Source organism: Leucoraja erinacea, chromosome 8, assembly GCF_028641065.1.
Source record: "Leucoraja erinacea ecotype New England chromosome 8, Leri_hhj_1, whole genome shotgun sequence".
Classification (NCBI taxonomy): domain Eukaryota; kingdom Metazoa; phylum Chordata; class Chondrichthyes; order Rajiformes; family Rajidae; genus Leucoraja; species Leucoraja erinaceus.
Genome location: NC_073384.1, coordinates 19,985,700 through 20,129,878, shown reverse-complemented (window position 1 = coordinate 20,129,878; position 144,179 = coordinate 19,985,700). Strand labels below are relative to the sequence as shown.

Below are 144,179 nucleotides of genomic sequence, written 5' to 3'. Positions count from 1 at the left end.
ACCGACTTATTATCCCTGATCTTCCAATGGGAAGTTACCCCAAATACTTCAAGAAGGATGGACAAAAGTAACACCCAAACTGTAAACTATCACAATCAGTCTTTTTTTTTCAAGATAAACAAAATTGCGTAGAAAATCTCAGAGTGGTTCCAAAGAGAAAAAGATTGAAAATAGAAATAAACTGCAGCAACTGGAAACCTGAAATAGAAACAGAAAAGGCTGGAAATTCTTAGCAGGTCAGGCAGCATCTGAGGAAAGAAAAGAGTTAATGCTTCAAATTTTCATCACAACTGGAAAAAGTGAAAATGGGTTTGTGTTAAGTTGCAATGAAGATAGACGCAAAATGCTGGAGTAACTCAGCGGGACAGGCAACATCTCTGGAGAGAAGGAATGGGTGATGTTTCGGGTCGAGACACTTCTTCACACTGAGGGTTTGGAGGGGATAAAGATAACAAAAGGAATATCTCTGACAGCATAAGACCAGGGTTGAAGCCTGATCAGTAAATGATGAGAACTAAAGAGAGAGAAAAAACAAATAAAGAGAAAAGTAAAAGCTGTGAACTGCAGGTAGATGCTGGTAGAGTCAGAGATGCAAAATTAATTAATATCACAAAAGGATGACTGACAGAAAAACTATGAACTGAGGACGCTGGCTAAAGCCCCTGTCCCACTTTCATTACTTAATTGGCGACCTCTGCTGAGTTTCCCCTTAACTCATACTCGCAGCATGGTCATCACGAGGTCGTAGGAGGTCTTCGTACCTCCTCCTCATGCTCGTGAGTGGTCTCCGCATACTCGTGGCCTCAAGTACGTCGCAGCGTTTTTTCCAGCCTGATAAAAAATGTCCATGAGTAAAAAAAAGGTCGGCATGGAAAGAATTAATACTTTTTACTAGTAGGTAGGTTGTAGTAGGTCGTGATAGTAGTCGTAGGTTGTCATAGACAGTCGTAGGTAATCGTAAGGTAGTCATGGGTCGGTAACTGGCTTGAGAGACAAAAATGCAGCCATGACATAATTTTCTCATGTGATCATTTTCCACTCGTAGTTAGTCGTAGTTGGTCTTAGGTGTGGAAGACTGAGGTCGAGGGGGGTCGGAGGAGGTCGTGGACATAGTCGTAGACATAGTCATAGGGGGTCGTAGACATAGTCATAGGAGGTCATAGGAGGTCTTTTACTTTGGCGAGTCAACACGACCTTGACATTTTTTTAAACTTGTCTAGGGTCTTCTAAACTCGTGGATTAGGTCATCCAAGTGGGACAGGCCCTTAACAGAGCTATTTGAATTTGAGAAAGAGGCCATTTGACCCATCAGATCTTTGTGAGAGCAATCCAGTTACACATATTTCCCTGCCCTCTCCTCATCGCTCAACAGTTCTCTCCTTTTCTCTACTTATCCAGGTCACTGCAATTGAATCTACAACACTTGGCAGATCATTCCACCACGTAAACATTCATAGAACACAGAACAGTAGAGCACTGGTCCACAATGTCTGTGCTGAACATGATGCCGTTAATCTTCTCTGCCAGCATAAATAAATATCCCTCCATTCCCAGATATGCATGTGCCTATCTAAAAGCATCTTAAATGCCACTGTCGTATCTGCTTCCATCAACTTCCCAGGCAGCATGTTCCAGGCATCCACCACTGTCTTTGTCAAAAGCTTGCCCCATGCATCTCTTTTAAACCTTCCCCCTCTGACCTTAAACCTATGCCTCCGGTACCTTGGTACACGTGACAATAAACTAAACTGAACTAAACTTAGTCTATTTCAATTCCACTCATAGACTCATTTCCACTCTGAGAAAAAAAATGCTTCTGTCTACTCCATCTATGTCTTTGATAGGGAAGGCTCTGGGATGGAGTAGTGTTTCCCAACTAAACTTTTAAGAAGCCTGGCTCTAATTTGCATATAACGTTCCTCTCTGCTTCTCCAAGCTCATACAATCTCCTAGAGCAATTTTGGTAGAAAAATGGAAAAGATCTGGGATAAATTGTGTAATAATGCAGGGGGATAGGACAAGCCTGAATGGGACTACTGTCAATTCTCTTCTATCTTTCAACTACTGATGCTGTTTATCCTGCCTACATAGACAGATTGGCTCACTGATCAGTGTGGGAGTGGAGAGGCATTTAACCAACTTTGCTCTATATCATGCACATTCCATTCATCTATCAATCCCCGTGCTCATTGACTAGTCTCTCATTAACAATGGGACTGCCTTAGACAGATATCTTGGACTGCATTGATGAGATTGGACTGAAGGGCCTGTTTCCGTGCTCTTTCTTTAGAGCCTTATTTCCCAAATCCTTCATTGGTCTATAGTTCTGACCTTCTCTGCCGCTAATCCAGAATTACCATCATCCCATTTCGTTTTGGGGTTTTGATCATCCTTAAATTTAATGGCTCCCCTTTGGCTGATTGTCCTTTCAGCTATTAGCGTTCAAACCTCTGGTTTTCTTTCAAAGTCACAGTGTCATGAAGTTGTATAGCATGGAAACAGGCTCTTCAGCCCCACACATCCCTGCCAACCTTGTAAAACATTTTCACTATTTACTTCTTTAATATGCTGCTTTGAACACACTCCGTCGATTGAGTATTTGATCATCAGCAGCTCTAATGCAAGGATCAATATCAGGTTTTCCCTGATACTTCTGAAAAGGACTTTGTTGTACTGTACAATGTTGATAGTGCCGTTGAAATGGGAAGAGTAGTTGTAGCAGAAACCAACTAACCACCTGTGCATTTCCAACACCTTCTGTTTCTATTTTGGATTTCATCATTTCCAATTCCTACTAATGATTTTATTCTAGTCTACACACCGAAGCAAACTTAATTTATCTGTCTTCATCAAATATGCCCGTACACATAACTGTTATAGTATTACTGCTTGTTTCTAATAGCCTGCCTGTCAGGGCCATGAAAAACACCAGAGTCATGGAAACATGCAACACAAATACAGGCCCTTTGGCCCATCATGTCCATGCCAACCGTCAAGTACTAACCCCATTTACCAGCATTTGATTCTCAGTTTACTAATCTTTGTCGATTCTCTGCCTCACTACCTTCCCAGGGCTTTTAACAAAGCCTTGAAATTTGTTGTATTATAGAAAGTGATAATGCTGGAAATACTCTGTGTATTTCTGCGTGTATAAACTATTAGAAAAGTAGATGTGTTGCTTCAATTGAAGACGTTGCCTGACCAGCTGATTGGTTCATGCATTATTTCAGATTTCCAGCATCTGCTGTATTTTTTTTATTTTAATTTACTCCTGAAATGTAGTTGGCTGGTTATCTCTTCTCTACACCTCCCTCGGGTACCCTGGCCTCTCAGACTACATACGTTAATTTGTGTATTTGCTCCAGTGTCTCCATCGCAGGCCTGACTTTCTCATGGATGAAAGTCTTTGATTCCTTCTGCCACATACCAGTGGGGAGGCATAAACAGTAATGAGGTCAAGAGCCATCAGGATAAGGAACAGCATTAACGCAGGCAAGCAGGATTTGTATACGTAGATAGGCATGTTGGTTGGCCTAGACACGGTGGACCTCTGTCCAAAATGGTGTAAAATGTTGGTACAGTGGCACAACGGTAGAGTTGCTGTTTTACAGCATCAGATACCAGGATTTCATCTTGACTATCGGTACTGTCCGTACAGAATTTGTACATTCTCCCTGTGACCATGTGAGTTTTCACTGGTGCTCCGTTTTCATTCCACATTCCATAGACATGCAGGTTTGCAGGTTAATTGGCTTCTGTAAATTGCAATGATCACATTATCACATGGAGAAATTTTCAGTGTTTTTTTCCCTTAGTCTTCACACCGAGCAAGCTATTACATGACTGAAAGTCGACAAATCCCCATGATCCAATGATCAGCTTTCGAGGATTTTGATGGAGATGGTGATAAGGATACCACATAAATCCTTACCCTAACCCTAACCTTTGTCCTAATCTAAACCTAACCATGGGCCTGGCCTAAGTCTTGATCCTAACTCTAATCATAGCGATAGACCTTGACCCTAACTTAGCTCTATCCTAACCCTATCTCTGGCCCTTACTCTGGTTCTAACCCTAACACTAAGTCCTGTGTCCCCCATTCCCCCAAATGTACACACTCAACCTTCTCCACCACAAATAAAAATAAAATATACACAAAGGTATGGACCCCAATAAAAGTGAGTGGAACTAGATGAAGATAATGAAATTGCAGTATAGATCAATGTACCAATCTAGTGAGACCATATATCAGTAAAGAGAACAGTGAACACAGGAGAGATCATTATCCCACTGCCCACAAACTGATGCATAATGCCTAATGCATGGTTATCATTTCCATCATACTAAAGATTTTAGGTTTCCCCACAGACTGAAAGGGAGCAAAGGTAACCCCATTTTTTAAGAAACAATGGTAAGAGAAAACAAGATGCTACAACTTTTTAGTCTGACATCTGCAGTAAGGAAAATGTCGGAAACTATTATTAAGGAAGTGGTGAGTGGACAGTTCAAAATAAATAATAGGATCGTGCAGAGTCAGCATGAAGTAATGAAAGGGAGATCATCAACAAATCTGCTGGAATTTTTTGAGGTTAGAAATATGGAAAAGATGTGGCTGAAGCAGCTGATGTGTCAGATGTTCTTCAATATGATGACACTAAAGGGATTTTTTAAAAAGCAGAACTAATAGTATTTTAGGGTTAGTTACAGGTGTGGACTGGAGCTTGGTTTACAGATAGTATACAGTGAGTAGTGCTGACTGAATCCACATTTGGGTTGGGAGGCAATAAACAGTAGGCTGTTCTATGGATCAGTGCTGGGACCACACCTATTATTAATCTAAACCAATGATTTGAAATAAGAACTCAAGGGCAATATGGTGAAGGTTGTTGGGACGATAAAGTTAGATGGCAACATGGGCTGTAAGGAGGATGAAGAGAGACTTTAAAGGGATATTGACAGGCTACATGAATGTGCAATAATATATAGTGGAAATATGTAAGCATCCCTTTGATAGAAAAAACAATAGAATATTTTTAAAATGCTGAAAGATTTAAAGGAGGGTCTTGGTTGACAAAACAAAAGTGCTGGAGAAACTCAGCGGGTGCAGCAGCATCTATGGAGCGAAGGAAATAGGCAACGTTCCGGCCCAAAACCCTTCTTCAGACTGATATAGGGTTGGGGGGGGGGGGGGGGGGGGGGGGGGGGGGAGAAGAAAGGAGAAAGGAAGAGGAGGAGCCCAAAGGCTGAGGGAGAGCTGAGAAGGGGAGGAGACAGCAAGGGCTACCGGAAATTGGAGGTCAATGTTTATGCCGCTAAGGTGCAAACTGCCCAAGCGGAATATGAGGTGTTGCTCCTCCAATTTCCAGTGGTGCTCAGTCTGGCCATGGAGGAGGCCCAGGACAGAAAGGTCGGATTCGGAATGTGAGGGGGAGTTGAAGTGCTGAGCCACCAGGAAATCAGGTTGGTTAATGCGGACCGTGTTCGGCGAAACAATCGCCAAGCCTGCGCTTGGTCTTACCGATGTAGATCAGCTGGCATCTAGAGCAGCGGATGCAATAGATGAGGTTGGAGGAGATGCAGGTGAACCTCTGTCACACCTGGAATGACTGCTTGGGTCCTTGAATGGAGCTGAGGGGGGAGGAAAATGCCCGGGGGGGGGGGGGGGGGGGGGGGGGGGGGGGGGGGGGCGGGGGGGTTGTGCGGGAGGGAAGGGAGGAATTGACAAGGGAGTTACGGAGTGAGCGTTTTTTGCGAAAAGCAGACAGGGGGGGAGATGGGAAGATGTGACGAGTGGTGGGGTCACGTTGGAGGAGGCGAAAATGACGGAGGACTATTTGTTTTATGTGACGGCTAGTGGGGTGAAAGGTGAGGACTTGGGGGACTCTGCCCTTGTTACGAGTGGGGGGATGGGGAGAGAGAGCAGTGTTACAGGGTATTGAAGAGACCCTGGTGAGAGCCTCTGTCAGTAGGGGAGGGGAACCACCATTCCCTGAAGATTGAGGACATTTCCGATGCCCTGGCGTGGAACACCTCATCTTGGGAACAGATGCGGCTTGCTTGTCCTTGTATATGGATTAATTAACTTTCAATTTCAGCAAATAATTAGAAAGGGAAATTTCCCATTGGCCTTTATTAATAGATCAGGGTGTAAGTGTCGAAGTTACATAGGACCTCGGTGTGATTGCATCTGGAATATTATGGAGATGTCTGATGTTGATTCTGAAGCTAGGATTTGGGTTAGGATCAAGGCCAAGGCCAGGCCCATGGTTAGATTTAGATTAGCACTAAGTTTAGGTTTAGGATGAGGATTTATGCTATGGTATCCTTTTTCTTTATCACCATCTACAAAACAGGTCATTAAATGGGATTTGTGATTCCCCTACCCTGGTTAAAATACTGCGCCTTTCAATTCCTCTTCATGATTTTACCCCATCAAGTCCCCTTCATGATTTTAAACACCTCTACAGAATCACATCTTAACTTGCTGTGCACCAAGGATTAAAGTCCTAGCTTCGGCAATCTCTCCCTAAACTCTCAAGTCCTGGAAACATCGCGTTGTAAATCTCCTTCAAACCGATTCCCATAACCAAATTATTAGTCACCTGCCACAATAACTTGGCTTCATGCTGTGGCTTTATATTTCGTTTTCCTTTTTTAACAGTCATGTGCATCATTCTGGAACATTTTAATAAGTTAATGACCCTATATAGCTGTATCAAAAAACACACCAGCAGCTGCAGAAAGAATGAATGGACAACATTTTAAGTCAGGACCCTTCTTCAGACTGTTGAGCAAGATTCCTCAAAATTCCCGCATCTGCAGTGACTTGTGTTTTATATGCCTGGCTTTTGTTGCCATGGTATTTGCAAAGTAACATACTACAGATACTGGAGATCAGAAATCAAGACAGAAGGTGTTGGAAATAATCAGTAGATCATGCAGCATCTGGGGAGAGAGCGTGGACATTTAAGTTGAAGAACTTGCACCAGAACCTAGAATGGAACACGTTGCGGCAAACGTAGGGATAGGCACGGAGAGAAGAAGAAGGAAGGTATTCAGTAAGGGAGCAGTGCAGACTGGTGAATTGGATGATGTAGGTGACTAAGAGAGAGAAGTTAAGGCTAGTGAATAATAATAGGTCGGCCAATGGCGAATGGGAAAAGAGACAAATTAAATGAATACATGAATGCTGAAAAGTTTAGGCAGAGGGCTGGAATAGTTGATTGAATTTCCAACACATTCTTTTTTTTAAACACTTTTTAACATTCACTCTGACTTTGCTCCACGTGGCTAAAAAATGTTTAATTGCCTGCCTTCACCATTAGTGTCAGCCAGCATTGTGAATGTGGCATAATTACTACCTATTCAAAATAACTCAGCATGCCCTGGGTAATAAGAAACTCTGCAGGTCTGTTAACTAAGCCCAGAAGTTTGCCTCCCCCTCTCGAGCTGTTTGCTGGCACATGTGGAAAAATAATGCAGGAACTGGTTAACTTTATGTTTTAACACCCCTGGGTACTGATTGACTGAGTTGGCATCAATACTCTGACTGCCAGTATAGAGAAATCTCAGGATGTAGGATCACTGTGATATATAATGAGATGACACCCCAAAGGGAGTGTAAAGTATCTTGATGGAGGCAGATTCAAAAGTCGTCTCATTGCAAAATTGCAGCTCACTTCTTTTCTTCAATTATTCAAGGTGGTCAATTTGAATTGCTAATAGGTATTTTATCACTTTTCAGTCTCAGCATGCTACATTTTCATTTTGTTATTTTGTTTTGCAGCACACCACAGTCCTTCCCTTCATTCTGATTGAAATGAGGACAACTCATCATCATTATCCTAACAGAACGACAGGCCAGGCTGCAGTTAGCTTCTTTTCCACTGGATATATCTTATGGTAAGTAGCTCTATTTAATGGCACCATGGTTGAGTCATCCACTGCTATATTTGGACACAATGCATTCAATCATTACTAGTTCACACTAATAGTGCCTCAGTCAAGCTGAAATCTCAATTACAGCTGCATTTTCAGCCTGAAGGATGTTTTAGTAACCTGCTGCAGAAATCAAGAAGCAACTGTCAGAGTATAAATATTTTTAGCTTTATAAATTTCATGCTTGCCTGTCTCCCTGCTACCTCTCCAAGACTGCCTTAAAGTCCCTTTGCATTAACAATTAATTTCCAAGTATCTGTTGTGGGCAGTCTTAAACATAAAGCATGGTGCGCATTGAAATAAGGTAAACATTTTACTCTTTGAGCAGCTTTGACTATTAGTGATAATAAGAATTGATGGTGGAACGGACTAGGGCAGGTGGAGTATGTGATGACCAGCTCAAGTACTATCCAGCCAGGGCACGTAAAAGCTGTTTGTTTTGTGGTGAGTGGGACATGGAAGAGATGTGCAACAAATGGTGGCAGCTTGGAAACAGGACATTTGAAGGTAAAAGGCAATGATGAAACCCATAGCAACCAGCGAGGGTACCGCTACTGTTGCCAAGTGACCAAATCATTTTATTTCCAACTTAAGTTGCACTTGTGCCATTAAAATTAAAAAAAAGATGTGTTTAAAAAATCTCCCAAATCGCTTTATGGTCAATGGATGACTTTTTAATGTGTGGATACTATTTTAAGGGGACATGGGGTTAAGGTGAGAAGCGAAAGATTTAATAGGAATCTAAGGGGGTACGTTTTTCACGTAGGTGGGTGTATGGAATGAGATGCCAAGGAGGTAGTTGAGCAGAAACTATAACAGCCTTTGAAGGGCGTTTGGATAGATACATGGGTAGGAAAGGCTTTGAGGGATAATAGCCAAATGTGGGCAAATGGGACGAACACAAGGAGGTGGAACCAGAGTAGACATGTGGGTCGGAATGGGTAAACCGGACCAATGGTCCTGTTTCCGTGCTATATGACTCTATCACTCTATCAATCTATCACTGCCAGATTGCATACTGCAAGCTTCCAGGGTTGTCGATTGAGAGATAAATATTGTTCTGAAATATCCCTGCTGTTCTTCCATAGGTTCTTTCACATCCACCCAGCAGAACACACTGGTTTAAAGAGATTCAAGAGACTGCCAATGCTGAAATCTGGAGCACCAATCAATCTGCTGGAGGAACTCAATAGATCAGGCACAATCAGTGAAGGAAAATGTACAGTTAATATTTCAGGTCATGATCTTTCACAGATGCTACTTGATCCGCTGAGTTCCTCTAGCAGAGTGTTTAAAGGAGACTGTCCTTCGTTTGACATGCCATCCAAAAGACAGCACCTCAGACAGTGCAACACTTCCTCTGTACTGCACTGGAGCATCGCCTAGATTTGTGTGTTGAGGCAATTGGATTGGGACCATTATATTAAGATGTGAGAGTGGTCGCCGTTAATGCTGATCATATTGGTGTAAAAATAATGAGGGGAATAGATGGGGTGAATGCACAGAGTCTTTTTTTCCGCAAGGTAGGGACTCAAGGACAACGACTCAAGGGCATGTGTTGAAGGTGAGAGCGGAAGGCTTTATTAGGAACTTGAGAGGAAACCTTTTGACACAAAGGGTGGTGGGTATCTCGAACAAGATGCCCAAGCAAGTGGTTGAGGCACGTACAATAACAACATTCAAACATCATTAGGAATACAATCTGGATAGGAAAGGTTTAGAGGGATGGGAGCCAAACGCAGGCAAATTGGCTTAGATGGGGCAGCTTGTTTCGCATGGATGAGTTGGACTGAAGGGCCTGTTTCAGTACTTTATGACTCCATGACTTTCTAAGGCTACCACAATGATGTAAAATAGTGTTGCTCTCTACTTCAACAAGTTGACCGGCATGCTGGCGTAGTGGTACAGTGCTTTCCTAGTGCGCCAGAGTCCCGGGTTCGAACTTTACCACAGGTGCTTTCAGTACGGAGTTTGTCCCCGTGACCACGTGGGTTTTCTCTGGGAGCTCCAGTTTCCTCCCACACTCCAAAGATGTACAGGTTGGTAGGTTAATTGGCTTCAAAAAGAATTGTAAATTGTCCCTCGTGTGTAGGTTAGTACTAATGTACGTGGATCACTGGTCGGCATGGATTTGGTGGGCCGAAGGACCTGTTTCAATGCTGCGTTTCTGAACTAAACAATATTTAAAAGTTGTAATGGCTAAGTAGAAATGGTCAAGCAGAGTCACAAAGATGTAGCCATTCCAACCACTGCAGGCCTTTGCTCATCAAGCACTCTGAAGTCAAGTCAAGTGAGTTTATTGTCATGTGTCCCTGATAGTACAATTAAATTCTTGCTTTGCTTCAGCTCACAGAACATAGTAGGCATTTACTACAAAACAGATCAGTGTGTCCATATACCATAATATAAATATATACACACATGAATAAATAAACTGATTAAGTGCAAATAACAGATAATGGGTTATTAATAATCAGAGTTTTGTCCGAGCCAGGTTTAATAGCCTGATGGCTGTGGGGAAGTAGCTATTCCTGATCTTGGCATGAGTCTGGAATGTGCCCCTCGGTGGCTAACAAAATTAGATAATGATTTGACCATCAAATAGCAATTCCAAATGCAATGTACATATTCAATGAGGGGACACACACCCTATTTATTGAACAAAGGAAGTATGATAGACCTGTCAGACAGTGCATACAGCAAGTTACAGTCAATGGGATACAGTGCATGCCCTTGAACATTACAGAGAAACCAGAGGCATCCATTGAGTGAGAAGTCTTCAATAGGCCATCAACCTCATCACACCACTGTAATTAACCCACAGCCGCCCTGCCGATGTCTATGGTTGTACGAAAGCAGATCCTAATTTTACAAGCTCCCTGTTATTTAAAAATACACCGCAGCAATGTTTTAATTAAAAACAATTTCTCTTCAACAACTGGAGGATACTGAAGTGACAATAAGAGAACTAAATCAGGCACTATCACTGCAGCACACATCCCACGCAGCGCACTGAAGTGGTGCAGACAGGAGTTCTGGTGAAGGCTGATAGGCAGTGGATTATTTTAAACACTCTGAATAATGATTAACTCTGCAGGCTATAATCAAGGTGTGGCAGTTAAAGATGAGTCAGCCTGCTTGTGCATTTTGGTATCATGGGCTCAGAATAGTGACAACATGACTTCCCACTTTCCTTTCTCCCTGTCCTAAAACTACTAACCCGTTGCAGTTTCATGGTTCCCAACCACCTCCTGTGACCCCTGTTAAAATCCTCACTTCTGCAATGATGTGTCACAGACTGGGATACGGTGGTGCTGCGGTGGTTAATAGTAAGATTAAACGAGAACTTACCAGTTTGAAGTTTGATCTTTATTTTATGAGGAGGAACGTTGAGGGAATAGGTGAAGAACCCCGCTAGGACGCATGCGTGTCATTCTTCAAAGCAGCGGTGTGGAATCACAGATAACTGTAATGACTAAACATAGTAAGATTAGAGAAGAGATACCAGTTCAGGATATGATCAAGGGTGGGAGCGGAGGGCACGTATTCCCTCAACGTTCCTCCTCATAAAATAAAGATCAAACTTCAAACTGGTAAGTTCTCGTTTAATCTTACTATTGTACTTCGGAGTCACGTGAGTGACTACGTGAAGATTTTAAAGCTCTGTAATTCTATGCCGTAATTTCAGCAAATACATTTTCATCCAACATCCATTCAGTGTTTTCATTGAATTTGCGTGACCTGGTGCCTGCCACTAAATTTAGTTTACCTGGTAAGTAGGTAGCTGATATCCAAATATTTCTCTGGATACACCATTGCCAAATTGTGTTGGCCAGATTGTCACATGATGTTGATTTAGTTCTACCCATATGGTTGATATATGCTACCACGGAGGTGTTGTCAATTTGTAGTCTAACATGCTGGTGATTTAACCCAGAACAATATGACTTAAGGCCATGGAGTGCACTTAACATTTCTAGGTAGTTTATGCCCAGTGATTTGCCCAACACACAATCCAGTCTTATTATCCAAAAATACAATAAAAAAATAAACATAAAATAATCATTGATACAATAAATTGTAATACATTAGGTAACTAGACCATAATAGTGGAACTCAAAGTACGCAGTGCAACGCATATAGTCCATAGTTAGCATTGTGGTAAGCGTTGTACAGTATGGTTCAAGAGCCTGATGATTGATGAAAAGATGCTGTTCTTGAACTTGGAGATGATAGTTCTCAGAATCCCGTACATTGTTGCCGAGGGTAGCAGTGCGATGAGATCATGGTCATGGTAGCGTGAGTCTTTGACGATATTGGGCAGCGTTTGCTGTAACTCCCTTCGATGGTGGAAAGTCAATACTTGCGATGGTCCAGGCAATAAGCATCATTTTCTGTAGCCTTATTTTAACTTGGATGTTTGAGTTAATGATCCAGGCTTTGAAGCAACCAGTCAGTATGCTCTACACCTTTCACCAGCAGAGGTTTGATAGAGTATTTGGTAAATTCTTGAACATCCTCACACTTTAGAGGAAACAGAAGCATTGGTTGATGAGCTTTCTCTGTGATTGCTGCAATGTGCAGTGCCCTGGACATATCTTCAGAGATGTACAAGCCCAGGAGCTTGAAGCTGTGGCTTTCAGAGATATAGTTGGATCTACCTGCTGCACAGTTACATCAGATTCTTTGATTCCACGCAGGGATGAAGCAGGCAGTCAGGTCCTCCTCCCTCACCTGTCTCTGACATCTAACCTGACCATTACCTCCTCTGGGGTAGCCACGATAGCAAACCGCGAGCAGAACCACAGAGACCGCAATGATTTAAAGATAGTAAGGGCCCAAGCCTCCTAATCATTCTGATCTGCATTTTCATCATACAGGATGTTGAAGAGTTTGTAACATTTAACTAAGTAATACTGCAAGCAAGCTAAGGCACCAAGAGCAGAAATTGCTTGATTGGTAACTTCCACAGTAAACCATTGTCTCCACGCTGCCACTCTCACTAAAACTTTGTTTTCTGGGGCCAATTCTTTCTAACAATGTAACCTAGAATACATCAGCAGAGAGTGGCTTTTTGCAAATTTTACCTGAATTATGCAAATTTTCCTCCAAATAAAATCTAAAGCCATTGAGCACACGTGAGGAACAAAGACTTGTATTGAAAGATCATTCTTCATAACTTCCCAAAGTGCTTTGCATCTAATTTGTATCTTTTCAATGGTATAAGAACACAAGAAAATATGAGCAGGAGATTCTCTATGATGATGGTTGATCTGCCCTAGGCCTCAAATCCTATTCAGCACCAGCTCTCTTTGGCCCTGAATTCTCAATCGTTCAGAAATTTATCTACATCTTATTTAGATACCTGGCTGATCCAGCCACAACGCACTTGGGTAGAGAATTCCTAAGAACTGAGGACATCCTATCTGAGAAGGACTGTTTCAAGTCTACCTGTTTCATCTTTCTGATATTTCCTCTTACTTTGAGATACCTGGATATCTACCATCTCATGGCCATCTTACAGTACAACACAACAAACCCATTGGCAAGATGTCTTTTTTTTCAAAAACTTTAATTTAATAGTAAGATAAACGAGACTTCCTAATTTTATGAGGAGTTACTGAGGATTACGTGAAGAAGCCCTATCTGAGAAGAAGAATCTGTTTCAAGTCCTATCCTGTTTCAATACTTTCTGATAATCCTTATAATTATAGTTCTTTTAATTATTTCCTCTTACTTTGAGATTCTCCCCTTTGTGGCATCATCTTGATATCTACCATCTCAGGATAGCCATTCGGCCCTTCGAGCCAAAATGATCATGGCTGATCATCCCAACTCAGTATCCCGTACCCTGCACTTAGGATTTCCCTCTACACAACAACTACCCTCTGTGTACAACACTGAACAAACCCTCATTGGCCCAAGATTAAGCTTGTCTTCCCTAACAGACATTTTTTTTTCTATAAAAACTTTAATCTTAGTCCTGACATCCCAGGAATCAGTCTGGTGAACCGTCTCTGCACTCCCTACATGGCAATAATGTCCTTCCTCAGATTTGGAGACCAAAACTGTACGCAATACTCCAGGTGTGGTCTCACCAAGACCCTGTACAACTGCAGTAGAACCTCCCTGCTCCTATACTCAAATCCTATTGCAATGAAAGCTAACATACCATTCGCTTTCTTTACTGCCTGCTGCACCTGCATGCCTACCTTCAATGACTGGTGTATCATGACACCCAGGTCTCGCTGCATCTCCCCCTTTCCCAATCGGCCACCATTTAGATAATAGTCTGCTTTCCTGTTTTTGCCACCAAAATGGATAACCTCACATTTATCCACATTATACTGCATCTGCCAAACATTTGCCCACTCACCCAGCCTATCCAAGTCACCCTGCAGTCTCCTAGCATCCTCCTCACAGCTAACACTGCCCCCCAGCTTAGTGTCATCCGCAAACTTCGAGATATTGCCTTCAATTCCCTCATCCAGATCATTAATATATATTGTAAATAGCTGGGGTCCCAGTACTGAGCCTTGGGGTACCCCACTAGTCACTGCCTGCCATTGTGAAAAGGACCCGTTTACTCCTACTCTTTGCTTCCTGTTTGCCAGCCAGTTCTCTATCCACATCAATACTGAACCCCCAATGCCTTGTGCTTTAAGTTTGTATACTAATTTCTTATGTGGGACCTTGTCGAAACATAGTAAAGATCAGTGAGACATCAGTTTATTAGTTTGATCTATATAATGAGGGTGGGAGCGGAGGGCACGTAATCCCTCATCGTAACTCCTCATAAAATACAGATCAAACTTCATACTGGTAAGTACTCGTTTAATCTTACTATTTTACTTCGGAGTCACGTGAGTGACTACGTGAAGATTTCAAAGGTCTGTGATTTCAAACCGTGTAACAGTTTTTATTTTCACTCACTGCTGAAGTTCTTGTGGGAGGAAGTGTTATCGTAATCAACCAATGGATCTGCTTTCTCAAGAAACAGAAAGGTATTTGTTAACAATAACAACATAAATAGCTCCCCTGAGCTTAAGTTAAATATTTGCAGTTTGTAATATTCTGTCTGCAATTAAATCAGGCTTATCAATGGTTTACAATAAAAATGTTCTGAACGTCGTTTCCCTTGACCATCCTGCCGTATTGAGAATGTGGTCAACCGGGATGTCCATTCGTTCAGCCGCTGATATCAATGCTGCCCTAGTGGAATGGGATTTAAATGTATTATTATCTATTCCGGCAGCTTTCAGTACCTGTTTGAGCCACCTTGAAGTGGTTTGGCTCGTTACCCCGTCTTGGGGTTTCTTGTGGTTGACCCATAGGCTTTTCCTCTCCCTCTAAGATTGTGGGTTGTGTCTATATATTGTTGTAGATGGGTCACCACACTCAACCTGGACTCTGGTGGGTAGGCCCGGAATACCACCAGTGAATTGGGCGTTCCTGGTCGCTTAGGTTTTAACCAGACCTAGAATAATGAACGTAATGCGGTCTGGGGTGATCACCATGTTATCCAGTCTAGTTTTATGGAGTGACTGGACTCTGTGAGCGGATACGAGAGCCATAAGCATGAGCGTTTTTAACATAGATTGTGCAAGACTGAGGGATCTAGCTGGTGCCATTCTCTGAGATATGTCAATATCACACTGATATCCCATGCATGGGTATACCTGGGTTTTGGGGCTTGTTATTATAAATGCCCTTCATAAGTTTTATCTTCAGTGGATGGGATCCCATGCTCTGCTGTCCTGCTGTTTTTAGATAAGCAGACAGGGCGCTTTGTGCTGTATTTACGGCACTGTTACTCACCTTTTCATCATGGTGTAGATGCCCCTGGAACTCCAATACGTCAGTGGTTGAGTAGTTTCGTATGTTGTCCCTGCGTCGTGGCAGTATTTCCCATGTTTGCTCTAGGTGACTGTTCGCAGGGATGTCGACATGGTGGTAATGGTTCATTTGGATAATCCCAGTCCCTGGTAATGTCTATTCAAACCTACAACCCAGGAGTTAGATGTTTTTATGGCATGGGTGGCTTATGCCTGATACTGGGTGAGTCAGCAACCATGGTCCACTAGGGAATCCATAGGTGACTCGACCACCATGTCGTGATGAACTGGGAACCATGGCTATGTAGGCTGGTCGGGCACCTTCAATATCCCGGAGGCAGATTCCATCTGTATTGCGAAGTGCCCGACTGATGAGGCAGAAGGGAGGGAAGCAAAAGCAGAAATTCCCCCTATCCAGCGTGTAGGCATCTACCGCTGCTGCCTCTGATCTGGTTCCTAAGTCACATACATAGGTTACTGGTGATTCCGTCTTGTTGCAACCAAATTGATATCTGGCGTTCAAATTGCTTAATACCTTTAGCAGATATTTTGGGTTTGACATCCATTCAATGTTATCATAAATTTTTCCCCCGTGACGTGGTGTCTCCCACTGTGTTCTAGCTTACCTAGGAAATAGGCAGCCGATAGTTAAAATGTCTTTGACACATCATTGCCAGATCTGTTTGACCAATTTGTTGCACGATAATGATTTTATGCTCCCCATATGGTTAATATAAGCCACCACCATAGTATTATCACTCCGTAACCGTATATTCCAAATAGTTGATGCCCAGTGTGTGTAGTAACGATGATTCTGAATTGGTCCATCTGTTACCTGTGCTGGATATGGAGTTAGTTGCTCCCCAGCCTAAAGCACTGGCATCGGTTTTTAATAACCAAGTTAGGATTGGTGATAATAATAGGGCTGAAACTGTGCCAAACATTGTCTGCCCACCACTGTAATTCTGATATAGCTTCAGTGGGTACATTCGTGATTTGATTATAGTGACCCGAGCACCTTGGCAAAGTAACAGTCATATGGATAGAATTTATATTAAAGCCCAGATAATCCATGGTAGTTAACGGCTTCAATTTTGGTTTATCTGGGTGTAGGATGAACCTCAGTGTTTTAAGGAGCTGTTTCGTAGCTAGAAACTGCTGCCACAGCTAATTCCTTTGTTTTTCCTAATATGAGGATATCATCCAATATATGCCATGATTATGCTTGTTTTCTTAACATTTTCATGGCTATTTTTAGTATTTTTGTAATTAGTTTAGGGCTGAGGTTAGACCATTGGGAATGCTCCATACTCCCATAGTTGCCCCATCCAGATAATTTTTAGGTATCTACAATGATCCTTGTGTATGGGTATAAGATAGTATGCATCTTCCATATCAATGCTTGCCATAAAGTATCCTTTGGAGATCAGATGTCTGGCAGTGACAAAACGTCTCCATCTTAAAGTGTATATACTCAACAGATTTATTTAGTGATATTAGGTCAATGATGATGCTACATTCACCATTTTTTGTAGTTTTGGTGAATATATTCGATACAAATTCCAATGGTTCATGTTTCACATGACCCCTTTTGTAATGAGCCTTTCTAGTTCAGCTTGACCTTCTTAGAGGGAAAAAAGCCCTATGGGTGCATTGCTGAACTGGCGGTAATATGCCCAATTTGAATTCAAGTTTTTATCCACTAATGCTGTTGAGTATATATTTGTTATTTGTGACAGCACCCCATGCTTCTTTCAACAAGTGTAAAGTCCCCCCCCCCCCCCCCCCCCCCCCCCCCGCAGTTAGTAGAGCACCCTTATTTTGTGTAAACTGGGAGGAACCAGACTACCTACCTCCATGTTCATTGTTTTTTCATGAAGGCTCAGCTTTGCTGGTACGCTGGTGCTGTCGGTGGGGTGGCGCATTTTCCAATGGTTCCGCTCTGGGCCCCTGTCTAAAAAGACCTTTGGGGGTAATAAGCAGCAGTCCCTTGCTTTCACCAGTCCTTGGATATGGGTGTTGACTGGTGGATGCCGAGGGGTGCTGCCAGCTGGGTGTTGGATGAGATGTCCTGCTCGTTCCCGGGCCTGCCCTCATGAGGTGCACAGGTTTAGCTGCCTCTCTTCCCGCTCCAGCGGTTTGCATAGCCCCGCATATTTGGGGTTGAGGGCAGGTCTTATATGCCACAAATGGCAGTCGAGTATCCGCATTTGGGAACATCTTAGGCGCCAGCACACTCGAAGTGCAATGGGATAGCCTCGTCCTGGGAGAACCACCTTGGTGATCGTGGCGTCTCGCCTGCCAGGTGAGTATGATCCGTGGAACGAGCAAAGGCGGTGATTTTCGGTGTTAGGAGCTTCAGAATTCGCTGGAGGTTTTTTAGCTCCATGACCTCCTCTGGCTTGGGGAGACAGACATACTTGTTTTTGCTGTCTCCAGCCTGTTTCAGTGTTGGAGGAAAGTTGATTCCTGTAGAACCTGTATTTTTGGTAAGATTTGTCTTACCTGTAGTTAGAGGCTGTCTGCCGTTTTTGGGCGGCATTCTAGCGGTTCCCGGGCGGCGATTCTCCTTGTCAGGAGTCTGCAGGGGTGCCGGTCGGGTTTTTAAATTTCCCTCCGGTCCGCTGCTGTTAACCAAACAGCTGTTCAGCGGACCGGCATCAGCGCAGCTCCCTGTCAGTGGTCCGCAGAGTGTGCGGTCCCGTTTGCGCCTATCCCCCTCCACTGTCAGCTCCTTCGCTGGAGTCGAACGGGGGCCGCTTCCTCTGCTGCTTTGCTCCCCCTGGAGCAAAAAACACAAGGCCCGATTAAGGTAGGTACTTACCTAACGTTCCTTATTTCAGGCTGGTTTGCGGGAGCGCCCGACTCCCGCTGGGCCGCGTGTGCACAGCTGGACGATAATGCCGCACCTGCGCACTGAGCGGGCTTCTTCACGTAGTCACTCACGTGACTCCGAAGTAAAATTCACTCCCAGACCTCATATTCACCATAGATTGAGACAAAATGCTGGAGTAACACAGCGGGACAGGCAGCATCTCTGGAGAGAAGGAATGGGTGACGTTTCAGGTCAAGACCCTTCTTCAGACCCATATTCACCATTTCAGATGAAAGATCTTAACCCAGAATGTCGACTGTTCATTCCCCACTAAAAATGAGTTCCACCAGCAGTTTGGTTTTTGCTCACTACTCCAGCATCTGCAGTCTCTTGTGTGTCCATGCTCCTGTTATGTGATCTGTCATTATTTCAGCAATGTGCAGATGCTGGTGAGGTTTATTCTCTGGGACAGAATCTGCATATCTGGAAACTACAAGCTTGGGGAAATAAATCCTTTCCTGTTCTGCTCTTTATTTATCATTACAACTACATAATCACAGCAACGTGGTTAATTCGTAAAAACCCTGTGTAATGGCCTCTAAAGTATCTTCAGGATCTTGCCTGCAATTCAGGCTTCAAATTCATGGCTTATCACCTCCTTCTTGACGACATTTAGGGTGGGCATTATGGAATTGTTTCTTGCCAGCAGCTGAACAATGAACATTGCTATGGTTGGATAATCAAGCAACATCGCGCGCCTATTGTGTTGCAAACTCCTTTGAACCTGGTCCATATTTGAAGTGGAGGTTAAGAAAGACGTCCTATGACCAAATGGCAATCCGACATTTGGTAAGGCCTATGAGAAACAGAAGCAGAGACATAGTGTTACAATGTTGACACAGGGATTGCAGATGCTGGTTTACAAAATCCTACTGATTTACTCCAGCACATATAGTCACAATGCTTGGACTCTTTGGCCCACTTAGTCTGTGATGACCATCAAGCACACATTTACAGTTAGTCTTATTTTATTCTCCTCATATCAACATCTCTCCCCCAGATGCTATCACTCACCTACACATCAAGGGAAATTTACAGTGGTCATTTAACCTACCAACCTCTCTGGGATGTGAGATGAAGGCAGAGTTTCAATATTGGTATATTATCATTACGTACCGAAATACAGTAAATAACTTTATTCGCATACTATGCATGCAATTCATACCATATATGAGAACATTGGGTACTGCAAAAGAGAAGATAAACAGAATGCAGAATATATTGTGTTATCAACAGAAAATGCAGGTAAAAGGAAGTTCAAGGGATGTAACAAGGTAGAATGGAAGATTGGAAATTAATCCCTGGAATATGAGAGGTCAGTTCACATTAACAGCAGGGATGAAGCTTGAATTTTATTCAATAACTTAAATGTTATTGAATGTGGTTGTATGTGCTTTCAAGAATGTATGTATTCTGCTCAACAGGAGAGAGGAGACGAAAGAATGTCTGGGGTGTGAGTGGGTCTTGATTATGTTGGCTGTTTTCCTGGGCCAGCTGTTTTCCTGAAGTTGAAGGAGTTGATGTCGGGAGGCTGATTTATGTGCCTGACCGCACTGCATCCATAAATCTGTGCAATTTGCAATCAATATGAATGCAGGGAGAACGTGCAAACTCCACACAGACAGCATCAGAGGTTTTAACCCAGGTCACTGAATCCGTGCGGCATCAGCTCTACTTGCTGTGTCACTGGGCCATCTGTCCAAGGAACTTGTCACTAGCAGAGAGAAAGGATTCTACTGTGGCCTGAGACCTACAATGCATGTGTGCATTGGGTGAAGTATAACTGGAATCATCATATTTTCAAATTCCAGCAAAGCCCCCATCTCCATACAAAGGACATTGTTGAATGAATAATGCCCAAGTGTTGCTGGGTGAAGGGTTGTGCTATCCAATTTCAGACTTTGGTTACCAAAGAAGAGGCAGTGTGGTGGAGATCCAGGGGGCTTCCCTTAGAGGGGACATGGTTGGGGTGTTTCCACCATTACAATCTCCAGGGCTTGATGAGGAACACGCTAATAATCAGTGCCTACTTCCCCTGAGGCTGAACTTCCTGGTGCCATTCAGCTGCATGCTTTCCTCATTTGAGAGGACCCTTTGAAGGAATGCATCCTTCATCATAAAACAGAGATTAAGAATCTCATCATGTGCAGAGCTCAGTGAACCGTCCAGGTTTGTTTGTGTTCAACACATGGTGAGTGCAATAGGATCAGCAACTAAAATAGTGCCCTGCAGCAGCTGCAACTATGAAACAAAAACAGAATGGGCTGCAAATACTTGCCATCTGTTTTGTTGGCTGGAACCAATCCCTAATACATCCATCACCGTGAGCCCCATAATCCACATCGTTTCGCAGTTAAGAAAGTTTTCGTCCTTACTTTAAAATTCTCGTCCTTGCTTTAAAATCACTGTGTAGAATTGTTCCGCATTGCCTGTGTAATCTGTTCCAGTCCTGTACGCATCAGCAAATTCTGATCTCTAACTCTAACTCTAACTGATCTGCCCCTCTTCCATACTGTAACTCACCCTTAAAGTCTTCCTCTTGTAATCATTGTCCTGCAGGCTTTACATCAGCTGAGGTCAAGGTTTGCCTGACAGCACTCCCAAGTGCCTTGCAATATTTTGTGATGTTAATGGCAGCAGATAAATTGGAAGGTATGTAGAGGTGCAGTACTTAGTGTTGCTACCTCGCTGTGCCAGAGCTCCAGGTTTAATCATGATATCAGGTGTGGTCTAGGTGGAATGTGCACATTCTTCTTGTGCTGGTGTGTCTCAAGTCAAGTCAAGTCAAGTCAACTTTATTTGACTTTATTTCTCTTACGCGCACTGATTTCCTCCCACATCCCAAAGCCATGCGGGTCAGTGGGTTAAATGGCAGCAGTAAATTGTCCCTCGTTTAGGTGAGTGGTAGAATCTGCAATGCTTGTATATGAGAGAAATACATTGTGGAGAAAAGGAATTAAGAGAAAAAATTGAGGTTTGGCATAGACTTGATGGGCTAATATATATTTAGAAAATAAATTAAAATATAAGTTGCTGTTATCGTCTCACAGCTGGTGTAGCACTGACAGGGATGGGGAATGTTAATATCCAACAGACTGTGATAATGGGTAAATAAACAGATATGCACATACACACTCTAGACAGCCCAGATCACCATACAACCAATCGATCAATGTAGGAAATGAGGCAAGCTCCCACAAATAGCATTGCAACGTTGATTCAGTGATAAATATCAACTAAGGTACCAGGAAGAAATCCCATGTTTTTCTTCAAAATACTGCCTTGGTACAATCTTACACATCCACCCGAGAGACCAGACTCTCGTTTCACAGCTCATCCAAAGTAATAGAAGATGTGAGCATAAAAACATGGGTAGTCTAAAGAAAGAGTTACATTTGCCCACAGGATATTATGTGGGTCTGCTTCCCAAGTGGACTCATGGCTCATGCCTCTGCTGAAATAAATCAGTGACTACCTCGGACTTGTGCTGTGAAGTGCTTGGGATGCCAAGAGGAACAAGAAAGTTCCCGAGTGTCTGGGAAGCAGGGAGAGTAGAATAACAATGCAGGATGTGAACTTCCTTTGGCATGTTTACATTCTGTTTGTTTTACCTTTGGGGATGAGTAGGATGTAAATAACATTTTGTAGACCTCTATGTGTGTTTGAAGAAGGTTCTATTGATCAATTGTACAAGGGTTGTGGAAGAGATGGGACCTCATTGACCTTTTTCGTTATAGACTTGTTTCAATTTCTAAAGTGCTTATTATCTGTGATTCTATATACATTTGTATGATATTATACAACAGCTCACACATAAAATATTTGAAACTACTTACAGAGAGGCTCTTCCTTCATTACAGAGTCATCCATAGCTGTATGCCACAGAGCCATATATTACTTGAACCCAGTTTAGACAACCATGGAACAAACATTTCACAGTAAACCTGGGTAATCTGATCAATACGAACAAGTGCAACTCTTTGCAGCAGGTGTTGGCTGAACAATCGAGGCTGAGGAGAGACATGATAGAAGTTTATATAATATGAGAGTCATAGATTGGGTAGACAGTCAGAAACTTTGCCCCCAAGGTGGAACAGTCAGAGATTCAATGGAATACTTTAAAGTTGAGAGGTATTTAAAGGACATGTGCCTGGCAATTTTTATTACACAGAGCGTGGTGGGTGCGGGGAATGCTCTACGAGGGGTGATGTTGAGCAATTTGTCCATATCGACCAAGATGCCCCTTATAAACCTGTTCCATTTCACCATTTATGACCCGCATCCCTCTAAACCATTCCTATCCATGTACCTGTCCAAACGTGTTTTAAATGTTATTATTGTACCCGCCTCACTATTTCCTCTGACTCCTAGTTCCATATTCCCACCACTCTATATGAGGTCGTTTTTCCTCAAGTCCCTTTTAAAATCTTTCCCCCACTCACCTTAAACTCATGCCCTCTTGTTATTTGATTCCCCTCCCGTGAAAAAAAAAGACTATGCATTCACATTCACATATCTATGCTCTAATGATTTGTGCACGAGTCAAGAGATTTGATAATGTTTTATTGTTACATATCACAAAATGGAAAAATGAAATTCTTACTTGCAGCAGCACAACAGATATGTAAACATAATATTCTGTAAGCTCCATTGTTTATTATGGTGTTTACAGTATATGATGTTTACATATCTCTGAGTTAAAAGACAAAGTCAGTGTCAATTTTATTCGTCACATGCATCCGAAGGTGCAGTGAAATGAATTTGCCAGCACCAATACACTTAAAAATAATACACAATACACAACAGAATCCAACACAAACATTCATCACAGCTTTCTTCACTGTGGTGGAAGGCAACAAAGCTCAGTCAGTCCTCCTCCCTTACTCACCTGTGGTCAGGGCCATGAACCCTCTGTAGTCTCCACCATGGACAGCCAGATGTACAGGCCTTCCCGTCAGGACGCTCCAAACTCCGACATCCGGACGGTCGAACGCACTCCTCTGCGGCTTGGAGTGCCCGAATCGGCACTTTCCTACCGGAGACCGCGGCTTCAGGATGTTGTAGGCTGAAAGGCCGCGGTCGGAGCTCTTCTCCAGTGATCCCCAGCAAGGGATCCCAGACTCCTGATGGCAAGTCCTTACCACACCCGCGTGACATTTCCTTATCATACATTGTCTATCCAAATCCTGTTCCTCAGAATCCTCTCTCATAACAACCACCACTGGTATCAGGGTCACTGGCTCCCGGTATTTATCCTTGTTGCCATTTTTTAAGTACATGTACATTAGCCTCCCTCCATATTTCAGAATATCATAGACAATAGACAATAGACAATAGGTGCAGGAGTAGGCCGTTCGGCCCCTCAAGCCAGCACCGTCATTCAATGTGAACATAGCTGATCATCCTCAATCAGTACCCTGTATCTGCCTTCTCCGCCATATCCCCTGACGCGCTATCTTTATCTAACTCTCTCTTGAGAGCATCCAGAAAATTGGCCTACACTGCCTTCTGTGGCAGAGAATTCCACAGATTCACAACCCTCTGTGTAAAAAAGTTTGCATCCAGAAAATTGGCCTACACTGCCTTCTGTGGCAGAGAATTCCACAAATTCACAACCCTCTGTGTAAAAAAGTTTTTCCTCATCCCTGTTCTAAATAGCTTACCCTTTATTCTTAAACTCTGGCCCGTGGTTCTGGAATCCCCCAACATCGGGAACATGTTTCCTGCCTCTAGCGTGTCCAAACCCTTAATAATCTTATATGTTTCAATAAGATCCCCTCTAATCCTTCTAAATCCCAGAGTATACAAGCCCAGCCGCTCCATTCTATCAACATAGGACAGTCCTGTAATCCCAGGAATTAACCTCTTGAACCTGCAAATATGCTGCACTCCCTCAATAGCAAGAATGTCCTTCCTCAAATTTGGAGACAAAAACTGCACTCAATACTCCATGTGTGGTCTCACTAGGGCCCTGTACAACTGCAGAAGGACCTCTTTGCTCCTATATTCTTGGTATTAAGGCCAACATGCCATTCGCTTTCTTCACTGCCTGCTGTACCCGCATGCTTACTTTCAGTGACTGATGAACAAGGTTGCCCAGATCTCGTCGTACTTCACCTTTTCCCAACTTGACACCATTCAGATAATAATCTGCCTTCCTGTTTTTGCCACCAAAGTCGATAGCCTCACATTTATCCACATGAAACTGCATCTGCCCACTCACCGAACCTGTCCAAGTCACTCTGCATTCTCATAGCATCCTCCTCACAGTTCATACTGCCACCCGGCTTTGTGTCATCCATTTCCATTTTTAGTTTTTAACAATTAACAATTTTCCAAGTTACATCCTCAAAAAATTCCAGAAGATTAGTCAAGCATGATTTCCCCTTCATAAATCCATGCTGACTTGGACCGATCCTGTTACTGCTATCCAAATGGGCTGCTATTACATCTTTAATAATCAACTCCAGCACCTTCCCCACCACCGATGTCAGGCTAACTGGTCTATGATTCCCTGTTTACTTTCTACTGCCTTTCTTTAAAAAGTAGGATAACATCAGCTATCCTCCAAACCACAGGAACTGATGCTGAATCTATAGAACATTAGAAAATGATTGCCAATGCGCCCACGATTTCTAGAGCCACTTCATTAAGTACCCTAAGATGCAGCCCATCAGGTCCTGGGGATTTATCAGCCTTCAGTCCCATCAGTCTACTCAACACATTTTCCTGCCTAATGTGAATTTCCTTCAGTTCCTCCGTCACCCTAAATCCTCTGGCCACTAGTACATCAGGGAGATTGTTTGTGTCTTCCTTATTGAAGACGGATCCAAAGTACCTGTTCCTTGTTCCCCCATAATAAATTCACCTGTTTCAGTCTTCGAGGGTCCAGCTTTGGTCTTAACTAATTGTTTCCTCTTTTCATCCCTAAAGAAGCTTTTACCATCATCCTTTATATTCCTGGCTAGCTTACCTTTGTTTCCCATCTTTTCTCCTCGTATTGCCTATTTAATTATCTTCTGTTGCTCTTTAAAAGTTTCCCAATCCTCTGGCTTCCCGCTCATCTTTGCTATATTATACTTATTCTCTTTTATTTTTATGCTGTCCTTGACTTCCCTTGTCAGCCACAGTGGCCCATTACTCCCCTTGGAATTTTTCTTCCACTTTGGAATGAACTGATCCGGCATCTTCTGTATTATTCCCAGAAGTACCTTCCATTGTTATTCCACCGTCATCCCTGATAGAGTCTCTTTCCAGTCAACTTTAGCCAGATCCTCCCTCATGCCTCCATAGTCCCCTTTGTTCAACTGTAATTCTGACACTTCCAACTTTTCCTTCTCCCCCTCAACTGCAGCTAAGAATTAAACAGATATCTCTTCAAGGGTCTCCATAATCACTTCCCTTGTCTCCCATAAGTTCCAAGGATGCACTTTGCTGGTCTCTGGTGATTTATCCACCTTAATGCACTTTAAGACTTTCAGTACCTCATCTTTGGTAATCTGCATATGGTTCAAGATATCACAGCTCATTTGCCTCAATTATTTTACTTCCATCATCGTTTCCACAGTAAAAAAGGATGAGAAATAGTTATTTAACATTTCACACCCCCCATGTCTCCAGTTTTATATGGTCATGCTAATCTTTATAGAGAGATCTCTCTTTTGCCATCCTTTACTCTTATTACACCCAAACAATCTCTTGTGATTTTCCTGTGCCTTGACTGCTAAATCCATTTTATGTCCTCTTTTTGCCCTACTGAATTGCATCTTAAGTGTGCTCCCACAATTACACACGTGGAGGGATTTGCTTGTTCTTGACTGCCTGAACCTGATACATGCCTCCTCCTTTTTCCTGGCCAGAACCTCAATATTTCTTATCATTCAATGTTCCCTAAACTTGCCAGCCTTGCTCTTCAACCTAATAGGAACACGCTGATCTCCCACATCCTGCAGGAAGAACATTTCACAGCCCTAACTGCTATCCTGACAACATTAAGTCTGAAGAGTAAAGTTAAATGACTTACCTATTCTTAACCATCCCTCTGTTCAGTCTCCTCACTGAAGCCTCACAAGCCAAAGTCTCGAGTCTTACTATCCAAATATAGAACACAGCCACTCTCATAGTGGCTGCTCCAAAATGGCTGCACTGCTAAAGTCCGTCTCGCTTATATTCTGAAACTAATAAGACCTTTCATTGATGTCTACTTTTTAAATCTCCGCCACTCATCCTCCTCCGAGCTTTGATGTCCCTTGGGAAACTTTTGTTGAACCTTCTTCCATCAACATCCTGGAGGTCACCCTCATCAAGAAACTCTCGCACATCAGCAACATAACCATCATGGCTGCAGGAACTGATCAGAGGCAGAGTATCCTGTAGCAGGTCACTTTACTAAAAAGAGTTGTATTTTCACCTAAAAGCCACCCTTGGTCCAAATGGTGCCTCAACATCACTTCCTTAAAAGTAATTAGGAATGTTTGATAAATGCTGGCTCTGCCATTCACACCCACATCCCAAATAAATGAATACATGATTTAAAAATATTTCAAAATTGCATATCCCAAACTGCTTATCAATCAATACTTCTCATTTAGTTTCGTTCAGAGATACAGCATGGAAACAGGTCCCACAGCTCACCAAGTCCGTGCTGACCAACAATCATCCATACAAGTGGGATGTTTTTAAAAGTATACTGAAGAAACGTCCCCGTTAGAGTGAAGGGTAAAACAGGCAAACGTAAGGAAGTTGGCTGACAAGGGACATTGAGACATGATTCAAAAACAAGAAGGATGCATGGGACAGGTATAGGCAGCTGGGATCAAATGGATCCCTAGAGGAGTTTCGGTAATTAAGGATTAAACTAAAAATGGAAATCAGAAGGGCAAAAAGTGACCAGGTCATAGCATTAAGGACAATCCCAAAAGATTTTATAAATACATAAGGTGGGAAAGGGTAACTAGAGAGAGAATGGGACCTCTCAGGAATCAAAGCGGTCACCTCTGCGTGGAGCCACAGGAGATGAGCAAGGTCCTAAATGAGTATTTCTCCTCTGTGTTTAACGAGGACAAAGACAGTAGGACGGAGGAAATTCGAGCGTTAACTGGAAGTGTCTTTTGAGCAGTCAGGGTTACTGTCAAAGAAGTACTGAAGGTACTGTCGTGTTTGAAGGTAGACAAATCTCTAGGGCCTGTTCTGATATATCCAAGGACATTGTGGGAAACTAGAGAGGAAATTGCGAGAGCCCTCGTTGAAGTTGACAAATTGTCCTTAAATACAGGAGAGGTGCCGGAAGACTGGAGGGTGGCAAATGTTGTACTTCTTTTCAAGAAGGGCTGCAGAGAAAATGTTGGGAACTATAGGCCAGTGAGCTTAACATCTGTCATTGGCAAGTTACTGGAGAGTATTCTGAGGGATAGGATTTACAGGCATTTGGATGGGCAAGGGGTGATTAGGGATAATCAGCATGGTTTTGCACATGGGAGGTCGTGTCTCACAAATCTGATTGATTTCTTTGAAGACGTGAAGAAAAAGGTTGATGAGGCCAGAGCCGTAGATGTTGTGTACATGGACTTCAGTAAGGCGCTCAACAGGTTCTGCATTGTAGACTGCTCTGGAAGGTTACATCGCATGGGATCCAAGGAGAGATAGATGGATGGATAGCAAATTGGCTCCAAGGAAGGAAGGTTGCTTCTCAGAATGGAGGCATGTGACTAGTGATGTGCCACAGGGTTCGGTGCTGGGCCCGTTACTGTTTATCATCTACATCAATGATTTGGATGAGAACATACAGGGCAAGGTTAGCAAATTTGATGATTAAACAAAAGATAGTGGTTTTGCAGATAGTGAAGAAGGTTGTGAACGATTGCAACAGGATCTGGTTCGATTGGCCAGATGTGCGGAGGATTGGTTGATGGAATTTAATACAGAGAAGTGTGAGGTGTTGCATTTTGGGACGTCGAACAAAGTAAATGGTAGGCCTCTGAGTAGTGTTGTAGAACAGAGGGATCTAGGAGTGCAGGTGCATGGTTCCTTCAAGATTGAGTTGCAGGTAGGTAAAGTGGTCAAAAAGGCTTTTGGCACTTTGGCCTTCGTCAGTCAGAGTATTGAGTATAGAAGTTGGGAGGTCATGTTGCAGTTGTATAAGATGTTGGTGAGACCGCATTTAGAATATTGTGTTTGGTTCTAGGCACCATGTTATAGGAAAGATATTGTCAAGCTTGAAAGGGTTTAGAAAAGATTTATGAGGATGTTGCCAGGACTTTTTAGTTAGAGATGCAGAGTGGAAACAGGCCCTTCGGCCCACCGGATCCACGCCAACCAGCAATCCCCGTACACTAACACTATCTTACACACACTAGGGACAATTTTTCTTTTTACATTTACAAATTAAACTACAAACCTGTATGTCTTTGCAATGTGGGAGGAAACCGAAGATCTCGGAGAAAACCCATGCAGGTCACAGGGAGAACGTACAAACTCCGTATAGACAGCACCTGTCGTTGGGATCGAACCTGGGTTTCCGGCAATGCATTTGCTGCAAGGCAGCAACTCTACTGTTGCGCCACTGTGCCGCAGCTATAGGGAGAGGTTGAGTAAGCTGGTCACTATTCCATGGAGCGCAGGAGGATGAGGAGAGATCTTATAGAGGTATACAAAATCGTGAGAGGAATAGATCAGGTAGATACACAGAGTCTTTTGCCCATAGTAGGGGAATCGAGGACCAGAGGGCACAGGTTCAAGGTGAAGGGGAAAAAATGTAATAGGAATCCAAGGGGTAACTTTATCACACAAAGGGTGGTGGGTGTATGGAACAAGCTGCCAGAGGAGGTAGTTGAGGCTGGGACTATCCCATCGTTTAAGAAACTTTTGGACAGGTACATTGATAGGACAGGTTTGGAGCGATATGGACCAAGCGCAGGCAAGTGGGACTAATGTAGCTGGGACATTGTTGGCTGGTGTGGGCGAGTTGGGCTGAAGGGCCTATTTCCATACTGTATCACTCGATGACCATTACTATAACTAGAGGGTCTGAGCTATAGCAGAGGTTGAGTAGGCTGGGACTCTATTCCTTGGAACGCAGGAGGATGAGGGGTGATCTTATAGAGGTGATTAAGATCTTGTGAGGAATAGATCGGGTAGAGACACAGAGTCTCTTGCCCAGAGTAGGTGAATCGAGGGCCAGAGGACATAGATTTAAGGTGAAGGGGAAAAGATTTAATAGGAATCTGAGGGGTAACCTTTTCACACAAAGGGTGGTGAATGTATGGGACAAGCTGCCAGAGGAGATAGTTGTGGCAGGGACTATCCCAACATTTAAGAAACAGTTGGACAGGTATACGGATAGGACATGTTTGGAGGGATATGGACCAAATGCTGGCAGGTAGGACTGATGTAGCTGGAACTTGTTGGCGAGTGTGGGCAAGTTGGGCCACACTGTAGTACTCTAACTCTTTGACTAGTCGATCCTATACTCTAGGTACAGCTTACAGAAGCCAATTAACTTACATACCTACACATCTTTGGAATGTGGGAGGAGACTGGAGCACTCACTGGCTTGGCCTCCACAGCCCTCTGTGGCAATGAGTTCCACATTAATTAAAGAAGTTCCTCCTCACCTCCTTTCTAAAAGAGCGCACTTTAATTCTGAGGCAATGACCTCTGGTTCGAGACTCTCCCACCAGTGCAAACATCCTTTCCACCTCCACTCTTATCTTTGCCAATTACAAAGAAACTTTCTAATTCCTCTACTTCCTCAGAAGTTTGAGAGGATACAGCATGTCGGTGAATACACTATCAAACTTCCACGGGTGTACAGTGGAGAACATACTAGTTGGTTGCATCACGGCCTGGTTTGGTAATTTGAATGCTCATGAATAACCAAAGTTTTTCACTGTACCTCGGTACACGTGGCAATAAACTAAACTGAATGAAGGAGGCCGTGGAAAGTGGTGGATCTTGCCCGGTCCATCACGGGTACTGATCTCCCCACCATCAAAGGGATCTACCAACAGCACTGCTTGTAGAAAGTAGCTAATATCATAGAAGACCCACACAACCCGAGCTACACTCTTATCTTGTTTCTACCATTGCAAGTTTGAGGACCGTTGTTCCAGGTTCAAGAACAACATCTTCTCATCAACCATCAGGCTTTTGAACCACATTGCACAGTCCTAACCCCAACCCTATTTCAGCATTGAAATGGGCTTTGCACTGAGGTTGCACAACGTACTTTGGCTTATAGATTTATTTGTTGCATTGTTGCATTTATTGTGCCTGCAAAACTGCAACAAGTAAAAATGTTATTGTTCTGATACTGGTATAAATGACAATTAAACACTGTTGACACTTGACAATTAGGATGCACAATATATGATGATATATGATGGTCTTCATCAACTATGTCTCATCCTGAAAAAATGAAACATAGGTATGGAGTTAAGTGAATCCTTTTTATTCAAAGAAGACATTGAGCCAGAGTCTTATAGCATGGAAACAGGCCCTTCGGCCCAACTTGCCCACACCGGCCAACATATCCCATCCACACTAGTCCTACCTGCCTGTGTTTGGTCCATATCCCTCTAAACTTGATCTATCCATGTACCTGAATAAATGTTTCATGAAGGATGCGATAGTCCCTGCCTCAACTACCTCCTCTGGCAGCTCGTTGCATACACTCATCAACCTTCGTATGAAACCAAGCACCCTTTGTGTGAATATATGTTTCTTATAGTTTTCCTTTTCTGCTCATTGAACACCTTCCTCTACTTAGGAACTAGAGACTGTATGTACAACAGCCTCCCCTCATTTTGCCCAACTAATCCACTTAGAAACTTCCTGTGCTCAGTTTCCATGACAATCAACCAGCAACATTTCTCAGAACCTTGGCACCAGCATCACACCTCCCAACTCCCACAGGATGTAACTCTCCAGAAATACGTCAGCCCTTTAATGGGAACACATTAAACACTACAGTGCTATTTCCAACCCTGCAGGCAGCAGAACCTCAAGGAGAAACATTGTCACCATGCCCAGATATATAAACAGACACCCTGGAAAAAAGAAGGTTCATAACAGAGTCTCACAGTGGATAAGATTACCACTGCACTGCTAGCGGTAGGCAGAGCCAGTCTAAGTCTGCACCTGATAAAATTAATTCAATTTGTTTTTCTCAGGATGCTTCACCTTCATCAGTATTAAGTTAGTCATACTATCTTATGCCAAGGCTTGGACACTATGTAGATATGAGCAGCTAAGTGATAAGTAATATTCTTGCCATAGAAGTGTCAAGTAATGGCCAGTACCAACAAGAGAGTCGACTCTTGCCGTTCAGTGGCATTACCACTGTGAGCACCCTGGGGCCAGAAACTCCACTGAACCAGCCACTAAGGCATCATGTCTACGGGATCAGGTCAGAGGTTGGGTAACCTGCTGCGAGTAACTAGCCTCCTTTTTTCATCAAAATCTTTTATATGTCAACATGACAAACTGAATGTTCGGAAAACAACCACCCCTTCCCACCCAAAATTAAGGGACAGAAGTTTAGGGGTGTAATATGAGGGGGAACTTCTTTACTCAGAGAGTGGTAGCGGTGTGGAATGAACTTCCAGTGGAAGTGGTGGAGGCAGGTTCATTGGTATCATTTAAAAATAAATTGGATAGGCATATGGATGAGAAGGGAATGGAGGGTTATGGTATGAGTGCAGGCAGGTGGGACTAAGGGGAAAAAAAAAAATTTGTTCGGCACGGACTTGTAGGGCCGAGATGGCCTGTTTCCGTGCTGTAATTGTTATATGGTTATATGGTTAAACCACCCCCCTCTCTGGGCACTTTCCTTTGCAACCGCAGGAAATGCTACACTTGTCGCTTTACCTCCCCCCTTGACTACATTCAAGGACCCAAGCAGTCTTTCCTGGTGCGGCAGAGGTTCACCTGCACCTCTTCCAACCTCATCTATTCCATCTGATGCTCTAGATGTCAGCTCTCTACATCGGTGAGACCAAGCGTTGGCTTGGCGATCGCTTCACCCAACGCCTGCGCTCGGTTCGCAATAACCAACCTGATCTCCCGGTGACTCAGCACTTCAACTCCCCCTCCCATTCCGAATCCGACCTTTCTGTCCTTGGCCTCCTCCATGGCCAAGGTGAGGACCAGCGTAAATTGGAGGAGCAGCACCTCATATTTTGCTTGGTCAGTTTGCACCCCAGTGGAATGAACATTGACTTCTCTAATTTCAGGTAGTCCCTACTTTCTCCTCCCCTTCTCTGCTCTCCCTCAGCCCACTAGCTCCACCTCTTCCTTTCTTTGTCCCCCCCCCCCCCCCCCCCCCCCCCCCCCCCCCCCCCCCCCCCTCACATCAGTCTGAAGAACGGTTTTGACCCAAAACTTTGCCTATTTCCTTCACTCCGTAGATGCTGCCTCACCCGCTGGGTTTCTCCAGCATTTTTGCCTACCTTCGATTTTCCAGCATCTGCAGTTCCTTCTTAAACAAGATAATCAATGACCACTCTCACTCCGGCCATTCCCTTCTCTCTCCTCTCCCATGGACCAGAAGTTACAAAAGCTTGAAAAGACCACCACCAAATTCAAGAATATTTCTTTCCCATTGTTTTTGCTCAATATTGATCAAGATTTCAGCATCTGCAGACTCTTGTGTCACTTCTTTACCGTTGTTATCAGATTCTTGAATAAACTTCTCATGCTGCATGCTAAGGATATATTTCTGATCTTCCGTTTTACCACCTTTGCACTTTATAAAAAATGTAATTTCTCTGTAGCTGTAACACCATATTCTGCCCACTGTATACTTTCACTTTTCACAATACCTGTGTATGATATGCTCATGTAAAACAAAGTTTTTCACATTATCTTACTACACTTGACAATAATAAACCAATAACCCAAGGAGCTAAACAATATTCAATTATCTTGATAGGCACTACATATGAACTTTCAAATATTCACTTCCTCCATCATCAGAAGACTTATGGATACAGCATGTGCCATCATCAATATATGGCTTAGTTGCACATGTAGACTACTCAACAGTCTCCCCCCGAGCCATGATCTATAACACCTGGGCAAGTCACAAATGCAGAGACACATCATATGTCTTCTATTATCACCAGCTCAAAATGCTGGATCTCCTGCAACTTCTTCCTCTGGGCTGGTAACTCACCAGCGTTTTCTCAAGACCAGCGAGGGATGGACTACAAATGCTGGCTCTAAAAGAGACAAACAAACACTTGGATTTCAGAAGAAATAGAGAAATGCACCCATCCATTCTGCAGAAACAACGTCCATCAAACAACATTGCCACTAACTATTCCATGGAACTTGTGTCTCTGTTGAGTTACCAGACAAGAGATTCACATGGCCACGGAGTCACAAGAACATTAAAGAGATCAACTCAGGAGCCGAGGAAACGGTGTAAACCTTTGTCCGTGACTATCTCCTGAACGTCCTGTACAGGGCGCCTTTCAATCAGACAGACGTTGCATCAAAGTTAATCATCAACCTGGGAAGATGTTCCTGCCCTGCTGGCTTCACATTTTGTGCTCATTAATCTTTTGTAAATGGACACAGTGGATTGAAGATGTTTGCTTTAGACCACTGTTGTTATCATGGTCTGTGTCAGGCTGAATCTGTACTTTCTGATTACATAAAAGATTCAGATGAAAACAATCCTTCCAGAATACCCTTGCCAACCAGTTACGCTTGTATATCCTCCATATTTCTGTGTAGTGTGTGGTCTCTCATCGTAAGAAAGGGAGAATCTGTTGAGACTGAAAGTTATCAGCGGAAGTTCATTGGAAGCATCAAATCTCTTTGTAATGTCCAGATAACCCAATAGAATCCGGGATCATCTCTTGTTAAGGCTTTCACTGATTTTTGCAAGGCTTTCACCCTTTATTAAGGTGTTGGTTGGCCAATTTAGGTTTGAACTGGAGATGTGACCCGTTACCAAAATGCAGATTTGGATAAGTAAGAGACTGTTAGTAAAAAAAATAGCAATGGGCCATTATGGGCTCCGCCCTTCCTTGGTTATCTGATGCCAGCCCTGATTTGTTCTGGCCTTTTCCTACCCCCCCCACCCCCCCCACATCCTCCAGAGATGCTGCCTGACCCGCTAATATACTACTGCACTTTGTGTCTGTCTTCTTTTTTCAACTGTTTTCCCAGTCTCTGGTTATTTCACTAGGAGAAAGAGTGAGCATGAGATTGGAGACTCAGTGCAATCCAAAACGAACTGGGTTTCCAAATGTATCCACATCTGTGGCTCGTGCACTACCTTACATTCATACATCATCCTTGCGTTGGCTATTGGGTAAGCAATCTCTCTCATTTTAAACAAAGCATACACTGAAGAAGGATCCTGACCCGAAACAATGTCTGTCCATCTCAACCACAGATGCGGCGTGGAGAATTCAGTTCCTCCAGCACTTTGTGTTTTGCTCAAGTTTCAAGTATCTTCAGTTTCTTGAGTCTTCCATTTTAAAATTCTCATCATTGTTTCAAAATCCCTCCCTCTCCTCATAATCTCAACCAGGTCTACATCCCTCCAAGATCTTTGGTCTGTTCTTAAAATGTAAGGCTTTAGATCATCGCAGAGTTTTAGTTACACCATGATGGAGCCACATGAGAATGCAGATGTTGGAATCTGCAGCAAAACAAAACTGGTGGTGGAACTCAGCGGGTCGAGCAGCATCCATGGAGGTAAAAGGATGGTCGATATTTCAGGTCGAGACCTTACTTTGGAAGTGCAATGAGTGTTTTGTGTCCTGAAGTAGTGTCTCAACCCGAAACATCGATCAACCCTTTGCAACCACAGGTGCTACCTGACTCACCGAGGTCTTCCAGCAGTTTGTTTTTTACACCATGGATGGATATATCTTCAGCTGCTGAGGCTCTGGAATTCCTTCCCTAGAGGTACTCTCCACCATTTGTTCAGAAGCTAAATTCAGCCTCTGGACAAGGTTCAGATCACCTAATTTCCCTTTGCAGATGCAGATGATAGAAGGTTATTAATGGGGACACAAGGGGCTACAGGTGCTGAACTCTAAAGTGGAAGTGATAAGTGGAACCAGATATTCTGGCACGGTGGTGCAGCGGGAGAGTTGCTGCTTTACAGCGCCAGAGACCCGGGTTCGATCGTGACTGCGGGTGCTGTCTGAACGGAGTTTGTACGTTCTCCCTGTGACCGGGTGGGTTTTCTCAGGGTGCTCCAGTTTTCTCCCATATTCCAAGGATGTACAGGTTTGCAGGTTAATTGGCTGTGGGGGAAAAAAACCTGTAAATTGTCCCTAGCATGTAGGATGATGCTAGTGTACAGGGGTCGCTGGTCGGCACGGACTTGCTGGGCTTAATTGCTGTTTCCGCGCTGTATTTCTGAACCCAAATAAAATAATGGGCAGATTCAACCAGTTGTTGGAGGGAATAGGAGACCCAATAGGTTAATTGCATGGTTGACTGGCATCCTCCAGTTTCTGTCTCTATCTCCCACTTCCCCTCTACCAGCTGACTCCACCTCTCTCCATATCTGTGTCTACCTATCACCCTCTAGCCACTATCTCCAGACCGCCATGCCCTGTCCCCACCTGGGTCCTTCTGTCCATTATCCTTCACCTCACCTGTCTCTACCTATCAACATCCAGCCCCTGCCTCCCTCTCCCTCTCACCTCTCGATACTGGCCATCACCCCTCTACACTACCAGTCCTGATGCAGGGTCTCAAACGTAAACATCCACCATCCCTGCAGCCTGACCCTATGTGTTCCTACAACAACGTGTCTGTGGTAGGCTTTCTGTCGGGTTACTGTTGCTGCAATGACTACAGATCTGTCAAGCGGTGGCATGAAGAATGTGGGAGGACAATGAACCACAGAGAAGCGTAATGATATTTTGTTTTTATAAAATATCACCAGGGGACGTCAAAGTGTGAGGTGGTACACCGTGCATCAATAACAGAGGCAACTGTTTCAAATGTGATGTGACCTAACACAGTACCCCGGCACCCCTATTAAGCTTCAACAAATATCATTCACTAATGATGTTGAGTCACTGTCGTAATGCTATTTTAGTGAGGGGTGGCATTGCGGAAATACACAGTGGTATTAGCTGACTTGTCTGTTAGCACACAGTGAAAATAATCAATCACAATTACCTCTCTTTTAAGCATGCCGTATGGTGTGGGTGAGGATTCTGGACTGTTGAGAACTGATTTTGCAGCCTAAGGCTCAAACCCAGCATACAGATCTGCTTATCTGTGGGGTCAATGATGGGCTACTCAACTGCTGAATTTGATGTTGTTGGGTTACTCCTGAAATTAGTGGGAGGACCATCTTCTGTATTGTGTGATCCTGTTTGTGGAGAGACAGGAGACTGCAGATGCTGGAATCTGGAGTGAAAAACAAGGTAGAGGAAAACAGTGTGTCAGGCAGCCTCTGTGGAGACAGAGGGATTATTGGTGCCTTATTTTAAAAGGCTCAAATCCTCAGCCTGGCCTAGTGATGTTTAGTTCTCAAAGATACACATTTAAAAAGCTGCTGTGAGATAAAGGACAAAGAACAAACTGCTGCAGGAACTTGGGTGTAGAGCTAATAAACAACACACCAAGTAAAGGTCCAACAAGTTTTATTAGCATAGAATAAAGTTACACGACTAACATCCCGACTAACGACTGGTGACTAAAAACTTTAGTAACATATGGTGACAGTAAGGTAATACTCGGTCCAGGAGGTGTATAACACATGTGTGTTAATGTTTGGTAAAGCAGAACTATATTGGGGGTTGAGGAAAGGAGATGATGAGGAGTTTTGTTACTCGGAGGGCGGTCAATCCATGAAATTCATTGCCACAGACGGCTGTAGTGGCCAAACCAATAGATATTTTTAAGGTGGAGATTGACAGGTTCTTGATTAGCAAGGGTTTCAGGGGTTATGGGAGAAGGCAGGAGAATGGAGTTGAGAGGGATAGACCCATCAGCTATGAGTGAATGGCGGAATAGACCTGATTGGCTGAATGGCCTAATTCTGCTCCAAGGACTTATGAAATCAGGAGCTGGACCTGCCGAGTTCGTCCAGCAGTTTATATTTTGCTCCATCTTCCACCGTCTGGAGTCCCTTGTGTCTCAAATTTGCATGATTTTAGAAGCACATTTTTGGTTATATTGTAGCGGGGACTCCAGGAGTCCAGCCAGGAATGAGGCGAAAACAAGTTATGTGAACAAAATGGCGTTTATTACTGTCACTATGCTGCTTCCAACTCCAACCTCGTGACCGGGCGTGACCCGATCTTAAATACCCTGGGTCAGAGCCCATGACACAACGCCTTCTACTCCGAGATGCAAAACTCCTCCCTCCTGAGCTGAGGGTTCGCTACCCGTGGCTAGCCACCAGGTACTGCCACAACATTTTGCTTTTTGATTTATTCACATGGTATGTGGATGTCACAGGCACCACTGGCTTTTATTATTTATTCCCGATTGATCGTGAACTGAGGAGGCAGTAGTGGGGCAATCACATTGGTCGCTCTGGAGCCCCATTTATCCCAAATTTGGCAAGAACCATTTTCCTGAAGAAAATGCGTAAACCCAATGGGGGAGATTTGTCACATAAAGATATAGTTACAGCTTACCATTATTCATAATTTTCTTTATGGATATATTCCAGGTATCACTCCTGTATTAGCCATCAAATAGCACACAAGACAGCCATACTTTCCATCATACTGACTCTTTGAAGATTATTTCCATGCTCCTCTTTTTTCTCCATAGACCTAGGTACCATCTTCTCTGGAAAGTATTGTTTATAAATACAGTTTTTGGAAGGGCTTTTCTTCAGTGAGTTTCACTACTGTAATTGAACTCACAGTAAGCAAACGTCCAATACATTTCAACATGTCAAGGACTGGTTTGAGGGGACATGGGCCAAACGCAGGCAAGTGGGACTAGTGAGAATGGGACATGTTGGTCGGTGTGGGCAAGTTGGGCCGAAGGGCCTGTTGCCCCACTGTATGACTATAACTGGAGTTGGGTTAGAGGGACTTGCCCATGATTTCTCCAGATCAACCCCATCCCATTGCAGGAGGTCTAGCACCAGTCAGGTAGCAGGTGAAGATCCATCAAAACCATGGTTAGATAGAGCTCTTGGGGCTAGTGGAACCAAGTGGTATGGGGAGAAGGCAGGCACGGGTTACTGATTTTGAATGATCAGCCATGATCACAATGAATGACAGTGCTGGCTCGAAGGGCAGAATGGCCTCCTCCTGCACCTATTTTCTATGTTTCTATGGTGGTTCCCGGTTTGTCAGGGTGCTGTGTTGTCTTCTATCATTCAGGCAGGAAGATTTTACCTGTTTTACTTCTAACTTCTCTAGGATTTGCTGGATTCACCACGTGACAGGAATGTGGGTCTATCCACTTCTCGACCAACTACCCAGCTTTCCGAAGTGTGTTGCCTTCGTGGCATCAGTTGCTGTCATCAACATTTTGTATACGGTGGGTGAAATATTAAACAGTTTCATCTGGGACAAATCAAGATGTAAGTACCTTTATTGCTTTGATTCTGTTTCTATCTCTTTGGTATAGACCACATGCAAGACATAAACGCTTTGTATAATTCACCAGGTGCTGCTATGTTTCAACTCGAAGCTGACTAAATCAATATATGATACATCTGTCCCTACCAGTACTCACTACAGGTCTTGCCAGTAATACAAGATGCTTTCCGCGCAAGTCCTTCTGGCCTACCCGGCATTTCCAGGGAAACTCCTGTTCCCTTCTGGATGATTCAGGCTGGTGGCCACAATTCAGTGCATATACCACAGGATTAGAAGTCCAGTCGGAACTTATTTTTTAACAACTCAAATTTGGCAATTGAAACTCAAAAATCATTTTCGTTAAAGTGACACCCATTTAAATGTTTCAGTTTTATCCTTTTCCTGGCTATTTCCCTGGCACAAAATCAGGTCATTCAGCCCATCAAGCCGATACAGCTTCCACACCACTGCTGGTAATTCTCTCTCACATGTCTGTCCAATCTGTGTTGAAGGCCCTGACTGATTTGTATTTTACCATCCCAGAACTACTCTCAGTGAAAAAAAATATTTTCTCCTTTTACCTTCTGCCAAACATTTCAAACCCGCGCACTCAATTGGTCCCTAATGGAACAGTTTCACTCTGTCTACCTATCAAAACCTATCAAAGCCCTTGGTCATCCAAATCGCCATCAAATCATCCCTCAATTTCTTCAAGATAAACTGCATCTTCTCCAATCTAACCTTAGGGCTAAAATACCATGTTGCTGCTCTTACTTGGTGAAGTAAAATATATTTAGTTTTATTTCTTAAAGGCGAGTCACATAACTCTCAAACCTTAATGAGATCTTCCATTAATAAAGCAAGTGTGGGAAGTAAATGACAGAGCACTCTGAGATGATAGAATCATGAAACACCACAGCTTTGGAGGAAGTCAATTTGTCCATCATATCAGTATCTGCTCCTAGAAAATATAACAGAACCAGAGGAGGGCAGAGCAGGGTCCATAATGTCTGTGCCAACCAAGATGTGAATCCAAACCAATCCATCTGGCTGTATATAGTCTACATGCTTCCATTTCCTACCTGTTCATATGCCTGTCTAAATGCATCTTAAATGTTGCTTTTGCATCTGCTTCCACCACCTCCCCTGGCAATGCATTCCAGGCACTTTTTGTGTCCTAGATTTGCCTTATAAATTTCCATAAACTTTCCTATTCTCACTTTAAAGCTATGGTCTCTGGTATTTGGCATTTCCACCCTGGGAAAAAGACCCCTCTCAAAATTTTATACATTTATATCAGGTTGCCACTCAGCCTCAGACGCTCCAGTAAAAATATTCCAACCTGGCCCAGCCTCTCCATATAGCTAATATTCTCAAATCCATACAACACTCTGGTGAACTTTTGCATCCTCTCCAAAGCCTTCACATCCTTCTTGTAATGGGGTGACATAATACATCAAATTTTGTCTAACCAACATTTTATAAAACTGCAGCATGCCTTCCTGACAATAATAAACATGTGACAATAATAAACATAAACCTAAATACACTAACCAATGAAGGCAAATATGCTGCCCACCTTCTTTACTATCTCGTGTTGACACTTTCAGGGAGCTATGGACTGGACCCCAAGATATCTCTGTAAATCCAGTTCTTTGAAGGAATTATTTAGTCATCCCCTTATATTTTCCTAATTCCTTTGCAATGTATTTTTGTCCTTTAAGTATATATCTTGCTCATTATCCATAAATCAGTCCATTCCAGATAACAGTCATTGTAAATAGCATGTAAATATGTTTTTATCCTTCTATTATGCTTTGTGCATGTTTTTGAGATCACTTTAAAACTGAGACTTTTCTGGTTTACAGGCCGTATTAGATATAAAGGGCGTAGGAAGAAATACATAGAAAAATAAAGTGTAAAGCCTGAAGAAGGGTCTCAACACAAAACATCACACATTCCTCCTGTCCAGAGATGCTGCCTGTCCTGCTGAGTTACTCCAGCATTTTGTGTCTATATTAGATATAAAGGCTATTGATTCAAGTCTGCCGCTATAGACTGTTTGATCAGAGCCACATTTTATCTGATAGACTGAGAATGGGACCTTCTGAATTATAGGAGGAGTGACAAAGGCAAAATGGGAAACTGTTTTTGTTCCAATGCCTAGAGGGGATATGGATCAGACTGAGATCAGAAATGTTACTTTATCTTCTTTATATAGCAGGCAGACCACTGAAAATCATTCAGTTCTGTAACAGGACAGTATATCTAGTACCGGGCACATGGCGTATAAGGCGGCATGTATATGGAAGAGGTGCCAGAGGAAGTGGTTGAAGGATGTTCTATAACAACATCTGAAAGATATTTGGACAGATACACAGACATGAAAGGTTTAGAGGGATATGCTTCAAACACGGGCAAATGGAACTAGTGTAGATGGGCATCTTGGTTGGACTTTACGTGTTAGGCTGAAGGGCCTGTTTCCACACTGTTTTATTCTGTGGCTGAGTCTGCTTGCCTGTTCTGGGTACACTCTTGCTCATATGGAATCGAATAGACCAGATGCTGAATGGCAGCTGCATTCAGTAGCTGTCATCACAAGCTGTGGAAGCCAAGGAATGCCAACATACTCGTTGGGAGTGTATCAACGGCATCTGGCTAGTGGTGGTCATTCAATGAGAAGGAAAATGCTAACTGTTTCTCTCTCAACAGATGCTACCTGACCTGCTGAGTGTTTTCAGCATTTACATTTGCACTTCTGATCTTATGTTCATGTTGTTGCTGCTTATTTATATCGTGGCATGGCTCATTTTCCAAATTAAAATTCAAATAAAAGGTAGAGACAGCCTCTGGCCCATTTGGTCCTCCACTGCTGTTTCAGCTGTGGCCCAGAGATAGAGAACAGATACTCTGCAGAGAACCTACAAGTGCTGATCTGCAGGTCTCTTGGTCTTACTATTAGTCTTAATATAAGCAAAGGAGAATGGAATAAGAGCAAGAAATTATTTTCATAGTGCCTGTACTTCACCGTACTGTGCATATGACAATAAACATGTGTAGAAAGGAACTGCAGATTCTGGCTTATACTGAAGATAGGCACAACGTGCTGGAGTAACTTATTGGGTCAGGCAGGATCTCTGGAGAAAAAGAATGGGTGACGTTTTGGGTCGGGACCCTTCTTCGGAAAATATAAGCTCAATTTAACTTGACTTGAAATGCAAGAAATGCTCAGCAGGTTAGGCAGCATCTGTGAAGATTTGCTTCACTAGAACCATCTCTCCAATATTTTCTCTATGTTTATTTCAAATGTTCAACATTTACAATATTTGACTTTTGCAAGTGCAACAGAAGATAGAAGCAAGAACAGATTTCACAAAACACTTATTTAATGTGCTCTTTTATTCCTAGGTATAGAAGAAAAGCTCAATTCTAAGAATAAGATCGACTGACACAAGCCAGAATATTTTGTTTCAAGAACCTGATGGATGGAGACATTTATTCTGCCTCATCAACAAAATGAATTTACTAACCACATGCAGTATTAATCTCCTGGACTCGGAGCCAAATCATCTAACTAACCAGATCATGCCATCAAAACCATTTGTTAATTCATAATGTAAGATTTCCAAGTTGTCAAGATGCAGAGGTTCACTTTAGGCCTGCAAAGGCCAAGAGAGAATTGGTGCTGTTTGAACAGTAGTGTGAACTCACTTCTTATAAAGGGATCGGGATTAAGTCAATGCAATCAGTCAAACTAGTCACCCATTTTCGTTGGGTTTATCGTACATGTACAATGTCTGTTCCTTTACATGCAGTATATATGTCAGGTTATATATTTGGCTACTCAATAAGAAAGTCCTGAAGTGCACCATGTTAAGAGTGATCGGCAATATCAGACCCAAGATCTGAAGGCAGTTGCAGCAAACAAGATGTAATGCAGTGAAGTGAACTCTGATAAATGTTGACAATATTGTCTCTCCATATCCTTGGAGAGTGGTGTTGAAGGCTTTTGGCATGTTTGTCTTCATTAGGCAGGGCATTGACTGTACATTTTGACACATTATGTTGCAGTTGTATAGACATTGGTGAGGCCACATTTGGAGTATTGTGTTCAATTGTGGTCATGCTGCTATCAGAAAGATGCCATTAAGATGGAATGATTGTAAACATGATTTACAAGTACGTTGCCAGGACTCAAATGTTTGAGTTATAGGGAGAGGTTGGACAAGCTGGTAGGTTTCAGACCTACCATTTGTTGTTTGGATAATTCCCTTATCTTGGTTGCTCTTTGCTAATGCGTTACTTCACACTTTTCCAGACTGAAATCCAGCTGCTAATTTTCTGTCCACCAAACCGTGTAGGCCTACTCTCTAGAATTTCTTCCTCATTATCATGCACGTTGCCAATTTAGATGCCAATGGAAACTTCTTAATCATGGTCCCTACAATCTGTCCAGGTCATTAATATACGTACATCACTGAAAGTATGGGGCCCTGCTCTGAGCCCTGCAAGACCCCAAAGTATAGAGCACTTTACTTTCTCCCAATGAGACAGTGTTTAGGTCAAATTTCCACCTCCCTTCAAGCCTGCAGGGCTTTACTTTCCTCAGTACAGCCCCACAGCTTTACTGATCTGAGAGTGTATTATGACAAGGCAAGCACTGAGGTGCTGGAATACGTCTGACTGCGCTGTCACAGCCCGTAAGTAAGCCAAGTAGTCAGCCCACATGTATCAGAATGCTGCTATTACACTACTTTTCTTTGTTAATATTGTACAATTTCTGGTTTCAATGGGAATTGCAGTTCTTGTTTTGGCAAGTAATTTTTCACCAACTTAAATTTAAATTTATTTGCGATATCTGGCCCTGCCGTTATTTTGTCATCAGTTCTCTCTTCTCAGGATCTGTTCTTCTCTTCTTCAATCTGCCCCACCGTCTCTCCTCAAACTGTACCCAGCCCAATCTCCTTACTCTTTCCAAAATCCTTGAATGTAATGTTCATTTTTTCCTTTTCCTCTTCCTTAATCCCTTCTGTCTACACCAGTCTGCAGTCTGAAGTGACACTGAACATATTCACCAATTACACCTTCTGTGACTATATTAAACCAACTTTCCTTCTCCTTTGACACATGTCAGATCTTGTTCAATTAAATATCTCTGCTGTCCATGGGTCTCTTTGGCCTTAAATCATAGAATGTTTGGACCCTCAATCATCTATAATGGAAGCAATAAACATGGATTAAAGTTAGCCCTGTGCAGGATTCTGAATATTCAACACCAACAATCAACCACAGTATAGATTTGTGCTCCATAAACCATTTGTGGAGGTGCTGGTGTCTTTCCTCGTGAAATTAATCTCAGACCTTGATCAAATGTAAATTTCCATTCTTGTTGTCCCAAAAATATGCACTTTGAAAAAAATATCCCTTTTCCAGTGTGATCAATTTAGCTAAAAAAATAGTGGAGAACCAAGAATGGTTAATTGTCATGTACTGACAACAGAACAACACAATTCTGATTTGCTGCAGTTTACCAGGCCCATAAATCCATTATCACAAAGGTAGTATATAATAATAAAAAATACAATAATTATTAAATTAATAATAAATTAATGCAAGCGTTCAACCACAATCTCAATCCTGAGTAATCCAATCAAAAGTTCAGAGTAATCAAATCATTGTCTCAGTCCTGTAATCCAAATCACGGTCGCAATCCTGAGTAAACAATTGTTATCCCTATCCTCGGTAACCAGTACAATCTCAATCTGAGAAACACATTCAATTCCTGAGTAACCCAATCACGGTGTCAAATCTGTAACCAAGATCACATTTATGAATCTGAAGATCCAAGCATATGTAGTCTCTTGTGTCTCCAAGTGTAATCCAATCATAGTTTAATTCCCGAGTAAAAAAGTCTCAAAAATGAGTAACCAAATCATAGTCCAAAACCTGTAGTTTAATAACAATTTAAATCTGAGTAACCCAAATCACAGTCTATATCTGAATAATCCAATCACAGTCTATATCTGAGTAATCCAATCAGTCTCAATTCTAAGTAACCAAAACACAGTCACAATCCTGGAATCCACTTTTAAATGACGAGGTGCACCAGGAGAGTTTCTTTAAACAATATGTGCATAGTTCAATGAGGGATAAGGCTGTTCCGGATCCTGCACTGGAGAATGAGCTTGGCCAGCTGATCAAAGAATCAAAGTGGGGTGGGAGAGGGGGAGGGGGGAGGGGGTCTTTTGGAAACAATGATCATAATTTCATAAGTTTTAAGATAGATATGGACAAGACAAAGATTGGTTCTGAGGTGAATATTTTATATTGGGGGAAGCTAATTACAATGTTATTAAGCAGATACTGAAGAATGAAGAAAAAAGGATGGCTGTTTGGGGGTAAATCATCATCTGATATATGGGAACCCTTTAAAAGCCAGGTGGTTAGAGTTTAGAATGACAATTTTCTTGTGAGGGCAAAAGATAAGGATGGCAAGGTTCAGGAACCCTAGAAGACAAGAGACATTATAAGTTCAGTCAAAAATAAGAATAAAACATATGTAAGGTTTAGGAAACTGAAATCAGACAACGTTCTTGTAAAGGAAACAGGAAAAAACTTAAACAAGGAATAACAAGGGCTAAAAGGAGCATGAATTGTCCTTGGTGAGTAGGATTAAGGAATATTCCAAGGCACTTTACACATACATTGAGAGCATATACTAGGAGCAGGAAGTGAGCTAAGGATAGGGTAGGTACACTCATAGATATAGAAAATAGGTGCAGGAGGAGGCCATTCTGCCGAGCCAGCACCACCATTCATTGGGATCATGGCTGATCGTTCCCAATCGTTAACCCGTGCCCGCCTTCTCCCCATATCCCTTGATTCCACTAGCCCCTAGAGCTCTATCTAACTCTCTCGTAAATCCATCCAGTGATTTTGCCCCCACTGCCCTCTGTGGCAGGGAATTCCACAAATTCACAACTCTTTGGGTGAAAATGTTTTTTCTCACCTCAGTCTTAAATGGCCTCCCCTTTATTGTAAGACTGTGGCCCCTGGTTCTGGACTCGCCCAACATTGGGAACATTTTTCCTGCACCTGGCTTGTCCAATCCTTTTATAATTTTATATGTTTCTATAAGATCCCCCTCATCCTTCTCAACTCCAGTCTTTTCAATCTTTCCTCATATGACAGTCCCGCCATCCCAGGGACCAATCTCGTGAACCTACGCTGCACTGCCTCAATCGCAAGGATGCCCTTCCTCAAATTAGGAGACCAAAACTGTACACATTACTCCAGATGTGGTCTTACCAGAGCCCTATACAACTGCAGAAGAACCTCTCTTCTCCTATACTGAATTCCTCTTGTTATTAAGGCCAGCATTCCATTAGCTTTCTTCACTGCCTGCAGTACCTGCACGCCAACTTTCAGTGACCGGTGTACAAGGACACCCATGTCTCACTGTACCTCCTCCTCACCTAACCTAATCCCATTGAGATAATAATCTGCCCCCTTGTTTTTGCCGCCAAAGTGGATAACCTCACATTTATCTATATTCTACTGCATCTACCACGTATCTGCCCACTCACTCAACGTGTCCAGGTCACACTGCAACCTCTTATCATCCTCTTCATAGTTCACACTGCCACCCAGCTTTGTGTCATCTGCAAACTTACTAGTGCTGCTCCTAATTCCCCCTTCCAAATCATTAATGTATATGGTAAACAGTTGCAGCCCCAATACCGAGCCTTGCTGCACTCCACTCGCCACTGCCTGCCATTCTGAAAAGGACCCGTTCACTCCTACTCTTTGCTTCCTGTCTGCCAACCAATTTTCTATCCATGTCAACACCCTACCCCCAATACCATGTGCTCTAATTTTGGTCACCAGTCTCCCGTGCGGGACCTTATCAAAGGCTTTCTGAAAGTCTAGATACACTCCATCCACTGGTTCCCCTTCATCCATTTTACTTGGCACATCCTCAAAAAATTCCAGAAGATTAGTCAAGCATGATTTTCCTTTCATAAATCCATGCTGACTTGGACTAATCCTTTTACAGCTATCCAAATGCCCCATTATTACCTCTTCAATAATTGACTCCAGCATCTTTCCCACCATCGAAGTCAGGCTAACTGGTCTGTAATTCCCTGTTTCCTCTCTCGCTCCTTTCTTGAAAAATGGGATAACATTAACTAGTCTCCAATCCACAGGAACTGATCCTGAAAGTATTGAACATTTGAAAATGATCACAAATGCGTCCACTATTTCTAGAGCCACTTCCCTGAGGACCCTGGGATGCAGACCATCAGGCCCAGGGGATTTATCATCCTTCAGTCCCATTAGCCTACCCAATACTATTTCGCGCCTAATGAAAATTTATTTCAGTTCCTCTACCCCCTTAGATCCTCTGTCCTCCAGTACTTCTGGGAGATTGTTTGTGTCTTCCTTAGTGAAGACAGATCCAAAGTTCCTGTTCAATTCTTCTGCCATTTCCTTGTTCCCCATAATAATTTCACCCGTGTCTGCCTTCAAGGGACCCACATTTGACTTTGCTATTCTTTTTCCCATAACATATCTAAAGAAGCTTTTACTGTCCTTCTTTATATTCCTGGCCAGCTTCCCTTTGTATTTCATCTTTTCAGCCCATATTGCCCGTTTTGTTTCCTTCTGTTGTCCTATGAAAGTTTCCCAATCCTCCGGCTTCTGGCTACTCTTTGCTGTGTTATACGTCTTTTCTTTTTGTTTTATTCTATCTCTAACTTCTCTTGTCAGCCACGGTTGCCTCCTACTCCCCTTAGAGTCTTTCTTCCTTTTTGGAATGAAATGATCCTGCATCTTCCGGATTATGCCCAGAAATTCCTGCCATTGCTGTTCCACCGTCATTCCTGCTAGGATCCCTTTCCAGTCTACTTGGCCAGCTCCCCTCTCATATCTTCATAGTCCCCTTTGTTCAACTGCATCACTGCCACTTCCGATTTAACCTTCTTCTTCTCAAATTGCAGATTAAAATTAATCATATTATGATCACTACCTCCAAGGTTCCTTTACCTCGAGTTCTCTGATCAAATCTGGTTCATTGGACAACACTAAATTCAGAATTGCCTTTTCTCTGGCCAGCTTCATTACAAGCTGCTCTAAGAATCCATCTCGGAGGCACTCTACAAACTCTCTTTCTTCGGGTCCTGAACCAACCTGATTTTCCCAGTGTACCTGAATATTGAAATCCCCCATCACCATAGTGGCATTACCTTTGTTACATGCCAGTTTTAACTCCTGCTGCAACTTACACCCTACATCTGGGCTACTATTTGGGGGTCTGTAGATAACACCAATTAGTGTCTTCTTGCCTTTGCAATTCCTCAACTCAATCCACAGTGACCCTACCTTGTCAATCCCTATGTCTTCCCTCACAAGGGACTGAACTCCATCTCTCACCAGCAGACCAACACCCCCTCCTCTGCCCACCTGCTTGTCCTTTCTATAGGATGTATAACCCTGAATATTAAGTTCCCAGGCACGATCCTCCTGCAGCCACATCTCAGTAATCCCCACAACCTCTAACTGAGCCTCAAGCTCATCTACTTTACTTCGCGCATTCAAATACTATACTTTTAATTCCTTACATATCTCACCTTTCACATCGATCCCTATTATACTTGGCCATATGCTCCTATCCCTTTGTGAGCTTTCTTTCCCATTAATTCTGGGGTTCTTAACTATCCCTTTACTCCCTTTCCCTCTAACTCCGTCCTTGACTATCCCATTTGACCCCCACCCCCCAATTTAGTTTAAAACCACCTGTGTCGCAGTGGCAAACCTGCCTGCCAGAATGACTCCAAAACAGATCCCAGTGGCCTAGGAATCTAAATCCCTGCCCCCTGCACCAGTTCCTCAGCCACACATTCAGGTCCTGTATCTCCCTGTTCCTGTTCTTGCCAGCATGAGGAACTGGAAGCAAACCGGAGATAACCACCCTGGAGGTCCTGCTTTTCAGCACTTTCCTGAGCTCTCTAAAGTCACGCTTCAGAATATTCATCCCCTTCTTTCCGACATTGTTTGTGCCAACATGCACTACAACTTCCGGCTGTTCACCTTCGCCCTTGAGGATATTCTGCACTCTGTGACTTCCTGGATCCTGGCACCAGTGAGGCAGCACACCATCCTCGAATTCCGTCTGTTGCCACAGAAACCCCTGTCCGTACCTCTCACAATGGAGTCTCCAACTACCACGGCGTTGCCTGATGTTGGTCTCTTTGGTTTTGGCTCAACAGCACTTTTTGCTTCGCAAGCCAGTGCCCCGCTCAGTGTGTTAACCTCTTTTGTCCCTTCTAAGAGGGTGAACCTGTTCACAAGAGGTGCATTCCATGTTTCCATCCCTTTCTCACCGTCACCCACCTTCTCTCTTCCAGTACCTGATGTGTAACAATCTTACTGTAGGATTGGTCGAGGAATGACTCCGTTTCTCGGACGAACCTGAGGTCATCCACTTGCTTCTCCAGTTCCCCAACACGGTCCTTCAGGAGCTCTACCTGGATGCACTTCTCACATTTGTAGCAGCCAGAGGCACCAGCGGAGTCCTTGACCTCCCACATACTGCAAGCATCGCACTGAATCAGCTTGCTTGACATCTCCTTCTTTCATCTCTCCCTCTCCAGCGTTTGGTGTGGCATCCTCTCTCAGCCTCCTCGCTGAAGACTCTCCAGCCAAAGACACACTTAAAGACTCACACTTTACTCACAGGACTTTTCCCTCACATGGCCGCTCGCTCACTGCCGCTCCCCTAGAGCAGCCGTGTTTATATTGACTGATAAATTGGCTTGAAAATTTGGTTTGTAAATTGATAAATTAGGCAATTTAAACCGTTTTTCCCCCTGTTTCTCGCCAGTTTTAAATTGTTTTTCCCCTTTGACTTACTCACCTTTCCCACGGGCATCAGCCAATCAGTTCTTCTCCCTGCTTCTCTTTGTTGCGGCTTGTTCAAAATCCACGTAAGCTCTAGGCTAAGTCTGGCTGTTTTTTGGCACCCTTTTAAACTGTTTTCCCCCTCTGACTCACCTCTGACTCACCTTTCTCACGGGCTTCAACCAATCAGTTCTTCTCCCTGCTTCTCCTTGTTAGTTCTTCTCCCTGCTTAGGAGGGAAGCAGGATGCAGCATTTTGATCGGTTGGGCAGGTGGGCTGAGAATTAGTTGATAGAATTTAATACAGAGAAGTGTGAGGTCTTGCATTTTAGGAAGTCTAACAAAGGCAGGACCTACATAGTAAATGTTAGAGCATTGGCAAATGTCACAGAGCAAAGTGATCTAGATATGCAGGTACATAGTTCCTTGGAAGTGGCATCACAGGTAGACAGGATGGTCAAAAAGGCTTTCGGCACATTGAATTTCATCAGTCATGGCATTGAGTATAGGAGTTGGGAGGTCATGCTACAGTTGTATAAGACATTGGTGAGGCCACATTTAGTTTTGGACACCATGTTATTTGAAAGTTGACAAAGATGTTGTCAAGCAGGAAAGGATGCAGAGAAGATTTAGAAGGATGTTTCCAGGACTCGAGGGACTGAGCTGTAGGGAGAGGTTGAGCAAGCTAGGACTTTTTTCCTGGAGCGCAGAAGAATGAGGGATGATCTTAAAGAGGTGTACAAAATCATGAGAGTGAAGATTAGGTAAATGCACAAAGTCTTTTGCCCAGAGTAGGGGAATCGAGAACCAGAGGACATATGTTTAAGGTGAGGGGGGAAAGATTTTAATAGGAATGTGAGGGGTAACATTTTTACAGAAAGGGTGGTGAGGACTTAGTTGAGGCAGGTACTATCATAACATTTACGAGAATTTTGGACAGGTAGGATGTTAAGCGGGTTATGGGCCAAGCAAAGGCAGGTGAGACTAGTGTAGATCGAGCATGTTGGCCAGTGTGGGCAAGTTGGACCAAAGGACCCGTTTCCACATTGTTTGATTCTATGACTCTATTTGTGATTAGAGAGTGGTAGATGCATGGAATGCACTGTGGGGAGATGGCAGACGCAGATACGATAGCAATGTTTGTGAGGTGTTTATACAGAAACATGAACAGGCAGGGATTAGAGGGATATGGATCATGTGAAGGCTGCAGATTGGTGTCATGGTTGGCATGGGCATGGTGGGCCAAAGGGCCTATTACTGTGGCTTAATGTGCTACGTTCTATGATTGGGAAGACAATATAGCATCTATTTGTTACATATACACCATCGAGGCTAACCCACTGGTTACAGTCAGTATTTCCTTTGTAAATTAAAAAACAATCACATTCAAATCTTTATTATGACCTTCCTGGTGTCCTGAAACCTTGAATTCCAGATAAATATTTGCAGCTTCCTCATAGTTTCACTAAATGAGCTTGATTAAAGAAAACTCCAGCAGGCTGACGACTTCCTTAACTCAATCAATGGGCAGGCCCAGGTTTTATGGGTTTCTTCAGTATACTATTTTAAAATCTACCCCAAAAGTTGCTGAACATTAAATTTTGCTGAAGCTAAAGTTTCCAGGCTTTTTGCACCAGTTTCACTGTGCCTGGGTGAAGTTCTGTAAACAAAACCTGACATAATCATTCTGAATGTAGCCTGTAACTATCAGATGAAAACTTCTCTTCAATATTACACCATTAATTTTAGGTACTGTCTCCTAAACTCTTAGCTATAATGAATAATTGGATTCAAAACAACTTTACAGGTCCCTCCGTAATCATTAAAAACATAATTAAATGTCATTTTTAAAGATTATACTGTGAGCAAATAAAGAACCACAAGGGGATGCGGAAAATTTATGAATGATTTGCTTCTCGTTTACCATCTTGTTAGCTATAAATATTCGTGATTTCCAATTTCAAGCCATTTATTATTCTAATTATTCATCACGCTGATGATGCCCATTGCCTTTTTGAAAATGCCATCAAATTATTCCCACTCCTCTGCTCCTTTCCCCATAGGCCTCTTCGTTTTCCTTTCTGGGTACAAGCAGCTGAGGCACGCAGCGAAGAAGTCTTTAAGGAGAAGTGAGCATACAGGGAGGAAATGATGTGGTTAAACGTCAATGAGTGGAGACTCCCCTGGAGCATCAACTCCTGGGTGCACCTGTTGGGCTGCTGTGGTGTAAATGTGGTCCAAGTATACAAACCGCTGCATTAATTAAGACTGGGTAGGGTGAGCCCAGAAACAAAGCCACAAGTTAATCTGTTCACTAGGTGGGTGTAAAGATTTTCTGGACCTGCAATGAATGGGGCTGAGCACAAATTATATTTGACGCTGCATAGATAGACACAAAATGCTGGAGTAACTCAGCATGTCAGGCAGCATATCTGGAGAAAAGGAATAGGGGACGTTTCGGGTCGAAACCCTTCTTCGGATTGAGAGTCAGGTGAGAAGGAAACCAGATGTATGAAAATGTATAGAACAAATCAGATCCATGTCCAAGGAAAGGTGGAGCACACAATAGTCCATGTGTTTAAGAGGGAACTGCAGATGCTGGAGAATCGAAGGTTACACAAAAAAGCTGGAGAAACTCAGCGGGTGCAGCAGCATCTATGGAGCGAAGGAAATAGGCAACGTTTCGGGCCGAAACCCTTCTTCCGACTTCTTCAGAGTCTGAAGAAGGGTTTCGGCCCGAAACGTTGCCTATTTCCTTCGCTCCATAGATGCTGCTGCACCCGCTGAGTTTCTCCAGCTTTTTTGTGTAACACACAATAGTCCATTGTTGATTGTGGAAGAGGTGATAATGAAGGGATATATGGATGGAACTTCTTCTTGAGTATGGCGTGCACAGCCTAAAGTTGTAAGTCAAGGGTAGACATCCAGGCCAGGACATAATCAGTTACTGGGTGGATGGCTTTGATGCCACCAAGGAAAAGCCTCAGTGAGCAGTCATTCATGATGTGTGAGATGGTTTGGTCTGGATGTCCACCATCCAAGCAGGGCGATCTGTCATCCCCCACTAATGCAGGTGATGGGCTGTTCTTGCATGGAGGGTGTGGATTCTGTTCAGGGTTAGCCATTGGTTGCGATAGAGGTAAATCCCGGTGGTTTGCTTGTGGGGTCTGTGATGGCCTCTCCGTTGTTTGTGTTGGCATCTTTCCAGGCTCTGCACCACTTAGTCTTGGAGTCAAAGTCTTCCAGGGACTTGACTGAAGACCAGAAGGGTTTGCGGGACTTCAGGCGCATGTTGGGCAGATTGTTCAAGTCAGCATTGATGGGAATGTCAGGGTCAGCCTCGATGGTTCACCAATCTTTCATCATCCTCTCCATTCTGCGTATGGTGGGAGGGGCGATATGAGAGAGGACAGGGAGTCACTGCAAAGGTGTTGACTTAAGCATCCCTGTGATGGCCCGCATTGCAGAGTTAAGGACAGTGTCAACTTGTTTGGTGTGGCAGCTATTAGCCCAAGCTGTTGAGCAAAACTCGGCTGTTGAGTAGACTAGGGCTAAGCTTGTGGTACGGAGGGTGTGTGCATTGGATCCCCAGCTGTTGCCTGCGTTTCCTGATGATGTTGACCCTTGCTTTCAGTTTATCAACCACCCTCTGCAGGTGTTCACGATAGGTGAGGGTGCGATCCTGGGTGACTCCAGGGTACTTGGGGAATTCTTCATTCTTCACCGGCTTACCACAAAGGGACACTCGGAACTTTGCATTGGCAAGCCGATTGCCGAGGTGAAAGGCAGTGACAGTTGTCTTAGATGGGTTGGGGCAAAGTCACCAGAAGGTGAAGTACTCCTCCTTCTCCTTCAAGTCTTGGGTTAGCACTCTGCTGATATCCTCAAAGGCAGCTTCCTGGTAGGCAAGGACAAGGTCATCTGCATAGGCAAACTTCTTGGACGAGGTAGTTGGCATGTCACTCACATAAATGTTGAAGAGTAGGGGAGCTAGGACAGAGCCCTGGGGGAGACCATCATTCAGGGACCTGACAAAGCTGGTCTGGTTCCCAAGCGAGACCCTTAATCTACAGTTGCTGAAGATGGATGAGAGGGCACGCAGGGTGGTTTGGCACTTCAAGATTCCAGAAGCTTTCAGCAACAGACCATGTCTCCACAAGGTGTCATAAGCTGATGATAGATTGATGAGAGTTTTCAGGGCACGTTGGAAGCCAGCCTCTATATTGGTAGTGAGGGCAAGGACTTGATCTGTGCAGCTTCTACCAGGTCTAAAGCCAGCTTGCTCTCTGGACAGAATAGGTTCTACCAATGGAGAAATCCTGGCAAGCAGGAGGCGCTCAAACAGCGTGTTAGATGTACACAAGAGGGAGATGGATCGGTAACTAGCTGGATCATCAGCAGATTTCCCAGGTTTGAGGATGGCGATGACTTTAGACTTACTCCAGGCCTTAGGGATAATTCCACTACAATGGACATGAGTGAAAAAATCAGCCAGCCAGTTGCATCAATGGGGGCCAAGGTTCTTCAGAATTCCTGGTAGATCCCATCAACTGCTGCTTTCCCAGCTTTAGTAAAAGACAGGCCTTAGTCTACATCAACTGGAATGTATGGATTAGAAAGGGGGCTTGAGGATGGTGAAGAAGAGATGGACTTTGTCAGGTTCCGTCTCAATTCTTATCGGGCTTATTTGGAAGTGGCGACCTTCGAGTTTGCAAGCAGTCGAGGGGCTACAGCATTTGTTGACACCTTGGGGGGACTGTACCGGGCAGGAGCAGCTGAACCAAGATGATGAAGGAGAGTCAAAGCCTTCCTGCTGGAGTGCGTAAAGTTCAAGTCATCTACAGTCTTTTGCCAGCGCTGATGTCTTGCTACATCCAGGGAATCTAGCAGTTCTATGCATACAAACAAAAGATGTAGTGTTTTGGTGGCACTTTTGACAATGCCACTAGTGACTTGTAACCCAAATGGCCTTCCCAGGGCCAAAACTCCAGCAGCATCAGGAAATCTCTACGCATCTACCAGCTAAATGTGGAAGGAATGTCCAGCGCAAAGAATGAATACATCTCAAGATCTGCTAAGGTCCTTAATGCTGATGTCCTCCTTCTACAAAGATGCACTTTGCTGATACTAAGCTCTGTATCTATGGCTTCAAGCTTGTTGCTGCTGTATGCCACGAACAGTGGAACTGACAGGATAACTAGGGTGAGGGAGGGACAGAGAGAGAGGAATGCAGGGGTATCTTGAAATTACCACTGGGTTGTAAGCTGCTGAAGGGAAATATGAAGTGCTGTTCCTCCAATATGCGTGTGGCCTCACTCTGACAGTGGAGGAGGCTCAGGACAGAATGGGCAGTACACATTTTGATGCTCCTTGTGATCTTGACAGCAGCAATGCATTGGTTACTTTTCCCCACCAATCCACCCTCCCTTCCCCCCACCATCGGCTGCTTTGGATTGTGTTTCGCTGCTGAATGGCTCTGTCTTTGGTAATCTCTGAGGCACTTTCTCCAAGAGGCCCGCAATGTTGTCAATTGCAGTCAAAGCTAATCATGTGCGGAATCTAATATTAAAAAAAGTATCATAAAGGCTTCCTGATGAAATCACAGATAATGGTTATTGCTGACAAATAAAAATGAGTTCTATGCCTCTGCCTATGTTAAAGCATCTTTTGTACATTACGAAAATGAAAACAACTTCCCTCCTTGTTTCTATGTTGAATTCATATAGTTCAACTTTAAGCAATAAATGATCTGTAACTGGATTGAATTAGAGGGATTATTTTAGTCGGGATTTGTGTTTTTATCCCACCACATTTCATCCCCCGCCCCCCCTCTGCACCACCATAATCTACTCAATCGCCGCAATCTAGTTTACTGATAGGAAAGGTTTGGAAGTATTTGGGTCAGGCATAGGCAAGCAGGACTTGTTCGGTTAGGCAACTTGGTCAGCATTGGTGAGTTGGGCCGAAGGGTTTATTTCTGCGCTCTATAGTTCAATTACTCCATCAGGGTGGCATAGTGGCGAACGTCAGAGCTGCTGTCTTACAACACCAGAGAACCAGTTCGATCCTGACAATGAATGCAGTCAAGTACAAAGTTTGTACATTCTCCCTGTGAACGCGTGGCTTTTTTTTTCCCCATACTCCAAAAACGTACAATTTTGTAGGTTCATTGGCTTCGGTAAAATTGTAAATTGTTCCTGGTGTGTCGGATAGTGATAGTGTACGGACTGATCGCTGGTGAGCATGGACTCGGAGGGCCAAAGGGCCTGTTTCCACACTGTATCTCTAAAGTTTAAAGACTGCAATCCGCAAGGGTTCTCAGCATCCTCCAAATCACTTCTTGGAAATCCTCTGAGTTTAATCACTCTTTCATTGGAAATTGTGGCTTCATTTACCTAAGAGCTGGAATTCCCCCTCTTCACACCTCCCTCCTCCTTGAATCCTACCTCTTTGACCATGCTTTTGGTGACTCTCCCCAGTCTCCCATTTGTTGGAGGTCTACTCGACTGAAGCTTTTCTGTTATGTAATACACCTCATGGGTCGCTGTTGTTTTTGTCAGTACAGGCACCTTGTGTTTTACATGGAGGCGACGTACTGAAAAGCAGCGCGTAATTCAAAAACACATACATTAAACATATGTGCAACTCCGCAGCCAGCGGTGAATTTGAGTGCGTTATTCAAAGATTTTATGTTAAAGGAGCAGGCGCGTAGTTTCAAAAACGCATAAATCAAACACGCGTGAAACGCGAGGTGCCTGTATTGTGCTCCTCGCTTCCACTCCCTTTGGCAACAGAATGCTGCCCATTGCTGACTGCTGGGTGCCACAGAATTCAGTGCTAACTTTGAGCTTTGCCTACCTTTCAGCAGCTCTGGAAGGATGTTTGCTGGCACTCATTACATTTTCCACCCCAGCCGCCCTGTGGATTCTCCAGCTGCGGTTAGTGGTGAGCTGCGGGCAGGCTTTTTTTTTTCCACTGCAGAAACCTCTCCACTGGGAATTAGGGGCGAGATTGCTTCAGGCTTGTAACATCTGGCAGAGAGAGGTCATTTTTCATGCCAGCAGTTTAATACAGGATGCAAGTCCAAGTCTCGATGAAGTGGGGAGGGGAGGGGAGGGCTGGAATTGTTTTGATTTATGTACCACCCAGTTTCATGCACCATCCCCTGACACAGTGCAATAAAATAGTACGATTAAACAAGAACTTACCAGTATGAAGTTTCATCTGTATTTTATGAGGAGTTACGATGAGGGATTACGTGAAGAACCCGTTCAGCACGCATGCGCGGCCTACTTCAAAGCAGCGGTGTGGAATCACAGATAGACACAGTTATTGAAGTAAACATCGTAAAGATAAGGAGACATAAGTTTATGAATTTGACCCATATTATTGAGGGTGGGAGCGGAGGGCACGTAATCCCTCATCATAACTCCTCATAAAATACAGATCAAACTTCAAACTGGTAAGTTCTCGTTTAATCTTACTATTTTACTTCGGAGTCACGTGAGTGATTCCGTGAAGATTTCAAAGGTCTGTGATTTCAAACCGTGTAACAGTTATTACTGCATCACTGCCGAAGTCTTTGAGGGAGGAAGTGTGTTATCGTAATCAACCAAATAATCTGTTTGTAGAAAAACACAATGGTATTTTTTAACAATAACAACAAAGAAATTAAATTGCTCCCCCGGGCTTAAATTAAATATTTGCAGTCTGTAAAATCTTTCCTGCAAATAAAACAGGTTTTGCCCACAGCTTATTATAAAATTTCTGAACGATCTTTTTTCCCACCATCCTGCTGTAGTCAGGATGTGGTTTATAGACACGTCCATTCTTTTAGCCGTCGACGTGGATGCTGCCCTGGTGGAATGAACTTTGTACATGTTAGTTTTTATCGAAGCAGCTTTTAGCACCTGCTTGAGCCATCTCGAAATGGCTCGTCACCCGACCATAAGGTTTTTTATGACTGACCCACAAGGCTTTTCATCTCCCTCGAATATTTTGGTTGTGTCTATGTAGGATAATAGGGTCATGGCACATTACCGTGTTTCTGGCGGGTAAGCCCGGAATTCCACGAGTGGATTAAGTGTTCCTGGTCTGCTCTGTTTGATCATTCCCTGGATAACGACAGAGATCTGGTCTGGAGCTGTGACCATGGTGTCCAGTCGCAATAGGTGTAGTGACTGGACCCTCTGTGCAGCTACAAGTGCCATCAACATGAGTGTTTTGAGCATAGAGGGTTTCAGGTTGAGGGATCTGGCTGGTGGGCATCCCCTGAGGTATGTCAGGACCACACTGACATCCCATATATGGGTGTACCTTGGTCTAGGGGTTAGAGTTGTAAATACCCTCCATTAGTTTGACCACCAGCTGGTGGGACCCCATGGCCTGTTGTCCTGGAGCTGGTTTTAAATAGACAGGCAGGGCAATTCTAGCTGTGTTGATGGCTCTGTAGCTGAATTCCTTCATCGTGGTGAAGGTTCGCCAGGAATTCCAGTACGTTGGTAACTGTAGCGGTTGAGTATGTGGTCGGCGGCCTCCCCCTCTTGATGCCTTAATTTGATAACTCAGCTGGCAAATGCCATGCCTGGCGTGGAGCATAGCTTTGCAGGCCAAGTAGGACCCAAGTTTCAGTTCTCTTTGCTGATCTCAGGTGGGTCACTTGGTATGGCCCCTTGAGTTCAACAGTTTAGGGCTAGAGGTGGGGACAGAGTGCCTCCTGCAGGAAGAGACGTATACAAGAGGGATACAATACAATACCGTTTATTTGTCATTTGAACCTCTCATGAAGTTCAAACGAAATTTGGTTTCTGCAGTCATACAAGAAAAGAACCAAGCCACACACCAACACAATTTACACAAACATCCATCACAGTGAATCTCCTCCTCACTGTGATGGAAGGCAAAGTCTTGTCTCTCCCCTGCTCTCCATTCCTCTCCCGAAGTCAAAGTCAAAGCCCAAGCCCCCAGCGGGCGCTAGCAACTCCCACGGCCACTTAAAGCCGCGCCAGGCGATGTAAGGCCTGCCCCGGGTCTTGTTGTTGGAGCCCCCGGCGGGCGCTAGCAAGTCCGCGGCTATTTAAAGCCGCGCCGGGCGATGTAAGGCCCCGCTCCAGGTCACTCTCAACCCCGCAATTCAGGTGGGAGAAGTCGCCGTTGCCGGTGCCCCGCAGAGCAGTCTCCCACCGGGGACCCGCGAGCTCCCGGTGTCACCATCCATCGGAGTCGGGTCACAGCCGCGCACCACCACAGCTCTCCACACTCCGAAGCTGACCAGCTCCACGATGATAGGTCCGCAGCTCTGCAAGCTCTGTGACTTGAGCCCCCAGGTCATTCCGGTTGGAGGCTGCTCCACGGTGCTAGGCCCCAATGGAAACGGAGACCCGACAGGGAAAAGGTCGGGTCCCCGTACAGGGAAGAGATCTAAAAATTTCCCCCACCCACCCCCCCGCCCCCCACATATACACAGTCAAAAACCCACCACAAACTTTACACACTACAGGACAATAAAATAAAAAAAGACAGACAGACTGCAGAGGCCGCAACGACGTCGGTCGCGCCGCCAACCCATACCTCAAGAAGTATTAGGCTCCATTGTGAAACCCATGGGTCAATTCACACAAGTTCTGTTCAATAAATAGCAGCTGAAGGAACACTACAGGCCAGGCAGCATCTTTGGAGGGAAATGGACAGTTGAAATACATAAATTCTACAAACCAGTGAAAGAAAAAAACCCCACAACAAGACATTAGTGCAATATACGATTAGAAAACAAGTCCATGACCTTGCAGGAGGTGGCAGCCCATAGTGTTTTGTTACTGAGATTTGGGTTGTGCTGGTCTTTTCAGCAATCTGATGGTTGTGGGCCACCATGTCAGCCATGGGTTAACGGGAGGGGCAAGCTTTTCCTTCAAGCCTTAGCTTGGTCCAAGTAGTTAGAATTTTTGTTCTGAGTCCAAAGATTGTGGTTATAATTCTCACTCCAAAGAAGAGCACAGAAATGCAGGTTGACGATGCCTGAGCGACTGAGCTAGTGCTGCACTGCTACAGATACCTTATGTTTGATGAAACATTAAACAATGCCCTGGGGAAAAGATTGCAAAACACTCTGTCAATTTGGTAATGATATTTAAATGTTACATTTTTGACCACCTGCCCTAAGGGTTGATGTCAAATGTTATTTGCCCTCAATCCTCAATGAACATATAGATTATTGGAGGTACACATGTCAGGCAATATCTTTGGAGGAAGGAATAGAATTAATTTTTCAGGTCAATGACCAACCTGTAGGTTGGTTCTAAACCAACATGTAGAAGAACCAACGAGAGAGCAGGCTATTCTAGACTGGGTATTGAGTAATGAGGAAGGGTTAGTTAGCAGTCTTGTTGTGCGTGGCCCCTTGGGCAAGACTGACCATAATATGGTTAAGTTCGTCATTAGGATGGAGAGTGACATTGTTAATTCAGAAACAATGGTCCTGAACTTAAAGAAAGGTGACTTTGAGGGTATGAGACGTGAATTGGCCAAGATAGACTGGCAAATGATTCTTAAAGGGTTGACGGTGGATATGCAATGGAAGGTATTTAAAAACTGCATGGATGAACTACAACATGTGTTCACCCCAGTTTGGCAAAAGAATAAATCAGGGAAGGTAGTGCATCCGTGGATAACAAAGGAAATCAGAGATAGTATCAAAACAAAAGATGAAGCGTACAAATTAGACAGAACAAGCAGCCTACCAGAGGACTGGGAGAAATTCAGTCCAGCACAGGAGGACAAAAGGCTTAATTAGGAAAGGGAAAATATATTATGAAAGAAAATTGACAGGGAACATAAAAACTGACTGCAAAAGTTTTTATGGATATGTGAAGAGGAAAAGATTAGTTAAAACAAATGTAGGTCCCTTACAGTCAGAAACAGGCGAATTGATCATGGGGAACAAGGACATGGCAGACCAATTGAATAACTACTTTGGTTCTCTTCACTAAAGAAGACATAAATAATCTGCTGAAAATAGCAAGGTTAAATGAGATGGAGGAACTGAGTGAAATCCAGGTTAGCCGGGAAGTGGTGTTAGGTAAATTGAATGGATTAAAGGCCGATAAATCCCCAGGGCCAGATAAGTTGCATCCCAGAGTACTTAAGGAAGTAGCCCCAGAAATAGTGGATGCATTAGTGATAATTTTTCAAAACTCTTTAGATTCTGTAGTAGTTCCTGAGGACTGGAGGGTAGCTAATATAACCCAATTTTTTAAAAAGGGAGGGAGAGAGAAAACGGGGAATTACAGACCAGTTAGTCTAACATCGGTGGTGGGGAAAATTCTGGAGTCAGTTATAAAAGATGGGATAGCAGCACATTTGGAAAGTGGTGAATTCATTGGACAAAGTCAGCATGGATTTATGAAAGGTAAATCATGTCTGACGAATCTTATAGAATTTTTTGAGGATGTAACTAGTAGAGTGGATAAGGGAGAACCAGTGGATGTGTTATATCTGGATTTTCAGAAGGCTTTCAACAAGGTCCCACATAAGAGATTAGTATACAAACTTAAAGCACATGGTTACACAGAAAAGCTGGAGAAACTCAGCGGGTGCAGCAGCATCTATGGAGCGAAGGAAATAGGCAACGTTTCGGGCCGAAACCCTTCTTCAGACTGTAACCTTCGATTCTCCAGCATCTGCAGTTCCCTCTTAAACACTGTGTACACCTTAAAGCACATGGTATTGGGGGGTTCAGTATTGATGTGGATAGAGAACTGGCTGGCAGACAGGAAGCAAAGAGTAGGAGTAAACAGGTCCTTTTCAGAATGGCAGGCAGTGAATAGTGGGGTACCGCATGGCTCAGTGCTGGGACCCCAGCTATTTACAATATATATTAATGATCTGGATGAGGGAATTGAATGCAACATCTCCAAGTTTGCGGATGACACAAAGCTGAGGGGCAGTGTTAGCTGTGAGGAGGGTGTTAGGAGGCTGCAAGGTGACTTGGATAGGTTGGGTGAGTGGGCAAATGCATGGCAGATGCAGTATAATGTGGATAAATGTGAGGTTATCCACTTTGGTGGCAAAAACAGGAAAGTAGACTATTATCTGAATGGTGGCCGATTAGGAAAAGGGGAGATGCAACGAGACCTGGGTGTCATGGCACACCAGTCATTGAAAGTAGGAATGCAGGTGCAGCAGGCAGTGAAGAAAGCAAATGGTATGTTAGCATTCATAGCAAAAGGATTTGAGTATAAGAGCAGGGAGGTTCTACTGCAGTTGTACAGGGTCTTGGTGAGACCACATCTGGAGTATTGCGTACAGTTTTGGTCTCCTAATCTGAGGAAAGGCATTCTTGCCATAGAGGGAGTACAGAGAAGGTTCACCAGACTGATTCCTGGGATGTCAGGACTTTCATATGAAGAAAGACTGGATAGACTTAAGCTTGTACACGCTGGAATTCAGAAGATTGAGGGGGGATCTTGTAGAAACTTACAACATTTTGAAGGGGTTGGACAGGCTAGATGCAGGAAGATTATTCCCGATGTTGGGGAAGTCCAGAACTAGGGGTCACGGTTTAAGGATAAGAGGGAAGTCTTTTAGGACCGAGATGAGGAAATCATTTTTTACACAGAGAGTGGTGAATCTGTGGAATTCTCGGCCACAGAAGGTAGTTGAGGCCAGTTCATTGGCTATATTTAAGAGGGAGTTAGATGTGGCCCTTGTGGCTAAAGGGTTCAGGGGGTATGGAGAGAAGGCAGGGATGGGATACTGAGTTGGATGATCAGCCATGATCATATCGAATGGCCATGCAGGCTCGAAGGGCCGAATGGCCTACTCCTGCACCTATTTTCTATGTTTCTATGACCTTTCATCAATATGAAATTTGACATATTATCCAATTTCGATTGTTATATAAGATTTCCACTATCTGCAGCTTTCCGCTTTTTAATTGCTTGTTCTCCTAAATTGGTGCCTTCAGGTCGAACATGGCTCTCTTTCATCTAACACTGGTGGTAGCTGGTGAAACCATTGTGGCAGCCACAGTCTCTGCCACAAGAGGGGGTCAGCCAGGTAGGTGGGCTGGTTGAATTAAATATCCTGGGCAGAGCAACTGCTCCTCCCTCACCTTTAGATTTGCAGTCAGACATGACCTTGTAATGTCAGTGGGCAAACAGGGATTGCTCAGGAGACACAAGGAACTGCAAGTTGGAATCTTGAGCAAAACACAAAATACTGGAGGGACTCGGGTCAGGTTACAACTGTGGAGGAAAAGGACATTCAACATTTCGGATAGGGACCCTTCTTCAGACTGATGATGGTAGAGGGAGAGACCTGGAAAAGAGAGATGTTGGTGGAACAAAGCCTGGCAAGAAGTAAGTAAGTGGATAGGCACAAAAAGCTGGCGTAACTCAGCCGGTCAGGCAGTATCTCTGGAGAAAAATAATGGGTGACGTTTCGGGTCGAGACCCATCTTCAGACTGGTCCAAAGAAGTCTGAAGAAGGGTCTCGACCCAAAACGTCACCTATTCCTTTTCTCCAGAGACGCTACCTGTTCCACTGAGCAACTCCTGCTTTTTCTGTCAATGTTCGGAGTCAACCAGCATCTGCAGTTCCTTCCTCTACAAGAGATAATTGGTGAGGAGGTTTTGGATTGACAGATGGGATTGCTAAGGACCCATCTGAAAACATAAGTGGCTTGCTAAAGTTCATATGGAATAGCACGGAATCACCAAATTATGGATACCAACAGCAAAGAAAGGAGACATTTAGCCATCATGTATATGCCAAACTCAATGGATTTTGAAGGAATCTAATTTCCAACTCTTGAGCTATAGCTTCAGCTTAAGGCTCCAAGTGCTTATCCAAATACTTCTTATTTTGCTGAGAAATTGTGCCTCAACATGTAATGCACTGTTCCAGACCCCCAACTCATATTGAGTTAAATAATTCCCCTATCTCCCTGCATAACTTTGCCAATTACTCAAGCCCAAGCTCCCTTGTTACTGATTTTTATGCGAAGGGAAATAAGTCTTTCATGTTCACCCTGCCAGGCCCCTTATAATTTTCTTCATCTCAATTAAATTTCCCCTCAGTCCCTACTGTTCTGAAGAAAACAACCTCAGCCTAAACATACCCCTTTCATAAATGTAATTCTACAGCCCCGGTAACAATTGTATACATTTCCAATCCAGTGCTCTAATGCGAACAGAAATGTACAAAGTGCTCCAGCTGTTATCTAACTAATGTTTTATGCAGTTTTAGAGAGATTGCCTTTCTCTTATACTCTATGCCACAAATATTTAAGAACTGGAACTGTCTGCAGCGAAATGTCTTCCTCAACCAGTATTATTAGATGAAATACCTCAACATTCTTGTTCAATGTTGTTGACAGGATATTAGCCTGATAAACAATTATTCTTACATTCAAAAGTTACTGTTCTTTTCATCTTTTAAATTTATCCCCTTACCTATGCTGTGCTGAATGCAGCATCTGGTAGTGAGACAGCAGCAACCTGCCAACATTTTAGTCACTCTTCAGGAATGAGCCTGAACTTGAGCGTTTTCAGGCTATGAGGCCATGGGAATTCTCAGAGTGAAGCCCAGTCTAGAATGGGAGTGGAGTCCTGTTAGGGGATAACTAACCCTTCCATACTTGGTCTTTGTCAATCATTCAAATGCAGTCAATGATTCTTTGCTTGCTACTCTTCCACCTCTCTGTTGAGGCACACAGGAGCCTCTCATTCCAAAACTGCCTGCACTTCAGTACAGATCAAGGTTGTCTTTGGGATCTTCCTGCTCTTCACATGGAGCAATGCCATTGATGTAATTGTAGAACAAGGTTGTCAATCGGTAGCATCCTTACCTTTGAGTTATAAGGTAGCAGATTCATTGGGGACACACTGGGAGAGTGCAGACTAAAATGTCAATATTACCAATTTTACTAAAGATTTTAGTCTGAGGCCCTATCTACCTTCTTAGGTGGAGATAACAGCTCTCCGGGAATGATTTTGACGGTCATAGACAATATCGATTCTTACCAATCTCACATTAATAGGTTATTTAGTGATTGATGATTTCTGGGAGCCTGCAATGCATTAACTGGCAGTCATCCGTCTTATTTTATAATCATGACTGTGCCTTAAAATATTTTCCTGGGACCCTCGTCAGCTTGAAAATTATAGTGGAGTTAAGGATAAAGATCGCTGAAATTATAAAGCCATTTTAAGTGTTGCAGTTTTGTGTCTTTACCTAATGCATTTGTCCAATGCTCAAATATGTTTTGCTTCACGGGAAGATAATGAGTCTCTGTAGAACAAACATGGCACAGATCCCAGACAACCAATTCAGTGGAAAAATAAAAAGCTTTGTCTTGCTCCAATTATGCCCAGTGGAGTTTTATTTTGCGAGATTACATCTCTTATGGCACTGAGCTGTTATTCCTCTAGTTTCCATCGTGTATTTGTGAATGGAATCCAAGGGATGTATTCACTGTCAAACCATTTTTCTCAATTGTTTGAGTGACTGCAACATCGTGAGAGGGTGCGCTTCTAATCCCTGTACAACATAGTGGCCTTTCTGTCAAGACGTCAAGTTTTTCCACTTGATTTGACAGATCTCAGAGTCCTGAAAGAGAAAGCTCATCTCCAATCCCAAGAGCACCAAGTGTATTAATAATACCGAACACGGATTATTTTAATATTTAGTTTAGTTTAGTTTAGTGATACATCGTGAAAACAGGCCCTTCGGCCCACCGAGTACGTGCCGACCAATGATCTTCGCACACTTACACGGTCCTACACACACCAAGCACAATTTACAAATATACCAAGCCAATTTGCTTACAAACCTGCACATATAAGCACACATAGTCAGGATTGAACCCTCTGATAGATCTTTGATAGATGTGAAACCACCTCCTGTGTTTCTCACCTTGTGGTCGGTACTTATCACGTGTTAGAGTTTGAGTTTAGTTTATTATCATGGGGCCAAGGTACAGTGAAAAGCTAACTTAATATAATATACTTAAAGCTTAACACGCAATCCAGTCAACTGTACATCAACGGGCATTGCGGCACAGCAGTTAGTGCTGCTGTCTCACAGTTCTAGGCACCCAGGGGTATGATCTTGACCTTTGGTACCAGGATTTGAGTATAGGAGCAGGGAGGTTCTACTGCAGTTGTACAGGGTCTTGGTGAGACCACACCTGGAGTATTGCGTACAGTTTTGGTCTCCAAATCTGAGGAAGGACATTATTGCCATAGAGGGAGTGCAGAGAAGGTTCACCAGACTGATTCCTGGGATGTCAGGACTGTCTTATGAAAAAAGCTGGATAGACTTGGTTTATACTCTCTAGAATTTAGGAGATTGAGAGGGGATCTTATAGAAACTTACAAAATTCTTAAGGGATTGGACAGGCTAGATGCAGGAAGATTGCTCCCGATGTTGGGGAAGTCCAGGACAAGGGGTCACAGCTTAAGGATAAGGGGGAAATCCTTTAAAACTGAGATGAGAAGAACTTTTTTCACACAGAGAGTGGTGAATCTCTGGAACTCTCTGCCGCAGAGGGTAGTCAAGGCCAGTTCATTGGCTATATTTAAGAGGGAGTTAGATGTGGTCCTTGTGGCTAAGGGGAGCAGAGGGTATGGAGAGAAGGCAGGTACGGGATACTGAGTTGGATGATCAGCCATGATCATATTGAATGGCAGTGCAGGCTCGAAGGGCCGAATGGCCTACTCTTGCACCTAATTCCTATGTTTCTATGTTTCTATGTATGTGGAGTTGGCTCGATCTGCCCGTGACTGCATGGGTGCTTTGGTTTCCTCCCACGTTGCAAAGCTGAGTCATGTTGAGTTCATTGTCAAATGCACGTGCAGTGAAATGCGGGTACAATGAAAATAGACAGACAAATAAACAACCATCTATATTATGCATAAATTACATATAAATTCCACCAGAAAGTGCAGGAAGAAAAGAAGACATTAGTGCAAGGCACAATTAGAAGTAAGGCCATGGTAGTGCAAGAGGTTGTCCGCTGTATTCTGCTGTCGAAGTAAAATTAGGGCTGAGCAGGTCAGTTCAAGAACGTGATAGTTGTAGAAAAGTAGGTGTTCTTGAACCTGGTGGTGTGGGGAACTTCAAGCTTCTATTGCATGGCCCAATTGGTGTGGATCCTTGATGATAGACGTCGTCTTTTTGAGCCAGCGCCTCATGTAGATGTTTTCGACAGTGGGGAGGGCTGTACCCGTGATGGACTTGATTGAATCCACCAATCTCTGCAGCCAAAGATGTTCAAGGGGATTAATTGGTAAATTACAGCTGATCATCAATCATAAACACACAGTGCATTGCAAAGTGGGAATAAGAAGTGGGAGAAAGTGATCAACTTCACAAAGCATATGCACGGATGGCACCGAAATGGAGATGGTTGAAAACCTCAAATTCCTAAGTGTAAATATCACCAGAAACTTGCCCTGGGCCGCCCAAATTGAAGCAACGACCAAGAGAGCATCCAATGCCTCTAGTTCCTTAGAAGGCTTAGGAAGTTTGGGATGTCCCCAACAACTCTCACCAACTTCTACAGATGCACCGCAGAAAGCATGTTATCGGGATGCATCACAGCTTGGTGTTCCATCCAATATCGCAAGAAATGGCTGAAAATTATGGATGCAGCTCAGATCATCACACAAACCAATCTCTCTTCCATTGACGCCATTTACACTCCACAATGTCTCACCAAGACCACCAGCATAATCAAGGACGAGTCTAACCGTAGCCATTCCCTATTTTTTCCTCTCCCATCAGGCAATAGGTGTGGAAGTGTGAAAACGCATAGCGCCAAATTCAGGTACAGATTCTTCCAGTTGTTATCATGCAACTGAATCACTCTATCAACAACTAGAGACCATCTACCTCATTGGGGACCCTCAGGCTATCTTTAATAGGACTTTACAGGACTTTATCTTGCGCTAAACGTTGTTCCTTTTAACATGCACCTGAACACTGTGAATGGTTTGTAATCATGTATTGTCTTTCCGCTGACTGGATAGCATACAACTAAACTTCAAACTTCAAATGGATGCTGGGATAGACCCTGGTCTATACTCTAATGTGTAGAAAAAACTACCTTGTGTCATTATAAATGCTGTGTCATTTTAAGTAATCTGTGGGGACATGCTATGCAGAAACTGGATACTACCTTTCCTACAAGCTGACCAATGCCTCAAAAAAGTACTATGTTGGCTGTGAATTAGTTTGGCACATCCTTCCCTTCCCCAGCGCTGACAATCACAGCAGCAATTCATTGATTCTGCAGCTCTGCTTCATGAATATAATTCATGGGGAAGGGGAATAATTGTCACTTTCTCTCTTCCTACACATCTAACAGATTGCTTTAAAACTGTGGTGCAAAATCAATAAATCATTAACTAATCAGTCTTTGGCAGCAATGCTCTTCAGTAACTCCTCTAATTGGCTCAGCAGGAAATTTACTATCTTCACCAATTCCCTTTCCATCCAGGTGAAAAGGTTCTACCTTATTTATAATTTTCTAACCTTTAAACCTGTACCTCCTGTTGAGATTAGAAACTTTCAGAATGGTAAAATAAATGTGAGTGACTACGTGAAGAGCCCGCTCAGCACGCATACGCGGCATTACGTTTCAGCAGGCAACAGCGGCAGGCGGGAGTCAGGCGCTCCCGCTACAAGCCTGAAAGAGGAAGCTTTAGGTAAGTACTTACCTTCAGTTTAACCAGCGACTCGCGTCTGTTTGTTGCTCCAGGTGGAGCAAAGCAGCAGACGCAAGCGGCCCCCGTTGGACTCCGGGGAAGGAGCGTTCCGTTCGCGGAAGGGGGAGAGACGCCACCAGGACCGCACACGCTGCGGTCCACGGACAGGGAGCTGCGCCAGTGCCAGTCCAGACGCAAGCGGCCCCCCTTGAACTCCGGGGAAGGAGTTTTCCATTCGCGGAAGGGGGAGAGACGGCACAGGACCGCACACGCTGCGGTCCACAGACAGAGCTGCGCCGGTTTCCAGTCCAGAGGCACAGTGGGAGTCAGGCGAGAGTCTACAGTTTAAGCAACAAGACTCTACAAGAAATCTGTCCCCAGCTCGGCTCCAGCAGACAGGCATCTCATCAGAGGGGGACAGAGGGCAGTAGGACCGCTAACCCGGCGCTCCGCCATCCCCAACACCGAGCCGAGCCCAGTTCCGCTAGCGCCTGAGCAACGGAATGGATGTCAAGACATCCGGCCGGTGGTATCTGATTCGTCGGACGGGGACGTCTCACCGCCCACTTAGGGCAGAGACAGCCGCCTGAGCCGCATGGAGCGGCTCGTGGAGCATAAGCTCCAGCGAGACTTGCTTCGTGAGGAGCAGTTTCGCAGAGGGAGTTCAGGCACTTCCTCCACAGTGCCTCGTGCACTGACCATTGCTTCCTCCTCATCCGAGGACAGCTTTGGCGACCAGAGCTGGGCTGGTCAAGAAGAGGGGCACCGGCTGAACAACATTGGGAGTATGCTTTGCGGTACAGGATCAGGAAGAGCTGCTGGGTGTGGCCGCTACGTGGTTTCACCACGAGAAGATGGCTTTCAGTCTTAACTGATGGCCAGCCTACTACCTGTCTTTTCCAAAAAAACTCTCCAAGACAGGTAGCCATGAGGCGTTGGTTTCATCACGCCTCCCCTAAATTGCATTTAGTCAAAGTGACCGCCATTATTGGGAGATACATTGAGCAGCGCATTTAACCCAAATATCTCAAAATTGCATTTGATACCCTGACGTCAGCTATCCATGTCCACCTGCTCATTCCAGAAGGGCAGGGTAGTATGGCAAAACACCTGACCCTACTGTTCAACTTCTCAAGGGAAGTCACAAACCTGCCCTCAATCTATGAAATTAACAGGACTGTGAGAATGCCGACCTCACAACCACAGATCCTGCTACCTGGCACTTACCAAACCAGTCCTAAAAAACTGGATGAAGTGGTCAAACTATTCGGCACAAGAGGGCAGAGTCTGGAATGAGCATCACACTAAACCAGACAGCAGTACCTTTACGCGTCCACCAGGGGCGTCTACCTCATGGTACTGGTGAGAGCTCGGGGCCTGCATGCCAATCCCGTAAGCCTTTTAGGCCACGGCCCAGAGCAGGCCCCATGGAAAATGCGCCACCCCCCAACAAACATCGTCCTTACAAGAACAAGGAACCAGAAACTGGTTGACGATGAAGACAGATAAGTATGGTTCCTACCATCACATAAAGCTGAAGGGTGTGAATCACGCCTGGTTAGGAAGCTATCACTCTTGGTAGTTATATACCAAAAGATATATTCAAGGGGAATAGAATTAATATCTTGCCACCAATTCAGCAAGCACCCCAAGGGGTCTACCGTCCCACGATGGTAAATGTCGCACCATCATTGATTAACCACTTGAGTATTTCACCAGGTATACCCACTTATGGGATTTGTAACTTCTACCATGGATCCAAGGATACTTTATGGTAGACATCGACCTTGAAGATGCATACTATTCAGTACCTTTTCATATAAGTTTTGGATATACCACAATTACCTGGATGGGGTAACCATGATGAGCATTGCCAATTTCATTCACTGCACATCTCGCGTGGGTATGTGACAAATAAACTGGATTTGAGTATTGAATTGGCATTTAAGTCAAAGCTATTCCAGAATCAACCAGCCCTGACACTTAAGAAACATTCCGTCATGGCATGTCTATATATTAACGACAGACTATCCTTGAATAAAGCTTATTAGCTGCTTTAGCTACTAACTTATTTAGTGGGCACTGTCATATATCTAGATATTTACGTTGACCATCCACAACATTGTCTATCTGGTATTCATTAAGACTATCAGTTATGGTAACATTTAACCACCAATCAACTATGTGGCAAAGTAATTGGGATAGTAGCAGCATAACCAGCTACTGAACATTGTACCTTTCCTATGAGCTGAGATACTAGTGTTCAAGCTATCTCCATACCTGTAATATGGGGGCAAATGGACTAATCTGGAGTGTTATCATGGAATTTATCTGCATAGGAAGGATTATGGTTGTACACTTCCACCTGTTTTGAGTAACATCTTATGTGTCCTGATGTGTTACTGAGCTTGTAATACTTAGAACCAATGCAAATTGACTTAAACGTGTTATATATTAAATTACTTACTTCTAGTGAAGCATTTGCTCAGTAATGCACCATTTTGCATGTTCGTTTATAAGTTAACAACATCACAGTGGTGGCATATACCAAACCACTTGGGCGGAGAACATCGGTATTAGGTGACAATTTATTAATAATTGGTAACCGTATGTCGTCAAACATGTTTGACCATCAGTAACTTACCTATCAGGTGAGCTAAATGCTGTAAACAAACATTTCAACCAAAAATATTTGCTGAAATTACTAAGCAATATGGACACCAGATATCGACTTCCTTATATTCAATTAAATCGCCACGTACTAACCTACGACGCATGAAACCAATTTCAAGGCAGCGGCGATGAATACATTCCCGCGTATTCAGGAGTGGGGGGGAATCTAAAATGGACATGCCCTGAAAATGGACATGCTGGTGGCCTTACCTCAACACAAAGAGCCAGTTCTCCCATCTACTGCAATTGGACAACATGGTTATAACACCAGATAGTGTCACATTTCCCATTCAAGGGCTGGCCAAACAGAACAGACCAGGAACATCAGGTCCAGTCATGAAATTCCGGGCATACCCACGTGAACCACGTTTTATGTGTCATGACCCACTTAGAGATCTACATCGACACAATAAGGAATACCGAGGGAGAGGAAAAAGCTTTATGGGTCAGCCACAATAAACCTCTTGGTCGGGTGACGAGCTAAACTATCTCTAGTGGCTCAAGCAGGTACTGGGAGTTGCTGGAGTAAATACTAACGTGTATAAATCTTATTCCACCAGGACAGCTTCCACGTCAGTAATTAAGAGGATGGACGAGCCTATGGACCACATCCTGGCTACTGCAGGGTGGTCTAGGGAGTATACGTTCCAAACTTTTATAACAAACCACTGACAGAACCTGTATCGTTTGCAGAAAAATAATCTGCAAAAAAATATATAATTTAAGCCCGGGGGAGCATTTGGTCTTGTTGTTGTTAATAACACCATTATTGTTTTTACAAACAGATTCATGGTTGATTACGATAACATACTTCCTCCCTCGAATGACTTCGGCAGCGAGTGAAGTATGAACTGTTACACGGTTTGAAATCACCGAGCTTTGAAATCTTCACATAGTCACTCACGTGACTCCGAAGTAAAATATTAAGATTAAACGAGAACTTACCAGTTTGAAGTTTGATCTGTATTTTATGAGGAGTTACGATGAGGGATTACGTGCCCTCCGCTCCCACCCTCAATAATATGGGTCAAACTGATAAACTGATGTCTCCTTTTCCTTACTATGTTTACTTCAATAACTGTGTCTATCTGTGATTCCACACCACTGCTTTGAAGTATGCCGCACATGCGTGCTGAGCGGGCTCTTCATGTAATCCCTCATCGTAACTCCTCATAAAATACAGATCAAACTTCAAACTGGTAAGTTCTCATTTAATCTTACTATTATTTGCCAGTTGAGTTTCTCAAGCCTCTGTCTGCAGAAGATCAGAATTTACCACAGGAGAAAGATATCAGTCTGAAGAAGGGTCTCAACCCGAAATGTCACCCATTCCTTCTCTCCAGAGATGCTGCCTGTCCCAGAGTTTTGTGCCTACCCAAGATATTCTCTGGAATTCTCTGCCACAGAAGGCCAGTCCATTGGCTATATTTAAGAGGGAGTTAGATGTGGCCCTTGTGGCTAAAGGGATCAGGGGGTTTGGAGAGAAGGCAGGTACAGGATACTGAGTTGGATGATCAGCCATGATCATATTGGATGGCGGTGCAGGCTCGAAGGGCCGAATGGCCTACTCCTGAACCTATTTTCTATGTTTCTATATTGCTCAAGTCAGCTTTGTGGATGGTGGTAAACAACTATGACAAAAAACTTGCATTTATATATTACCTGGGTGTCCTGGTACACCAGTCACTGAAAGTAAACATGCAGGTACAGCAGGCAGTGAAGAAAGCTAATGGCATGTTGGCCTTCATAACAAGAGGATTTGAGTATAGGAGTAAAGAGGTCCTTCTGCAGTTGTACAGGGCCCTGGTGAGACCACATCTGTAGTATAGTGTGCTGCTTTGGTCTTCTAATTTGAGGAAGGAAATCCTTGCTATTGAGGAAGTGCAACAAGGTTAATCCCCGGGATGGCGGGACTGTCATATGAGGAAAGATTGGATGGGGGGCAGAACCAGGGGCCACAGTCTTTCACCCAGAGAGTTGTGAATTTGTGGAATTCTCTGCCACAGAAGGCTGTAGAGGTCAACTCACTGGATAAATTTAAAAGAGAGTTAGATAGAGCTCTAGGGGCTAGCAGATACAAGGGATATGGGGTGAAGGCAGGCACGGGTTACTGATTGTGAATGATCAGCCATGATCACAATGAATGGCGGTGCAGGCTCAAAGGGCCAAATGGGCTCCTCCTACACCTACTTTCTATGTTTTTATGTTTCTATGTTAGCACCTTCACTTTTGTATACACTTTAGTACAAGTATCACTATATACAATACAATACAATACCGTTTATTTGTCATTTGAACCTCATATGAAGTTCAAACAAAATTTGGTTTCTGCAGTCATACAAGAAAAGAACCAAGACACACACCAACACAATTTACACAAACATCCATCACAGTGAATCTCCTCCTCACTGTGATGGAAGGCAAAGTCTTGTCTCTCCTCTGGTCTCCATTCTTCTCCCGAAGTCAAAGTCAAAGCCCCCGGCGGGCGCTAGTAAGTCCCACGGCCATTTAAAGCCGTGCGGGGCGATGTAGGGCCCGGTTCCGTGTCTTGATGTTGGAGCCCCCAGCGGGCGCTAGCAAGTCTCGCGGCTGTTTAAGCTGCGCCGGGCGATGTAAGGCCCCGCTCCAGGTCACTCTCAACCCCGCAATTCGGGCGGGAGAAGTCGCCGTTGCCGGTGCCCCGTAAAGCGGTCTCCCACCGGGGACCCGCGAGCTCCCGGTGTCACCATCCACCGATGTCAGGTCGCAGCCGCGCGCCACCACAGCCCTCCACGCTCCGAACCGGCCAGCTCCACGATGGTAAGTCTGCAGCTCCGCCGGCTCCGTTACTTGAGCTGTCGTTCCAGTTGGAGGTCGCTCCACGGTGCTAGGCCCCAACGGCAATGGAGACCTGACAGGGAAAAGGTCGGGTCCCCATGCAGGGAAGAGATTTAAAAGTTTCCCCCACTCACCTCCCACCTCCTCAAACTATACACTCAACAGGACAATAAAATAAAAAAAAGACAGATGGACTGCAGAGGCTGCTGCGACGTTGGTCGCGCCGCCCACCCATATATAAGCACTAGACACATCTTAGATAAGCATCTCAGATGCAGTACAAGTGTATAGTAGTAGTACACTAAGGCACTACACAGAGTCCCCAGATTTGGTGCCGTTTTCATGTCCAAGCTGTTATAGATGTGGAGTTCTTAAACTGACCATGAAGGTCCGTTGTCCAGGCAGCGTTTCAAGGTCGGCCTGGCTAAATGTGGCTGTTGATATCCTCCTCTGCCACTGCAGGCCACGCCTGGTTCATGTGCTAGGCCTCTTGTAGCGGCGCCAGGTTTAACCAAACTTACCAGGCTGCGGCAAGGCCTCCAGCGGCCCACTGCACCGTCGAGGCACTGCACTGCCTTGATGCTTGACAGGACGATAAAGAAAGCATTTGGAACCCTTGCCTTCATCAGTCAGGACATTAAGTGCAGGAATTCAGGCGTCATGTCACAACTATACAAGTCCTTGCTGAGACCGCACTTGGAGTACTGTGTTCAGCTCTCGTTTGATCGGGATCCTGCTTCAAACTCTGTTCAGACTTTCCTATAACGGTTTGCAGAAGGGTCCTGACCTGAAACGTCATCCATACTTTTTTTCCAGAGATGCTGCCTGACCCGCTGAATTATTCCAGCACTTTGTGTCCATAAAGAGTCAAAGACTGATGTTAGTTCAGAACTGATGCAGGGTCTTGACTGAAAATGTCACCCATCCCTCTGTCTCAACGGATGCTGCCCGACCCACCGAGTTCCTCTCGCAGTTTGTATTTTGCTCCAAATTCCAGCATCTGCAATCTCCAGTGTGGACATTATAGCACCTTAAACAGTCCCTCCTCACTCTCCTAGGGCGAGTGAGGGGCAATGAAACCAGAGCTTGGCTGAACCATCAATGAATGTTAAAAAAAAAACCTCCAATGAATAACCTTGAGCAAGAAAAACTCCATACTTCAATATGGATCTAATTTTATGTAACATCAAGGGGTTAAAAAGCGTCTCATGTGCAATGTGTGCGCTCCTCCCTCATTGCTATTTTCAAGTGTTGAAGAGAGCTTCAGACAACACAGTCTAGTTCATTGCTCCTCAGCCACTGATAATTAGTACCTGCCCACATCTTATCAAGCAGTTAGTTAAAAACAGACAGAATAGCAGCATAGCTTGAGCTTTCCCATGCTCTCCCAGCCAAACTCCCACTGATGCACACTCCATAAACAAGGTCATGCAGAACTTTGCTACTCAGTTTCTAACTCTCAGATTCCGGGCCTTACTGATCTGCTGGTTAAGGAGGGCTGTTAAGATCTTAGAGACACAAGAAACTGCAGATGCTGGAAATATTGAGTAAACAACAAACTGCTGGAGGAACTCAATGGTTCAGGCAGCATCTGTGGAATTAAATGGAACGACAGCCATTTCAGGTTGGGACTTTTCATTAGAATGAAAATCTGAAAAATAGTCTATTTCCCTCCAGAGATTCTGCCTGACCTGCTGAGTTCCTGTAGCAGTTTGTTTCCCCCTCCTGTTTTGAGATCCTTACCACTGTTTTCAAAGCCCTCCAGGTTCCATCCCTCCCTTCTGCTGTAACCTTCTCCAGTCCTATTGTCCTCTTCCAACAATCTCTTACACCTTCCTGAGTTTAATCGATACACACAGGCAACTGTGCCATCAGCTATTTAAGGCCTAAAGATCGGAAATTGCTTGGAAAATTTCTCTATCTCTCTTTTTCCCCTTTTTTTGGAAACATATCTCTTTCACTTGCTTTCCAGTCTTCTGCACAAATATTTCTTTACTTAGCTGGGTACCCAATTCTACCTGTTAACACTCCTGTGAAACATCCTGGTATGGTTTCCATTATGAACAGTGTTATACAAGTGGATACTTATGTTGGTAATCTGCCCCTCTGGAGTAAAGGATTTTAGAAAACAGAAGGAGATGCTGACTCGTGCTTCTGGCCATATTTTGAAATCGTTCCATGTTGATTCAAATGAATCATTAAAAGAATACTAGACCGAGTGGGACCCGTTGGGTCCCGTCCTGTCAACGTTGCGGGGGGGGGGGGGGGGGGGGGGGGGAGTCGGCCTGCTTCGTCACACATACACTATCCACCCCCACACACACACACACTAACCACCCCTTTTGATATTATATTAATACTATTAATTAGCTTATTTTACCCCATCCCCGCCCTATCCACTCAAGCAGAGCCTCCAACTTGCAGGCATATCTAGGGGGGGGGGGGGGGGTGGAGAGGGGCAGAGACTGAGAGAGAGGGGGCAGAGAAAGAAAGAGTGGGGCAGAGACAGAGAGAGAGTGGCAGAGAGAGGGGGGGAGAGGGGGAGAGAAAGGGGGGGGAGAGGGTGGGGGGGAGAGGGTGGGGGAGAGGGTGGGAGAGAGAGGGTGGGGGAGAGAGAGGGGAAAGAGGGAGAGAGAGACTGGGGAGGAAGATAGAGGGAAGGAGGGGCGAGAGAGGAGGGGAGAGAGAGAGAGAGGGGGGGGGGGAGAGAGAGAGGGGGGGGAGAGAGAGGGGGAGAGAGGCAGAGAGAGAAAGGTTGGGGAGAGAGAGATGGAGGGGGGAGGGGGGGGGAGAGAGAGGGGGGGGAGGGAGAAGGCGAGGGGGGAGAGAGAGGAGAGAGAGGGAGGAGAGAGGGGAAAAGAGCGAGAGGAGAGAGAGAGAGGAGAGAGAGGGGAGATAGAGAAGGGGAGGGGCGAGAAGGGAGAGAGGTTGGAGAGAGAGAGTGGGGAGAGAGTGGAGAGGGGGGAGAGAGAGAGAGAGAGAGAGGGCCAGGGGAGGAGGGGAGAGAGGGGGGGGGGGGGGAGAGGTGAAGGGAGGGGGGAGGTAGGGGGGGAGAGGGGGAGAGGGGGGAGAGGGGGGAGAGAAACATTTTCACCAAGAGAGTTGTGAATCTGTGGAAATCTCTGCCACAGAAGGCAGTGGAGACCAATTCACTGGATGTTTTCAAGAAAGAGTTAGATTTAGCTCTTAGGGCTAAGGGAATCAAGGGATATGGGGAAAAAGCAGGAACGGGATACTGATTTTAAATGATTAGCCATGATCATATAGAGTGGCGGTGCTGGCTCGAAGGGTTGAATGGCCTACTCCTGCACCTATTTTCTATGCTTCTATGTTTCTAACCCTCAGGCTTGGAAAGAGCAGCTCTAATTAATTATTTCCCTCACAGTTCCTTAACAGAATTAACAAAGCAGTCTCCAACTGCAAAGCAAATTGCTACTTTTCACTGTAAGCAGCATTTGAGTTATCACAGCAATAGTACAACTAATAGTTTAGCCAAGACAGCTATTGTATTTAAATCATGGATCAAAATACTTTTGACGAAATAACAATAAATTCCTATTTTTATACTGAGTCAAATCTCCCACTGAGTCACCTGCACTAAAGAAAACAATGAGGACACATGGCAAATACATAGTTTTTTAAACATTTTGTTCCTTTTTTGGTTCACCTGACCATACAGTTGGAGAATTAAACCTTACCATAATTCTCAAAAAAATTGTCATGTAAGCGCAGCACAGTGAAATTTTATTTCAAAGTCATGTGAGTGACTACGTGAAGAGCCCGCAAGCCCGCATGTGCGTTAATACGTCGACGCATGGCGCGGGAATTGGAGCACTTCGAAACCGCTCCGACAGGTAAGGGGAAAAACCTTTCTTTACAGGAATGGGCCACTGCTCGGAAAACAGGGGCAGCGAGCCCGGAGAAGCTGGCACAGCTTGTGCAGCTGCCGCCGTGGAGGCGGGATGAAAATAGCAACGGCCGGCGCGGCCGACAGAGCCCAACGCTATGGAGCAGCAGGAGCTCCCGTTCGAAAAATAGCATTGGCCGATGCGGCCGGGGTAGCTGAACGGCGTGGAGACTCTGTGGGAGCACGTTCTAAATATAGCAGCGCCCGGCGCGGCTTTGGTAGCTGAACACCGTGGACGTCCCATGGGAGCTGGTGTTTAAATCCAGCAACTATCGGCTAAGGACCCAACAGCGACCGCTGTACAGGCTCTGTACAGAGAGAAATGCTCCGTGCATTGGAGGCATTAACAGGCGGCTTCAGCCAAATGCCTGTGGCAACTCCTGGCCCATGGTTGCAGTATTTTTCCCACTCTGTCGAGGGGAGTATCGGAGAGAGGTGACTCCGATTATGATGCTGGCTCGACCGGGTCATATGGGGGTCAGAGGCCTGAGGAAGCAACACCTGGTTCAGGGTTGCACTTTATCTCCTCCCCTGAAATACTCCGTTGAGGCTCCAGAAGGGAGCAAGGACTCGGAGTCACTAGCAGGCGCAACCTGGCTGGTAAGTACAATAAATAAATGAATAAGCAAACAAACAAATATTTAAAGGGGCTGCTGAGAAACCAGCAGCAGAGGACCGCGGCAGTGCGAAAAGCCGACGGCCATCCATTTCCACTTTGGAGTCGCTGGCAACCGCGATCTGCACAGCTAGTTCCGATTTGGCTCCTAGAGGGAGCAGCTTGGCAGCCCCGAGTCGGGGCAGAGCCAAAGCCAAGTCTGTGAGACAAGTCTTGTCGGAGGATTCTGCCCCAACATCTATGGCAGATGTGATTGGCCGTTTGTCTAAATTGGAACATCTTGTGGAACAAATGGTGGCACAAAATATGCTCCGTGTTACGGAGGCATTCACTGGCAGCTCGAGCCATATGCCTGTGGCAGCACCTGGTTCAGGGTTGCAATATTCCTCCCACTCTGATGAGGGGAGTGTCAGAGATTTGTATGGAGCTGACTCCGATTATGAGGATGTGCCTGAATCCCATGCTTTAATGCATGATATGCATGATATGCAGGAGTCGCATAAGGAAGAGGTCAACTCTTGCCTCTAAATTTGCTGTTTCCTCGGGGGCGGGCAAGCCACTACAAGAGGAGTTGGCCAGCAGCATCAGCTATCTAACATCACACCAGCTGATGGAAGAAGTTACGCAGGAAACGGCTGGGAGCTATCCCAGCCCGGGAAATTGCAAAACCTTGGATGTTCCCTTAGTCAATGCTATCATTTGGGAGAATATCGGGAGCAGAACAAGGTCCAGAGAGATGAAATTACAGCGGATCTTGAGACTATTGTCAGCAGGTATTACGCCCTTTGCTAGGTCAGTGGATGGGGTTCAGCTGTCGGAAGCACAGCAGGATGCGATGGCACTGTTGTGCAATACTCATTTCGAGATTAACTGCTTCTGTAAAGATGGCATTAAGCCAGAATTAAACCCAAAATTTGCACATTTTTGCAGTAATGGCAGATGTGACCTGTTCAGTGAGTCCTGCTGAGGCTCCATAGGAACAGCTGGCCAAAGGAGCAGCCTGTCTAACCAGACTGGGAATAAACTGTTAGCGTGGCCTGCACAATAAAGCTCCAGCAAGGCCTGTAGGTCGAAGAAGTAGTTTGTCCCATTCGGCTCAGGAATGCTGGTAGGCATGCCTTGCACAGCAATATCGCTCTTGAGCTCTGGAAACGAGCTGTTGGCATGCATGGGGCTGAAGCTCCAATAAGCAGGTCGACCCGGGTTCAGAGACGCTGGCAGGTAAGGTCTCTTTATTAACCTCCGTAAAATTCCGAAATGGAGCAGTCTGTCCTCCCAGGTTTGGATTTACTAACAGCATGGGCTGTCTAGTATCTTTTCACTGTCGCTGGAGTAGACAGATTGATGCAGAGGCATTGCATATGTAAGTTCCAAGCAGGAACAGCTTGATTACCCTGGTTCAGGGTAGACCATCCTGGAACTGGCTGGCCATACGGGTCATATTGACCAGGGAAGCACTGCCTCAACATCTGTGATTGAGATTATCAGGCTGCTCAGTAGAGTGAAGTAGTTGAAGTCTCCCTCAACACATGATTAAATTTCTGCTCAGTTAGTGGTGTTGCCAGTTCGTTGAAAACATCATTGCCATCCTCTCTGGGATAGGTGGCTACTAGCAGGAAACCGGTCTGGCATATAGTATTTTATCTGACCAGCAGGTTCATGTTGTGAATCAAAAATGTATATATAATAATCTGTAGGCTCTCAATTCCAGTATTCCTGATTGAGTGGCTGGTCGAAAAAATTGTGTTGCGCACACTGGCGACTCAAGACAGGTGGTTTCAGTCAGAGGACTGCAAAGCAATTCCTGGTTCAGGCTTGCATTATGCTAATTTCCACTCTGAGGAAGAACGCTGAGGATTCGTGATGACTCTAATAGTCAAGAGTTGACATGGAACTCATATTCCCACATCAAGTCGATACGGTGTTTCAGCTCTAGTCATAAGGTTCTGATTATATGTTATCAACGAAGTGAATGAATAACTAGATAATGCATCCTCCACAGCAAGAGAAGCCAAAAAAAATTCTGTATGTATGGTCAATAGAGGAACAGTGGTTCCAAGTGGAATCAGTGACATCTCACAGAGGATGAGTGGTCTGCCCAAGAACAAAAGGGGTATATTTCTGATATTTCTCAAGATTTTACAAACATGGAGCATGCCAAATCAGGTAGGATTTGGCTAATCTGATCAGGTGTTTGGTTACCCAGTTTGAGATGGATGATTAGCTTTCAGCAATTTAGCTAATTCAAAGAATCGATCTTGAAGATGCATACTTTGCCCTATCTATACACAAGAGGCACAGATATATTTGGTGTTTGATTAAAGCCAGTGGTGGAAGCTAATGCTGCCCTACTCAGATCAAGGGGCATTGTGTCATCAAGTTTTAAATGACATGCAAAATTTGCAGCTGATAAGACTTAGGGGTTTATCAGTAGATGCCTCTTACGATATTAAGGATGAGGCAACATGAAACTTAATTGTGCCAATTTTGGCTATTCATTCAGGCCATGGTAAGGCGGTTGAAGAAGCTCCTATTTAGTCGAAGTCACGAGTGATGGCTGGTGCAGCCTTTTTCTTGGGCAGCTAGCTCTCCACAATTGTATGGGAAGTTTGTGAACAAGATATATGAGTTAATTTTAAACGGAAGTAACAGAGGTTTGCGTTGCTTTCCGTTTGGGCTTATGAAGCAATTATGTGATAGCACAAGTGACACTGCTTGTGCTGTTTTGTCATTCTTTATAATTCAATAAGTGGGACAATAAATGATTGGCTATTCACCCACTGTTCACTTACATTATGCAAGGTGTTTTTTATATGGCCGCTCTAAAAGCCTAGACTCATCGTAGTGTGTAATGTATATCAGTAAATTATTGTGCATATATTCATCTACTGTATTCCTAATGGGAGCAGTATCTTTTAAGTTGATTATGCTTTTAGGTACTGATTTCAGCACAAAGAACACGGTCTTCACTCAATCTCTGGCTCGGTGTCTGGGGGTCATAACTGACATTAGGGTAGCTTGTTATGGGAATGATCTCATAAAGCAAAACAGGCATGGTTGTGTACATTTGGAGTTGACAGCATACCCACCAGATCAGAGATTGGGGGGTGTTATTATGTATACAGGTACACTGAGCTTGCTGGTATCTATGAGATGAAAGATAGTTTCTTCATTGTTATTTAATAGTCTCTCAAGAGATTGCTGATGGCTCATTAGCAGCCAATAGAATGGATATGTCCCGTTCATTATACAGCAAGAGGCTTACATATTGCGTGTTCAGAAGTTTTTAAAATTTAGTTGAATATGTCTGGATATTTGCAGATAGAATTCTGAACAGTGTTGCATGAGTTATTGTCTAATTCAAAGCCAATTGGGACTATGGTCCGATTAAGAGCAATGGCCACGTATGCAAGTTAGCATCATGGTATTAATAACCCATGTTTTCTACCATTTATGGTTTTATCTGTTTAAGTGTTTCACAGACAGATTGGGTTACTGCATGAAACCACAGGCTTCACGTAGTCACTCACGTGAAATAAAATAGAAAGATTAAACAAGCTTACTGTGTTAAGTTTGATCTTTACTTTATGAGAAGTTGGTGAGGGAATACGTGCCCTCCACTTCCAACCCGGATTCTCATAAAAGATCATCCGGTAACTCTAGTCTCGTTAGTCTTTCTATAGTTTGTTCTGCAACTGGTCTGTGGTTTCATACAGTTGTCTGAAGATTGACGCGCATGCGGGCTGGCGGGCTCTTCACGTATTCCCTCACTTCAACCTCATAAAATAAAGATCAAACTTCAAACGGTAAGTTCTCATTTAATCTTTCTATTCTTTTGCACAACCACAAATGCTGTCGCCAGTTTTGGCGGTTTGAAAAAATATACAGAAAACACAAACAGTCCAAAGTGCAAAGTCCAGACCAAATTTAGATTAGTTTAAATATACAGCACAGAATTAGGCCCTTCGGCCCACCTAGTCCGTGCCACCCAGCGATCTCCGCACACTAGAGGCATTTTACAATTATACCAAGCCAATTACTCTACCAAGGAGAGATCTCAGAGCCAAGGTCACGAGTAGAACGTAAAACTCCGTACAGACAAGCACCCAAGGTGTGCCACCTTGTTACCCCCACTTCCATGTTGGAAGCCCTGGAGCGCCCCCCGATTCAGGTAAGCCTGAACCAACATCCCTGTCCTCTGCCGGCCACTGGGGCGGGTGGGGGGGGGGGGGGGGGGGTGGGTGGGGCTTCCTGCAGCCAACCTTGAAGGCACATGAAGCCATACCCTGGTCCATCTCGTACCGGCCCACTCCTCATTTCCATTGCCGCTAGTGGCTCCCTTTTTGACTCTCCGTTCTTCAAGCTTTGCCCGCACTTGGCCAGTGCTCAGTTCTCAGTGGCCGATGGGTCTTTTTTTGTCATTGGCCAACAGGCCCGTCCTTGCCCCTTGTTTTTGGCAGTCCTTGTCTGGCCCATCCTCATTTTTGGCGGTCACTTCGGCTAGCTACAAGATGCAACCCACTTACAACATGAACCACGTGTAACATTGTATAGAACTGATTGGATGATTGTGGAAGCAACTACTACTCAGGGATAATACTGTACTGATGCATGTGGACCAATGCCCATGAAATCACAAATGGCATAATTTAAATGCAGTGCAATGTTCTATCTATATTAACCACTCCAATATCATATCCAGCAAATATCAGGTACCAGTTGCCTTTCCATTACCCCATTAAACATCCCCACTCCTATATCCTATTCAATACAAAATGAACGCTCCACCACAATTTCAAATGATCAGCTATTGACTAAGTGGAAGTACAAACTAGATAGAAGATTAAGCACTTCCACAAACCGTGTGAGCTACAGAAATGTTGGCAGTGCTAAAGGTGAGGATATCTGTTGGGTTAGCCATCTGTCCTCTCAGTTGTTGAAAAGATCTCATGACAGTATTTCAATCTCGAGGAGGGGAGTTTATCTGCAGTGCCTTGGCCACTCAACACATCAACCGGGTTCACTTACTCATAATACAGTCCTAAAGAAAAAAGGCCTTAATTGACCACATCCATGCTGACCATCACATCCATACTACTCCCATTTACCAGCACTTGACCTGATGCCCACTATGCCTTAGTGATTCAAGTGGTTGTCCAGATGCTTGTTAAATAGTGTGAAAATCTCTGCCTCCACCACCCCGCCTCAAGCAATGCATTAACCAGATGTAACCATGCTTTTGGCAAAAAATTCAAATCCCTCTCACTCCACACTGCCAACCCCTCCGGTTTTAATCAAGTCCAGTTTATTGTCATAGGCATAAGTACAGTGAGGTACTGGTACAATACAAATTTTGTTTCCAGCCACATCGCAGGCACATAGGCTCAGAGAACATGCACACAAATATAAATTATACTAAATTACACATGAATTCTGCAGGCGAAAAAAAAGAAATGAGTGCAAAACACAATTAGAAAACAACCTCATGGTAGTGCAAGGAGTGGTCTTTAGTGTCCCATTGCTGAGGGTGGATTAGGCTTGTGCAGTTCAGTTCAAGAAACTGATTTGCGTAGGATAGTAGCGGTTCCTGAACCTGGTGGTTTTGGACTTTGGGCTTCTGCACCGCCTGCCCAATGGTAGAAGAGGCCGTGGCTTCAATGGTGGAAATTCTTTATGTTAGATGCCGCCTTCTTGAGGCAGCGCCTCATGCAGATGTTATTGACGGTGGGGAAGAATGTGCCCATGATGGACCAGGCCAAGTCCACCACTCTGCCATGGGGAAAAGTTTCTCTCAGAGCGCATCAATAGTGAGACACTTTTTTCCCACCTCACTTAAGATTTTGTGCACCTCCTCAGCCTCCTCTGCTCAAAGGAAAACAAATCCAACCTATCTGGTCTCTCCTGGCAGTATCCTGATGAATATCCTCTGCACCCTTTCCAGTGCACTCATTCTCCTACACGGCAGCATTGTAAAAATATCCCAGCTGTGACCTAACCAATAGATTACAAAGTTGTACTACAACATCCCTGATTGGGAGCCTGCTGTGCACAATTTGGCTACTTTATTTCCCTGTATTACAGAACAAAAGCATTTCATTAGCTGCACTAGTTGTTACAGAAACATTTTCCATTACATTTTAGGATGATACCACACCAATCCATAGAAAATGCAAAATGAGTTTGTGAATACTGCCAATTAGTGTTAAATTGAGAAGAGTTTTGAACAAGTCTGTTTTCTCTTTTCATGTAGGACAATGAAATAATTAAGGAACCAAATTTCATCCTGTCGTCCAAATTATGGGGTGAATGGAGACAGAATTATCCAGAGATCTAAAAGAAACCGGGGGAGGGTGGAGGGGGTGAGTTAAAAACAATCTTTTTTACTCAGCCCATTACTTTGATATTTTGGGTGACGTTTCGGGTCGTGACCCTTCTTCAGACGTCATCCATTCTTTCTCTACAGAGATGTTGCCTATCCCGTTGAGTTACTCCAGCTTTGTGTGTCTATCCTTGGTTTTAAACAGCATCTGCAGTTCCTTCCTACACACTGGTACAGGTTGGAGTGTCAGTAAATTTGAGAAGAACTTTTCGATAAATACTGGAATAGGTGTGGGTGCATGGCTGTAAGGAAGGAGCAGGGGAATTCAACCGTTCGGACAACTCTGAAAGATCCATCCAGTTTCTAGCACTATAGAGACAGATCTGTGTTGACATCTGCACCTCCTCTCCATTCTCCTAACAAATCAAAGCAGGATTGAATGGATCTGGGCCTGATATTCCATATGTGGCCGCTCCTTGTCCTGTCCGCCGGCCACATGCACCAGATGTAGCATTACTCATGTAGCACTAATCATTCACCTCTGCCTCATATCACGCCCAATCCCTTTTGTGTAACAAATGCCTTTGGGAAAAATCAGTCTCCCTCCTTCGTCTGAACCACAGAATATGCAACACATAGAATCAGACTAATCGGCCCACTAACAGAGAGCTTCATCTTTTAACACAAAATGATGTTCACCTCCACTTCTTGCACATTTAGTATGCACACCACTCTCTGGGGAAGAAGCATGTCCTTATCTCTCACTGGATATTTGGCGATAATTTATACCCTGTAGTTGTGTGGCCACTGTAGAGATAGTACTTCTCAATATTAATGCTCAGATTTTTCACTAGATCACCCTTCCACCGTGGCAGAATTCAGTGTGTGGGTGCTAAAGACGGAAGTGGCAAGTATGCGATCCATCTCTGCTTCCTCCTAAGAGCCCCATCTCTGCTTCCTCCTAAGAGTCAACAAAACAGTTTTCAGCCAATTCAATATACTCCCTACCTCAAGAAACTGTTGGGAATGCTGAATGCAAAAATAGCTGAGGGATCAGACATTGTTCCAGCAGTGTTTGTACTCAATATTTGTACTCCAGCCAAGTTTTTCCAGTTTTGACTGGTAGAGCTGCATCAGTGTTAGATATCCGTATTCAATCCTGACCTTGGGAGCTGTCGTAAGCACATTGTGACCCCTTGGGTTTCCTCCAATATCAATATCAGTTTTATTTGTCACTTGCACATAAAGTGCAAGTGAAATGAATTTGCCAGCAGCGGTACAGTGAAAAAAGAACACAAAAAAAACTATAAAAATTTAGCACAAACATCCACCACAGCATTCATCACTGTGGTGGAAGGCACAAAATTTGGCCAGTCCTCCTCCATTTCCCCCCGTGGTCGGGACCTCAACCCTCCGCAGCCGTGTCCAGATGTTCAGACAAGGTAAAGTCCAGGTAAGTCCTGAATCAGTGCTTCCCCACCGGAGACCAAGGCTTCAGGTTGGTGTAGGCCGCAGGTCGAAGATTTAAAGTCCTCGCCGTGCTGCAGCCAGAAGCACCGCAGACCGCAGGGCTGGCGGTCAGAGCTCCTCTCCAGGGGTCCCTGGCGAGGGACCCCGCTCCTGATGATAAGTCCCCGCCTCGCCCGTGGTAGAAGTAGGTCGCGGGCCGGCGGTCGGAGCTTCTTCTCCTCCCGGGTCCGCAACGAGGGATCCCAGGCCCAGGTCGCCGCGCCAGCTGGAGCTCCGCAGACCGCGGCTTCAGGCTGCCGCAAGCCAGCGAACGGAGCACTCCCCTCTGGCGAGGTCTCGCCCGCTTCGCGACGAGAGACCACGCTGTGCCCGCCGCTGAAGCCCCAGGCACGTCTCCGGGAAAGGCCGCTCCGATCCTTGATGTTAGGCCACGGGGGAGGCAATATGGAAAAAGTCGCCTCTCCGTGGAGGAGGCAACCAAAATGGTTTCCCCCTTACCCCCCCACCACACAAGACACACAGAGACACCAAAAACACACATTAGGACACTCTAAAAAAATGTAAAAAGTTGAAAAAACTAACACGCTGCTGGCAGGGCTGCCGTCTTGCAGCACCCCCACCGCCCAAGTGCTCTGGTTTCCTCCTACATCCCAGACATGTTTGTTTGAAGGTTAATTGACCTCTGTAAATGGTCCCAAGAGTGTAGGGAGTGGATTTGAGAGTGAACTAGAGTGAATGGGTAATTGATGGTCAAACTCAGTGGGTGAAGGGCCTGTTTCCAAATAAAATATCTGACAAGTGGGAGTCCGTAAGTAAATCAGGAGCAAGAGGGCAGCCGGGAAATGAAAGAATCCTCTGAGGAATGAAAGAGGTAATTATATGCAGAGCAAGTTGTTGCAGGTGAGATCCTAAATTAATACTTTTCATCTATATTCATAAAGGATTAGGATATGGAAGATAGTGAGTTTAGGGAGGTAGACATAGATAATCTGGAGTAGACGAGAAAGGAGCTTTCAATGCTCCTTTATTTAAGAAGTGCAACAGGAATAAACCAGGTAACTACAGGCCGGTGAATTTTACTTTAGTGGTTGGGAAATTATTGAGGGATAATCCTAAGGGATAAGACTCATGTAGAGTGGAAAGGTAAGGCCTGATATAGTCAGCTTGATATTTTGCTGAGGAAATCGTGCCTCTGTAATTTGACTTCGTTTTTTTTTAGAGATAACCAAGTAGGTAGTTGAAAAGGTATTTGACAAGATGCTGTAGGGTAGATCGGTCCAGAAGTTTAAGGTACCCAAGTCAAGATGGTTAATTGGATGCAGAATTGGCTTGGTGTTAGGAAATAAATGACAGTGGTGAAAGGATACCTTTCTTATTGGAGATTTATAATCTTAGTCTTAAAGATTAAAAATTAGTACATGAGTGGTGTACCAGAGGGACCTATAATGGGGCCATTGTTTGCACTAGTAACTGAAAAAGGGGTTCTGACCTGAAACATCGTTTGTCCATTACCTCTACAGACGCTGCCTGACGTGCTGTATTTATCCAACACTTTGGTGTTTGACTCACGATTGCAGCAATTCCAGTTTCTTGCATCTCCAAATAGGCCTAGCTTCGATGGGCATGGACAAATAGTGCCGAGGGATCTGTTTCCGCGTTGCATTACCTCTAACATGGGAAAGGGTCGCTACTATCCACCCTATCCGGGCCTCCATAATTTTGTAACTCTCTATCAGATTCCACTCCACGGAAAACAGACCCAGTCTTTCCCCTTAACTAAAGACTCCATCCCAGGCAACGTCCCAATGGTGTGACTGACCAGGCAACCTCAGGTCCAAGGTATACAAAAGTGCTGGAGAAACTCAGGGGGTGCAGCAGCATCTATGGAGCGGAGGTAATAGGCAACGTTTCGGGTCGAAACCCTTCTTTTTTTTCCCTTTCTTCTCACCACCCTACATCAATCTGAAGAAGGGTGCCTATTTCCTTTGCTCCATAGTTGCTGCTGCACCCGCTGAGTTTCTCTAGCACTTTTGTCTACCTTCGATTTTCCAGCATCTGCAGTTCCTTCTTAAACCTCAGGTCCAAGACCAAGTGGGTAATTTGCACCCGCCCCCAACCATCATGAGCTCAAGGTCAGCTACCTCAGCATGTAACAATGCAACATCATCTTGCATAAATATAAGGCATTCTCAATGCACAAGTGCATAATATCCCAAGCTGCTTCATAGATGGGTTTTAGGAAATATTGGCAAGTCAACGATACAAGGGGGTTAGAATAGAGGATCACAAGCCTGCATTGAGAAACTTTAAAAAAGCATCTCAAAGGGGAAAAGAGATGGAGTGGAAGGAATTCTAAGCTTAAGTTCTTGGCACCAAAAGCACAGCTGCCAATGGTGGAGTGATTAAAATCAGAGACGATCAAGAGGCCAGTAATGAAGGAATGTTCAGGGGGATTAACAAGCCAAACACGTCAAGCTTACTGACTTGTTTAGTTGAGCTATTCATAAGGAGATAAACATAGAATTATAGAGTACAGAAATAGGCCCTTTGGCCGATGGTGTATGTGCCGAACATGATGCCTACTCATTCCTTCTGCCTGCACGTGGTCCACATTCCACCATTCCTTACATATTCATACGCATATCTAAAAATCTCTTAAATGCCATTATCGTATCTGCTTCCAGACCAATCCGACAGTGCATTCCAGTACCTACCACATTCTGCACATCTTCTTAAACTTTCCCCCTCTGACCATAAAGGAGTGCCCTCCAGTATTTGACATTCCAACCCTGAGAAAAGGGATCTGATTGTCTATTGTATCTACTCCAAATTATATCATGGGCGTCATGGTAGTGCAATCTTGACTACGGGTACTGTTCGTATGGTGTTTGTACGTTTTCCCTGTGACCCGTGTGGGTTTTCTCCGGGTGCTCTGGTTTCTTCCTACACTCCAAAGGCGTACTGGTTTGTGGTAAAATGGTAAATTGTCCCTAGTGTGTGTAGGATAGTGTTAGTGTGCGGAGATCGCTGGTTAGCGTGGACTCAGTTTGGCCGAAGGGCCTGTTTCTGCGCTGTATCTCTAAATTAAACAAAACTTGTTCACTTGTAGTTTGATGAGCTTTATAATTTATATATTACATGAAATATATAAAAGTTTACCTTTGCATCAAGAAATGTCACAGCAACTCTTATGCACTGAAATTCCAGGAATAGAAGAACATGCTTACACCTTCAACCCCACACCCCCACGTGGGATTCTCAATCCTGAATGAAAGGCAGGGAGTGAGACAATTGTGCAACACACAGGCCATCCCAAAATGCTGTCAGACTTGGCAAGCACACCAGGAGGGTGAGGCTGTTAGCGAGACAGAGAGGTGTGAGGTGTCTCGTTGCTGTCTACAATTACTGTCATTGTTTTTCTGCGAGCATCCCTTGGCTCAGTCGACATGGACTGGTTATTCATTTCCACTGTCCAGTCAGTTTATGTTAAACACTGAACTTCTTGGCCAAGTGTTTGTCTTTTAAACAAACCCTGAATGATTCACAGCTTTAGGATCGATATGGCAGGGCTTATTCCTTCTTCCGCACTTTTGATTTTGGTGCTGTATTGGAAAAATGCAATTTTTAAAAAAGTTTGTAAATTGGTTTCGAACAAATGTCCAAATATGTTACACAAAGGACGATTGGACCATACAAACCATTGGGGTTTTCAGCTTTGTAAAAAGTCTTTAACAGCTCCACTGCTTCATCAGCTCTGTATCCGCCTATGCACTGCAACAAGAGAGAAGGATTGCATTTAGTCAGTATCTTACCCGCCCTTGTGGCAACCCAAAGCATTACGTAGTCTTAATGTTTAGTCACCGCTTTATAGTAGGAAATGCAGCACAGCAAACTCCCAAACACATCATGTTTTCAGCATGGTTACTAATAAATATTAGCCAGGACCTCAGTAGAACTCCTTGGACTTCTTTGAAATGTTGCAATGCTGTCATTACCTGGCTTGGGTGATGGGACATTGCTTTAATTCCTCGTCTGAAATAAGTTGCCTCCAACAGTCACAGAAATCATGGAAATATACAGCATGGAAGCAGTCCCTTCGACCTACTAAGTATGAATAGCTCCATTTGGCACCGCAGTCAGATTTGAACCCACCACCAACTAAATTGAAAGCAAGAGTATTTCCCACTGATCTAGAGCTAACAACTGGGATGCACACTCTGGTCAAGATTTCATAAGAAGTCTCTCAATCTTGCTAAGAAAACCAGGTTGCAAATCTGAATTTATGAGGAAGTTATAAAATTTATGATGTGATTCCACCACCGCCACCCCCACCTACCAATCCCCAGAAGAAATGGTTAAGGTGGAGTTGATCATACTGCAGAGCTGCAATTTAGAGTCATTGAGTTACTTTAAACAGCTTTTGGTTTTCAGTCAATTAGTCAGGATGAAACTGGGGTTTGTTTGGCTAACTGCAAGTGCTGGTGTGCGCTTTGATAGCTGGGCCCTTTTGACAACATCAGCAGCCAGATAACAATAAGCTAAGCAGGATTTTCCATGCTCCCGGCTGGAGAGGGCAAGGCAGGAAGCAGCTCACCCCCAATGGTAGAACCACCAATATAAGGAGTTCACGAGCTGGTTTTATGGCTCCGAGAATACAATAACAACACCAACTGTGGACTTTGGGTATTACAGCCTTGCGCGCAAAACAAATTACATCTCCATATGTGATCTGAATGTCAGTTCCAACATTGTAATTTCATCTCCTGGAACTGAGCCCAGGCAGTGGAGTTGGAGGTTGATTTCCTCAACGCAGACAGGGATTCTGAGAACATATAATGTAGGCACTGAAACTGCCCCCAAGGCACCACCATAACTGTATCCCTCCAAGAGAAGTGGGATAAAACTTTTCATGTGCTCTGGTAAAGGAATACATGTTACTGGAAGCAAGCCCACAGCGAATCAATGTATATCCTAATCCATTTGATCTTTAAGTGGAATATGGATAGAAGATTGAAAGATCGTGGAAACAGAGGAGGAAATCTGCACTTGGAACGTTCAGCCAGGCTGAGAACACTTTTAGTTATTAGATATATAGCATGGAAACAGGCCCTTCGGCCCACCGAGTCCCTGCCGACCAGCGATCACCCCGTACACTGACACTACCACACACATACGCTGCAAGCCGGTGCCCTGTCAGCAGTGTGTCTGTTTTTTTCAACTTTTTTTGATTTTTAGTATGTTTTAAAGTATGTTTTTTATGTTTCTCTGTGTGTCTTGTGTGGGGGGGTGGTGAGGGGGAAACTGTTTCAGTCACCTCCTCCATGGAGAGGCGACTTTTTCGAGGTCGCCTCCCCCGTGTGGCCTAACAACGAGGATCGGGCGGCCTTTCCCAGAGACGCGCCCAGGGCTTCAGCAGCGGGCGCAGCGTGGACTCTCGGCGCGTAGCGGGCGAGTCCTCGCTGGGGCTCGCTGGAGGGGAGCGCTCCGTTTCGCTGGCCCGCGGCAGCCTGATGGCGCGGTCTGCGGAGCTCCAGCTGGCGTGGCATCCGCAGCCCGGGATCCCTCGTGGGGTGCCGGGAGAAGGAGCTTCTACCGCCGGCCTGCGGCCAACTTCTACCGCGGACCCGGCATGGACTTACCATCACCCCTGGAGGGGAGCTTCGACCACCGGCCCTGCGGTCTGCGGTGCTTCTGGCTGCGGCGGGGACTTTAAATTTTTGACCGCCGGCCTGCGGCCTACACCAACCTAAAGCCGCGGTCTCCGGAGGGGAAGAGACGACTCTGGACTGACTCTGGACTCTGGTCCCGACCACGGGGGCAAATTTTGTGCCTTCCAACACAGTGATGAATGCTGTGGTGGATGTTTGTGTTAAATTTTTATTGTTTATTGTGTGTTCTTTCTCATTGTACCGCTGTTGACAAATTCATTTCACTTGCACTTTATGTGCAATGCGACGAATAAAACCGAAATAAAATAAAAGTAAAAATAAAATAAATAAAATTATAATTTTACCAAAGCCAATTAACCTACAAACCTGTACGTCTTTGGAGTGTGGGAGGAAACTGGGGCACCCGGAGAAAACCCACGCAGTCACAGCAAGAACGTACCACCTCCATACAGACAACACCTGTAGTCACCTGAACCTGGGTGTCTGGCATTGTAAGGCAGCAGCTCTACCGCTGCGCCACAGTGCTGCCCTAACTTGATGGATACCTCTCCACTGTACACAGCTAGTTGCTAGCACTGATGATGAGGCCACTTTGTGTTGCTGGTTTTTTGAGGCAAGTGTCAGGCAACCTAATACATGACAGGAACAGGCCCTTCAGGGCACAATGTGCATGCCGCCATGATGTCAAATAAAACTAATTTCCTCCATATGCATATTATCCGTATTCCTCATTTCCTTTAACATTCATCTACATATAAAAACCTCTTAAATAACACCATATCTGCTTCTACATCCAACCCTGGCAACGCATTCCAAACATTCACTATTCTCTGTGTAACAAACTTGCCCTACACATTCATGGTGATCGCTGGTTGGCATGCTCGGTGAGCCAAAGGGCCTGTTTCTACAGTATCACTAAAGTCTAAAGTAAAGTAAATCTCTTTTAAAACTTTTCCTCTGACCTTACAGTTATGTCCTCTAGTTTTTAAGCATCTCCTCCCTAGATAAAAGTTTGACTGTTTACCCTACCAATGCCTCTCATAATTTTATATACTTCTATCAAGTTACCCCCCAGCCTCCAACACTCAAAAGAAAATGGTCCAAGTTTGTCTCAACTCTCCTTATCACTAATACCCTCTAATCTAGGCAACATGCTGGTACATCTCTTCTGTACCCTCAAAATCCTCCACATTCTTCTTGTATTGGAGAGACCAGAACTGCACACAAATGCGGCCTAAGCAAAATTTTATAAAGATACAAAAATGACTTTCTGACTCTTATACCCAATGCCCCGAACAATGAAAACAACAATATAATACACGTTCGTTATCAGTCTATCCACTTGTGTTGCAAGTCGCAACCCTATTCTCCACAGGTGTAAATCAACATCACTACCACTGAGATGCACAATGAGAATACCTCTCCTATGTACATGCAAATTTTGTGGTTGCATTAACACAGCAGAGCCAATGCTCAACAAACATCACTGCAGTTACAGGATTCTGTTATAGTCGATGGATGAAATGCTTTGCATTTCACTCCTGTTCTCTCCTTATCCGACACCCTTTTGTCTCCCTTTTCAACTCTCGTTTTGTCCACCTATCTGCCAATCAAATACCCCTCACCAGTATCAATTTTTCAATTGAAGATAGACACCAAATACTGGAGCAACTCAATGGGTCAGGCAGCATCAGTCTGAAGAAGGGTTTCGACCCGGCACGCCACCTATTCCTTTTCTCCAGAGATACCGACTGACCCGCTGAGTTACTCCAGCATTTTTGGTGTAAACCAGCACCTGCAGTTTCTTCCCAAACTATCAATTCTTCAATTGCCAGGCTTTGTCCCGTCACCAACTCTTTTCCAGGTTTCACCATGCTACTATAGTCAGTCTGAAGAAGGGACAAGACCTAAATCATCACTTATCCATCATTCCTTCCACAGATGCTGCCTGACCAGCTGAGTTACTCTAGCACTTTGCGTTCAATGCAACCCAGACAGCCTTGATCCACTTCAGTTAGTCTACCGACACAACAGGTCCACGGGTGGCACAGTGGTAGAATTGTTGCCATCAGTGCCAGAGACCAGGTTTCGATCTTGACTGTCCAGGTGCTGTCTGTATGGAGTTTTTATATTCTCTCTCTGACCGCATGGGTTTTCTCCAGGTGCCCTGGTTTCCTCCCACATTCTAAAAACGTGCAGGTTTGTAGGTTAATTGGCTTCTGTAAATTGTCCCGAGTGTGTAGGACAGAACTAGTAAATGGTTGATCGTGGTTTCGGTGGGTTGTAGGGCCTGTTTCCATGTTGTTTCTTTAAACTACATCTCTAAACTAAAATCTTCTTAGCCCTATACTCATTACTCAACAATCTAGATAACAAGGATAGCTACAGCAGATTCCTATGTATTGACTATGCACCACCACTTATATAGCTAGGGATATTATTGCCTGTCCTGGGCATTCTCCAACCATGTCGTAGTGATTGCAACAATATGGTAGACTGCCATGTTAATTAAAGCTTTGAGTTCATCTATTTTACTAGTTATACTTCTTGCGTTAAAATACTTGCAATTTAGGTGTGAATTCATGATGTTCACTTATTCGTGTGTCTGCCTGCTGGATTTATTATTTCTTCTCCTGGTGATTGTACCTCTTCATCTGCACAACTACTCTGAGCCCCATTCCCGTTGGATTTAATTTATTTCTCCTCTGTATCATAAATAATTAATTCCAACCTCTCTGTCTTTCCATCAATAGCATTAGATTTAAGCAACTGATAAGGGAAATAAATCCATCTTATTCATTCTGTCTTACCCTTTCCAAATTTCATGTACCATGATCATATCGCTTCTTGTCTATTTGTGTTTCGCAGATTGTTAAGGAGTTGCTTTCTTTAACCCAAAAATGTTACTGCAATCTCTAGCTTCACTCAGGCGATTTTTAACTAAAGATTCACCAAAATCTAAGTCATGAAAAAGTAAGAATGGCACTCATTGCTGCTTAAAGCAGCAGCACATGCAGGAAATAATCTTTCCCAAGGGTCACTAAAGTTGTCAACACAAGATTAATTAAATTATTTTGCAGCTTAGAGCAGGTCAATGCATTGAAATGAGGTAATGGCAAGGGGAGGTAGAGGATGATGTGTCTGGTGTTGGGCTTATTTGGATGGCAGTGACAGATTAAGGTCCTTGAGCATTGATAAGCTCACACTGAGGTACAAGAGGATACATGACAATACAGGGTGGACAATTCAAGAAATGATTGGACACATGGAACCACACTGGGTACAATACACGGTTCCCTCCAATGGATAGTTTATTTCCAGCAACTCACTGACCCTGCTTCGATTTCTGTTCTGTTTATATTTTTTGCATCTGCCAAAGTCTTTCCTCTTCAAACTAGATGCCAAGCATTCTAACACCAGTAATCACCTGCAATTTGGCTACAGCTTTCTGTCTCCAAATCTGCTCAATTTCACCCAGCTAGGGGAGCACGGTGGGCACCAATCTTCATGTTTGGCCTGGAGTTCCGGATTAACAGCACAGACACTGACGCATGAAAAAAAAAAAATCCCCCCCCCTCCAACTTTCTAATGATTTAAAGGTTGAAATAAAAGGAAATTTCACAGGGTGAGCAGGTGGTGCCTGTGTGATCGTGGAGTCATACTTGAACAGGAACAGGCACTTCAGCACACTGCATCCATGCCCATCTTTGATTAAAACCTCCAGAGCCACAACGATGAGGTGCAATCTCCTCTAGGGGAACCCTAGGCTAACAGGATCCTTCCTGACAGTGAACTCACTGAAACAGCCCAGAGATAGAAGAGCGACACACGTAGACCACCATCGTGCAAGAGTTTCACTGCTCTCTAAAATGTACAGATAGTTTGCAATAGTTATATAGTTAGGAAACCTCATGTTATAGAAAATCACGTTATAAAGACCATTGGCTCAATGGAGGAAAGGAGTTGAGGGTTAGAAAGTTTCAGAGTCGTAAGTAACAAAGTTATTTTACCCTGCAAGATTTTCAAAATTAAAGATCTTTTCAACAGCAATAAGTTTATTTTTGTTTCTGCAAGCCAAAAATACCAAAGGAGATACTTTATATTGTTTAATCAAGTATCATTACATAAATATCAATAGAAGCAATTGCTTGTTAATTTTAATGGCTACCTGCGGTTAAACTATTTACTGTATTCACAATGGATAGTATCTGAATACTGTACGAAGGTTTGTCTAGTAAATTTGAAGAGTACTTTGGAAACCTGGGAGGGCTAACATCCATTCCCTTTTCACGTAAGACATCAGTGAAACACATGGCGTTTTACACCAAAACAGTAAGTTTATGGTCAAGATTACTTTCTCTTTTAATTTATTTACATGCTGCCATGGTTGAACCTAAACTCATGCTTCCAGATTTTAATTTTTGGTGACCAGTCTAGTAATTCAACCACTACAGTGTGACATCCCATACTACAAATGATCTTATATTGGTGACATTCATTAAATGTATCTTTTCAAACCCTTCCACGGTTTTGAAAGAGAATGTCAAGCCATCCAGGCTACATTTTTTCTATCCACTACCTTTCATTTATTTTTTTCACTTCCGTCAGGTCTTGGAACTATTTTACTGTCTTGAACATAAGAAATAGTGACACAGATGGTAGGACAGCTACCTCACAGTGCCAGAGAGCTGGCTTCAATCCTGAGCTCGGTGTAGTCTGCATGGAGTTTGCACGTTTCCCCAGATGCTTCGATTTCCTCCCACATTCCAAAGACGTGTGGGTTTTATAGGTTAATTGGCCTCTGTAAATTGTCCGGTGTCTAGGGAGTGGATGCAAAAGCAGGACAACGCAATACGAGTGTGAACAGGTGGTAGATGATTGGCAAGATCTCGGTGGGTGGACGGGCCCATTTGCATGAAGCAATTCTAAGTTAAACAGGAGCTTGTTCTCTCTAGCAATAAGGCCTTGGCCGATCTGATCTCATTCCACTCTTCTGTTAACCAGAACGATCTTTCTTGGCCTTGAATATATTCAATTATTTGGTCTCTGTAGTCCTTTAGAGACAGGATTCCAGACTCACGTTCATCAAAAAAGGACTTCCACGTTCCCACCTTAAATGAGGAATCTACTATTCTGAAACCATGTTTCCCACTTCTGGATTCTCCACATGTGATACACCTCTCAGCATCTACCCTGTCAAACCATTCTAGAATCTCACATTTCAAATAGATCTGCTAAAATCTGGACAGCATTGGCTGAACCTACTCAACCCACAAACCGGGTGGCACCGCGATGGCAGCCTCGTCAACAATCTGTCTGTCCTTTCGTCTCTTTTTTGTTATTTTTAGTGTGTTTTAAAAGTCTGTGTTAATGTTCTCTGGTTTGTTTTATGTGGAGGGTGGGGGAGCGGGTCGGGGGAAACTTTTTTCCAAATCTCTTACCTTGCCGGAGATGCGATTGGTTTCTGGGCCGTATCTCCAGTCGCTCTGCGGCCTAACATCGTGGAGCTGGAGACCTTACTCGGGACTGACATTAAGCCCCACCGCGGGGCCGTGGACGTACCATCGGACCGATCACTTGCCTGGGATTAATGCTCCAACTGCGGCCTGTACACTTTAACATCAAGGGCTCGTAGTCTGGGGAGAGACCAAGTCGGGAGCTCCAAAGTCGCAGATGAGGTCGATCGCCGGCACGGAGAGCTGACATCCTCCCCGATGCAGGAGCTTGATCGCCCCGACACGGAGGGTCCGCCGCCGGCTACAGGAGTCAAGATCGTCCTGTCAACGGAAGGCTCGAGGCCTCCGACCGCGGGAGAACAATGAAGGAAAGAGATTGAACTTTCTTTCGCCTTCCATTACAGTGAGGAATGTGGAGGAGTCATTGTGGTGGATGTTTATGTTAAAAGTATTTTGTGTGTTGTGTTGCTTTTTAATAGTATGACTGTATGGAAAATCAAATTCCTCGTATGTTGCAAAACATACTTGATGAATAAAGTAAAGTATGAGTATGAGTATAACCATCTTGAGCAGACCTTATAAAAACCCCATTCCTACCGAGGCAATGGAACCCTGCGGACCATCTCTTGACCTACTATGGACTTGTTTCCTAATTGTGCTTTTGCACTAATAACTTGTTTTGCAGGCTTTTTCTTTTCACAGTCTGTGTGTAATATGTTGTTTAGTACTTTCAGAATCTATGATTGTGCCTGTGATGCTGCTAAAATAATAGTTTTTCATTGTACCTGTACCTCACTGTGCTTGTTTATGACAATAAAGTCGACTTGACTTCTTCATGACAACTCCATGAAATCAACTATGAAACTTCTATGAAGTGATTCCGAGGAAATAATATGATCCTTAAAAAATGGCAGCCATCCTGTACACAGTAGCATGGTCTTCCCAGTTCCCCGCACAATTACAGAAAGACCTTCCTACTTGGATACTCCGCTCCTCTTTGCTATAAAGCCCAACTTTCCACTTGTTTTCCTGATTATTGATAAGGGTTGTTTGTTGGTTAGTTACCTAGTATTGGAGAAGTCATTGTCCATACTTAAAAGTTGTGAGCTACCCAATTGGAATAAAAGTTGCTGTTCCTCCAGTTTGGCCTCACTCTCGCAATGGAGGTGGCCCATGTTTAGTTAAAATGGCTAGCAACCAGGAGATCCAGTAGGCCTCGGCGGATCCAGTACAACAAGTGTTCGGCAAAATGGTCACAGAGTCTACGCATGGTTTCGCCATGTAAAGGAGTTTACCCTTAGAAATAGATAATAATTAGGGGTAGACACAAAATGCTACCTAGAGGCTACCTACTCTAGAGAGATGGAATGGGCCGCGTTTCGGGTCGAGACCTTTCTTCAGACTGATAATTAGGGGTTGTCCTACCACCCCACAAATGACACAATTACTCTTGTCTATTGATCAGCTTTCAATTTGTATCAGGGTAACACCCAATTCCATGAGCTTTAATTTTGTGCATTAATCTTTTATGTTGATTTTTTAATCAAAGGCCTTCCGAAAATCTAGACATCTTATCCACTGGTTCTCATATTTGTTCCACCAGTTACATCCATGTTCTCACCTATTCTCTCAGTTTGTCTCAGAGAATCCCAAGGACTCTTGACATCATGCTCCATATTTAATCGGTGTAACCGGGAGAGTGACAGATGGAGGAGGTGGAGAAGTGGTGTTGGGAGATAAGTTGAGAAAATGAGAGGAAAAAGTGGAACAGATGGATACACTTGTGGGGAGGGAAGTGCTGCTTGACCCACTGAGTTCCTCCAGCACTTTGGTTTTTGCTCCAGCATATTGTTTGTTCCTTCAATCAGCTTGCTTGTTGCTCCAGATTACAGAAGCTGCAGTCTTATGTGCCTTCAGGACTTTGGTTGGAACTTGTAATAATGCAAAGACATTGAAAAACCATTGCACATATATTTCTGTAACACGTTTACCTGGAAGGGTGCTCCAGTGTGTTGTAAATCATCTGCGGGAATGTTCAGCACTGAACCACAGCCTCCAAAACGCTCATTCCGACAGCCATACACAACCAGTGGAATGTCTGCAACAGAGTTAAGGAAAACAAAGAACCTTTCTTCCAAATAAAACTGGTTGGAGCCCACCCACCTCCACCCCACCCCCCTACTAATTCCTCTCCCCATCAAACCCCCTGGACTTTCCTTGCATTTTTTTGTCCAATTTGTTGGTGGAAAGGGAAATGCCATTTGTTATGGCTGTTGGCCTGGAACGACACAAGGTAGAAGTATCTCAGCAGGCCCACCACATGTGCCTGTCTCAGTTCTTTCATACAGCTTTCCAATTATCCCCTCCCTTCCTCTTCCATGGCCCTCATATTCTTTCTCCAATCATATATTTACCAAATTCTTCTGAAAATTCCTGAAACCCTTGTGTTCATTGTGTTCCAGATTAACGACTCACTGGAGAAAAAACACTTGCTCACATTCCCTTAATTTCACATCTCCTTAATATCATCGGCCCCACTTATCAAGCTGTATCACTTTGTCTACCAAATGGGTAGTATTATTGTAGGTTGAAAAGATTGGTTTTGAGTATGCTTATTTACTGCAAAATGGCTTGAGATGCCTCGAAGTTCTTAAAAATCCTGCAGAAATGCAAGTGTTTTTGGAAATGTTTTATCGCTGAATTCGACTCAAAGTAGGACAGGAGATAAAGTAAAAAGGAAGCAGTGTTCAGATAACATTTTGGATGTGATGGGTGTCAGAGGAATGGGTAATTAGTGCAGGCTGCAGTTCTGAAGTATAGTGCTCCTGGGAAGTAAAGAATGATAGATATGTGGAGCAACATAATGCATACTCAGGAAGGCCATCGCCCTGTACTTTCAGCAAGACTTCCTTACTCTTACCTCCAACCCCCTTGTGTTAAGGACCCACCACAATAGCTGTGGTCTCATTCAATCCTCTGAGTGGCAGGCGCTTCCACTTTCTACACAGCAACGTGGATAATTGCTGCTCAACACAATTATGGGCGAAGAGTTTTGCGTCCGTCCCACTTAATCATTCTCCCAAGTGGCTGCTGTGTCGTGTGGTTCAAATGAGTGCCAACACAATGCTGCAATTTATCTCTATAAATAGACTGCTTCGTTCCAAATAGCAGCGGAAAGTGACACTGCGTCAGAATATTTAACAACTCCGTAATGAAGTCTCAAGAGCAGGAAGGTGTTCTGGACAAAGGTATACATGCGCTTAATTTTTTTTTTAAATATCCAAAACTTAATAATTCGTTCAATTGTCTTTTTTCTTGCAAATCACTGACTGCTCACTTGGGCTCCTGAAAGTCATTAAATCAACAAAGTTCCCTTCATCTGGTAAAAAAAAAACATTAAAAAAATTTAAATGAGTCTATTGAAAAATAACCACATGGAGCCAGGCAGTGAAGGAGCTGGATAAGAGGTGTTTATTAGACTATGAAATAATTGAGAGCTAACAGACTTACACCCACTTGATAACTTTTAAATGAAAATAATTAAATCAAAACATTAAACAAGAAAAATCCACACTTTTGTAACAATTCATTACCTTATTCTTAATAATATAAATTTTTAAGACACCTTTAACATAACATGTGCCAAACATTTTCCTGGATTTATTTGTGAATATCTTATGGTTTTGGTCACTCTCGACAAGTGGAAGCACCTATTTTAAACACTGTACAGTACCTAAAAATAACAAAGAATCACAAGGCTTGTTACAGGAGCTTAATTCATACAAAATTTGACCAAAAGCTTGGTCAAAGATTTTAAGAGGTTTAAGAAGTATCCTAAAAAGGAAACAAAGGTTTAGAGGTTAATGGAGAGAATTCCATGGGTTAGATCCCAGGAGCTAACAGCAAAGACATGTGTAGGAAGTCTGAAGAAGGATCTCGACCCGAAACATCACCCATTCCTTCTCCCCAGAGATACTACTCACTCACAGAGAGTGAAGTATAAATAACACATTGTTGTATGGACAGGATGTCACAGAGTAGGAGGTTGTATAAGCTGGAGGAAGTTAGAAATATGGAAAAGTAAGTGAGATGGAGATTATGAGATAGATGAGTCAATGAGATGGAGACGCAGCGATAGGGGAGGTTATCAGTGCTGGCAAGAGTTAGAAAAAGGATGGTTGTCCCAACTAGAGAAAACCACGAGAAAGTGAAGAGCGAGGCTGGGGAGGAATTTTAATGTAGGAATGAGAACTTTGTGCGAGTAAAGCTCAATTTTCCCAGGCTGTGATTGTCTCTGGCATCTACATGCTAATGCATCAGAATGTCAACAGATAACTGGTTTAGAAACTTAAAAATTCTTGCTCATCTTTTTGCAGTCACATGGTGAGGAAAAGGAACGTTACTTAAAATACAAATAGATTTTTTATAGAGAAAGGTATGCTGGGGTTGCTAATCATTCTCAAATGTACAACCGTTAAAGGATACTCAGCAGTCGCAAGGCTGCAGCGCACATGATACATGGTTCCACAGTGACATATAGCACTGTGGCTTTAAACACTTCCTGCCACCTCCTGCCTTTCTGGCGACACCACTCCAAGACATAGCCAATGGCAACCATCTCCGCATGTCGTGTAGCCTGTGCAGAGAGGAATCATGGATCAGGCTTGTAGCACAGGGCCACGTACTTACAAAAAAGACCACCGTGATCGATATGCGCTGCAAAGCCATTCACTCACAACTTTCAGTTGGTTCCAATAAGAATACAAGCCTACATCATCAATCAGGACATCGAGCACGGGAACTGGAACATCATGTTGCGACTGTAGAGGCTATTGTTCGTGAGACCACACTTGGAATACTTTTGTTTGGTTAAGTTTAGTTATACAGCACGGAAACAGGCCCTTCGGCCCACCGAGTCCGCACCGACCAGCGATCCACGTACATTAACACTACCCTACGCACACTGGGGACAATTTGCACATACACCAAGCCAATTCACCTACATACCTGTATGTCTTTGGAGTGTGGGAGGAAACAACGATCTGGACAGACAGCACCCTTAGTTGGGATCGAACCCGGGTCTCCAGCGCTTCAAGCGCTGCATAGCAGCAACTCTACAGCTGCGCCACCATGGCCGCCCAGTGTGTGCTGTGTGTGGTTCTGGTCACCCAACTACATGAAGGATGTCATTGAGCTGGAAAGACTGCAGAATAGATTCACCAGGATGTTACTAAGATTGGAGAGCTTGGGTTATCAGGGGAGCCTGGATAGGCTGGTACTGGTTGTTTTTTTCCTGGGTGCAGATGGTTGAGGGGTGACCTTACAGAGGTTCATCAAATCATGAAGGTCATAGATAAGATGAATACCTGTTTTTTTTCTTAGTGTGGGGAACTAATACGATGGCATAGATTAAGGGCCTGTCCCACTTTCACGACCTAATTCACGACTTATTTTACTCGTGGACATTTTTCATCAGGCTAGAAAAAACGCCCCAACCTACTTGATGCCATGAGTACCTACGACTCGCATCACGGCTTGCTACGGCCTCCGACGACCTCGTGACGACCATGCTGCGAGTACGAGTCAAGTGCAAACTCGGCAGAGGTCGTGAATTAGGTTGTGAAAGTGGGACAGGCTCTTTAGGATGAGAGGAAAAAGACTGAAAAGGGACATGAGGTGCAAGTTCTTCCACACGGAGACTTGAGGTTATATGAAACGAGCTGCCAATGGAAGCTGTAGAGATAGGTACAATTACAATGTTTAAAAAACTTTTTGAGAAACAAATGGACAGTAAAGGTTATAAGGATATGGGCAAAGCAGGAAATTGGGACTAGTTTAGGTATATCTTCAGCATGGATGAGTTGTGCCGGATGATTTATAAAGCATAAATTGGGATTTTGACAGATTAATCTTCACTTGCATCAAGAGTGCATTTCAATGAAGCTTACACATTCTTGGACAAAGCAGTTCACTTGATTAGCATCTCATCAATTAGCTCCATTGCTAGCGAACTATGGCTTCAGTGTGAACCATTTACAAACTGCTCTGCAGTTACTCACTTTGGTAACTCTGACAGAAGGCTTCAAACTTGTCAAACCTATGACTTCTATCACAAAGGTGGACAAGCAGTGGATGTTGTATATATGGACTTCAGTAAGCCTTTGACAAGGTTCCTCACGGAAGGTTGGTTAAGAAGGTTCAATTGTTGGGTATTAATGGTGGAGTAGCAAGATGGATTCAACCGTGGCTGAATGGGAGATGCCAGAGAGTAATGGTGGATGGTTGTTTGTCAGGTTGGAGGCCAGTGACTAGTGGGGTGCCACAGGGATCTGTGTTGGGTCCACTGTTGTTTGTCATGTACATCAATGATCTGGATGATGGTGTGGTAAATTGGATTAGTGAGTATGCAGATGATACTAAGATAGGTGGGGTTGTGGATAATGAAGTAGATATTCAAAGTCTACAGAGAGATTTATGCCAGTTGGAAGAGTGGGCTGAAAGATGGCAGATGGAGTTTAATGCTGATAAATGTGAGGTGCTACATCTTGGTAGGACAAATCAAAAGAGGATGTAAATGGTAGGGAATTGAAGAATGCAGGTGAACAGAGGGATCTGGGAATAACTGTGCACAGTTCCCTGAAAGTGGAATCTCATGTAGATAGGGTGGTAAAGAAAGCTTTTGGTGTGCTGGCCTTTATAAATCAGAGCATTGAGTATAGAAGTTGGGATGTAATGTTAAAATTGTACAAGGCATTGGTGAGGCCAATTCTGGAGTATGGTGTACAATTTTGGTTGCCTAATTATAAGAAGGATGTCAACAAAATAGAGAGAGTACAGAGGAGATTTACTAGAATGTTGCCTGGGTTTCAGCAACTAAGTTACAGAGAAAGGTTGAACAAGTTAGGGCTTTATTCTTTGGAGCGCAGAAGGTTAAGGGGGGACTTGATAGAGGTCCTTAAAATGATGAGAGGGATAGACAGAGTTGACGTGGATAAGCTTTTCCCACTGAGAGTAGGGAAGATTCAAACAAGGGGACATGACTTGAGAATTAAGGGACAGAAGTTTAGGGGTAACATGAGGGGGAACTGCTTTACTCAGAGAGTGGTGGCTGTGTGGAATGAGCTTCCAGTGAAGGTGGTGGAGGCAGGTTCGTTTTTATCATTTAAAAATAAATTGGATAGTTATATGGACGGGAAAGGAATGGAGGGTTATGGTCTGAGCGCAGGTATATGGGGCTAGGGTAGAATACGTGTTCGGCACGGACTAGAAGGGTCGAGATGGCCTGTTTCCGTGCTGTAAATGTTATATGGTTATATAAGGACACCAGTTACGTAGGAACACAACTTCACTTCAAAGTCACACACTTGGAAATGTATTATTACCACCAGGGGGCCAGTACAATTGGCAGCCTCGCCAACAGTCTGTCTGTTTTTTCATCTTTTCTTTGTTATTTTTAGTGTGTTTTAAAAGATTGGGTAAATGTTCTCTGGTTTGTTATATATGGGGGAGGATCGGGGGTCAGGGGAAACATTTTCTTTCAGCCTCTTACCAAGGCGAAGATGCGATTGATTTTTTGGGTCATCTCTCCAGTTGCTCTGCGGCCGAACATCATGGAGCTGGAGGTCTCCTCGGGACTGACTTTGACCCCCACCGCAGGGCATGGACTTGCCTGGGATCGCTACAATCACGGCCTGCGGACGTTACCATTAAGGGCTCAGGAGTAAGACCGAGTCTGGAAGCTCCAACGACGCAGAGGTTCGACCAGCCCCGACCCGGGGTCCGATCGCTGGCGAGGGGGAGCTGAGATTACCCCCCCCCGATGCAGGAGCTGATCGCCCCAATGCGGAGGGCTCAACCGCTGGTTATGGGAGTAAGATCGTCCCGTCAACTGAAGGCTCGAGGCCCCCGAACACGGGAGAACAAAGAAGGGAAGGGATTGAACTTTTTTTTCGCCTTCCATCACAGTGAGGAAACACTATGGTGAATGTTTATGTTAAAATGGATTTTGTGTGTTCTGTTGCTTTTTATTTGTATGACTGACTTGGCAAATGAAATTTCTCGTATGCTGCAAAACATACTTGGCTAATAAAGTATTATTGTCATTACATAGCCGAATTCCTGGAACACACTTTACCAGAAGGGCCACAATAATTTAAGAAATTGGCTTGCCACCACCCTCACAAGGACAATTAAGAATGGGCAATACATGTTGATCAAACTTGCATCATCAAAACATGAATAGGTGAAAAGAAAAGATGGAAATTGGATCAGTCTCAGAAATGTCAAAATGACGAAAGAAAGCTATCAGAAGAAACACATTTCTCATTAAAAGGATGGCTTTGTATCCTTAGAATTCAACTACACACAGTTCTGGCGATTGATATGAGTTTATCTACTGTATCAGAATTGGTTGCCTAGTCTTGTAAAAAATATGTGTCTGTGTACATTTAAGGATGAGTCATAACTTTCAATGGTAGGAGGGTAACATCCAAGATATGGTGTCCGCAGTTGCTTTGGTTCTGTGGAAACCGGTGAAAACAGCAATGCCTTCCGGTCGGAGCAGAGAGTTGCCAAAATACTGTGATGCACGAGATGGTGGCGTAGATTCTCAGGAGACAGAAAGCTGGAAATGATGAGCTTTATCAGAGTAGCACCATGAGAGGTCATCGGATCTCCCAGGAACTGAAGCTAAATGCCACCTCACCCGTTACTGGGATGAGGTGGACTTCCTGAAGTCAAATATCCTTGGTCTTCTTGGAGTTAATCAGTGCTAAGTGACCACCTCCCTGGAGCTGATGAGGCCTGATGAGGAGCAGGAGAAAAAGCACGAGATTGGGTAGATTCTCACAGAAAGCTGGAAATTGCATTAGAAGCACCATGAGACAGCATCACTGGAAATGCAGCACGACTGGGTGAGTTGGAATCAATATCCCGGAGATCAGTGATGAGGAGGCACGTAGAACACGATTCATAAACCCTAGCTCCTTCTCTTGCGTAATATTTTAATGCAAAACAAAATGCACTTCAATTTCTAATTTCAGTAATCCACACCCTCTGTGTTCCTTTTCCAATCCCACCAGTCAACCCAGGCTCCCTCTCCCAGTTCACATTTTCCATTCCTCTTTCCCTTGTTGCTGTTGCTAAGCCTTGTTAACGTCACCCACATACCTATCTACCTTGGTTTCTTCCTGCTAAGTTCACCTTTCCTATCCCTTCTTTCACCTGGTTCCATCTCTGTCAGCACTTCTTTTTCTGCTCCCATCTATCACCCACCAGCCTCTGTCGCCATCCAAACCCATCTATTTCCATCTGCCTAATATTTTTTCACTTATTTGTCTCAACAATCTCTCCTCTGCCACCTAGCCCCATCTGCCCATCATCCCTCCCTCATCTACTTTCACCTATTACTAACCACCCTCTGTCTCATCACTCCATCAGTTTTGATAAAGGGTTTTGACCCAAATCTTAGACCATTTCTTTACAATATGCTGCTTCTTCCAGTAGTTCAATTCGTATTCCAAATTCCACCAACTGCAGCCTTTTATGTCTCCGATGCTCTCTATATTTAATTATCCACACATTTTTGAAACCCAAGCTCGGTATCAGCTGCCTTCCATTCCAACATACTATTACTCTTCTGCTAGGCTTTAGAAGCATTGGTGGTTGCACATTACTGGCCTAACCTTGTCAATGTGGCTTTTCAACAACAACTTGTATTTGGAAAAAAAAGTATTATTGCAAAATGTTTTGAAATCTCACATTAGAAGACAAGAACATCAAATTCAATAATTCCAGCCTCACCTCTGGGATATAAATTTACAAAGGTATTAAAACATGTTCAAAATCTTGTTTAAAGAGGTGTATTTTGAAAGGTGCATAGTTTTTGACACCAATTTAAGGATTTGCTTGTTGACCATCTGAAAGCCCAATGGTAGAGTAGGTAAATTCAGGAACGATCAAGAGGGCAGATCTAGAGGAGCAGAGACGTCTCTTTCAGATTGTACTGGGGAAGACTGTAGATGTGGAGAGGTGAGGTTACAAAGGGAACTAGAACAAGGATGAGATGTTTTAAAATCATGACTTTGCTTAACTGAGAATGAGAGTTGGCAAATGAACATGGGACCATCGAATGAGCAGGACAATTACTTTAGATGAGTTCATGGTTTGGAATGTGACTCTGGATGATGTGAGCAATGACCAACTTTATACACTTGGCCTATTGAAGTCAATGGGAAAAATATACTTTGAAAAAGCATTACTTTCACATGAACCGAAGCCACAATCATCCTCAGTTTGTTCTGCTATATAGCTTCACCTGCATTAACTTACATTCTTGGTTTCATTGACTTCATTCCTCCCTTGTCCTAGAATCTCATTGTGGTAAACCATCAGACATCCGACAGGCACCTCACCATTCTCCAGAGCCCCTTTTGCCTGAAAAACAAACAAAATAGTTAAACTTCAGCACATGCACTTTCAATGTACATTTTCTCAATATTCCTGTTGCTATTGTCAGAGCAAAGGAAAGTGAAATGCAAAGTGGTTTGCACTAATAATATTCCTGAACTGGATTTAAAACAAAAGAAAATTACCCTGAAGTAATATGCAGTATTAAGTCAAATCTGTCATTTTTAATAATACCATTACCACAAACTAAAAATCCAAAACCTGACGGAAAAGAAAATAACATCAAATCCCACAATTTTCAAATATATTTCATTTTTGGTAATTTTCCAGCTGTATCCTAGATATGGAGTTTGAATAAATAATTCATCCTAGTGACCTTGTGACAACCTATTGCAAATCTTGGCAAAACATTTGGTGTTGACACTGCATGTTCAATACCTTTTATTTCAAAAGCCAACACTGCCCCCAAGTGATAGAGCACAGTACTTCCATTACCACATTTTTTGCTCCTCCAATGTTGCGGATACATTGTATAATAGGATATATACTGCTACGAAAGCCACATTTATGCAAATAACATTTTTAATATAGTAAAAAGGCACACAGTGCATCACAGAAACATTAACAAATAAAGGTAGATGTCAGGCCATTGAGGCATCCAATGGCTTGGTCATGGAGAGACATAAAATTAGTTCACAGATTGTATATGTCACTGGCAAAGTCAACAGGTATTAACCTTCCCCAACTGTCTCCTGATAAGGATAAAGGAGAAAAACTTAATAGGGACCCTAGGGCCACAGACTGTGTTGTGTATAACCATATAACAATTACAGCACGGAAACAGGCCATCTCGACCCTTCTAGTCCGTGCCGAACACATAATCTCCCCTAGTCCCATATACCTGCGCTCAGACCATAACCCTCCATTCCCTTCCCATCCATATAACTATCCAATTTATTTTTAAATGATAAAAACGAACCTGCCTCCACCACCTTCACTGGAAGCTCATTCCACACAGCTACCACTCTCTGAGTAAAGAAGTTCCCCCTCATGTTACCCCTAAACTTCAGTCCCTTAATTCTCGTGTCATGTCCCCTTGTATGAATCTTCCCTACTCTCAGTGGGAAAAGCTTTTCCACGTCAACTCTGTTATATGGAACAAAATGCTAGAGAAAGTGTTTTAGGCGGGTACAATTTCGACATGTATAAGACGCGTGGACAGGTTCATGGTAAGAACTGTTTGGAGGGATAGGCGCCAGGTGCAAGTAGTTGGACTACCTCAGTGAGGCAACTTGGTCTGCATGGATGAGTTGGGCCGAAGGACCGGTTTCTGGGCTCAGGAGCTATATGACTATGAACTAAGCAGCTTGCCTGTCCATTGACATGTAGTTAAGAGTCAACCACATCTATGGATCTGGTGCCCCATAATGATTTGGAATGATAGCTTTCCTTCCCTGAAGGGTATCGATGAAACAGATGAGTTTTTACAATTTTTCAATAGTTTCATGGTAACCATTGCTAATACAAGCTTGAAGAGAGCGTTTCAAGGCTGGAGAGATTAGCTTAGAGTGGGGAGCTTAGGAATAGGGCACTTTTGATGGAGTGATTAACATTAGGGTGCTCAGGATGAGAAATGAAGGAACAAAGATACCTTGGAGGAATGAAGGTTCAAAGATACCGTGGAGATTTATGAAGTTTGAGGTTATAGACGCACACTTCTAATGGTGCCTTTACATCTATTACACTTCTTCTTGCATATGGCGTGCACAGCCTAAAGTTGAAAGACAATTTTTTCTGTTTGATCTTCTGTTTGTGCACGTCAGGTTGATTGCATTCGTCGAAACAGGGTGGACCACATGAAGGTTGCAATCTCCCACCCCACATCTATTACATATCTAAAGAGAAAGGTGCAATGCTGTGGAAGAGAAAATACACCAGTAAAACAAACTGACACACACCCTGTCAAATGAGTGTTTATTTCAAATTACATAATGTTGTTCGGTAATAATGCAATTAAACCTGTATAAAAACATTTTAAAAGTGGAAAGATATTTGATCATTATCAACCCAATATGATGATTCAATTTATTGTCATTGTCAGTGTACAGTACAGAGACAACGAAATGCATTTTTAGCATCTCCCTTGAAAGGGAGACACAGGGCGTCGCGGTGTGCCCGCGCCTGCCGCCGTAACATTCCATTACAGGCAAAGGTGGGTGAAGTGTCTTGCCCAAGGACACAACGACAGTATGCACTCCAAGCGGGATTTGAACCGGCTACCTTCCGGTCGCCAGCCGAACTCTTAGCCCATTGTGCTATCTGTCGTCCAATATCAATATGCATTTAAGAAAGGTCGTGGAGTTTTACAGCATGGGAATAGGCCTTTTTGGCCACTGTATCTGTGGAAGAAGGAGGCCAACTATCAGGCTTTCTATACTAATCCCGTTTTCCGGAATGTTTGGTTGGTAGCCTTCAATGTCATGCTATTTCAAGTGCTCATCTGAATACTTAAATGTGTGAGACTACCCTCAGGCAATGCATTCCAGATTTCAATCAGCCTACAAGTGAAAAGTTCATCCACAATGTCTCCTACCCCATACCTTATTACAGACGCCTCTGCTAATAGGAAACGTTTCTCATCATCTACCCTCTGCATGACCCCTGTAATTTTGATATCTTAATTACGTTCCACGCAATGCTTCTCCATTCCAAGGAAAACAAACCCAGCCGATCCAATGTCTCGCCATAGCTGAAATGGCAACATCCTAGGGAATCTCTTCTGCATAACTTCAAAGATGGAGAATATTTACCAATGACAAGCTACGGTGATTGAGTGCATTGGTTCACAGAAGCTAGACTACTAATCCTACCATGCATGGCTTGGAAACTCCCACCTTGAACTCTGGCAGCCAAACTGTCTGCTCTGAACTGATGAATTCCCCGCTGCAAAATAGTATAAATAATCATAACTCAGCCTCTTGAATGTCATTAATAAATGTTAAGAATTTAACAGTCTAAACACATTATTTTAAATCACTGTCCTCCTTCTTCCACAAATTTCAAGCTTGATGTCAGAACCTGTATCTGTATCAGCTCCGAATGCAATTTTCTCGGCTCAGATGCATCACTGTTCACCCAGCACCCAAAGCAGTCTCTCGTCAGTTATATTGTGGAATGTGTGCAGTATGACAAACAGAAGAAAATGGGCATGATCTAACAGCACTTACAGAAATCTGGTTACAAAGGGGCCAAGCTTGGTAACTTGGACAGCACAGTGGTTAAGCTGTTGCATTACAGCATCAGAGATCCAGGTTCGATCCTGACTATGGGTGCTGTCTGTGTGGAGTTCGTATGTTCTTCCTGTGGCTGCATGAGATTTCTCCGAGTGCTCCAATTTCCACCCACATTCCAAAGCCAGTTTTGTAGGTTAATTGGCTTTTGTACATTGCTCCTGGCGTGTAGGATGAGAAAGTGGAATAACATGGAACAGGTGTACGGGGTGATCGCTAGGCCCCTCGGCGTGGACTTTGTGGGCCAAGGGGCCTATTTCCACATGGTATCTCTACACTAAACCAAATACTGCAGGATACTCAACTTTTCGAACAGATATAGACAAAATGGTTAAAAAAAAAAGAAAAGTAGATAACAACAATTGGGATGTAGGTCGTTAAGGAGAAGCATTGTAAATTAGGAAACCAAGAAGCAGAACTATATTGGGTGCAGTTAAGAAACCGTAGGTTGAAAATACTGGCGAGAATGTCTATACCTCCTTAAACAGGTAGCAAATTGGGCATTGTATAAAACAGGAAATTAGAGGCCCATACAAGATAAAAACAGTAATCGCAAGAGATATTTTAGATCAGATGAGCAAAACACGGTGGAGGACAAATTGATGCCATATATTTCTGGGTCAGTATGATGAAGAACAAAGAGAGGCTAGTTTAGATCTAATATTGTGCCTCGAGGGAAGAGTGATCATAACATGATAGCATTGATTGATTAAAGTAAATATGTTCAATCTGAGACCAAGGCTTTAAATCTAAACACAGCACACTACAAAGGTAAGAGGCTTGAGATGGCTTTGATAGTTTGGGAAACTTCATTAAAAGTCAAATAGTAGACAAGCAATGGTTAATAATAGATAATGTGCAACAAATATACGTTAATCCAGCTGGAAACCAGTCCAGACATTGTTGACAAGAGAAGTCATGGTATGATGAGAACAAAGCATAAGGCATATAATCTTGCCAAAAAGATGATTAAATGTGAGGATTAGAAAATGTTGGAAATGCTCATTTGTCAAATTAGGACATTGTGACTTGAGGGTGCGAATAGAAATCAGTGTCTGGGCTCCAGCTGTTCAATTTATAGCAATAACAACATGGATGAGAAGACCAAGTGGAAACACCCAAGTTTACTGAAAGCAGCGTGGGCTGCGAGGAGAATGCAACAAGATTACAAGAAGATATAGACAGGCAGTGAATGGTGAGGATATGGGAGATGAAATATAAATGTGGGAAAATGTGTGGTCATCCATCTTAAATGAATTTATTTTTAAATTAAATAATCAAAGAATGAAAGGCATGGTGTTCAAAGTCATAGAGTAGATACTACACAGAAACACACCCTTCAGTCCACTACATCCATGCTAACAATTATGCCTATGTAATATTTGGTACATTTGCCCATAGTAGGTATTTTTTCCTTGCCTAGTCAGGTGCTTGTTAAAATACCTGTTAAACATAGTGATTGTATCTGTTTCCACTGCCACAGCTGACAATACAGTCCAAATATCAATCTCCAAATATTTTCCCAGATTACATCCGTCTGAAGAAGAGTCACAATCAGCAATGTAATTTATTTATTCCCTCCACAGATGCTGCCTGATCTGCTGAGTTCCTCCAGCATTTCTCCAGGGTAGCACAGTGGTGCAGCAAAAGAGCCGTTGAGCGCCAGGGATCTGGATCCTGACTACATGTGCTGTCCGTGCAAAGTTTCTACGTTCTCTCTGTGACCGCATGGGTTTTCTCTGGGTGCTCAGTTTTGCTCCCACATTCTAAAGAAATTTAAAGACGATCAGGTTTATAGGTTAATTGGCAACAGAGCAAAATGGAGATTGATCAATTTTGAGATATTAAGGGAATCAAGGTTACTCTTCCCAGCTGACTCATCTGCCAATCAACCCCTCCTCACCTGGATCCACCTATCAGCCACCAGGTCTTGCCCCACCCTTTCCCTTCACCTCTATCTACAAACACTCTCTCCTCGCCTCTAAGAACTGAAAAAGAGTCCCAACTGATGAAGAATATCTGTCACATGACATGCCGAGTTCCTCCATAAGTTTGCTTTTTGCTCAAGATACCAGCATCTGCAGTCGTGTGTCAACATGATGCTGCTGCCTCACTGTTACAGCAACCAAGGTTCAATCACAACCTCTGGCGATGTTGGTGTGGAGTTAGCACGTTTTTCTTTTGACTGCATGCGTTTCCCCTGGGGCATTCAGATTTCTCTCCCAAAGGTAAGGAACGCGAAACGGGGTGGAGCTGATGGGGATGTGAGAGAGAATAGGTTACAGGAAGTAACTGAACAGTTCAACATCACCCTTATTCATCTGGTTGAATTTGACCTCACATTGAAAATTTCTTGTTTAGTTCCACTAGTTTCTCCAAATAAAAGATGGGAAGTTGTAAAGGTCCAAACTACACCTGTCAACTTGTGGAAGATAGGAAAACTGTTTAGTTTCAAGCCTTCACAGGCCCTTTTCTTCACCACATTTTACAATATATTGAAGACAAGAATAAATTTTGTTTCCAATTTTACTCTGGAGCCCTTCACCACTTTTATGTTGGTGCTGCTTTCTGCTGACAAACAGTACTCAAATGCTTCATCACCTTTGCTACCAATTTCCACCCTATTCTCACTTTTACATGGACTCACTTTCAATTTGGACTCTTTCTTTCCCTTTCTTAACTTCTGAATCTTGCAGGATAGGCGAGTGACTAAAGACTCACAGAATCATCATGAATCATCCCATCCTGCTCTCTGTAAGGACTCCTATTCACATTCCCAGTTTTTCTGGCTTGTTTAGGTCTGTTCTTGTGACGGCCCCTGGTGGGCCACGCACTGTACATAACCTTCGGCTCTGGGGGGGGTCACGTGTCCTGGTGACGAGAGGTAGGGGTCACGTAGTGGTCATGGGTGCCCCTGGTGTTTATTTAAGGTGATAATAACTCTGGAACTCTCTGCCACAGAGGGTAGTTAGATGTGGCCCTTGTGGCTAAAGGGATCAGGGGGTATGGAGAGAAGGCAGGTACAGGATACTGAGTTGGATGATCAGCCATGACCATATTGGATGGCGGTGCAGGCTGAAAGGGCCGAATGGCCTACTCCTGCACCTAGTTTCTATAATCACGCATGCACTGTGTGTGGGTTAGGAGACGTAGTAGCAATAAAGAATTTTGTGTTTGGACAAACTTTGCGTCCTGTCTCGTTCTTTGACGGACAACTCTGTGTCCGCTACATTCTGATAGTACTTTTCACTCAAGTGGCTTCAACTCCACCATATCTGACGGGCTCACAACTGCATCTTGCAGCATCTTCTGCACTTTTGGCACTTTGTTCTCTCTTGACTTCTGTAAAATCCATCTTCTTCAGGATCTCAGTATTCCTCCAGTATTCTCCGGTGGCAGAGTGGGGCAGTGGTAGAGTTGCTGCCTACAGCACTGGAGCCCCGGGTTTGATCTTGACTACGGGTGCTGTATGTACGGTGTTTGTACGTTCTCCCTGTGACCGCATAGGTTTTCTCCAACATTCCAAATACATACAGGTATGTAGTTTAATTGACTTTGGTAAAATTGTCCCTAATTTGAAGAATAGTGTTAGTGGTCGGCGTGGACTCGGTTTGCCGAAGGGACTATTTCCATGCTGTATCTTCAAAGTTTAAAGTAAAGAGTAGCTTCACGCATTCAAATATGACTTGCACCACTAACAATGACATTGCAATTTTCACCTCTCTTTCCTGTTTAGAATTTTATTCAAATCTACTTTCACCGAGCTTTTGGTTATATGCTCAAACTGATAGAGGATGGTAACTAGTTGGTACTAGATGGTAATTAGTTTGCTAACTAATGTTCCTGTGAAATAATTTGGAATTAGTTTTATGCTATAAAAACGCAACGTGTTTGCGACATTACTGCACCATCAAACATTTATATTGGAGACTCTGATGGAACACCTGGGATGCCAGCCAGAACTATTAGCTTAGAACATGCACCAGCTGGGGCTGTTTGTTGGTTTTTTTAATGACGCTGATTCTGCAAGGGACTGTTTATTTTTCCACTAGTATTTAGTAAAAGTGAACTCCCCTCCCGTCATATTGCCAAAAGCAACAGTGGTATCAGTAAACAACTCCGCTCTCCAACTCATGGGTATTTCACCCTCTTATTATAGACATTTAAATCCTTTCCAAATCCTTTTTTGAAATGAATCTCAGTAGAAGTCTGGAGAACATGAAAGCAGCAATGCCTTAAATATGCGGGGATTGGAGGGATAAGGATCAAATATGTGCAGAGGAGACAAGTTAACTTGGCATCATGTTCACATTGTGGACCAAAGGGCATGTTCCTGTGTTGTAATGTTCTATATCTCCGTGAACTGATAATCCATTTCATTGATGGCAGTTAAAAGATAAATATTTGTACCAGCCATTTGGGCAGAGCTCCCTAATTGGCTTCACACAATGCTATGGGTGATTTTACCTTCATCTGAAGAAAAAACAAAATAAGCCTGTTACAGGGAGATTGTTTCAATATGGCATTAGAAAGAATGTTACTGTGGATTTCATACTCAAGTTTCTGCAGTGAGATTTGATTAGAAAAATCCCCTGGAAATTCGTAGAGATGAAAAATAAAATTAGAACAGTTTAATGCTTTCTCACCGTGCTCAATGCCTGCTCCATCCAGCTCTGCTGCTCTTGCTGACTGGGCAGCCTGAAACCTTCTTTACTAACATCTCTTCTGTCACTGTGAATCCCTTGGCCGTCCTCACTAAGTTCCACACTTCCAAACTCTTTCTTACTACTGCCCCCTCCAGCCTGAATCCCAACCACAACCTCATTGGGAAACCCGATGGTGATCCCAAATCTTACCTCAGAGCGACATTCTCCTTCTCCTCCATTTTCATGGGGACCACCTTTCCTTTCTCCTTTTACCACTGCCGTAAACTGACTTCCTTCTCTATCACTCTCACAGGGATAATGACTATCACCTCCTTCTCCCCTAACCTCACAGGCATCTCTCCCACAAGATGTTCCTTCTCCATCAACACCACAGGAACGACAACCACCACCACCTCCTGCTACAACCTCACGGGGACGACCACCACCTCGTGCTTCGGGCTCTCGCTCACTACCACCCCCTCCTTCTCCTTCTGCTGCTGCTCCACACCCCTCACATGAATCTTCTCCTACTCGTACTTCACCTCTTCCCTCTCCTCCACCTCCCAGTGATTCCATTTGGACCAGAAACCGGAAACCCTTACTATCGCCCGGACCGATGCGGGACGTACTTTCCTGTTGAGGACTGTCCCCAACACTAAATACTTGCCCAAATCTGACCCCTTTATTGATTTTTTTAAACATGAGTAAGAAACGACACTCTCAATGTCGTGGTTGATGCTTCATTGTTGATTTACTCCCTTTTGTTGCGTGTAAATGTTGGGAGGCGGAACGTTTGTCGGAGGATGCGGTCATTGGGCATTTGGGGGAATATTATGTTGTGGCGCAGAAAAACCCGGAGCTGGATTTTAAATAATCGCCGAATTTACTCCAGTTCACTCGGTAAATCCCGGTTGAAATTGTTGGGAGCAAATCCACCGATGTTTGTAGATGTAATCTGTAGCCATCAGAACTGCGATACGTACGCACGGCCTGTAATAGAGTCGGATCCGGATCCTCGGTCTGTGTTAAACCCGGAGCGGGGAGCCGGAGCTCGGGAGCGCGGCGCCGGTCACTTCCGCTCCCCCTCACCGCGCAACCCGGCCACAGCCCCGCTCTGGGGTGCAGGATGTTGCACTCGCTTTGGGCCTTCGTCAAGCGGCACCGCGTTAAAGTCCTGTACACCGGAGCCTTGGTGGGAGGTGAGGGGGAGAAATACCGCGGCAGAGGGGGAGAGAGATAGATAGATAGGGATGATGGAGGAAGGGAAGTCCAGGACAAGGGGTCACAGCTTAAGGATAAGGGGGAATCCTTTAAAACCGAGATGAGAAGAACTTTTTTCACACAGAGAGGGTGAATCTCTGGAACTCTCTGCCACAGAGGGTAGTTGAGGCCAGTTCATTGGCTATATTTTAGAGGGAGTTAGATGTGGCCCTTGTGGCTAAGGGGATCAGAGGGTATGGATAGAAGGCAGGTACGGGATACTGAGTTGGATGATCAGCCATGATCATATTGAATGGCGGTGCAGGCTCGAAGGGTCGAATGGCCTACTCCTGCACCTAATTTCTTTGTTTCTATGGAGGGAGAGTGAGTGGGATTGGGGAGTGAGTGGAATGGGGAGATAGAGAGAGTAGAATGGGGAAACAGAGTGGGTTAGAGAGAGAGTGGGGGATGGGGAGAGAGACTGGGATGGGGAGACGGATTGGACGAGAGATATTGTATAGGGAGAGAGTGGGATGGGGAGAGAATGGGATAGGGGAGAGAGTGGGATGGGGAGATAAAGTGTGGGATGAGGAGAGAGAGTGGGTGGGATGGGGAAGAGATAGTGGGTGGGATGGGGAAGAGATAGTGGGTGGGATGCGGACAGAGGGTGTGGGATGGGGAGAGTTAGTGGGAAGGGGGAGAGGGTACTATAGGGAAGGGAAGAGAGAGTGGGGCGGTAGGGGGAGAGAGTGTGAGTGGTGGGAAAGGGAGGAAAGTGACAAGCCTTTTCGGGCACTTAAGAAAATAAACATATTGATGCACTTGCTTGATCATTGCAACCATGTGAATGGACCAGGTTAGGGTATTGTAGGGTACAGATGCTTAAAAGCCTGAAACTCAACCATCTCTACAGCAGCTCTGTTGATGAGGAAGGGGTTGTGTTCACCTCCTCGCTACCTTAGATCATCAACCAACCTTTCGTCTTTGACCTGGCTAAGACATTATTCCATCCACCACTCACAGGCAAACATTAAACACCCCTCTGCCATGGCATCTGGAAATTCTGCTATGTAAAACAGCACTGAGACCTAGATTGATATTTCAGATCGGATGTTGCATGCAGTCAAGCTGGAGTAGCAGAGAAGTAAATGTCAAATAACATTTGAACACATGCAGGCAGAAGGGATTTGTTTAATTTGGCAGCATGTTTGACACACAAATTATGGGCTGAGGAACCTTTTTCTGTGCTGTACAGTTCTATGTTCAAATTAATAAAGTGATGAAATTCTCTTTTTAATGCAGAATAGGAGTTTCAAAAGCAGAATTAGTGAATTTCTATCAAGATGCAAACAAAGATGCACATCAGAAATGTGATCATTGTTGAAATTTGATTGACTTCAAAGGTTTGGAAGCGTCTTTTGGGAAAAGTCAAATACTTTATATTGTTTTCATGTCAGATTTATAAATCCTAATTAACAAGCTTTGTTTCACTCCCAGGAGTGTACCTATTGGGGAAATATGCACAGAAAAAGATTCGGGATCTTCAAGAACGAGAAGCAGCTGAGTACATTGCACAGGCAAGGCGTCAGTACCATTTTGAGAGTAACCAGCGAACCTGCAACATGACAGGTAAAAGTTTCTCTTATCCATGTTGTGCAGTTCTTTCTTGCAGCCTGAAGGAATATAAAATGAATGAGTGCTTCAGAGTGCCTGCTGTATCTGTGAAACCAGCGTGGCAACATAGAGAGTCAATTTTGCAGGTACACTTGCTGCCAGGAGTATAAAAAAGCTGAAGTTTGCATTCAGATAATGTCAACTAAATATGTAGGTTGTTGACCATTGGCTGTGCTGGGAGACCGGGGACTTTTGCCAATAACTGGAGTTAGCGTAGACCACTCGCCTAAAGATGCAATGCAGGATGGCTGTGGAGTGATTTCCAACTGGTTTGTCCCAACCATCTAGGAAATGGCCACCTTTTACATGGAGAGGTAACCCATTACCACTTGATCTGCCAAATCCCAATACAGTCATAGAGTTGAACAACAGTGATAGAGGCCCTTCGGTTCACCTTCTTTATGCTGTCTAATGGAGTGTTGTGTTTCATAACTGCAACTTACCATCCACATTTTTAAGAGCAATTAGGAATGTTCAAACAATGCACGTGATTCCTCTTCTGTATCCACCCAATAAATGAATTATTGGGGAGGGGGAAAAGCCCCTTAACTTTCATCTTGGCTGATAATGTGCCAATAGGTTAAAAACATAAGATCGAATGGCGTAGCGGCATGACCTTTTTAATTGTTGTAGACATTACCGAAACTTATTATCCCGTAGGATTCAATGATAAATCGCAGTCTATGCCCATCGCTTTTGACTTGGGTCAACCAACATTTTGAAGACATGTAGAGAAACATACCAACAGGGTGGGAAAGCTTTGTCATGATAATTAAGGTGACTGGCACTTCATACTTAATTGTCTTTGCTTTAACAGTGCTCTCAATGCTGCCGAATTTGAGAGAAGCAATCATGCAACAGCTTAATTCAGAAAGTCTCACAAGTCTGCTAAAAAACAGGTAATATAGAAAGAGGAAAACCTTTTCCATGGTTGTTGTGACATAGCAATAATGGAACACTTGTGTATGTGGAGAATTTCTGAGCCAGTACAATGTACTGATCAGATCTGGGCTGGCTGAGCGGCATGGTGGCGCAGCGGTAGAGTTGCTGCCTTACAGCGCCAGTGATCTGGGTTTGATCCTGACTACGGGTGCTGTCTGTACAGAGTTTGTACGTTCTTTCCGTGACCCCGCGGGGTTTCTCCCGGACCTTCGGTTCCCTCCCACACTCCAAATACGTACATGTTTGTCGGTTAATTGGCTTAGGTAAAAATTGAATATGGTCCTTAGTATGTGGAATAATGTTAGCTTACTGGGATTGCTGGTCAGCATGGACTCGGTAGGCCGAAGGGCCTGTTTCCACACTGTATCTCTAATCTAGACTATAATTCTAGTTTCTGTTTTTGTAAAATCAATTGGCAAGCATTGCAGAAGTGGTGAGGGTGGTAAAAAAAAAAAAAAAAGCAACAGGATGGATCCTAGGAGTAAAGGTGAATAACAAAAATATGTATTCTGTACAGTTGAAAGAAAAGGGAATGGAGACCTAGGATACCTGGTGGGAAGTGGCTGAAGCTGAGCACAAACCTTGGCATCAAGTGATTTCCTGAAATAGCCTATTTTATTGCAGACGGTTTAAATAAAAGCAGTTTAACGGAAAACCAAATTATGTCTATGACTATGAAATACTAATCTGGCTAGATTATGCTAATTTAGAATATTGCTTCAAGATATACATGGACAAGCATTGAACAGGACACCTAAATGTAAATGTAAACTTATGAAAAATACGTTTAAGCAAAGGTGAAGTCACAAGGAACTGTAGATACTGGTGTACTAAACAAGGCACAAAGTGCTTGAGTAACTCAGCGAGATCAGTCAGAGATTAGTCTGAAGAAGGGCCCCCGCCTAAAATGTCATCTATCCATGTTCTCCAAAGATGCTGACTGACCTGCTGAGTTATTCCAGACGCCTTGTGTCTTTTCAAGCAAAGGGGAACTAATATCTGCAATGATTAGTGAAGGAAAGTCATGGACACTGGGCTGAGAGTGTTGAAATGAAATAAGGTGATGGCTTTTCCTTGCACTCAAAGATATTCTGAAGAACAAGTTACACTTGACACTATAATGAAGAGCAACTTATTTTGACTTACTAACTGATTGCATCTCTCTAAATGTGGTGGCGTGCTAGGATACCCTAACCTCACTTAACTGAGTTGATGTAAAGGAGGACAAAGACATCAGGAACTGCAGACGTTGGAATCTTGCGCAAAACACTGTCATAGTGCAGTGGCAGTGGCTATGTATTATTACGTGTAGGAAGAAATTGCAGATGCTGGTTTATACCAAAGATAGACACAATATGCAGGGGTACCTCAGCCAGTCACTGCAGCATTTTGTGTCTATCTATGCATTATTACTTGCAGTTTGTGTAGATTCAGCCTGCTTAAAACAGGCTCATTGTCTGCCTGATCATCACAGTCACTACCAAAAGTCCAACTTCTAAACACGTTCCCCCATTACCAGTAACTCGCCAAATAAAATCACAGAGAGGAGATGTGCAGCAGGGTCACCCTGGTGACAAATATTTATCTCTCCACCATAAACGTGAAAGCAAATTGTCGATCTCATTCATCATTGTAGGAGCTTGCTTGTACAAATTGACAGCCACGATTCCTACATTATGAGAGTGTATACACTGACTATTTAACTGGGTAGCACTAGTTTGACATATCTTAAGATAGTGAAAGGCTCTGAAAAATTATAATCTTGCATATATTTTACCAATCAGTTTTGTTTTTCTGCCTCTTTTGCAGACCCGCTAACAAGTTGGAGATCTGGGAGGATCTCAGGATAATAAGTAAGCTTTGTTTCTGTTCTGCAATGCTTTAGGGTATATTGGGTGATTTTATGTGGTAACATGAATGAGAATGATTGTTAAGGATGTGTTGTAACAAATTCTCATAGACCATCTGCAAATATGCATGCACTGTCTCCACTTATCTCTCACCCCTCTCCCCCCCCCCTTTATTAATTCCACTAATCATGGTCAATAAACCCCAGCAAATTAGTTAAATGTGATTTTCCTAGCATAAATCCACGTTGACTGGTCAGTTCTATTCATTTCAAGGTAATCTGTTATTACATTTTTTATTTATTATATTCCATTCTATGACTGATGTTGGGCTAACTGGTTGGTAGTTTCCTGTTTATTTGCTCTCCTTCCTTAAAATAGTGGGGTCACATTTGTTGCCAACTAATTCACAGGAGCAGTTCCAAAATCCATAACATTTTAGAAGATAACTAGAGTTTTGACTCTCTTTCAAAGTTTTGTAATGTAGCTAATCATGTTCTGATGTTTTACCAGGTGTCAGGCTTTCCAACGTCATTAAGTAGTAGTGTTTTAATTGATTACTTTCCTTTGTCCTCTGTGAATAGTTACACAAAGTAATTGTTTTGATTCCTCTGCCATTTCCTTTTTCCCCATTAAATACTCTTGTTTTTGTAAGGGATAGCATACAGTATGGAAACCGGCCTTTCGGTTCAACTTGTCCATGCAGACTAGTGGGCACCCTTCAGTATTCATTCCATCACTCACTACATGGTCCAGCACCTTCAATGCCAGGGCTATCCAAGTGTTCATCTGGACACTCCTTGCATACTGTCAGTGATCCAGCTTCAATCACTTTCACAGGCAGGACGTTCCAGCTACTTAACACTTTCTGTGTGAAGAAGGTCTCCTTCATTTCAACTGAAACTCTCTTCACCATTATTCTAAACCTCTGTCCTCCAGCTTTACCTATCTCTGATGTGGGCCAAAATGTAACCCTCATCATTTTACACACCCCTCTAAACCACCTCCACTCTATGAAGAACTGACCCAGCTTTTCCATTTCCTACTCATAACTGAACTGCTCCATCTCAGGCAACAGCCTGGTGAATTTCCTTTTCACCATCTCCAGTGCTATCGCATCCATCCTATAGCATGGTAACCAGAACTGCACCAAGGCTTTATAAAATTAGAAACAGTCTGAAGATTGGTCCCAACCCAAAATATCACCTATCCACGTTTAGTTTAATTTAGAGATACAGCGCGGAAACAGACCTTCGGCCAGCAATCCCCACACATTAACACTATCATACACACTGGGGCAACTTTACACATACCAAGCCAATTAACCTCCAAATCTGTATGTCTTTGGAGTGTGGGAGGAAACTGAAGATCTCAGAGAAAACCCACGCGGCCATGGGGAGAACATACAAACTCCGTACAGACAGCGCCCGTAGTTGGGATCGATCCCTGGACTCTGGTGCTGCAAGCGCTGTAAGGCAGCAACTTTATTGCTGCGCCACCGTGCCGTATCAGATTCTCCAGAGATGCTGCTTGACCCGCTGAGCTACTCCAGGTTCCTTAGATTGCCATTGGTCTATGTCCTAGCGGTATCCTGGATTAAGCTTCACCTGTCCTTTTTCAACCCCATTTCAAAATCACATTGATATCTCTTCACAGCCAAAGACAACATTCCACTCTATCAACAACTGCACAAATCTGTGCAATATCATCCACAAACATACTGATTTTGCCTACCACGCCCACATCCAAGTCATTTATGTACTTTACAAACAGCAGGGGTCCCAGTACTAATCCTTGTGGGGCACCACAGGTCACAGGCAATCAATTGCAAAAACAACCCTTTACCATCATCCTTTGCAAGCCAATTTTGGATCCAATTTGCTAACTTACCCTGGATACCATTTGCGCTAGACTCCCATGTGAGATCTTGTCAAAGGGATCCACATTTTCTCACGCTGACTTTCCCCTTTAAAGTGTCTATGGAAGCTCTCACAATTTGTTTTTTTATTTGTCTTGCCAGGCTACCTTCATCTTTGACCTGAAATGTCCCCTCTATTTATCTTTTCACAGAGGCTCTGTGACTTGCTCAATGTTTACACTATTTTCTGTTTGTGTAGCTCTAATTTTCCGTCTTGCCATTTTGATCTTTTTTTTTTGCTGAGTTCTAAAATGTTCCAGATCGTCAGGCCTACTGCTGTTTGTAGCAGCATTTTGTGTTTATTTGGTTTCATTTTAGCTTTAATTTCACTATTATTATTATTATTATTATTCACTATTACTGCTGAAAAATCCAACTATTTTTCTAAAGTTGTTGGTGAAGGGATTTTATCGACTTGAGGCTTTTTGCAATTCCGGACCCACTGTGTTTGTCCATTAATTGCCCAGGGATGGACAAAACACTCATGCTTTACATGTTTCAATAATTTTTTTTTAAAGAATGCTTTAACAATTTGAGCTGTGGGTTTTTTGGGGGGAAGCTGATTGTGCAAATTGAGTCGGCTCATGAGGCTACATTACCACATACTCGTGAACTGATTCTGCCTTCACAGACTCAGAGCCTTGGTTACTGCTGCCCTAAGATACCAATTTTTCGGTTTCCGGAACACCGGATAAAAGGTTGTGCACCAATTATGTCATGGTAAAGTTGCCCTTGAACTGATATTCTAATAGTTCAGTGCTGTATAGTTCCCCATTCTTGGCTCTGATACTCAGCCCTTTTTATCTTCTCTGTTTCTTGTTCATTCACCCACTGCCCCTTCTTTTCCCGAGGTTTCAGTCGGAGCATCGTAGCTGTGTACAGTACTTGCATGCTGGTTGTCCTCTTAAGAGTCCAACTGAATATAATTGGAGGGTACATCTACCTGGACAACGCAGCAGTTGGCAAGAATGGCACGGTAAGTTGCTGAGAGAAACTGCAGAGCAACTTTTTTTTTAAATAAAGCAAACATGGATAACAGTGACCTACAACAAATAGAAAATACCTACAGTACACAGCAGATCCCAAAAGGGGCTAAATAGGCTAGCTACAACTTGCATTTACCATAATGAACTGATTCTAGCCACTTCACAGCAGTGTTGTTTGAAATGTATTCACTTGAGATGTGAGCAAGGTAAGTGTCCAAAAGCTTTGTTAAAGAGAGTGGTCTTTTAAGGATTGTAAGGGCAGAGGAGTCATTTAAGGAGGGAGTTGAAGATCTTGGGACCGTGACACTGGAAGGCAAGTGCTTTAATTGTGGGATGATGAATTTGAGAGGACAGCATTACTGTCATAAGTGCTGAGATCCTCAGAGGGTCGTGGAATATGTGGGGGGAAAAAGCCCGGAAGAATTTAAAACGAGTATGAGAATGTTTACCTTTATCATGTTGGATCATGACATTTTGTGGAAGGTTTCAATGGACAGTCTGAATGCAGAAAATGGTGTTGCAATTTTAATGGGCTTGATGTGTATTTCCAGCATTTTGTGTTGCTTTGCAGTAATGATGGACGCTGATTGTTTGCACTTGAGGCCAGCATTTCACCCATGTTTAGGTATTGGTGCATAATACACTAAGAGCCTGTACAAAAATAAGTCCTTCTATAACAACTTTCTTTTTTGTAGCATCAGGAATGACTGTATGATAGACCTGCTTCTGAGTATTAATGATGTTTCAGATGTACAACTCGTGCAGTACATCAATATTGCCATAAGGTGGCATCAGAACCCAGAGGATGGTAGACACATGTCATGCACCATACAAGTAGAGGTTCAGAAACAGAGCACAGACAAAATGTTGGAGCAGATCAGGCAGCATCTATGGAAGAAAATGGACAGATTGCTTTTCGGATTGGGATCTTTCTACAGATTTAGCTGAATATTCCAGTTTCTGCACATTCTTGTTTCTCCAAGATTAAAAATATTATTTCCTGTGTTCCCCTCTGTATTGCAACGGTTGTAAGTGGCACTTACATTTCTTAACCTCGGAGCCGAGCATTCACAATCCAAACCAAAACTTGATTAGGAATCCACAATACATTCAAACCTAGCCCTGACTAGTCAAACATGCAAGCCCAGACTACTATAGTTTTATGTACTTTAGACATACAGCGCAGAAACAGGCCCTTCGGCCCTCCGAGTCCGTACCAATCAGCGATCCCAGTACACTAGCGTTATCCTAAACACGAGGGACAATTTACAATTTTTACCGAAACCATTCAACCTACCATACTGCATACTGCAAATAGTTAACAGCTCTCGTCAATCAGGCAATTTCCCAAAAGCCTTGAAAACTGCAGTTATTAAACCTCTTTTAAAAAAAGCAGAACCTAGATGCCTCTTATTAACAACTATAGACCAATATCTAACCTATCTTTCATAAGTAAAATCATTGAGAAAGTTGTCCTCCGGCAACTTAATCACTTCCTGGCTTCAACTGGCTGCTACGGCAACTTCCAGTCAGGATTTCGACCTCTTCATAGCACCGAGACCGCCCTTATTAAAGTTGTAAATTACATCCGTCTTAACACAGACTCTGACAAAGTTTCAATATTAATGCTATTAGACCTCAGTGCTGCATTCGACACTGTTGATCACTCAATACTTTTGGACAGATTGGAAAAATGGGTGGGGCTTTCAGGCACAGTCTTAAGTTGGTTCAGGTCATATCTACAAGATAGGAACTATTTTGTTTCCATTGGCGACTTTGTATCAGAACCAACCAACGTGACGTGTGGAGTCCCGCAAGGTTCGATCTTAGGGCCCTCTTTATTCAACATGTACATGCTCCCACTAGGGCAAATCATGCGAAATAATAATATTGACCACCACTGCTATGCAGATGACATTCAAATCTATGTAGCGCTATCACCAAATGACTATCGCCCCATAGATCTGCTGTGCCAGTGCATTGAGCAAGTCAAAGACTGGATGTGCCAAAATTTCCTCCAACTAAATAAGGACAAAACGGAGATAATTGTTTTTGGTGCTAAAAAAGAAAGGCTTAAAGTAACCCAACGCCTTCACTCTCTGTCCCTGAAAACTTCTAACAAAGCCAGAAATCTTGGGGTTATTATGGATTCAGATTTACATTTCGACAGTCACATCAAATCAGTAACAAAATCGGCCTACTATCACCTCAAAAACGTAGCAAGATTAAGAGGACTCATGTCAGCTCAAGACTTAGAAAAACTTGTACATGCCTTTATTACTAGTAGGCTAGATTATTGTAACGGTCTCCTTGCAGGTCTTCCGAAAAAAACTGTCAGGCAGCTACAGCTTGTTCAGAACGCTGTTGCTAGAGTTCTAACAAAGACCAAAAAATTTGAACACATTACACCAATTCTTAAATCCTTACATTGGCTCCCTGTATGTCAGAGAATTGATTTCAAAATCCTGCTGCTCACCTATAAATCACTACATGGTTTTGGACCAAAGTATATCACTGACATGCTTCCACTATATAAGCCTTCTAGACCGCTAAGATCTTCTGAAACCAATCTGTTAGTGATTCCCAGAGTAAATACAAAACATGGGGAAGCAGGATTTAGTTACTATGCAACAAATAGCTGGAATAAACTTCCTGAAGATTTAAGACTTGCCTCAACTTTGACCACTTTTAAAACAAGACTGAAAACTTTTATGTTTACTTTAGCTTTCATCTAAATCTTAACTACATTGCACTTTTAACTTTTGCACTTTTTATAATGCATTTTTAATTTTGCTTTTCTTTTCTTTTAATTCTTCTATTTTATTTCATTTTATTATTACATTTTATTGTATGACTTGTTTTTATGTGAAGCACTTTGAGTCTGCCTCGTGTATGAAATGTGCTATATAAATAAAGTTGCCTTGCCTTGCCAGAAAAACCTGTACGTCTTTGAAGTGTGGTCATTGGGAGAGCATATAAATTTTGTACAGACGCACCTATAGTCAGGATCAAACATGGGTCTGGCAGCAAATCTCCTGCTGCGCCACCATGCTGCCCATTGTTGAACTTGCAAGGACATCTCATAATATCCCAGGCATAGCGAGATGAAGATAGACTTACATTGAAAACGTTGCTTGCATGATATTACAGAATATCGGAAAGCTCTGTAGGGCCGGCATTGTGGTGCAGCTGTTGGAGCCGCTACCTTATACACCTGTGCGGCCTTGGTGGTTCTCCCTGTGACCGCGTGGCTTTTCCTGAGTGCTTCAGTTTCCACTTCCACTTCTCACATCCCAAGCACATAGAAACATAGAAAATAGGTGCAGGAGTAGGCCATTCGTCCATTCGAGCCAGCACCGCCATTCAATATGATCATGGCTGATCATCTAAATTCAGTACCCCGTTCTGGCTTTTTCCCAATATCCCTGATTCCGTTAGCCCTAAGAGCTAAATCTAATTCTCAAGAAGGAACTGCAGATGCTGGAAAATTGAAGGTAGACAAAAGTGCTGGAGAAACTCAGCGGGTGCGGCAGCATCTATGGAGCGAAGGAAATAGGCAACGTTTCGGGACGTAACCCTTCTTCAGACATTCCGGTCCGAAACGTTGCTATTTCCATCGCTCCATAGATGCTGCTGCACCCGCTGAGTTTCTCCAGCACTTTGGTCTACATCTAATTCTCTCTTGAAATACATAATAATTTATCACCAGTGAAGTACAATCTGGAGGAAATTGAAGTAAATGTAGGGAGAGTAAAAAAATGGGATTAACATAGGATTAGTGTAAATAAATGCTTGTTGATAAGGCATGGACTTGTTGGGTCGAAGGGGCAGTTTTCATGCTGCATGACTGAGCTAGCTCTCATGGGTGACAATGACCAAGTAATCCTTTTTATAGTTAACTACTGAGGGATGTATGCTGTCCAGGACCCCAGAGGAAGCTCTGCGCTCAGTTACTAAATAATTCTGTGGGATTTTTTGCATCTCTGTCGGGGAGTAGAAAGGTACATCAGTTTCACATCTCTTCTGAACCACAGCAAAATGCCATTTTGCCGTCAAGTCTCTGAGGACTCCTTGAACTGATAATCTTCTGATTTGCAGACAAGACATGTTATTAGAAGAAATGAGGAACTACTCAGTCACAGCTAACACAGACTGCCCCCAAAACAGTTTGTTCATCCTGCGTGATGTTCTAGCTATGTGCCCATTGAACAGCACTTAACATGAATCTCTGAGGTGATTGATTGTACCTGGAGCAAGAAGGATATCCCTTCAAGGTGTTCTGACTTGTTCTAGCAGTGTAAATAGAACTATCACTCTGGCCTGTTGGCAGTCACTGTTACTGTTGTCGCTCACTTTGTCTCTTGTGTTGTAGACACCATTAGCACCTCCTGACGTGCAGCAACAGTACCTGTCCAGTATAGAGCACCTACTTGGAGATGGTAAGCATAATTGTTATTTTTGTCGTGCACAAAGCCTCCTTTATACCTTCAAGTACTAACCAAGATACAATGTCTGACACATTTCACGAGTACACAAAGGTTCACTGTTCACCATCGGCTTTGGATAAAGATGCCCACAAATATACATCAGGCTCTGAGACATTAATTCACTCTAAACAGGACTGAATTCAATGCTCAGATGTTTAATAACAACACAGGGAACAGGTTGGTTGATCAGCTAGATTGGCAGATTCTCACACAGCAAAACTGGCGGTGACCCACTCTGCTCATCCAGTAGTTTTTTTGTTTTTTTTGCTGTAATTATCAGTGGCATTTGAGTCATTGCACTGACAGTAAAATAAAAATTGGAATTTATCAAAGGCATTAAATGAGAAGCTGGAATGTAAATGTTAAAAGCAAGTCTGAGGAAATCTAACATTGTTCAGAATGGGAAAGGTTATCACAGTAATTCTAACTCCATATGCAAATTAAAGTTCATTTACGGCTTATCAAACCAGCTTTAGAATTGTCGTTGGCTTTCCGGCAAGAGTCGTTCCCACTAAAAATGTCTCTGAAAACAAAAACAGTGTAGCCTGCAGAGCAGCAAATTGCCACCAGCACCAGCTTCTCTGCGTCATTGCAACCAGACCAAATGGATGTCAATATTGCAGTGTGATTTATTACCTTGTGGCGTTACTCTGTGGTCATCACATCATCAGGATGATCATGGAAAAGGATGGATGCCATTCGTTACTGGAATCTCCTGGATTAAATAGCTGGCAGCAAGCCGAGAGTTCAGAATTGGATAAGGAACAGTGGCATTGTGGTTACGTTACTGAAGGAATTAATTTAATTCCCCCATAGTGGATGAGGAATAGAAAAGCGCATTATTATTTATGCTAATCATGACCTCACTGGGTTGCCATTAAAACGTCATCTGAATTACTGATGTCCTACCTTGTCTTGACTCTGTCTCCAGATCCACCACCAATGTGGTATCTCACTACCTGTTAAAATGATCGGGAGTAATTACGGTAGATGGTATCCCCATGAAACAATGAAAACCACATTCCATGAACAAAAAATATATAAAATATCTATAGGAACTCTGCGGGTGAGGCAGCATCTATCGAGAGAAGGAATAGACGACGTTTCGGGTCTCGACCCGAAATGTCACCTATTCCTTCTCTCCATAGATGCCTCACCCGCTGAGTTTCTTCATTTACTCAATGCCTGCCTGAGTTCTGGACCGTTGATCTCGCGACAAGAGTTTGCTCCCACCATGGCAGATGGAGAATTTTAGTTTAATTAAGTAAATTGGGAATTCATAATTACATGAAATTGCCTGAAGATCATGAAAGAGTCATACTTCATTCATGTTTAGTTTGGAGATACAGGCTCTTCGGCCCACCAAGTTCACACTGACCAGCGATCCCTGCACATTAACACTACATTTATATCACCAGGGACACTTTTACATTTATATCAAGCCAATTAACCTACAAACCTGTACATCTTTGGAGTGTGGAAGGAAACTGAAGATCTCGGAGAAAAACCCACACAGGCCACGGGGAGAATGTACAAACTCCATACGTACAGTACCTGTAGACAGGATCGAATCCGGGTCTCTGACTCTATAAGGCATTAGCTCTACTGCTGTGCCATCATGCCGATGTTCTTCAGGGGACTTTGTACTTGCTCAGTCTGATCGATGTACCTACCAATGTGGTTGACTCTTAACTGTCTCCTCTGGCAGTGACGAGGGATAATGCAGCCATTAGCAGAAAAGTACACATCCTGTGAATGAATTTTTATTTAAAGCAAGCTGGCAAGCAGCAGAAGACTCATAATTTGGGACGTGAGAGAGGAAAAATCTTGTGCAGGGACACTGCTTCCTTGTGTTCCTTGCCAGTAATACAAATTTAAGATGATTTGCAAAAGAACCATTGAAGTGAAGAAGATATTTCTTTAATTGAGTCGCTGTCATCACCTGAGTAGTGCATGCAAATTCAGTGAAGGGATTTGATGTTATTTGAAAGAGAAAAGTGCTAAGTTTGTTGGGAAGGAATAGGCTAAACTGGACCAACTGGGTGGTCACTAGTGGTTGACCGATAGTATAGTATAGTATATAGTATAGTATAGATAGTATATAGTATAGATAGTCAGCATGGACTGCCTGGGCCGAAGAGCCTGTTTCCATGCTGTATCTGGCAGCAACTCACGTCATCTGTCCGCTCAAGCCCATTTGAGTTTGTTTAATTGACAGCATCTTTCCACTTTTCATGCTCCAGTGAGTGCAAGGCCTGTTCTCCTCAATCTCTTCACTTCGAGGTCAGAGTCTATATCTTGGTAAGAACAGGCGATGCCTGACTTGAACATTAACCATTGAACAATACAGCACAAGAACATGCCCATCAGTCCATGATGTCTGTCGACCACAAAACCAATTTAAAATAATCCTTATATCCCTGTACATGTTCTATGTCCTTCGATTCATTGTCCATGCCTGTTCATGTATCTGTTATATCTGCTTCTACCACCTCCATGGCAGTGTTTTCCAGGCACCTCCCACGCTGTTTAAAAAAAAAAAAAAGTATTTTAAACTGCATCTTCTGGGTGCAGCGATGGGACTTGAGTGTCATGTGCACAAGGAAAGGAGCCGTTCCCCCAAACAGGAAAGATGTCAAATAATACAGCAGGATTTAGATCAGTTACTGATATGAGAAGAGAAATGGCAGGTGGAATTTAATCCAAACAAGTATGAGGTGTTGTGCTACACTAGTAGAGTTGTAACCAAGGCAGAGGAGATTAACTTTACATATTTGCACAGTCATTGCAGACTGAAGGGCCTGTTCCTGAACTGTGCAGTTCTATATTCTATGAAAGCAACTGGTGCTGGGAGAGCTGCCTCCTGGCTCTAACACTTCACAGCAGCCCGTTTGTTTCTCGCAAACTTCTAATCGCAGTTTTTTTTTTTTGCTTCTTCTTCCACCTAATTCTATTTTAGGTTTGAATGAACTTATAACAGTGGTGAAGAAAGCTGTACAGAATGTGATTGGAAGGTAAATGTCCTGGTCCTGCCACTATTCTGCTTAATTTTCTGACTATTGCTGAATGTAGACTTTTCTGCAATAGCAACTGCATTTGGTTTAACTGCCATGGAAATTATTGGTTGGACACTTCCAGGCTCTGATGCGATTTATTTATTGCGCACATAGCAACTGATACTATTCCCTTTCCTGTTAGCATATTACAACGTAGGTGTGCTACTGTTGTGTGGGAGCGGTCATTCATAGAGGGCTTGGGATGGGGGAAGGTGGGGTGGGGATGCAAAACAGAATCTGAAACCATCAATGTACAAGCACATAGCTCCCTGAAAGTAGCAACACATGTAGATTGAGTGGTAACTAAGGTGTGTAGTATGCTTACCTTCATCAGCCAGGGCATTGAGTATAAGACTCAGGAAATCATGTTGCAGCTTAATAAAACACTGGTTAGACCACATTTGGAGTATTGTATGCAGTTCTGGTTGCCTCCTTACAGGAAGGATGTAGTGGCTTGTTTATCAGGAAGTTGACTGGATTAGAGGGTATTGGTTATTAGGAGAGTGTTTAAGAAGGAACTGCAGATGCTGGAAAATCGAAGGTAGACAAAAGTGCTGGAGAAACTCAGTGGGTGCAGCAGCATCTATGGAGCGATGGAAATGGGCAACGTTTCGGGCCAAAACACTTCTTCAGACTGACGGAGGGTGGGGGGGTGCAGTAAAACCAAATGCAATTGCTATATTAGGAGAGGTTGGACAAACCTGGACTGTTTTTCTCTGAGTGTTGCAAGTTGAAGAAGATCTGAAAGAAGTATTTTAAATTATAGGAGCCATAGACAGTCAAATTTTTTCCCCCAGGTGGAAATTTCAAATACAAGAAGGCATATATTTAAGGTCAGAGGGATAAAGTTTAAAGGAGATGCACGGGGCAAGTATTTTAGACGCAGAGCGGTGGGTGCATGGAATAGAAACATAGAAATTAGGTGCAGGAGTAGGCCATTCGGCCCTTCGAGCCTGCACCGCCATTCAATATGATCATGGCTGATCATCCAACTCAGTATCCCGTACCTGCCTTCTCTCCATACCCTCTGATCCCCTTAACCACAAGGGCCACATATAATTCAACCAGTGTACAATAGTGCTGGAGAATGTGCAGCCAGTGTACAATAGTGGCTTTTAAAAAGCTTTTAGTTAGGTACATGGGATTAGTTTAATTTGACATTGTAGGCCAAAGGGCCGGTAGTTGTGCTGTATTCTTCTATGTTATGTGAAATAGGTTATGGTAATGCTATTCTGGAATTCCACTCAGTTAGGCTCACTACAGAAACCATTGTTGCTGCTCCCAGGCTACGAGCGTTATAGTGTGCACCTTTGGCTTTGCATACCTGCTTGTATTCCACAAAGCTCATCGTTTTAGCAATTGCTTCACAAAAAGCACATCCAGGCAACGGTGGAACAAAGATTTATGAGCATAGTAGCTAAGAAACGTGTGTGGCATTAGAAAGCTTGAGCTGTCTGGGGCTGCAGTGAAGGCTAAAGTTGAGGTAATGCAGGGCTTGGGTGGGTTGGGCTGGAGGGAGGAAGGAGACAGATACCAGGATCTGTGACCATTCACAAATCCTCTCAAGAATTCATAGGTAACATATTGCAGACGGCAGAGAGAACATGAAACAAGCACATGGGGTTTAGGTGAATAGCCTGTAAATTATGTAAAGTGCAACGGAGTTATTACACAAGGGAGAGAACAATACAATATTATGATTGTGCAGAGCTTGAGTATCAGTAACCGATCTTTTTGGTTGAATGTCCTGCTTTTGTGCCGTATTTGCTGTGATCGAGTCGTGTATTTACTGGCTTTGTTGTTCCTATGATGCAGTGTGATTGCTAATGGCCAACCCATTTCTCCACACAGTTTGTCACTGAAACAGAGTGTGTCGCTGCAAGAGCTGGAGAAATATCTGGGTGAGATCCGGGAACAGGTGGAGCATCCCTGCAACTCCAGTGAGTCCGTGATAATCGCAAACAAATCCCCATTGTGTTGGTATTTAATTCCCGATGAGGAAGCCACCTTGACCTCCCAGGTAAGGCTTGATTCTGCAAACAAGTCTGCTTTGCAATTGAGTATCACTTGTGGCACTGATTACACTGAAAAGCATTTCCTTGCCCTCATGCTTTGTCATTGGGCATTACCCTTCCCAACTACCCTGAGCCTTCCGGGGAATCCTTGACCTGTTGCCAATTTCCCAGCACGATGGAAGGAATTCCCTTAGAGTTTAACAGTACGGAAACAGGTGCTTGGAGCCACAGACTGTACCAACTATCAGGCACCTATTTTATTCTCCCCACATTCTTACCAAGATTATAAAACTCACCCACACACCAGGGGCAATTGATGGCAGCCAATTGACCTACCAGCCTGCATGTCTTTAGGATGTGGCTGGAAACTGGAGCACCTGGAGGAAACCACACAGTCACAGGGAGAACATACAAACTGCACTGGATATCAGGATTGAACCTGGTTCTCTGGAGCTGTGTGACAATGGCTTTACCAGCTGGGCCATTGAACACTCACCAGTTGTGAGAAATTTGAATTACTAACCTTGATTAGGCTAAGGATTGCTCTGTTTAACTTGCCATCCAGCACCAGAAAGAAGTGCCCTATGATATAACTAAAAGGTAAAAAACAAACATTGTTTAAGATTTGGCCCACTACACTGGTGTCATCTAAAACTCATAAAACTGAGTTAGAGCAGCATTTGGCTACACAGTTATGGGAGTATTGCATTTGGCCTAGGTATGCCTGGTATTTTGTTGGCTGCAAAATATAGCCAACAATGGACAAATGGAACAAGAACTGTTCCAAACCTATGCTGACACCACTCCCCGACTCTTTCTCTGCTACATTAGTGGCTGCATTGGTGCTGCCTATGTACTGTGGAGAGCATCCCACATAGATGCATCACATCTTGGTGTGGTAACTGCTTTGCTCAAGACAGCAACAATTTACAAAGAGTTGTGAACGCAGACAAATCACACAGACCAACCTCCATCACTGCACTCTCTACCTCTCCCACCTGATCATCTCCACCAGTGCTTTGGGAAAGCAGCCTCCATAGTCAGGTACCACTCACACCCTGGTCATTCTCTTTATTTCTGGTTCCTGCCAGGCAGTCGACTAAATAAAAACTTACAAGCATGTAGCACAAGATTCAAGAAAAGCTTCTTCCTCACTGTTCTCAGACTCTTAAAACGACCCCTCATATTCTAGGAATCAATTCCCAGTCTTCCAGTGTACCTCATTACTGTTTTTGCATTTGTTTTTCATCTGCACTTTATCTGTAACTATATTCTGATATCTGCTTATTTTCTCTATGCACTATCTGATAATACTTGTGTAGTATGATTTGCTTGGATAGCACACTAAACACAATTTTTCACTGTGCACAACACTTCTTTTTCGATCTCTATTTCCATCCAATGAGCCAAATTACCTACTGACATTTACTATAAAGCCATTGATTCCCACAGTTATCTTTATTATGAGCTCCCATCTGGTCTCTTGCAAGTGTGCCATCACTTTCTCACAGATTCTACCTCTCTGTCGTGTCTGCTTCCAAGATGAAGTTGTCTGTTCCAGGACGTCTGCAATATCTTCCTTTTCATAAAATGTTGCTTCCCTTCTACTGTGCCTGATGGAGCCCTCGCTCATGTTCTGCAATTGCCTGGATTTCTGCTCTCAACCCTGCAACCGTAGGAGGCACAACACTGGGCCCAACACCACCTGTTACCAGCATCCAGAGCCCTAAACAGCCCTTCCAGTGGAGATAGGGGCATGCATCTCCTCCAACCTCATCCAGTACTATTGATGCCGCCTACTCTACATTAGTGAGACCAAGCATAGCTAAGCGACTATTTACAGAGTACCTGCGCTCTGTCTGCAATGTCCATTTCGAGCTCTTGACACCCACTTCAACACTCCTTCACATTCCCACACTGATCTGCCTCTCCTCGGCCTTCTCTCAATGATTTTCCCAAATTCTGTTACTCCTCCATGCCTTCAGATTTTAGAGATACAGTGCGGAGATAGAGAACAGGCCCTTTGCACCCCCCCCCCCCCCCCCCCCCCCCCCCCGAGCCAATTAACCTGCACATTTTTGGAATGTGTGAGGAAACCGGAGCACCCAGAGAAATCCTAGGCGATCACGGGAAGAACATACAAAGTCCGTACAGGCAGTATCCATAGTCAAGATCAAACCCAGGTTTCCGGCGCTGTAAGGCAGCAACTCTATCACAGTGCCACAGTATTTACTTTATACCCAGAGCCTTTTGCACTGTCCCAGTCAATATTGGGGAAGTTTAAGTCACTCTGCACCACTGTGCCGCTATCACCTGGTTCCATCTTATCATCTGCCACCCGCTGCCTCCCAACCCTCTTTCTCTTTATACTGACTATGCGTTCTCACTACTCATTCCTGATGCAGGGTCTGTTGACTGTCCCTTTGCCTCCATAGATTCTGTTCAATCAACTGAGTTTGCTCAACAGTTTTTGTTTTTTTTCTCTCTCATTATTTGGAGTTGGTGTGAGCTGAAGAGCGTAGTTTGATGCACAATTTATTACAGGAATTTCTAAATCGTTTTCTTCTTACAGGCTTCTGGTTTGACAGAAAAAGATTTAACCACCCTCAGAATTCTTAATGAAACCAGAGATATGCTGGAAAGGTCTGTATGATAGAACAATGAAAAGAGCTTGACGTTTCTAGTCTTGTTATATTTATATGTGGCTTGAGGGAGTTACTGCATTGGTACAGGATTTGGAGGACCCAACCTGAAAGGTGCTTGAGAAGGGATATTTGTGTTGGCGACGGTAATGAGGAGTTTCACTTGAGTGTTTTTTTTTAATAAAGCGATGGTCTTGTGAGGAATGATTGAACAAGTTATGTTTCTGATGATTCGAGTTTAGAAGAACAAGAAGTGATCTCATTGAATTGTAAAGTTCTGGGTGGGTGTGTTTGACTGGGTTATTATGGTGAGATGGTCTTGTGGAAATGTCAAACTGGGAAATATGCTTTCAGATTGAGTCACCCACGTAAAACATAGACGAGGAGGAATATTTTCTGTGGGGGTTGCAATATTTTGAAATACTGTACTCCAGGGAGCTATGGAGGTTGAGACATGCAAGGCCAAGATAGCTCAAAGTATTTAAGGAAAAAAAGTACTATGAAGAAAAAGAATGAAACCAGAGATAAAGCAAAGAGCAGATCAGCCATGATTTCACTGAGTGGAGGAGTAGATTTGGGAGGACATATGGCCTTGTCTCTGGGCCTGTTGGAGATGGGCAATAAATGCTGGCCTTGACAGTGACAATCGCATTACGGAATTAATTTGAGAGACTAATGCCTTTAACCTAGGGGTTTGGGGGGTGGGGTGGGTGGGGGGTTGCGACACTCCTAGCTGCTTTGCTGGAGCCCAATCAGTCTACATTTGGCAGAGTTCAGATAAGGAGCTGAAAGGCAAAACGTTTGATGAAGGAGATAGATTTTAAGGAGCACCGTGAAGGAGGGTGAGAGATGGAGGGAATTCCAGAGCTTATGGTCTTGACAGCTGGAGGCACTTTGTTAGTGGTGGAATAAATAAATTTGGGGATGATCAAGTGTGGAATTTGCAGATCTCAGAAGGTCATGGTGCTTGTGAAGAGTATTATGTTGGTGTTTAGAGGAGACTTGTAGGGGTAGTGAAACGTTAGACATTCAAGGAATTTGAAAGATGTGAGGATTTTCAAAATGGGACATTTCTTACTCAGAGCCAGGTGTGGGTCTGCTCATACGGGACTGATGTGTAAATGGATCTTTGTGTGTTGTGCATAACCAGCTGCGGTGTATTAGATACCCTCAAGCAATTGGGGTGAAAGAGTAAGTAAACTGAGGGAAGCCTGCCAGGATTGTGTTGGGATAGTTGCCTGTAGAGGTGAAATAACCTTCTACTTTTCTTTCCTTGAAGTGTGTGTTGAGTTGAAATAGAATCACTTCAGCTCAATTGACGAATGCCCTGCCAATTGCTTTGGGCCTGTACCAAGGTGACTAGGAAGTTAGCACGAAAGTTTCTAATCCCATTTAACCTAAATAATTATGTTCTGTTAAATGCACTATGTAATTGGCAGAAAAACGCTTTCTTATAATAGTTTCTGATTTTAATAACATTTTGCATGTAAAGACAAGATTTAACTCTAACTCTATTAATTATCCCATGATAATGGTGGAATAATTAAATTTGGGGATGATCAAGAGAGTAGAATTTGCAGCTCAGAAGAACATGGCATTTGTGAAGAGTATAGTTGGTGTTTGGAGGAGACGTAGGGATTTGGAGGGAACTTTCTCAATTCCACTCCTCAGCGATACTTCTATCTGCTGCATTATCACACTGATTTTTACTGTTTACTGAATAATAATTACCACAATATGTGATTGTTAACTGTCACTTTGTGTAAATGTTACAGCACAGACTTCAGCACAGTTCTAAATTCCTGTTTGAATCGAGGATTTAGCCGATTGCTGGATAATATGGCAGAGTTTTTCAAGCCTATGGAAGAGGCAATGACTCAAAATGGAAAGATCAACAGGTCAGTTTGTCAATCTACAGCATACACCTCATTTGTTGTTAAATATAATTGTGACTAATTCTGCAGAGACACCTCCATTCAAATCCTTTTTGCAAAACAAACGAGCAGTGCTAAATTCTTATCAGTATTATTCTCCATTCTGGGCATCCTTTCCTAAAGGGTTGGAGAAGGCACTGAGATGGTTTGCAGGAGTGTTACTGGAGATGAACAATTGTGTGTAGAAGTTTGTATTGCCCTCCTTTGAGCAGCAAATTTGGGGTTTTTTAAATGAAGTGCCCAAAATCTTGAGGCATTTTGATGGAGTAGAGGTTTCTACTGGCTTCAGAATCAACCAGCGAGTACTGATTTAAGGCCCTGTCCCGCTTTCCCGAGTTATTCACGAATTCTCCCGAGTTTTCCACTTGATTCAAACTCGGAGAATGTCCGTAGCGAGGCCGTAGAAGTCCATAGATATGTTGTAGGGGCTCGTAATGTCAGCCGTAGGTACTCGGGGCATCCGGTAAGTCGGGACGTTTTTTAAGATTGTTGAAAAATGACCACGAGCAAAAAAAAAATAGCCCCGAGTATCTACGGCTGGCTATTACCGTAATTCTCTAAGTGTGAATCAAGGGGAAAACTCGGGAGAATTCTTGAGTAACTCGGGAAAGTGGGACAGGGCCTTAAAAAGGATTGGCAAAGAATCAAAGGGGAGAAGGTGAAGTGTTTACAGTGATTTGCAATGAGCTGGACACAATTTCTGCAAGGCTGTTAGGAGGCATGCACTGCACTTGTTGCACCAAGGTCCATTGTAGCATTGATTTTGCCAGGAGACTGACCTTTTATCTTTCACCTTTTTCCCCAACCATGCAGCTTATCCGATGCTAAACTTCCCCTCGCGAAGATCATCCCCATTATTAATGGGCAGATACATTCGACCTGCAGCGAGACTCCTAGCCATTTTGTTCAGGTGAGAAACAGCTGTTTTTGTGAATTTTCTTTGCTTCTTCAGTCCCTACTGTCTCTTTGCTTTAATAGTTTACCCAGCACAGCTTGCCAGCTTCTCCCCTTCATCTACAAAAGTGAGTTCGGTATTCCGACTGTGCATGCCCAAGTCATAAGTCACTCGAGAAAAACATTCTTGGCAGCTAATGTGCTGTGTGTATACAGACCTGCGTTTCATCCATAGTCAGGACCGAACCAGGTCTCCGGCGCTGTAAGAACTGTTGAATTGCTACTGGAGTTAGCGACACTATTTCTCCCTTCTCCACTAGTCCATGCAGAAATCTCAGGAGTGACAATCTAATGAATCACAGTCCGGTCTCCCTCAGCCTAAGTGTATGGGTTCCATTCTCACACGGGCTGCCCTCCCGGGTTATACAGGGTTATTATACAGGGGCGAGCCCCAGGAGGCAGATTTGTGAGTGGAGTCTCACTACCGTCCCCTCCCGAGTGTCCCATCCCTGTTCGGGGGTGGCCGGAGATGTCCGGTATGACCCTGGACTGACGGGGCACTGGCCCGGAGCAGTGGTGGCCCGAGGCTTACAGCCAGCGCGAAGAAGAAGCGCTAACTCCAGCTCGACTCTGCTCCAACTGAGGAACCCGTTCCCCGATGGGCCGGGGACCATCAGCTGCACCTCTTGCCTTATCCAGTGGCTGTCGGTTAACCCCCTAGGTGCCGGCGAAAGCTGAGCACCAGTCATCAACGGGGATACATACAAAATGCTGCACTAATTCAATGGGTCAGGCAACATCTTTGGAGAAGGATCTCGACCCGAAACGCTACCTATTCCTTTTCTCCAAAGACCATATAATAACCATATAACAATTACAGCACGGAAACAGGCCATCTCGACCCTTCTAGTCCGTGCCGAACACGTATTCTCCCCTAGTCCCATACACCTGCGTTCAGACCATAACCCTCCATTCCTTTCCCGTCCATATAACTATCCAATTTATTTTTAAATGATAAAAATGAACCTGCCTCCACCACCTTCACTGGAAGCTCATTCCACACAGCCACCACTCTCTGAGTAAAGAAGTTCCCCCTCGTGTTACCCCTAAACTTCTGTCCCTTAATTCTCAAGTCATGTCCCCTTGTTTGAATCTTCCCTACTCTCAGTGGGAAAAGCTTATCCACGTCAACTGTCTATCCCTCTCATCATTTTAAAGACCTCTATCAAGTCCCCCCTTAACCTTCTGCGCTCCAAAGAATAAAGCCCTAACTTGTTCAACCTTTCTCTGTAACTTACTTGCTGAAACCCAGGCAACATTCTAGTAAATCTCCTCTGTACTCTCTCTATTTTGTTGACATCCTTCCTATAATTAGGCGACCAAAATTGTACACCATACTCCAAAATTGGCCTCACCAATGCCTTGTACAATTTTAACATTACATCCCAACTTCTCAAAGGCCAGCACACCACAAGCTTCCTTTACCACCCTATCTACATGAGATTCCACTTTCAGGGAACTGTGCACAGTTATTCCCAGATCCCTCTGTTCACCTGCATTATTCAATTCCCTACCATTTACCATGTACGTCCTATTTTGATTTGTCCTGCCAAGATGTAGCACCTCACACTTATCAGCATTAAACTCCATCTGCCGTCTTTCAGCCCACTCTTCCAACTGGCATAAATCTCTCTGTAGACTTTGAATATCTACTTCATTATCCACAACCCCACCTATCTTAGTATCATCTGCATACTTACTAATCCATTTTACCACACCATCATCCAGATCATTGATGTACATGACAAACAACAGTGGACCCAACACAGATCCCTGTGGCACCCCACTAGTCACTGGCCTCCAACCTGACAAACCATCCACCATTACTCTCTGGCATCTCCCATTCAGCCACGGTTGAATCCATCTTGCTACTCCACCATTAATACCCAACCATCTTAACGAACCTTCTGTGATGAACCTTGTCAAAGGCCTTACTGAAGTCCATATATACAACATCCACTGCTTTACCCTCATCAATTTCCCAAGTAACCTCTTCAAAAAATTCCAGAAGATTAGTCAAACATGACCTTCCAGACACAAATCCATGTTGACTGTTCCTAATCAGACCCTGTTTATCCAGATGTTTATATATATATTATCTCTAAGTATCCTTTGCATTAATTTTCCCACCACTGACGTCAAACTAACAGGTCTATAATTGCTAGGTTTACTCTTAGACCCCTTTTTAAACTATGGAACAACATGCGCAGTACGCCAATCCTCCGGCACTATTCCCGTTTCTAATGACATTTGAAATATTTCTGTCATAACCCCTGCTATTTCTACACTAACTTCCCTCAATGTCCTAGGGAATAGCCTGTCCGGACCTGGAGACTTATCCAGTTTTATATTTCTCAAAAGTGTCAGTACTTCCTCTTCTTTGATCCTCATAGTTTCCATAGCTACTCTACTTGTTTCCCTTACCTCACATAATTCAATATCCTTCTCCTTGGTGAATACCGAAGAAAAGAAATTGTTCAATATCTCCCCCATCTCTTTTGGCTCTGCAGATAGCTGTCCACTCTGACTCTCTAATGGACCAACTTTATCCCTCGTTATCCTTTTGCTATTAATATAGCTGTAGAAACATGGGACATGGGGGTATGTTCTGTTTCAGTGTTCTACTCCTCTTCAACATCCTTCTATGCCTTGCCTATTCAAGAGCCTATCGTTCCCCTTACAAGGAGTGATTGCATCTGATTCCAGTCCCCAGCTCCCCACTCCCTGGCAGTAAATTCCACATTATTAAATCTGCAAATCAAATGTTCCCCTATAAAACTCTATAAAACTTTTTTTTGATACCTTTACATCTACACAATCTTTATCTCTTCTAGTTGTATCTACCTGCATCAGGTCATACCTCTGCCTCCTTTGCTCTAGTGAAAAATACCCTAGCACAGCCAATATTTCAACATAACCCAGGCAACATCCTGGTGAATCTCCTTTATACTCTCCCAGCGCAATCACATCTTGCCTATTAGAACTGCAAACATGCGGCCTAACCAGCGTTTTCTAAAGATGAAATATTATATACCAACTTTTAAATTCTATGCCCTGACCTAAGACAGTAAGTATGTCATATGCCTCCTTTACCAACCACCCTATATACCCGTGTGGCCACTTTCAGTGAAGTGTGGACTTGCACCCACAAATCTCTCTGTTCCTTCGCATCCCACATTTATTGTATACTCTACCAAGTGGGACTCGTTGGGTCCCTGTCACACGGGAGGCCTGCTCCCCCAACGCAATATTCTACCACTGACTCATAGCCTGCAACTGCGCTGACGTGGCAAAAACATGTAAAAACGTAGGTTCAATGTGAACGCATCTCACTCTCCTTCAGTTCCCTACTTACCTCCTCCATTATCCTCCCTCTCCCCACCCTCCCCCAGCTCTCCTCTGCTTCCTCCCATCACCCCCTCCCTCCCCTCCTCTCTCTTCCCCCTCCCCTCCTCCATTACCTCACCATCCCTCTTCCTATCCCTATCCTCCATTCCCCCTCATCCCCAGCACTCCCTCCCTCTCCTCTTCACCCTCCCTCCCCCTTCTTCTCACAGTCACTGATGCCTGTCTGTGTCTCTCTGAAGACCTCTCTCTGGATGCTTTCTTGGGCTAAATGGGTGGGTGTGTAAATGCAATGTTGCTGACTGTCTGATTCGACTTGTGTCCAGGATCTGCTGCTGATGGACCAGGTAAAGGACTTTGCTGCCAACATCTATGAAGCATTCAGCTCCCCCCAGCAGCTGGCAATGCGAATCCAGTGAGCAAGTGAGGGGCAATTGAGCCCAACTTCAACTCTTGCTTGTCACGGCACAAATTGTTTGCAGCTCAGATCCTCTCCGTACAGCAGAGGCGTGTGCCTTTCATCAACATTCTGGCTCTAATGGCTGTTTGCCATTGTCTTTTACTGAATCTTACTGGAAACAATCGCATTACTATACCTGTAAATATTTTGTACCAACCTGTTATTTGTATCGGTGTACTGTACATTATAAGCTGTATAGATTGGATCTGGGATTGTGGGGTTATGTATGTTTACTGCAGTATGTGTGTGTGAGCATATATGTTTCAATCTAGATTGGAATGTACTGCTGGGTGGCACCCCTTTGCTCTTATCATTTTGGTTTCTTAATTTTAGAAAATACTTGTTCTAAATTTATTGTACAGCATTAAAGCACTAAGGAAATTTTTAATCTCAATTTTTTTCTGATTCCAATGTATGCAGAGACCAAACAGTGCATGATATGTTGTTAAACTCATGATTACAGTATGTCAGACTAGTTCGCAATTTATCAATTGAAACTAGTAACATTGGTGGAAACAAATAGTTGTATATCCAGGAATTGAAGGTTTATGGGTTACTGGCACATAAGAGGTTTGAGACCATTATAGATCAGCCCTAGTTACTTTGAAGGGTGGAGCAGGCTTGTGTTTTTGAAACACTCCAGTGCAGTTTGTAAGTGATTTCCT

The 144,179-nt window shown here is 43.7% G+C and overlaps 3 protein-coding genes and 1 pseudogene across 6 annotated transcripts in view; 2 read left to right on the top strand and 2 right to left on the bottom strand.

Moving 5' to 3' along the window:
• aig1 (androgen-induced 1 (H. sapiens)) overlaps nt 1-44,422 on the top strand; it is a 70,071-nt gene extending 25,649 nt beyond the window's left edge. Inside the window, exons 3-5 of the mRNA XM_055639143.1 lie at nt 7,787-7,902; nt 39,018-39,181; nt 42,588-44,422. Coding sequence (XP_055495118.1) covers nt 7,787-7,902; nt 39,018-39,181; nt 42,588-42,628 — 321 coding nt within the window. The 3' untranslated portion in view covers nt 42,629-44,422. The remainder of the gene's footprint in view (nt 1-7,786; nt 7,903-39,017; nt 39,182-42,587) is intronic.
• On the bottom strand, nt 17,937-18,086 carry LOC129699926 (U1 spliceosomal RNA; annotated as a pseudogene).
• Nucleotides 44,423-90,014: 45,592 nt separating the features above from the next.
• On the bottom strand, nt 90,015-116,587 carry adat2 (adenosine deaminase tRNA specific 2). Of its 3 annotated transcripts, none has more exons than XM_055639142.1 (6): nt 116,055-116,587; nt 108,041-108,145; nt 102,197-102,347; nt 99,703-99,809; nt 90,285-90,357; nt 90,015-90,188 (listed from the first exon to the last, which is right to left on the bottom strand). In XM_055639142.1, exons 1-6 carry the CDS (start codon nt 116,073-116,075, stop codon nt 90,157-90,159), a joined length of 489 nt encoding a protein of 162 aa, XP_055495117.1. In that variant the 5' UTR covers nt 116,076-116,587; the 3' UTR covers nt 90,015-90,156. The 3 variants fall into 3 exon arrangements, with proteins under 3 accessions (XP_055495117.1, XP_055495116.1, XP_055495115.1); XM_055639141.1 differs by having other exon boundaries at nt 116,265-116,403; XM_055639140.1 differs by lacking the exon at nt 116,055-116,587 and adding an exon at nt 109,770-110,013.
• Nucleotides 116,588-116,933: 346 nt separating this feature from the next.
• Nucleotides 116,934-143,908, top strand: pex3 (peroxisomal biogenesis factor 3). Of its 2 annotated transcripts, XM_055639139.1 has the most exons (13): nt 117,026-117,253; nt 118,557-118,657; nt 118,752-118,883; nt 119,746-119,827; nt 121,680-121,723; nt 124,487-124,611; nt 128,994-129,060; nt 132,068-132,122; nt 134,016-134,184; nt 136,752-136,822; nt 138,597-138,719; nt 139,569-139,665; nt 143,381-143,908. In XM_055639139.1, the coding sequence occupies exons 3-13, from the start codon at nt 118,877-118,879 to the stop codon at nt 143,471-143,473; spliced, it is 933 nt and encodes a 310-aa protein (XP_055495114.1). In that variant the 5' UTR covers nt 117,026-117,253; nt 118,557-118,657; nt 118,752-118,876; the 3' UTR covers nt 143,474-143,908. The 2 variants fall into 2 exon arrangements, with proteins under 2 accessions (XP_055495113.1, XP_055495114.1); XM_055639138.1 differs by lacking the exon at nt 118,557-118,657 and having other exon boundaries at nt 116,934-117,253.
• Nucleotides 143,909-144,179: the final 271 nt, after the last annotated feature.

Excerpts from the sequence above, each read along its gene's own strand:
- adat2 (XM_055639142.1), bottom strand. The coding sequence starts at position 116,075 with ATGGAGCAGGCATTGAGCACG. Across the intron at positions 108,146-116,054 it reads TGGAGCAGGCATTGAGCACG|GCAAAAGGGGCTCTGGAGAA; the intron begins GTGAGAAAGCAT and ends TTTGTTTTTCAG. Across the intron at positions 90,358-99,702 it reads ACACTGGAGCACCCTTCCAG|TGCATAGGCGGATACAGAGC; the intron begins GTAAACGTGTTA and ends CTCTTGTTGCAG.
- pex3 (XM_055639138.1), top strand. The coding sequence starts at position 117,181 with ATGTTGCACTCGCTTTGGGCCTTCGTCAAGCGGCACCGCGTTAAAGTC. Across the intron at positions 118,884-119,745 it reads GCGAACCTGCAACATGACAG|TGCTCTCAATGCTGCCGAAT; the intron begins GTAAAAGTTTCT and ends TTGCTTTAACAG. Across the intron at positions 121,724-124,486 it reads GGAGGATCTCAGGATAATAA|GTTTCAGTCGGAGCATCGTA; the intron begins GTAAGCTTTGTT and ends TCTTTTCCCGAG.